Source organism: Pteronotus mesoamericanus, unplaced genomic scaffold (genome assembly GCF_021234165.1).
Source record: "Pteronotus mesoamericanus isolate MK-2021 breed Mesoamerican mustached bat unplaced genomic scaffold, CSHL_Meso_final contig_192, whole genome shotgun sequence".
Taxonomy (NCBI): domain Eukaryota; kingdom Metazoa; phylum Chordata; class Mammalia; order Chiroptera; family Mormoopidae; genus Pteronotus; species Pteronotus mesoamericanus.
Genome location: NW_026555082.1, coordinates 1760411 through 1896726, shown reverse-complemented (window position 1 = coordinate 1896726; position 136316 = coordinate 1760411). Strand labels below are relative to the sequence as shown.

Sequence of the window (136316 nt, the reverse complement as noted above, 5' to 3'; positions counted from 1 at the left end):
GGGGCGGGGGGGGGCGGGGGAGCGTGCTGCTGGGGTGCTCCGGGACGGTTGGACAGGCTCCTGAGGCTGGGACACTTGACAGTGTTCCCAAGGACAAGGATAGGTAGGTACGTGCAGACCAGAGCAGGCAGCCCTCAGGGCAGAGGGAACAGCCGGGGATGGCAGGCATCTTGCCCATTCGCGTACCCCTGAGTGCGCAGAGCCTAGCAAACTGTCCGGAAAAGGAGTCAGGGAGACAGAGGAGCTCGTTCCAAACTCATCTTACTTCTGAAACGAAGTTATTTCTCTGTTCAAACTCCCCCCTTCTGGCCCCGCCCCGATAGGATTGCCAGAGTTAGCAAATGATTTCATACAAGCATGCCGTATGCAATATTTGGGACATACTTATACTAAACTGGTATTAGTCATTTATCTGAAATTCAACTTTCACTGGAGTCCTGTACTGTATGGCAACCCTACACTCAAAGCAGCAGCCATTCGAAAGCCCCCCCGCCCCCAATCTAGCCCTGGCCGGGTAGCTCAGCTGGTTAGAGCATCATTTCTGTACCCCAAGGTTGCAGGTTGATCCCTGGTCAGGGCACATACAGGAGTCAACAAAAGAATGTATAAAGCAATGCAAAACAGAATGCATAAGTGGAACAAAAATATCGATGTTTCTCTTTCCCTTCCTCCCTCTTTCTCTAAAATCAATCAATAAATTTTAAAAATTTTTCTAAGGAAGACCTCATCCAACCTGCCTTTTCCCCCATTTGCTCTGCCACAGTCCCACCGGCCGCACCTCCCTCCTCCCCGGCCCTTGCTCACCAGCCACGCTGCTGCCGTGGGGCGTCTGTTCTGCCTCCCGGCCCCTCTTCCTTCCCCGGTCACTGCCCAGGCCACCTCCCTCATCCCCCCTAGGTCTTAAAGCGTAAATGTCACGTATTCAGCGACCTTCTCTGACCCTTGTATTTACAATCGCAACCCGGAGAACCCTGCCTTTCCTCCTTCATTTCCTTCAAGGGTTTGCATATTTCTTGAGCTGCAGGGGGGCACTAATCTCTATGTTGCATCACCAGCACCTAGGACAATGACTGCCGCTTGGTAGGTAGCGATCAAAGCTTGCCGAATGGAGCTAAGTTGGCGGATCCTCATTTAGAGATCTAGCCGTAACACACGCCCGCCGTAGACCTCCCTCCACGTTTGCTGAGCGGGGGCGCGCGCCAGGCCCAGGCTGCGGGGCGGCCGCCACCGCGGTCTGAGAGACGCAGTGACTAGCGACGCACGGCAGGGGGCGCCCGAGACCGACGCCGTCCGTTCCGCACCTGGGCTCCCGGCTCCTCCCAGGTGGAGCCGAGGGAGCGCGCGGACTTGCGGGGCTCCGGTGTTCTCCCAGCTCCTCCTCCGACTTCCGCGCCAGTTCTCTTTCAAAACAAACGAGTCCTAATTTTCATTCTTTGAGCTGGGAAAACTCAAACTGACATGAGCAGAGTTAAATGGCACAGTGTTATTATTCGGGTTTTTAAATATCAGAGAGGGGGACTTCTGCGCATGGAGCTACTTTGGATTTTAAATGGTCCGTCTGCTTTAAGCTCAGCTTATAAAATTGATCATTCTGTTTATAGATTGGGGTCTTTGTACGGAAGACAAGACATAGCAGGTGATGACCACGTTTTGTCGAAGGAGGCCGAGTTGACGCATCATCCCGAAGAAGGAAACATTGTCTGCTAAACATAGCCTAATGGAAAATAGGGGAAGGCCGATGCTAGGCTAGGGATGAGCTGTCTGAGGAAGAGTTTTAGAATGAGTCAATACCCTCAAGTGGCTGTACTGAGTGCTCCTGCAGAGGTCGAAAGCTGAGCCCTAAACTGCAAGTCTCTGCTGAGAATGAGCGGGCGAGGGCGAGGGCCGCAGACCCCGCGTGGCAATAGCCGGGGTCTCCCCTTTATCCTGAGTCCGAGACAAACGCGTCGTGCACTCAAACCCACCGCTGTCCATTTGTCAGAGGACCTACAGCATGCCACAAGCACGTGGTAGGTCTTCCACAGTCAGGTGCGGAAAGGACATGTCAATGACAATAATATTAGCAAAAACAACCAGGAAATTGCTATTACAAGCAGAACACCAAACAGGGCAAGGCTCTTTAGAAATGACTTCTGTGTCGTTTAGAAATGGCATTTAGAAATGGTACAACTTCCTGATAAAGATTTACTTTAGAACCAAATGGGGTGGTGATTCCATTTCAGTAGCATCTCTTGAGCAGGGATTATGCATCGGGCTGCTGGCATTCAGGAGGCAAAAATGACCTTCTAAACCAAATTCAATTTGGGCACCAACGTGGGGGAAGAGGGACAAGCGAAAAGACGGAGTGGGCCAAGGGCTAGGGCCTGAATATTTCAGGCGGAGGGAGATTGTATATGCGCTGAGGAATCTGGGTTTATCTAGTGACAGGCACTTGGGGAGACTGGATCGCAGCGGGGCTGGGAGGAGGAGGCTGGGACAAGCAGGAGGTGAGGTGGGTAGAAAAGGGAGGAGGGGTGAGCGGGAAACTGGGGTCTATGGAGGGCGGGGATGGGGAGGAAGGGAGCGTAGGCTGGGCGCACCTGGGTGGTGGTGTTGCCCTTAGCTGAGATGGGGTCCCAGGAAGGTGGATCCAGGTGGAGGGTGGCCAGGCCAGCTTTGGAAGTATAAGGGATCATTTGCAGGGGAGGAGCTTGTGCTGTGCTGAGAGAGGAGGGAGCTTCCATTAGGAAGACAAGAGATGCATCCTGTTCTGGAGGGAGGAAGAGAGGGAGGGCTGGAAATCGTGATGAAATAAAATCTCATGCTCCGATCTTTTCCTGAATGGCTTCTCAATCTTGGTGGATAATATCTAGCATCTAAGCAATGCGGGCAGAAGAGAATTCATATGTAGATCGCTGCGTATATTGATACACTATTTTGGGAGAGTGATTTAATATCACTCCACATTTGAATTGTAGATGCCTTTCAGCCTGTCATTTCCCACAGAGTCACATGTGTGCTCAAAGATCTACACACAGATATTTTCTGAAATATTATTTGTAATAGGAAAAATAGGAAACAAACATTAATAGCGGAGTGGCTAAAAATTAAGAGTATATCCGTACTATGTGATATTATGAAACACTTAAAAAGCATAGGTAGCTCTATATGTGCTCATATTAAAGATGACTAGGATTTATTAAGTGAAAAAAGCAAATTATAGAAAATATCTATAATTTTCAATTAAGGGGGAAATCTGTCCAAATCCATACACAGAAACCCTGAGAAGACACAGTCCATCTGGCGTCCGCAGTTAACTCTGCGGGGGGCGGGGCATGAGAAGCGTGGAAATGCTTTCAAGGGATTATTTCAAATTTCACTTTCATATTTTTCCGCTTTGATTTTTGTACAACAGACGCATTTTACTGCTTTAATTTCAAAGGTTAATAGGAAAGAATCAGGGACACCTGATCTGACAGAGTAGCAAGGATGAAATAAGCAAATAAAAGACAAGGAGCTTGCTAAAATGCTGACCCGACACAGAGACGGTTGTATTTATTGCGTTGTCAGTTTCTCGAGGGCTGAGCCACTGCCTGCCCAGTCATCGTATTTGCTCATAGTTTATTCATATATTAATTTCTTCAGCTTTACAGTGGAATGTAAGTCTCAAGAAGTCAGGGTCCTTGTCCACACTGCTCTCCTTTGTATCCTCAATGCCTGCAACAGTGCCCACAGCTCAATGTTTGTTGAGTTAAAAAGGAAAACTTACAAATAGACCGCTGTGTGCCAGACTAGTTAGTAGGCGCTCAGTTCTAGGATGCGACTGCAACTGACAATTACTTAGTGTGTCCCCATCCCACTTAAAGCTCAAGGCTGTCATCCGCCAAGGAATTAGGTCCCAAACCAGTAAATTCTCCGGAGGACCCGGCAAAGCGATCCTGGCGAACGTCGCCTACGCAGAAAAGCTTTAAAGCGTCGAGAGAGGTTGCTTAGCAACGAGGTCCAAAAGGTGGACAGCAAGGCGCACGCGCCTGGAAAGCCAGCGGCCGCGGGCAGGACGTTTTGCGCAAGCGCGGGAGGAGGCCTCGGGACGCTCTGGGCTTGACGGTTGCTAGGGTGACAGGGATACAACATGGCGGCCCGATCCTAACGGTCTCGGACAGGGGACCACCGCGGAGGTCCTAGTCCGGGGCCCTGCCTTGGGGGAGTGGAAGCCAGGGGCCACCCTTCCTGCCCCTTTCTTCTTCGTCCAGGGTCGGCAAGGGATTGTCGCCGGCTTCCGCATCGAGGATGAAGAGTGAGTGGGGCCGCGGAGGGGCGGGGACGCGAGGCGAGTGGCGGGGGCTGGACCGAGCCGGCGAGCTGGAGACGCAGGACACAGTCAGATCCCCTTTGCTGGGAAAAGAGTAAATGATGTCAGTAAAAGCTGTAACGTGCGATTTGCGTCGTGCCACGACTGTCAGTTGGTAATGGCATGGGGCATAAATTGTGTCACAAAATACTAAAAAATAATTCACCTCATTCACCCTTTACAGGCATTCTTGTTTTCTCCTGTTGGATAGTGTTTTACATGTTTGTCTTTTTCATTAATGCGCCCAAAGCTGTGGTTAGAATACACATTTTACACTTTTGCTTATAGTGGGAACTTATATACACACATTTTTCTTTTACCATGTTCCTTTTTTCCTTTTCAACTATTTATTTTGAAAGTTTTCAGCTCTGCAGAAAAGTTGCAAGAAGAGTTCCCTGAATGTTTATAAACCGTTCACCCAGATGCCCCGCTGTGCCCTGGCATTTTCTAAGTTACGTATTTATTTTTGCTGAACCTTTTGAGAGTTCACCGTAGACATCATGACATTTCACCACCAGTAATTCAGCAAGTGTCTGCGAGGAACAAGGACGTTCTCCTACAGAGTTACAGGACAACTAGCGTGTTGATACAGTATGTGGTCTACATTTCAGATTGTCCCAATTGTCCCGATGATGTCCACTATAGTTGTTTCTATTTTTTTCCAGGGTCCAATCAAAATCACAAATTGCATTTTGTTGTCCTATTTCTTTGGTCTGCTTTAATCTAGCCAGCGCCCTGCCTTTTGTGTCTTTAACGACTTTTTCTTTCTTTTTTAAAACACTATTGATTTTTTTAGGAGAGAGAGAGGAACGTCAGTTTGTCGTTCCACTTACTGATGCGGTCATTGGTGATTCCAGCCTGTGCCCTGATGGGGGCGCACGTTCGTCAGACAGTCACGTCTGTTACTATAGAGCCCAGAAAGAATTTTTAAAAGTATTCGTTGTCATTGCAGTGAGATTTAAACTTTCTGTCCCTCGTTAATATATTTTTATACACTCAAGATTGTAAGGCACCTCAAATAATCTGGTTCCGTTCTGTTTTTCCTAGTGTGCACCACCTTCCGTTTTAATAGCTAGACGCATCAACTAGCAACTTTTTCCTTTTAAATTAAAACAAAATTAAGTGAAAATAACGCTGGCTTTGTGATCAATTCAAACCGAAGGCTTTAAGTTGGTCTCCAGACCCTCCCCTACTCGGCTGGGTCGGCCCGGCTGACATTTTCTTAGACGTGCTTCCAAACATTTTCCATGCCCATTTTCATGGATTTGTTCCCTAAGCAGATGTCCCAGGCTACACGGGATTATGATGTCGTACTGTGACTTGCTGGGGTGATGCTTTTAGGTGGCATGCATAACTAGCAGTGGACTTCCTAGGTTAAAGGGCACAATTTAAATTGGAAATTTCTGTGATTTTAGGAGTAATTTTATCAACCCTTTGGTGCTTGCATGATGTTTGGTAACTTGGGTCGCGGTTGTCCTCGCTCCACCGGTTGAGGAACTGGGCGGGTCCTGAACTTGTTTTAGTTACGTGGTTGGAATTCACCTCTTGTAGAGAGTGGGAATTGGAGGCTGTCCCGACGGCGGCGGAGGGGGCGGGGCCTGTGCTCGCGCTCGGCGACTCACCCTCGCCCGGTCCTTCCCATTCCTCAGCGGCCCGAGCCCGCAGCCGCGGTGCCCGGCACCTGCCTCGATCAAGACCTTTAGGGAAAAAGTCTTTAGAGGCCGTATTTGAATACAAATGTTCTCACTTGGGTGTGACGAGTTTCCCTTTTCACAAAGGGTGAATTTGACCTCCACTTTCACGGTTAAATAAGGCTTAGATTCCACTTAAACAAACGAGCCCCGCCTAATAAAAGTGCAAGGCTCTTAATGAACCCAAATGGCCTCATTTATCTTCCTTTTCTCCTCCGTTTTCACTCAGTCACATAAGCCCTCTATGTCGCGAAGTCTGGGCAGGTGGTAGTTTTGTTTCGGTGACTGTTACTTCTTTTCCTGTTCATCCGGGGCAGGGCTGTTTTTACAGCACAGCTCTGTGCCCTTCGCAGCTTTGTGCGAACCTTCGTGGTTCCCGTCTTTATTTTTTTATTGTATTTTGTCTCCATTACTACTTGGTCTCCTTAAACCCCTGACCGCCCCCCGCCCCCGCCACAATCACCAGACTGTTGTCCGTGTTCATGAGTCCTTTTTCCTTTCTGTTCAGTCCCTCCACTCCCCACCCTCCGCCCCTTAGCTGTCACCTGCCGTCTGGGAGTCTGCACCCATTTTCCTTGTGAGTCGGTTTGTTCATTAGATTCCACATATGAGTGAAACCATGTGGCACTTGTCTTTCTCTGTCTGACTTATTTCACTTCACATAATGTTCTCCAGTCCATCCATGCTGTTGCAAAGGGTAAAATTCTTCTTTTTTATGGCTGAGTAGTATTCCACTGGGTAAAAATCTCCATAGTTGTTTTATCCACGCATCTACTGATGGACACTTGGGCTGCTTTCATATCTTGGTGATTGTATACGATGCTGCTATGAACATTGGGGTGCAGCGGTTCTTTTGAATTGGTGTTTCCGGGTTCTTAGGGTATAATCCCAGCAATGGACCCACTGGATCAAAAGGCGTTTCCGTTTCTAGTTTTTTGAGGAAACCACACTGCCTTCCACAGTGGCTGCCTCGGTCTGCATTCCCAGCAACGGTGCATGAGGGTCCCCTTTCTCCACATCCTCCCAGCAATTGTTTCTTGTCTAACTTTCAAGGCCTGTGAAAATACGCCAGATCCTGTAGGAGAAAAATAGGAAGATACTTTCCTAGGTTTTTTTTCAGGGGGGTTTTCCCTAGTTCCCTCCCCCGCCTCTCATCCTTGTTTCGTAGCCAGACCCTGCGTCTACTGAGGGAGCCCCAGGGGAAGGGACCCCGTCCCCGCCCCCGGCCTCCAGGGCCGCCGGCTGCCTTTGCTGCTGGTTGGCTGTGGCCGCCTGGCGGTGCGCCCCTGTTGGCGCACACTGGGAGTTTGTACTTAACCCGCTTTAAAGTGCACAGTTGGCTGCGGTTGCTTTTTAAAGGCCGTGTGCTTGACTTACTTTATCTGTGATGAAACACACATTGGAATTTGTTGTGTAAATTCCCCTCTTCTCTTCCCAAACCTGAGTTCCTCTGGCCACAGCCTGACCGTCAGTCGCTGGCTGGTGGCCCGGCGGCGAGCTTTGTACGTCCTGGTGTCACTGAACAAAACCGAGGCGTGGCTGCCTGTCACCACAGGGCGCCCAACTGGTGAGGCAGGCGTTGGTGTGAGACGACGCTGCTTCATAAACACATTAGATGTTGTCATGCTCGTTGTGAGTACTTTCTCAGGGCTCACCCCGGATCTCCCTGTCCGTGACCTTACCCCCTTGGCCTTCGGCTCTAAGGCCCCCCTCACCATGGGCTGCTGGAGATAGCAGGGCACTTGCCTGTAGTTTGATTTTTACAACTGACCTTTTACAAGTATTGCCCAATATTTAAGTGTGTTGTGGAGTATGGTTCTAACTTGAATTTTTAAGTGCGAAACCTCCAGGTTTCAACAGCTTTATTGAGGTATAATTTACAGCCAGTAAAACCCACCTGCTGTGAGTGTGCAGTTCGGTGGCTTTGGCAGATGAGGACAGTGGTGCCCTCTGGGAAGTCCCCTGTGCCCTTGGCAGCCAGCCACCCCTGACTCTGCGCCCTGGGGCTCTGTGACGTGTTTTCTCTCGCTGATGTGTTCCCTTTTCTAGAGTTTCATGCGGATGAAGTGTAGCAAAGGTACACGTGATGTATGCAGCCTTCGAATCCGGCTCCTCCCGTATAGCGCGGTGCTTTTGAGGTCACGCTGGCTTTGCCCCCTTCTGTTGCTGAGCGGCGTTCCAGGGTGCGGGTGTGTCATGGTTTGTTTACCCTTCGCGGTCAGTGAGCGTTTGCTATGCCCGGCCCCCTCCAATCCAAAACCACTGACTTGCAGCGAAAATATAATAAAATAAGCCTAGATTATTGGTAATGCTTATGGAAATTATTAGGTGACAGGAAAGGAAAAGAAGAGAACATTTTAGAACAACCAAATTTAAGAGTACTTTTAAAATTATTTTTTAACCCTCCCCCACAGATAAATTTATTGATTTTAGAGAGAGAGAAAGGGAGAGAGAGAAACATCAATGTGAGAAACATTGACCAGTTGCTTCCCATATGTACCCCAATTGGGGATTGAACCAGCAACCTAAGCACATGCCCTTATCAAGAATCAGACCTTTCATGGTGCAGACTGATGCTCCAACTAGCTGAGCCCCCTGGCCAGGGCAAGTTTCAGAGTGGTATGCATTCAGAGCTACTTCTTCTTCTTCTTTTTTTAAAGATTTATTATGTATTTACTTTTAGAGAGAGAGGACGGGAGGAAAAAAAGAGGAAAACATCAGTGTGTGAGATGCATTGCTCATTTCCCTCTCACACACCGCCTACTGGGGACCTGGCCCGCGACCCGGGCCTGTGCCCTGACTGGGAATCGAACCAGGTTCGCAGGCTGGCGCGTGATCCACTGAGCCGCACCAGCCAGGGCTACACTCAGAGCTTCTTATCAATAAAAATCAAGTAGGAAGTTGACTGAAATATGAACTTAGAAAAAATTACACATCATTTCTAAAAATCTTTATTACTTCTAAAACAGTATTAACCTTTTTCCTGCCGGTCTACTCACCTCAGAGTTCACACAAAGTAGAAGAAGGGTGCCCCGCCTGAGAGGGCTGTGGAGCTGGGCAGGGTCCTGAGCCCGCTTGGTGCTGTGGCGGGTTTGGGACCTGGAGCTGATGGGCCTCTGTGGTCCAGGTCTGCCCACTAGGCTCCTGGCCTGCCGGCTCCCACTGAGTTCCCCGCGCCAGGTTCTCTTCGAGGCCTGCCCTCAAGGCTGCCTTCTCCCTCCTAGTCCTCCCGAGCCCCCGGTCCCTGAAGCGCACCCTGTCGCTGTGGCTCCCACCACCTCGCCCCGGGCCAGCAGGCCAGTGGCCACCTGGGCTGGGAAGGCTGCGTCCGCCGCAGGCTGACGCTCTTGCAGCTGCATTTCGCCGCAGCGCCTGGGCTCTCCCGGCTGGCCATCGGCCATCAGCCATCGGCTGGCTGCAGTTTGCAGGTTTCTGTTAGTGCCACACCCGTTTCAAGGTACTCACGTCTGAGTCTGTCAGGGTTTGGTCTGTAAAACAGAAACTGGGTATCTCCAGCAGGAGGAGAGTGACCGTAGTGAACCAGAGGCCTGTGAAACCGCCCCTGTGCAGGCGGCAACAGTGGTAGCGGCACGGCCGGGGCTGCTGCTGTTGGTTTCAGCCAACCAGGAATCGCAAGAGTGGCAGGAAGCTGGCCCGGCCTCCGTGGGACCAGGAGGGTGGCCTTCAGGAGACCACCCCGAGGCTGCTGGGCGGTGTCCCCCAGCCGGACGCCCAGGCCCGTGCCCGGCGCTGCAGCCAGGCGCCCTGCTCCTCCGCTCGCTGGGTCTGTGGGGCCTGCGCCTCATCTCCACCAGGGCCCGGGGGCCTGTTTTCCTGCTCGGGCGGGGGCGGCGTGGAGCGGAGCAGAGGCTCCTGCCAGCACAGAGTGAGGGGAAGACTGAGCCACGGAGCAGAGGAGAAACGGTCCTCAGCAGAGGCTGTGGGGTGTCTCACAGATGGGAGGCTCACTGTCCGGACTGAGCATTTGTGCATGAGATATGTGTATAGATAAAATCTTGTTTTCATGCTTGTTTGTACCTACAGACTATAAAGTGATTAGCAAAATAGGCGAGGGGACGTTTTCTGAAGTTGTGAAGGCGCGGAGCCTGCGGGACGGGAGCTGCTATGCGTGCAAACAGATGAAACAGCACTTCGACAGGTAGGCGGCGCGGTGCGCCCCGCACCGCTGCAGCGGCCCCTGTAACAGCCCGTGGGGCGCTGTGTTCATGCTGTAACCTGCAAGGCACAGCTGACTTCTGGAGGCAGCGAGGGTTAGGGGCTCGTTTTATGTTTCTCGCACTGGGCTTCTTCTGCGTCCCAGTTTACTGTGATATCAATGACTACGGGTCACCAGAAATTTAGATTGTAAACGCATGCCTCACTTTAAACAGTCTCTGTGCTCCTCAGAGTTGTGTGAGTTGGACTTTGTAAGGAGACCTTTGTCCGAGCATACTAGAAGCCCTTGCGATTTAGGGAATTGTGACTCAGTTAATGTACTGAAATTTCCAAATGGTCTGGAGAACCGGGTTCCCGGGCGACAGCGGTGGAGAGGGAGCGCCCCGCTTGGGCTGGCCTCTCGGAGGACGGCTGCGGCCCTGTCCCCGGAGCCACCTCCCCCGGTCCCCGGGTCTGCCTTTTGGCCCGCAGCACACGAAGCGGCCATCGCCGCACAGCTGGCGCATGCGATAAGAGAGCAGGGCTGGAGTGGCTGCTGCCGTCACACTTTTCCATAAAGGGGTTTGAAGTCTCTAAATATCCAAGCACGTTTCTTAAAGGAGTGATCACTCTCCCACATTGACACGGAGCCTTCTGAAGTGTTTTGGGGGTAAACCTTGATATCAGGCTGTTTGTGTGCCAAATGGCCTCTCGGCTCAGAAGGGCGAGTTGGAGGGTTACTGGTGTCCGGGGGTGTGGGGAATAGGGACTTCATCCTCGCGGCGCCCCCTAGGGCTCAGGCGGGCATCCCTGTCTTTGCACAGGAGGACAGGGGCTTAGCGACGTGACGTCATGCAACAGCTGACCCTCCGGGTCGCTAGGTGGGCAGAGTCAGCTCTGAGCCCAGACTTCTCCTCCACTACCCGGGACAAGTGGTTGGTGACCGGCTCTGCCAAGAGCGCAGTCACTGGGCCCCTGCCGTCCTCTGTTCTGTCCCATCTTCCTCAGAGCTGCGTTCTCTGTGGATCCAGCCCTCCACCCCCGGCCTTCACCTGAAAACCCTCGGCCAAGAGGGCGCTGCCCCTGTGCGGACATCAGGGCAGGCCCACAGCGCCTGGGAGAGGCCTTGGAGCAGCATGGGAGGCATTTGTACCTCGGGAGGGGACCTGGTCCCACCACCCAGTCTGGGGCAGATGTGCCTGCAGACACAGGACCCACAAAGGACAAGAGGACCGGACAAGCGGCCCCCAGACCCCAGGCCCTTCAAAGGCTGCTGCTCGGTCCGCTCACTGCTGCGCGGTCCGCTCACTGCTGAGCCAGCGGCAGGGAGCTTGGCTCGGTCATGCACATCCCTTCAGGAAGGCGGAGCTCTCTGCAGCATGGCTTGGAAATGCTTCTGTCAAAGAAGGCCCGCATGCTCTAAGGGGCGCTCCTTTGAGGGGCGGGGGATGCTCCGTTGTCCCGGAGAACTGCCTCGGTGTACCTGGTGTGGTCTCCGTCCCTCAGGAGGATGCAGCGTTACCTGAGGGACGTGGCTTCCCAGTGATGACATGCGTCCTGGGCCCCCCACCCAGCAGGTCCCCAACACCCTGCAAGTGCACCCCTCATGGTAGCTAGGGCAAGGGTTGCAAGGTCTGGGCCATTCTTACCGAATGCTATTTTTGCTAAATGTTAAAATAGCGTGCAGTATTTTGTAGATCAGCTATAAACAGGATGAACTTAACAGGAATTCAGCCAGGATAAGCACAGCCATGCAGCCCAGCAGCCAAGCAGCCAACTGCAAAGAAATCAACGCGCAGCTGACCAGAGTGTACTGGGGGCCAGAGCTCGGGGTAGGAACCCTCCGTCTCCCTTGCCTACTGCAAGTAAATAAAACGGCTTTACGATGATGATGTCTGGTTCTTGGACAGAGCACCCCACGTGGCAAGCCCCCGAGCCTTGGCTTCCTCGTCGCGAGGCACTGGAGGACCAAACAAGGGAAGGGCGTGGACGCAGCAAGCCCAGTGGGCCAGGTGGCAGCCTCGTGCTATGTGGTGGCCATTTGATGCCATTCAGAACAATTCACACTCTTTGCCTTCACTTTAGAAGATGTTTTTCTTTTAAAAACCCACGATAAGTCAAGATTTTAGTAAGTGACACTGACTCTGTGTTCCTTTTTCCTCAAAGCGTGCGCACGTGGGAGGTGTCTGTGGTGTGAATCACGCCTGCACACCTTGCTCTCCTTGGAAGGGCGAGCCCTGGCCCGGCGAGTGGTGTCCTGTGGCGGAGATGCCGCCAGCGGTCAGCCTGAGCTCAGTGTGCGCGGACGGGTGTCTGCGCCGTGTGATGCGAACCCGGGGGTTGGTTTATTCTTGTCAGCCCTTATTTGCTGTTGGTACATACGCTCAAAGCTGGGGGAGGTGAGAAGCCAGCACTGCCATTGTGTATTCAGTAGTGGCCCAGGTCTGGCCACGGGAGCCCTTGCAGGCTGGCTCTGTTCCTTCCAACACGTCCCATCCTTTTTTTGGTAAACACGTCTTTCCTCCCTGTCACCACAAGATGCTCTAGGCTTGTCTTGTATGGAATTTTCCCTGCCCCTCGACTCTTCCATTTCCTAAGGAGTCCTGGCTCCTTTCACCTGAGAAAGATTATTTGGAAACCAAGACTTTGGCATCAGGCGCGCTCGCTGCTGCTGGAGGGTGGTCACCTGTGGCCAGAGCAGGGCGGGGGTGCGCTGGCCCACGCCCCCCGCCGTCCCTCTCCACTTAGCTACCCGCCGCTCAGCTGTGTGAATAGCCACGCGTGCAACCCGGCATAAAGAAATGACCGAGGGACCAATCAGTTGGGGTGAGGGGACAGTTGTTCCTTGTAGGAGAATTCCAGTTAATAAGTACAGCGGGAATGAGGGAAGGAGAAAATCCTCGTGAGACGCACAGTTGTAATTTCTGCAGACAAGATAAACCAATGCTGCCGAGGTCGTAGGTGAAACCTGAAGGAGAACGGGGTTTCTGCAGAGCCTGCGATGCCGCCACCCCCACCTCCCGCAGTTTATAATTACTGTGTGGCTTTAACTTGTGCGCACAAATCATTTGATATCCCTCCCTCTAGGAGGTGGGGCTTAATCCCCTTGCCTTTGAATGTGGGCTGGGCTTAGTGACTTGTGTCTAAAGAACAGAAAATGAAAAGGGAAAGATAGTAACTGTTCACTGAGAAGCCTGGATGACGACCTTCACTAACTGATTAAAATGACACCGTCAGCAGGAAGACATGGTGATGTCGTGCGCCCTCTGACATGCTGGGATGGGAAGGGCATATCGCCCGCACGGTAGCCCTTCCCAAAGACCCATAAGCTCAGTTGAATGACAAGAATACATCGGACGAAGTCAGCGCAGGGGACCCCGCCAAACGCCTGCCCGGTGCGCCTCACGCCCGTCCAGGAAACGCAGGACAGGGGCCCGCAGAGCTGTCCCAGAGTGGGGGCGCCTGCGGGGAGCCCCTAATTGCAGTCCCTTGGCCCTGGAAAAGGACAGTAGTGGAAAAAGTGGGAGATCCAAGTGTCTAGCTTAGTTGGTAGAGTCGCACCAACGTTAACCGAGGTTTGAGAAGTGCCATGTGAGGTGGGAGGGTCGGGGGTGTAGGTGACAGGGACTGTCTGTCCTGTCCTTGCGGCTCTTCTGTTCATCTGCAATAGTTCAAACTGAAACATAAAGAACAGTCCCAGGAAACAAACAAAACCAACCATAGGAGATCTGAATGACTCACATTGCTCGCAAGCTTTTCCCATTGATACAGGTATTGCTGTTATTTCTGAATTCTAGGGAGAAATGACTTTTTAGTTTCTTCTAGAAAGATAACTGCTTTGGTGTCATTTCTAGGAATGAGGTAGCGCATGACTTTTGGGTGTTCCGGTGTCGCGATCCTTGACCCACAAACTCCGTGCTGCTCTTTGGTTCTGGGTTTGGTTTTCAGCCCTGGAGAGACCGCGTGTAGCTCCTAGGGTTCTGGAGTGTCTGGCATCGCTATTAAACAGGCCACGCTCGTCCCCCTGAGGACTGTTTCGGGTTCCTGTAAAACCCCACTTCTGCGGTCCCTGCCGCGGGGTGTGGGCGGGGTGGGAAACGAGAAACGAGAGGCCGCGGCGGCGGGGGCCCTCGGGGCAGAGGCCTCGCCGCGCCCTTCCAGGGCCGGGAGCCGCGGGCGGGAGGGGGAAGGCCCGTCGCCGCGCTGCCCCCCGCCCCGGCCGGTGGCGCCAGGGCAGGCCCGGCGCTTGTCGGTGATTCCTTCCTCTCCTCTTGTGAAACGTGCGGGAGTACTTCTCTCCTCAGTGTCCGAAAAGGCTCACCAGGGAAATCGCCCGGGACTGGGAGTCGTCGCTGTGCGAGGCCCCGCCCCGCCGCGAGGGCCGCGCTGCAGAGGCGCAGCCGCAGCCGCAGCCTCCGGGCCGCCGAGCCGGCGGTTCCAGCAGCGCCCCGTCCGTGCGGGCGGCGCCGCGCAGGGCCGGCCTCGGAGCGCGTCTGGGAGCGCCCGCGGGGAACCGCTGCCGCGGCTGCGAGGCAGAAACGCTCCACCCCTAGGAGCCCCTCGCGGGCGTCGCGGGACTGGACGGACGCGTGGATGCTTCCGGAAAACCGCGCCGCCGCGGGCCCCTCGGCGCAGAGCGGGAGCCGCCGTCCACTGTGAGAGCCCGCGCCGGTGCAGGGACGCTCTGCCTGTGGGAGAGCAGGGGACTTAAAACCACCAGTGTTTCCTTCGCACGTGGGATTTCAGTAGATGCGGGGCTTCCACGCAGACCGCCCCTCAGGACCCCGAGAGACCTGCGCACTGTGTGGCTCCAGGGGCCGCAGCCACCGAGAACAGAGTCGCGCCCAGCGCGGAGCCCGAAGGGCGGGCGGCCCGCACGGACCCTGCAGGCTGGAGGGGGCGGAGGAGCAACGGGCTCCACGTAAACCACGTGCTGCGACCGAAGCGCCGGCGAGGGAGCGTGAGGACGCGGCGGCGGCCGCGGCGCTGGCGGGGCGACCGGAAGTCGCCCGTGCAGCGCCCCGTCCCCCGGCTCTCAACCAGCTGGTGTTGTTTATTTGCTCTTTTAAAAATACAGCTGTATTTTATTTTTTAAAAAGATTTTATTTATTTTTTAGAGAGAGGGGAAGTAAGGGAGAGAGGGAGAAAAACATCCACTGGCCGCCTCCCACACGCCCGCGCGGGGCCCGGCCCGCAGCCCAGGCCTTCGCCCCGACCGGGAACCCAGCGGCGACCCGTGGGTTCGCCGGCCGGCGCTCAGCCCACTGAGCCACACCAGCTGGGGCTACAACTGTATTTTAGGTAGAATTTTTTTTAATAACTGAAGAAAGGGTATGTGACCTGATCAAAACAAAGAGGACCAGGGTTTCCAAATAGGAGAGAACATCCACATTTTTTTAAAAAAAGACTCAAATGCCAAATAATTTGGATTTTCAAAAGATTTTTGTAAAGCTTTCTTGAGACATAATTTACATATCAGAACTCCCACCCACTGTGAGCGAGGTTTAGGGAATTTACACAGCTGGGCAGCTGCCCCTCAGTCCCACCTGGCAGACCCCCCCCAACCCCGTTCGCAGAGAGAGCGCCCCCTGTCCTGGGTGGTCAGCAGCTGCCGTCCCGAGCCTTTGGGGTGCTGCCCGCCTGTGCCTGGCCCCTTGCCCAGCACCCCCCAGACCTCCTCTCCCCTCCCCAGCAACGAGAGGTCCCTCCTTTCGGACCCTGGCCCCGCACTGTGGGCCGTCGTTTCTGGCTGTTGGTTGACCACGCACACGAGTGGCTGACATTTCGAACATCACCCTGAGTGTGCGGGGGGAGTGCGGCCGTGATGAAAGAAGGCTCTGAAACGGGGTGTCTGCCTGCCGCCCGCGGGCTGCCCGCGACCCAGGGGGCTGTGATGTGGCCCAACGCAAAGTCTCCTGAAAACATGAAGTGATGTGTTTGGGATTCCGTGTTGCACTGCATCTAACGTGTGGCCCAAAACAACACCTTTTCTTCCAGTGTGGCCCAGAGATGCCAAAATATTCTAGTCTGAAATAGCCTAACCCTCAGACTTCTCGGGCTCTTCCTACCTACCGGGCTTCCATTTGCGGGCTAGACTAGAGATCCTCAGATATCCAGCCGCGCGGACTGAGAACGGCGCTACACTGTCGGAGAAATAACGGCACGAAAGGCCGAGCTGCGCACCGTGTGGTAGAAGCTAGTGGGGCGGACTTCCACCCATTCAGAGAAAGGCTATTCCCACAGCCGCTTCCTTACAGAACCTCTGGGATGAAAAGAGGTGACGGAGCAGTCACGTGATTAGGTGTCAGCCCAGGTGCTGAGAGAACACCTGTCACCAGGTGAAGGATGTTGAAAAGATGCTCAGCCTTCAGAAGTGAGAGGAAGGGTGGGTCTGTGTGAAAATTTAAGGCACTTATTTTCGCATGGTATTTACATTGTTCAGATGGTTCCCATAAATTGATTAATAGAAAATGTTATTATCTGTCTATATTTATTAATAATAAAAGAAACTACCAAGGTATTCTTTCAGGAGCTTAGATGGGAAAAATTTCAATATATGTCCCAAACTGAGAACCTTGACTTTTGTAAGATAATGCAGAAGTGCGATATGCTTAATTTTAACTGCTAAGGGGAGAAATAAAACTTCACTTGCTTGAAGGATTTGTGAGTTTCCAGCGGTGACCCTGGGTAGTTAACAGTGCCGTGCCAGCCCGGGCCCTAGCGCTGAGCTGCGTGGTAAGCAGCGACTTCTGTCCACCCGCACAACAGCATGGAGCAGGTGAACAGCCTCCCGGAGATACAAGCCCTGCGGCGCCTGAACCCGCACCCCAACATCCTCACGCTGCACGAAGTGGTCTTGTAAGTATACCTGGGCCTCGGAAAACTATCTGAATTTGATGATAACGATTAAGCCTCTTTTTAAGAAAGAAAAAAAATCATGGGAGGCGTTTCAGAAGTTCGCTTTGTTGCTCGGTGAGTCACAAACTTCGTCTCAAGTCACGTGTTTGTTTGGGGGGCCGTGTGCCTGGCCCCTGAGGCAGCGCCTTTGTTTAGGCAGCACTAGAGCGGCACAAGTCGCAGGCTCCTGGGGGCTGGTGGTGGCTCTGGCACCTGAGGCCCCTGGTGCAAACCGCGACCCCCAGGAAGGCTCTGTGGTCGCGCCTGGGGGATGGCTCTCCCCTCCCTGCCGCTCTCCTCTCCGTGGTCCCCCGTGGCCTCTTCCACCGACTGTACGGTTTCAGGAGTTTGTCATTTCTGGTCTCAACTGTAGAGCGGCTCCCATAAGGCTAACCCACAGGCCAGGAGGGCAGGGCGCAGCTGGTGCACAGGGGCTGGTGACTGGGCCCTGCTCCCCAGACCCGGCCCTGGCTCGGCCCGGCTTCCGGGGCCCGCCTTCCCCTGGGCCAGCGCAGTGCAGACCCCGAGCAGGCGGCCTGGCCTCTGTGGCCCACCAAACGCAGCCTCTGACAGCTAACACGGCAGGTGTCGCCGGAGGCTCCCCCGGCTTTAAACACTGTGAGTGCTCTCGCAGCCATGCAGCCTCCTGGCCTACAGTGTCCGGAGCCATCAGTTTAGGCCAGGTCCGGAGGCTGCAGCCTGCGGGCGTCAGTCACAACCCGGCCCGCGCAGGCGGCGCTTCCGTCCGGAGCTGCACGCGGGGGCTCCAGCCTGACCGGGGCGCCCTGAGCCATCGGGGGTGGGGGCCACAGGCTGCCCGGCCTGGGGCCAGTGAGCCCTTCGGGGGCTGTTTGAGCTCAGGAGAGGCTGGTGGCTGGGCCAGAGGCCTCAGTCCCCACTCCGTCACCCTCAAGGGTGATGTGTCCCAATCACAAGGACAAGATTTGGGTAAATTCAAAGCGAGGCTGCGGTCACAGGGTGTGAGTTAAACCCCCCTCTCCAGGTGGTTCTGCTTGGCCACGACCCCCTCTGCTCCCCTCTCTGCCCAGAGTTAGGCTTCTGTGGTCCAGACGCAGGGCTTTGAAAGCAGCTGGGGCAGAGGAGGGTTAGTGTTGGCTTGTAGTAGGGTTTTACTACGATTTTGAAGTTTTAGCTGAAATATTTATTTAAAGTGAAAACTTCTTCTGTTTCAGTCATTACCTTTTAGACTTTGTCTGATGTGGGAGGGCTTTATTTTTACCAGAAATGTTTACAGATGAATTAAATAATTGATTATATTTTCTGATTAAGACACGAAAGAACACTTAAAAACCTTTCTTCCTCAGCGACAGAAAATCTGGTTCTCTTGCGCTAATATGTGAGCTTATGGACATGAATGTTCATGAACTGATACGAGGTACGTGACTCACTTGAAAGCCGACCTAAGAACTCACCTTAAAGCGTGCAGTTCGCCTGGGCCTTGTCCTGGTTCTCAGGACGCTTCGTGGCCGTAGTGCGGTGGCTACTGGTAGACAGATGTGCAGGGCTGCCTGCTGCGCCCGGGGAGGGCTGGGCCTGGCCATCCCGACCCCTCCGACCTCGGCCACCTGGCCCGCAGGCTGGGCGGGGACGGCGCCCAGGACACATCAGGCCGGTCAGGCCTTCCTCACTGTGGGTCCCACTGCGAGGGGCACTCTTCTCCTGGGCTCTACCACTGGTGGACAGGCGATTCCAGGCCTCGGCACGAGGCAGGGCGCCCCCAGAGCCCCTCGGTGTGGGGACAGCTCCCGGCGGGTGGACAGGCGGCTGACGCACCGGCAGTCCTCTCGGCAGCGGGGCCCGGGCTGCGCGCTGGGCGTTGGGGGCTCACAGAGGCCTCCTGGGGGAGGAGGAGTGGCAGGGGCCTGGCCCCCGGTTCACCAGCGGCCCTGCGGGTGTGACCCATGGACGTGTTAGGCGTCAGCACCAGCGAGCCCCGTGAACGCCCCTGAGAAAGCACAGGAAGAGCTGTGGTTCACAGAGCACGTCGGCAGGACCGGTGAGAAGAACCGCCTCCCGACGCCATGAGCGTAGCCGCTTAGGGCTCGGGATGAATTTCTGTGGCGGCGTCACAGCTGACTGCTGTGTTAGCGCTAACAGTTGGGGCCAAGCCGAGAGGACGTGCTGCGGACAAGCTCCCGATCCACACGCTGCTCCTGCGACGCAGACGCTGGTGCTGAGCGTGCCCGTGAGGGGGGCACGCGGTGGTTTATGAAGCGGGGGCGGTGGGAAAAGGTGTTCTAGCAAGTTCATGTATTTTACATGGGATTGAAATCACATGCGTTTGAGTACATTAAGATGTCAGGAACCTGCATCCTGATTTCAGAGTTGAGAAACAGAACAAAAACTGAACAACGGCTCATTCCTGGTACCTGCAACGGACGCGATGGGGACCGACCAACACAGTCCCCACCCCCCGGAGCTCACAGGTGGATGCGGGGAGAGAGCCGGCAAGAACAAGTAAAGAAAGGATCCGGAACTCTGGGCAGGGCTAAGTGATCTGGGAAGGCAACAGGCGCTGCGTTCAAGAGCCGAGGGGATGGGCCCTGGGGGGCAGCGCAGCCGGGGGAGCCCGTCCCTGCGCGGCCTCGTCCCGGTCGGGGCCCACCACAGCACCGACCCATGACCAGCGAGGGCACGGGCGGGTGGAGCAGCACATGGACGTTTCTCACTCCCTCCCGCGCTCTCTCTAAATACATAAATAACACTTCTAAAAAAAGTGCGATGGGGACAGAGTATTCCAGGCACAGGGACAGCTAGTGCAAAAGCCACATAGCTGCGGCAGAGGGGGAGCGTTAGAGGGGCCAAGGGAGGCGGACCACCTGCTCCTCAGACCGGTAAGAGCCCGGGTTGCCAGGTTCACAGGAAGCCGTGGGCGGTGCTTAAAGCAGGGGAGAGATGTGTTTTGATTGGGGTTTAGATCGATGTTTCTAAAACTCTCGTAGAAGACCAGTTTGTTTTTTTCTAACCTGCTGTGGACAAAACATTTGTAAAATGCAATACAAATTAATCACCAGGAAGAGGACCATCTGCTCGGCTGTCACAGCGATGCTGAATTGCTGTCAAAGCCGCCAAGCAGTCACCATCAACTTCTGTCATCTCCTCTTAGACTGACAGTCCCTGGACCGGCCTCGTCGGTGGGCTGCGCTCTGGCTGCAGTTAAAGGAAAGTCCGGATGTGGACGCGTGGGTCGTCCCTCTTAGCTGCAGGCACAGCGTCCATTCCCACTAGTTTAACCAAAAGGCTCCCATCACGTGGGACAGAGCAGACAGAGGGATGGGGAGGGCTGCAGAGAGAGATGCCAGGCCTGGCCCCGGGGAACAGCTTCCAAACATGGTGCCAGGGGGTCAGGGAGGCCGCGGCCATCAGCCTGGCACCACGCCACCCCTGCCAGGGTCGGGAGCGGCCGCCGCCACGCTCGGCCCCTCAGGTGCTTGCCTCCCCCAACCTCGGCCCCTCCCTCGGGCCGGAGGCCCTTCACGCAGTGGCCCCGCAGCAGAGCCTGAAGTGCGCCTGGAGCCCTGGCCTGCGGAGGGTGTGCGGCCTTCCCGCCCGGCCCGCTGGGCGGTGGTGGGAGGGGCCTGGGGCGGGCCGGGGCGGGGAAGAGGGGGCCTCGGCCCACTCACCTCGCTGGGGGAGACCTTCCAGAGTCAGCGACGGGGTGAGTGGAGAGTCGGCTGGGCCGTCAGTGACCCGGTCTCTGCCTCCGGGCGCCTTGGGCTGATGGCTCAGGGCTCCGCCCCCTGTGTCAGGGGAGGCTGTTCTGGAGCAGCTGGGGGCGAGGGGCATGATTCTCACCTGCTCACGGAGGCGCCGGCACTTTGGCCCCATCACACCTGACCTGTGCTCGCGTGTGACTGTCGGTGAGGTGGGACCGGGTGTGCCACTTTGTCTCCGGCACCTGCCGGAGGCCTGCTTCCTTCCTGTTGCCGGGCTGTTGGCGCTGGAGCGCCGGCTCTCTGGCGGTGGGGTCCTGGCAGCTCCATCCCTGGTCTCCTCTTGGTGCCCAACACTGTCCCCTGTGTGGCACAGGGGTCCCTCATCCACCTGGATGTTTTTGGATGTTGAGCGTCATAGTCAGGCTGTTCTCACCACCGGAAGTCACTCTGTTCAGCTGGTTCACTGCGGAGGAAGAAGTTGATGGTAACATGCGTGTCTGCTGCAGGAGGCCCAGCCAGGCCTCCAGGAGTGGGACCGAGAAAGCCCTGGCCGCCGAGGCCGCCCGACCACCCCTGGGCCCCACAGTCTGCCTCAGCATCTCCGCCTGACCCCTCCGCCCCCCTTGGAAGGTGTGGCCCCCCGGCCCTGCGACCCTCCACGGGCAGCAGGCGGGCCTGGCCCAGAAGTCCCAGCCACCAGCCACCTTCCAGAGCGGGGGCTGTTCTGGTCCTGGGGGCTGGCCCTGCCCCCTTAGGGTCATAGCTTTTAGAGGCTGTGGGTCGGGCAGGCCTCCTGAAAGAAATCCACGAGACTGGGGAACGAACCAAGTAGGAGAAGGGAAAGCCAGCTCTGTGCCACCGTCACCGTGGCGTTTCAGTGTGTTTCCACAGGCAGCTGAGCGCTGCTTGCCGCACACCGTGCTCACGGCCCGGCCCGCCCTCACCGTGTCAGGCTGACGCAGCGGCCTGTTTCCAAGTCCCCACACCTGGCGTCATGCACCAGCGGCACGATGGAGCACCTTTGGTAACGTGCCAAGGAGAAGGAGAAGACGCGGTGCCAGCGGAGCCCTGACAGCGCCCCCATCGCTTGGCAACTGGGGCTCCGCGCTGGCTGCGAGGGCGCTCTGGCTCTACATCGGCAGTGCCCCCACGTCGCTTCTGGGCGCACATAAGAAGGAAGGCCGAAGTGAGACAAGTCTGTGACAGCAGTCCTCACACTTCCCCTCACACGTGGCACAGTGATGTCCTGCTTTCCTTCCACGCCTGCCTGGGCCGTTAAAAGTGTGAGCGAAGTCACGTTTTTGTCCCTGGATTCTCTTCCAAGCCAGCGACACTGTCCTGGTGGTGTTCAGGCTGGTGCTGCCGGGAGGTGCCGTCGGATCTGGCTCTGGGGACGCAGCACGGACGTCCCCACTGTGGGACAGCATGCTGGTGAGAGCCCGCACCGTGGGCTTGCCGGCGGCGGTCCCTGCGGCCCTTCACAGCGGGGGCGACGGAGCGTCTGACTGTTGGGGTTGGCGGCGGCCGGGGGCGCGGTGTTGCTCAGCACAGCAGAACAGGGAAGCGCCCGGAGCGGCCGGTGCCTGGCTCGCAGCTGCCAGCACCCGTTGGTGGCTGTCCTCGTCGCTGGGTGACAGCGCGCACGGGGCGCCACTCCACTGCAGAGGCGAGGAAATTGAACTTCAGAGGAGTTGGAGCACTTGTGTAGGAGGCGCCGGCTTCAGAGAGCAGAACAGGGAGCCGGGGGGCCACCCCTGAAGGTGTCGGTGGCCCTGGCTCAGGCCCCACGCCGAGCCTGACCCCTCACCCGCACACCCGGCGGGTCAGCGCCCCAGCCCCTGCTCCGAGCGGTGTGTGCGGAGAACACCGGGGGCGAGCAGGCGCAGGTGCAGGCGCGGCGCCGTGGGGCGCCAGGTGGCCCGCCTGCACCTTGAAACCTGACCACCGGGCACAGGCCTGTGGACGGTGGTCTCTGGTGGGAAGGGGTGTGTGTGGTGACTCTACACGGCAGGCTACGGCTGGCAGCCGCAGTCCCTCAGTGGGGACAGACAGCAAAGGCCACAGGCTGCATCGTGTTCACCTAAAATTTGCCACATTACTGCTGTTGCGCATGTCAGTCTTTAGACTCTTCTGGATGAGAATGTTTGATACAAACTGACTTGTTAACAGCAGCTGAAACAGGGTGCCTGTCTGCCCAGCAGCTTTGCTCCATCAGACGGGGACTCTCCTGGAGCGGGGGTGTGGGTGCTGCAAAGGGGCTGGGGTGCCCTGGGGGAGAGGGAGGGGCCGAGGAGGGAGCAGGCCCCTCCGCTGGGGACTGAAGGCAGCGGGGCGGCGGAGGGCCAACAGTGCCGATGGGGCGTGCTCGTGGAGTTCTGAGTGAGCAGGTGAGAAGGGTTACTGTACAGACTTAACACTTAATAGCGTGAAACATATGCCTTTGCCATTAAAGTCAAGTGAACGTGACGTGCTCTGGAACGAGGATAAGGATGGTGCTGGAGCCCAGCAAGGGCCCAGCGCATCCCACAAGCCTGCGGGGAGGGGCGCGGGGCGCAGGCGCCCAGCGAGCTTGGGCCCTGCTCAGCCCCTGCTCAGCCCCGGCTCAGCCCAGCAGGGGCCGGGCCGGGGAGCCCCTCGGAGCTGTGGGCCCAGAGGGGGAGGGCCGCCATCCGTCTTGGTGGACTGAACAAGGCGCTGTGGACAGACGGTGGTCCGTCCCCGTTAAATTGGACTGTCCACCCAGACCGCAGCCCAGGAAAACTCTGGGTTAACTGGTGACTCCCGATGTTCCCTGGTCAGCAGTTTGAAGGACGGAGTCCTGGCAGGCAGGCGCGTCAGACCGGGCGCTCCGGGGGGCGTGGCCCACACTGTTCCCACAGTGAAGAGCGCAGGGGCACTGCCCGCGGGGAAGCCACGCCAGGAGGGAGAAGTTAAATGGCTTATTTTGTAGGCATACTCCCTGTCTCCTATAAAACTACTTCACGTGATTTCTCACAGAGGAAGTTAGATTTTTACGCGTTATTAAATAAGGATGAATTCTGTTTTTTATTTCTAAAAAGGGCGTAAGTCCCATTGGTAACAGTGTTGGGCCATTTCCTTGATTGCACAGGGAGAAGACATCCATTTTCAGAAAAAAAAATCACGTCCTACATGTACCAGCTCTGCAGGTCCCTGGACCACATGCACAGGTGCGTCCCGGCGGCGCGGGCCTGGCGGGTGCCGGGGTTGCTGTCATGGAAACACGACGTAAGGGAGTCCAGTAAACGTACAATTAATTCTATCCTTCCTTCCTTTTATATTGAATGCAGAAATGGAATATTTCACAGAGATGTAAAACCAGAGAATATATTAATAAAGGTAAGGGCTTTTATGTCAAAAATGGTATCAGAATAAAGGTAGAATATACGAAGTTTTTACTGGGTGTGCGTTCAGCCCCAGATAACTGGATACCGGGCCTGCTCTAGGTGTTTTTTTCTCCCAGTTTGGAAAGATGGTTTATCTAATAAATGTCATCAATATGGCCATACATCTGGAAGAAAATAGTCTTAGGCCCCTGCCTCAGATTATATACAAAAAACAAACTGCATTCGAATGATCATCCTAAACGCTCTAAACGTAACGGCGGGAGAACCGGGATCTGAGCTCTGGTCCGTGTCTCCTGAAGCCACTTAGACTCGGCACATGCAAAGTGAGCCGCTGGGCGGGTTTGGCCTGTGTCCACCCACGAAGCCGTCAGCACAGTCCATCACCCCGCACGTGTCCCCTGCCCCATCCCTTGCCCCAGGCACAGAGTGGCTTTCTGTTTTCATAGAATTAGTTTTCATTTTCTAGAATGTTCTATGGGTGGAAGTAGCCAGAATGTAGGCCTTTTTGGCCTGGCTTCTTTCCTCAGCGTCACTATTTTGGGGTCCGTCCATGTCATCGTACATGTGCCGCACGCCCTGAAACTGCCCTGCGGTTCCTGAACATTCTCTTCTGCTTTTGCTGGTCCTTCTCCTCTTTGCTTTTCAGCTTGGGGAGTTGCCATTGCCTGGCTCCCCAATTCTTTCCTTGGCTGTGTTTAGTCTGCCCAGCAAAGTCATTTTTTGTTTTTGTTAATAAAATAAGATTCTAGCGTTTCCTTCTGATTCTGTCTGAGCGCTTCCATTTCTCTGCCGACAGTTCCCACGTGAACTTGCATGTTGTCTACTTTTCCCGTGAGAGCCCTTCACAGATGAACCCTCATTATTTTAAATTCCCGGGTCCTGGGCTCGCTTTGTCTCTGCAGGCTGTGTTTTCCTCGCCTTGTAACGTGCCTCATGCTGCTTCTCGCAAGCCTGGGGGCGCACTGGGGAGCAGGTGCCGCGGCAGAGGCCGGCGGGCCCTCTGGGTCACCTGGCTCGGAGGGACACCGAGTTACACGTTTGTTGCAGGCGTGTGTTAGAGACTCCAAAGTCACTAGCAGCTTATATTTTATTGCCTGAATGTGAGGGGTACAGAAAATGGAAGGAATATCCCGCAACCCGTCCCCCTGGTGTGTCTGAGCTGCTCCAATGAACCTGGGGCAGGGGGGGAAGGGGTGGGCGAACCAGCCCGAGCCGCCCCGGGGGCAGGTGACACGAGCTAACGACCTTGCGGCCTCACATCGCGATTGGATGCTTTCCAGCATCTGTAGACGTTTGGGCAGCTGCGTAAAGCAAAGCCAGAATGTCTGTCAACATGTCCGCTGGACAGAAGCACCACCTCCTTACCTGTTAGGGGCCCCGCCAGGCGCTCCTGCGGAGAGCGCCAGGCTGCCCTAGTGATTCCCCGCCGGGCGCGGTGACTTGCGGCGGCTCGTGTGCCAACAGCTCCGCAGCGGGCGGCGCTGTCCCTGCCTTCTCCCCCCGCAGCAGGAGGTCCTGAAGCTTGGGGACTTCGGGTCCTGCCGGAGCGTCTACTCCAAGCCGCCGTACACGGAGTACATCTCCACTCGCTGGTACCGGGCCCCCGAGTGCCTGCTCACCGACGGCTTCTACAGCTACAAGATGGACCTGTGGAGCGCCGGCTGCGTCTTCTACGAGATCGCCAGGTAGGGCTGCCTTGCCGGCGCCGAGGCTGCGCCGGGCGCTTCCCTGACAGCACAGGGTCACAGCCGTCCAGGGGCTGTGCCTGCGGGTCACTGAACAGAGGATGCACTTTCCGTCGGCACATTTCCTTGCTCGCTGGTGACGGAGAACAGAGCACCATCGGCCCCTCCTTCCACCGGCACCCCAGGCCCAGCCTCTGCCTTCGGCTTCATCGGCGACAGGACCGATGACCAAGTTAGGAACTGGACAGAACCGAGCTCATGGCTACCTGCAGGGCCTGCCCTGGGGTGTGAGCGCTGGCCCCGCCCCCGCCCTCGCCCCGGGAGGTGCAGGTGTGTCGGGCAGGATCCCCCGGCCACTGGGCACGGCCCAGGCCAGAGTGTCCTCCTGGCCCCACCCCCGCAGGAAGGGAGGAGGTGGGTGGGGCAGGCTGATGCAGCCTGAGCCGGGGTCCTTAGCGGCTCATGGGACAGAGAAGGGGCGCGTTGTTAGGGACAGGGGACGCGTTCACTATCTAGGGGTGAAGGTCATGTCTGGGTGACATGCATTAGGACTGAACAGCCCAGCACAGGCAGGGACCCAGGTCCCCGCCCGCCTACTCAGCTGACGGCCTGATAAATCCAGATGTGTGCGTACACTTCTGATTCTAGATCATTCATATCGATAATTGACTGTTATTTTTGGAAAGCAGAGTCGCAATTTCACTGAAGCTGAAAGTGCCAACAGGCCGCCGTCCTCTCTCGTGCTCCAAGACCGTGAATGACTTTGGGGTGTCACAGGACTGCGGAGTTAAGAGCCGCCCGGGGGGAGGGGGCTGTCCTAACCACAGCCTTGCCCCGTTCCTCCAGCCTGCAGCCCCTCTTCCCTGGAGCCAATGAGCTGGACCAGATCTCAAAAATCCATGATGTCATGGGCACCCCTGCTGCGAGGACCCTCACCAAGTTCAAACAGTAGGTGCCCTGTGCTCCCGAGGGTCCCCCGTGGCGGCAGGGGGCCACCGGCGGGGCCCCTCTGTCCCCCGGGGTCCCCGCTGCCGCTGAAGGGGCTGTGCATCCCTCAGGGCCCCAGGGCACGGAGGGGCGCTCTCCCGCGAGCATCAGAGGGGAGACCTTGCTGCTGCTGCGGCCAGCGGCTGGGCCGCCGCCCAGACAGGGGCCCTGCGCCGGGGCCTTCGGGGGTGGAGGCCCCCGGCCCGGGCCGTGGCAGGGGCTGTGAGTGGCTGCCCCACGCTGCCCGCACACTGACTGCGGCTGGGCTGCTGGGTGCTGTGCTAGCCGAGAGGAAGCTGAGCCGGTGAGGGGTCTCCCTGGGGGCCCCGTGTGCTGAGGGGGCGGCACCCAGCAGCCCCGAGACCGAAGAAGACAAGGAGGCAGCAGCTGCTTTGGAGATGCCATTCCACCTGTCTCGGGTGGAAACGCGGCATTCGCCCCTCTGGGAAGGAGCCGTTTCCTTCCATTTACTGCATCGCAGGCTTTGCCGCCGCCACCCTCTCTTTAAAAATAATCAGACTTCGTGTGTTAGAGCAGTTTTAGGTTCAGAGCCAAGTGGGGGGTGGAGGACAGGGATTCCCCGGGCACCGCCCGCCCGTACACACTGCCTCCCCACCGTCGGCGCCCAGCCCACCCATCTGTCGGCATGGCAGCCCGGCACCGTGCCCCGGGGCCCAGGGCTCCCACAAGGGGCCAGCCCTGTGGGGCACGTGCTGGGGCCTGGATGCCGTGGGATGGGCCCGCTAGGTCACAGACCATGACCCCAGCGTGGGCCCCATCGCGCCGCTAGGACGGACAGGCCACGTGCTCTCAGTGATGGCTTGACCGTTTGTTGTCGTTGGGCTTTCAATACAGGTCGAGAGCTATGAGTTTTGATTTTCCTTTTAAAAAGGGGTCAGGGATACCTCTCCTGACAGCCAGTCTGTCCCCGCAATGCCTCTCCCTGCTGTGCGCGCTGGTGGCCTACGACCCCGACGAGAGGATCACGGCCCACCAGGCCCTGCAGCACCCCTGCTTCCGGGAGCAGAGGTGGGTGCTCGGGCCTCTGCGGGCGGGCCGGGCCCCGAACAGCCCTCTCGCCCGAGCCGCCCCCTCCTCGTCCCAGCATATCCTCCCTGCCGGCGGCTGTGGACGCTGGGAGGGCTGCGCTGTTCCAGCAGGGGTTGTGTGGGCCCGCAACGCCCGAGTGTCGGCGGGTGAATGGGCCGCGAGCTGGGAGAGCCCGCTCTGTGCTGTGCCCGGCACTGGAGGCACATGCCCAGGGGTGTCTGAGCCCACACCGCTGCCCACTCCTGCGTGATGTCTGACCAGACCTCCAGTCCGGGCGGGGTAGGGCCTGCGGCAGGGCTGCGCCTGTGGTCCCCGGGTCTTCTCTGAGCCCTGCCCAGAGACTGTTGGCCGAGACAGAAGAGGAAAGAAGGCCCTCAGGTAGTCCTGGGGGGAAAGGAGGTGCAGGGACCGCGCACGTGGCAGGCAGGCTTGGAGCCAGAACAGCGCCGCGGCGCAGGCGAGTCTCAGCGGGCTGCGGCTCCCCGGTCCCTCCCTGCAGGGCGGCGGAGAAGCAGCCTCAGGGCGGCCACGGACGAGCAGCCTTCCCTGAGTGCCCTGCGGCCCCGGACCTGCTCTGCACCCAGTTGCGGATCTCCAAGGAGGGCAGAAAGCAGGTATGAGGGCGGGGGGCGAGCTGGGGGTGGGCCGTAGTAGCAGGACTGGCCACCCTCAGGGTCCCCGAGCAGGGCCGAGGCCAGGCCAGGCGAGGCTCCAGGGGCTGCGCTCCACCTGCCCCGCCCCGCCCGCTGCCAGCCGAGGGTCGGGACAACCAGGTGTGGGGAGGCGGCGGAGGCACTCCTTGCGCCCTCAGACTGACCCTGGCGCGGGGCACGGAGAAGCCAAACCCTGGCCCAGGCGGCCCAGCTGGCCCGTGGCCACCCCCGCAGTGCATGCACCTCCGCTCGGCCACCGGGCCGAGGCCCCGAGAGCCCCGCGGGCCACAGCTGAGCGCGCTGTCCCACCGCCACGGAGGGGCTCACATGCTGGTTGGAAATGGCAGCGTCACCCGCGGTGCAGTCACCGCCGGGTCACGCCGTGGGCTCGGGCCGGCGCCCGTCTGTGGGGACGGTGCCCTCCAGCAGCACTTCCACCCGCCCCCGCTTGTGCTGCGCACCCCTGGGGGCGGGGCCGCGGCGCAGACACGCCCCCGCGCGGCTGTTGCCCAGAGCTCCTCCACCCTGCGCCTCCTGCCTGCCGACAGCCCCTGCTGATCCCCCAGTCGGCCCCCCACCCTGGCTTCCCTCTCCGTGCCAGCCCCCGGGGTCGCTCCCCTTCAGCGGCTCAGGCCCCAAACTGGGGGCCTCCTGCCCCTGGCCCCAGCCGCCCTCATTTGCCCCCTACCTGCCGTCCCTGCTCAGCCGCCCTCCCAGCTGCTGGGACATTTGTCTGACTGGGTCACCCTGCTGGTCCCCCTGGACCTCGCCCGCCGTCCGAGCCCGGCCCATGTGTGTCTGCACGGCCGCAGCGAGCACTTCAGGCTCTGCGGCCATGAGGCCCCTGTCCCAGCTGCCCCGGGTGAGACGGAAGCGGACAGAGGGGCTGTGCGCCCACAAACCTGTGGACGCTGACGTTTGAATTTTGTATAATTTTTACGTGCCGTGAAAATATTCACATAAAAAGGTAAAAGTCCCAGTTCACCAGCTGCCCCGAAGCAGGTGGCAGCAGGCCCCGCTGGCCTGGGGAGCTGGGCAGGAGCCTGCGCGTGGAGCCCGGCCTCCGCGGTGGCCGCGGTGTGCAGCCCCCTCGCTTCGGCGGGGCTGGGGCTCCGGTGTCGTCGGGTCGCACCCCATGACCACGCGGTGGAATGAAGCAGAAGCGGCGCAAACAGCCAAACAGCCTCTTGTTTCCCCCAGTCCCGGGGGGTGGGGCGCGCGGCGGGCTCAGCTGGCCTGTGTTTTCTTCCAAGCAGCAGGAGGGCCGCCCCTGGTGGCCGGGACCGGCTGGCCCGACGGGACTGCCCAGGCCGAAGCTCGCAGGGGCGACCGGCCTGTCGTCCTGCAGCCCGGCGCTGCCCTCGGTGTTCGGACCCGGAGGCGGCGGGAAGGTCCTGGGGCCAAGGCCCCTGAAGTGTGGGGCCGCAAACCAGAAGGTAGCACCCCGTGGGCCCCCCGAGCGCAGCTGCCACCGCCACGCCGGCCTCCACCGAGCGCCGGTCCTTTCCTTTACCAGACGGACCCGCAGAAGGAGATGGAGCCTCACCCAAGACAGTACCACCTGCCCACCATCGAGAGGAAAGGCAGGGGGTGCTGAGCGGCAGCCGGCTCCTCCGCACATCGGGGCCAGTCCTGGAGGCAGCCCGGCAGGCTCCAGCGCAAGGCCCGCGGTCCCCCCGACGCCTGGCGCCTGGCACCTGGCACGTGCCGCCCACACGCCCGTGGCACTGCCGGCTGCGGCCACTGGCCTGCCCCAGGCTCGGCATCCCGAACGCAGCTGCGCCGCACGTCCCGCTCTGACACGTCTGTGAAGCCACCGCATGCGAGGTTCCAGTCCACTTTCATAACCTCAGAATTTGGGGCAAGAAATAGTTTGTAATTTTTTCTATGAATCCAAACACATTAGAATTTGTGTGGTGTTACTTTGGCTGGGCTTCGCCGCGGGCTCTGCGTGTGCTTTGGGCGCGTCCCCAGCAGCGCGGCGGCCTGTGACCGTGTACAGATGTGCTGGCTTTGACTAAAGAATGGCCGCCATCACACTGCTCCTTTCAGTGCGTCTGAGGACCCCGCGCCAGCTCCCTGTTCCTTCGTTTTAGCTCTTGTGAGCACGTCAGGGGGACCGACGTTGCTGGGGGGCCTTTGGTGCAGCTCGATTTTGTTTTCCTGGAGGAGCCACGAGGAGCAGGCCCAGACTGGTGCTCGGCGCCCTCGGTGCTGCCAGGGAGTCTCCGTGGCGCGGTGGCGTCACTTTGACTCCTCAGGCCCGGCTTGACCGCCAGGTTTCGTTCCTGGGGCAAAGAAACCAGCTCCGCGGGGGTGGAGGGGGCTGCGGAGCAGCGGCCGCGGTGCCAGGGGTGCGGGGTGCTGACCAGGTGGCCGCAGGGAAGGCCTGTGAAGCCCCATTGGGTCGGCCGTAACCTAACTGTTGGGTGCTCCTTCTTTCTCATCTCCTCCGGCTCACAAGGTTAAAAGCAACTTTCCTGGGTTTGGCTTTCATCTTCCTGTTCCCTCTTTTAAGGCGGGTCTGAGACACCACCCCGCGACCATGGGCCCTCCCACAGCCGCCACCTCCGTCTGCCCGACGGGGCAGGTGGTGAAGCAGAGCCAGCGACAGGGCAGCGGGGCTGCGGGAGGGCGGCCACAGGAGGGCCAGGCCGGACCCGGCATTTCCCACACCTGGGCTGACGGGGGCCCTGAGCTGGGACGCAGTGGGGCCGCCACGTGGGGACCGGGACACCCAGGAGGGGCAGGTTCAAGACTTGCGGTGGCACTCGGAGCTGGGGGCGCTTGCAGAAGGGCTGGAAACAGCTTCCTTCAGATGCACGCGAGAGGCGGGGGCAGGTGGGGGGTGGGGGGCCGGGGACGCCTTGGTGGGAGCTGCGTGCTGCAGGGGGCCGGGCAGTTCCAGGTCCCGGGGGAGCTGAGGCAGCCTCGTGGGCAGGCAGGAGGCCGGAAACAGGAGGCGCTTAGCCTGGCGACGGGAAGGGCCAGTGAGGCACCACGGGGAGGTGCCCGTGGGCGCTGGGGCCTGAAGAGGCACCCCCAGGACAGGCCCAGGCAAGTCCAATGGGGCGGGGCCGCCCGGGAGCAGGCCCCCCGAGGCTCTCAGGGCACATCAGGGGCTCACGAGCCTTTGGGAAAATTGTTAGCCCTTTAAGTGTGTAAAATTGGAAGAGGAAAGCTTTAAAGTGCACCCGCATACCTTTTTGAGAGAGCAAGCTCTGTGGACGCTGGTCCTCAGGAAACCGACAGCCCTCACTCCCCGACAGCCCTGGCCTCCGTGGTGGCGGCAGCGGGCGGGGCTCTCTGGGGCAAGCCAGGCCCGGGGCGGACGCGAGCCGTCCACCAGGTGAGGCCCTCATGGCCCCGCAGCGGCCTCTGGGGCAGGGTGCTCCGGAGCAGAGAGGACGCGGCGGCTCCGCTCCCCAGCCCCGGGGGCAGGCGCGCCCTCAGCCAGCCGGCAGAGCCCTGGCAGGGTCCGCCCTCCACGCTGAAACGGCGAAGGAGGCGGGAGGCCACCTACGCCTTTCCGGACAGCGCTGTTAGACGGCTCCCAGAGCACCTGAATTGCCACATAGAACACTGCCACCACCTGTCGAACTCACTCACCGCACACGTTTACGGGGCGCCTGCCGAGCTCGGGGACACTGAAATCAGCCAGGGAGGGCAGCTGGGCCGAGGCAGGCAGAGCCCTGCCCCCCACGCTGAGCAGCCGGGGCGCTGGCAGGGGCACTCAGGCCAGGGACTGGGCTCCGACTGCAGCACGTTAATGCCGTGAACATGGCCAGAATAGGAAAGGCAGCGACGACGCGGCCCAGGTGACCGGGCCCTGCCGCCCCCATGGGGAGGGCACGCCTGGGTGTGGGCCCTGCGGCCAGGCCACACCGCGGCTGCAGGGGCGCGGGGCTGAGCTAGGCTCCGCTCTGGGGATCTCCCGCCTCCCCCGGCCTCCCTGAGGCCCATCCCCACGCTTGGGCCTGCACTCACCGGCTACAACAGTGGAAGCAGCTCAAGGCAGGAAGGAAAGGCACACACAGATCGATCGTACCAGGTTTGCCGCGACACTTCATCCCCTCCCTCCCCGGTGTCCGAGGGGCGGTGGGGGGGTGGAGGCGAGCCTGGGTGCAAAGTGTGGCTGGTCGGCGGCGGCGGGGGCGGCGGCGGGGGCGGCGGCGGGAGGGGCAGGTACGATGCAGTCTGATTTGGGAAGCCATCATGGACCACTCAGCCAGGGACCAATCTTAGGGACAGAGCGACAAAACTGAAGGTGTGCTCCTAGCACAGCTGCACCTGCGGTGAACTGGGGACCGTGAGACGGCTCCAGGCCAGCCGTGGTCAGCAGCAGAGGACTCCAGCCAGAGCCGACCCGGGCAGCAGACGGCAGGCAGGGCTGGGACTGGCTGCCCTGAGCCAAGGGACCCCGGCACCGCGGAAGCCCTGGGGCTCGGCTGGGTCGTTTGGCTGCGTGGTGAGCTCGAGTTTTAACCCCGGGGGCTGTCCTGGAGCCAGGCAGAGCGCGACCTGGCACTTCGCACAGATAGACCGGGCGTACGCGGGGCAAGGGGCCGCCCCAGGTGGGGCCCGAGAGGGAGAACTCGGGACTTGATTTTGTGCTCCTCAGAAGCCCGCGCGGCTCCCTGGTAGGTCTTTTGGACACAGGTGGGCGGGATTCTGGGGATGCGAGCACAGCTGAAACCAGCACCGGGACTAAGAAATACCGAAAATCAGACTGACTGACGCAGGCTAATGTTTCACTTTAGCACGGAGGCACTGTGAGCGGCATGATGTGAATTCTGATTCATTTACTTAAAACAACAGCGTGTCTTAGTGTTTTGCAGTGGCCGTTGCGGAAACCCCCCACCCCCACCGTGCAGCGCCCTCTCGCGGGGCGGCCGGCGAAGGACTGGCGGTGACTCTCGGACGAGCGAGGCGGCGCCGAGGGGCATGGCTCCGGCTGCGCGGGTGGTGACGGTGGAAAGGTGTGCGCCCTGTCCCATGTCACGGAGACGTGAGTGTGGCTTAGAGCCTCACTGAATAAAACCAACTTCAAGGGGTGCACCTGCATCTGGTTTTTAAGAATGGGTTGGGGGCCGCACCCTGTGTCACGATTCTGGCAACCTGCAGGGTCCGCAAGCAGGTGGGGCAGGGCCTCGGCTCAGGCTGCGCAACAGCCGGTTCCAACCAGAGGAAGCGCCGAGTCGCTCACCGGCCGCTACTCCTCGCTGTGCGGCTCGCAAAGCGCCGTCACACTCACCGTCACGGGCTTTCAGCGACAAAGGACGGGCCCGTGGCCCCGCAGCTGCAGGCAGAAACGACCGGCCGCACGCACGCACGCGCTCTCGAACCGCCGCCTCCAGCCGGGCCGCGGGACCGGCTCCGAGCAGCGTGGAGTGAAAAGGACAAACCAGCCGCAGCCCCAACATTACGTCAACAACAAATGGCACTGGACACTGAGCCGATTCACAGGAGATGAACAAAGGGCACATTCAAGACAGGTGTGTTGCTCACACTTGTCGCGAGTTAGAAACACGGCTCTTAGATGATGGCAGTTGCTAGGGAAGCAAGCACTTCCCCCAACCCCCAACGGCAGAATTACGTTGTTTGCACAGGTGGTTACAGGCTTGACTGCGTTGGAAACAAGAGCATTAAATGTGAAAGAGATTCATAGGGTGTCTTCACACCTTGGAGGGCCGTTACACCCAAATTCAGAGTAATTTTTTAACGGCATTAAACCGAAGTGCAGTTTTCAGAAATCCACGGCCGCGGCGTCGGTCCTGCATCGCAGACGCGCCCCCATCCCAGGCCGACAGCGGCTGCGCATGGGCGCGCCCTCGGGCGCGCGGAACCCAGCGCACAGCCGGTGACGTGTGGTCCGTAACGGCTGGGCTTGTACACTGTGTGTGCACGTATAGTGTCCATGTGTGTACGGGATTTTAATTGTTGAATTTTAGTGTAAAAAGCAAGAAAAATCTCATTTCTTATTTTTTGCTGCAGCCTCGAACAATTTAAAATGGAAACAGCTCCTTTGGATGAGCAGCAAATGCCCTGCCCAGGGCTCCGCCCTGAGTGGCCCTTCTGCTCAGGCCCCCAGTGACACCCGCGGCCGACGCACGGCACGCGGCTCTGGCTTGCCGCCCCGCCCACCAGGCCAGGGCTGGGGCGGGGACTCGTGGGCAGCGGTGCGGTCGCTCCCCTGCAGTCCCGCCTGCAGAGCCGGCCGGTCTGGGCGTGACAGGGGACAGGCACTGCAAGCGGAGCAGTGACACGAACCCCGCAAACCATGGGGGCCGGCGGGGGCCACGGCCACGCACCCTCCGCAGCAGCCGTTGCCATCAGAGCCGACTTCCGCTGCTAACCAGTGATGTGACCAATCCTCTGCGTCCACCTGTTGAGTTCCTGTCCGGGTCCTTCCTGGCCTTCCTTCCGAACTGGGACCGGAGCCCACAGACCCCAAGCCCCTGCCTGGACGTGGGGCCCGTGGGCTGGGGGATGACACTCCCTCTCAGGGTCTGGGTCCCTTGGGTCACCACTGGCCCAAAGGTGAGGGGTGCCCGCCGGGGGGGGTCCCCAGAGCACCGCACGCCCAGCCCCCCGGAGCCGGGCCCGCCCTCGGCAGAGTACAGCGGCGGTTTCTTCCGGGGGTTCTCACTTTCTCTGGCTGGAGTGGGGGCCCAGGGGGTGCAGGCCCAGCAGGTAGGAAAAGGAGGGCCTGGGCATGGGGAGCTGGCGTAGTCAGAGTCCATCCCTTTGGGGGGGTCCCCCTGAGAGGCGGGGGTGCCCAATAGCAACACAGCGTGAGCCCAGGTGAGTCCGAGGGCTCGGCCTCACACAGCAAAGAGCACCCACGGCCCTCGTGCTGAGCGCTGAGACGCGGACGGGCGCGCCCACGGCTTGTTTGTGCAGCGTGAGGCTCAGGCCACCGCGTGCAGCCCTGGAGCTGCAGGTGTCAGGCCAGCGCTGCCGTCACCAGAGCCCGCGCACGGGAGGCACCTGTCACTCGGGGGGCACCGGCTGCAGCCTTGCACACTGGGCGTGCGTGGAGACACAGACCGGCGACAGCCTGAACCTGACCTGCAGCTCTGCCACCTCGCGGGCGGGCGAGCGGGCGGGCGGAGGGGCACATGTCCCTGCAGCTGTCCCTCTGGACTCCGTCTGTTGTCAGGACACCGAGGGCAAGTGGAGGGGAGCATGGCGCCCCCGGCCGGGCCCACCGACCAGGAGCACAGCCCGTGTGGCTCACGCCCGCCCAGGCACGTGCAGGCGGGAAAAGCTGCTGCCGCGTGGGGCGGGGGGGGCCCTCAGCGCCTTGGGCTGCGGGTCCACCAGCAGACACGTTCCTTTGTTGTGTATTGTTTTTTTAACCAAAATGTTATTTTTCTTAAAAAAATTACTCACCCTGGCCAGGTAGCTCAGTTGGTTAGAGTGTTGTCCTGATATGCCAAGGTTGAGGGTTCGATTCCCAGTCAGGGCACGTACAAGAGTCAACCAACGAATGCATGAATAAGAACAACAACTCGATCTCTCTCTCTCAAATCAATAAACAAAAATTAAAAATAACCTATCTTATTTCTGTAAAACACTTAATTTTATTAGCTTAGTATTAACCCGCACTGGGTAAGAGCTGGTATTTTACCACTTAATTTTTTATTTACTATCATTTAATTTTCAAATGCAATCTCTACAGGACGGAAGCAGTACCTGGAGAGAATAGGGCAGCTCCCTGAGCACCAGATCCCAGCTCAGTCACCGCTGCCGTCATCGGCCTCCTCCCGGGGCTGGGAGGACACGACACAGGCTCGCAGCTGGGGCACTTTTGGTTTGGTTGGTATTTGTAAAGCTCTTAGGCATCAGCTCTCGGACGCCTGGGGGACAGACCAGCAGCGACCACGCTGCTGTGGACGGGGAGGGCAAGGCCGTCTCATGGGCCCCCGCGCAGCTGGGCCTTCGTGCGCCTCCTTCCTGGGAACAGTGCCTGGGGAGGCTGGGGGGACAGCAGACCCTGCAGGCTGAGAGGGTGTCCCCTAAGGGGTTTGGGCACTGTGATGGAGGCCTGGTGCTTCCGCCTGCCCGTTCCCCACCCGCCTGGTAGCCTCTAAAGCACAGGCTTCCGGAGACCAGGGGACTCTCTACCTGGCTTCTGAATGGCCATGTTTGCCCCGAGGCCTGCACCACCGGCTGCAGCCAAGCAGCTCCGTCCCCAAGCGTGGGCGGGTGGCAGGCCTGGTGGCCCGCGCGTCACCAGGCCCGCTGAGGTCCTGGCCTGGGTGCTGGTGCTCGGCATCGCCGCTGACACGGGACGGCTGGCCCTGGCTCACCCCTCCTCACCCTTCGCTGACTGGCAGGGGCCTCACCGAGGCTTCAGACCCCCCCGGGAGGTCCCAGGCCCACGCGCGCACGCGCCAGCAGACACCAGGCGCTGGGGCTGGGGCTGCTGGCCCCGGCTCCAGCCTCTCCCACAGGGCGGGCGGCCACGAGGCCGGCTCTGAACCCCGAGCCGGGTGCTCACCAGCAGGGCCTCCTCTCTTTGGAGGAAAACGTTAGTTGTAAAGTGATGCCTCTTAGAAACAGGGCAGAAACGGCGAGAGGCGTCCCCGGGCCGACGCCCTCCCGGGACACTCCCGGCTGCAGGCACGTTCCCCTTGACCCAATGCCTCACAAGAGCCCGCTGCTCCCACCACGTGGGCCGCTGCGGGCGGAGGCCAGGGGTGCCTGGGCAGCGCCGCCGCCACGTCCCACTGTGGAGCGTGAGGCCGAGCCCCGAGGAGGTGAGCCAGGCTCAGGAAGGCCCTCCGAGGTCGTGGGGCTCCAAGGAGGGGCACCCCAAGGGCGCTTGCTGCGGCCATTCCCGGGCACCAGGGCCCCGCCCCAGATGTGCCATCAGCCCGGCACCGGTGGGCCTGGGGCCTCGGCTCCTGCTGGGGGCTGGCCGGGTCCCTCTGCCAGCCCTGACCTGCCCAGTGACGGGTCACACTGAAGGCGGCACATTTCCTCAAAGAGGCCACTCGGCCTGGCGGCTGGAAAGTCACACAGAGAAATCGATCCTGTCCTCCCTAGACCCCCGGGGAAGGCTCCCTCAGGCACCGCGGGCTCAGGGCTGCCCCGAGCCTGCCCCCTGCAGGCGCGTGGCCTCGGTGACCGACTGCGGCCCTGAACCCTCTGCTCCATGGGGGCAGGACGGGCGAAGCCCTCCTGTGTCCTCCCAGTCGTCCCAGCTGCAGTCCCTGCGGGGGGTCTGCCACACAGGCCTCCACTGAAGGGGGAGCTGAGGCCACTGGTGCAGAACCACCTGCTTTCGACAGCCAGCCACACCTGGAAAGACGGACTTAAAATTTTTCAAGTTACAAGCTATTTTTAAAAGATCAGGAGAGTGGTGCTTGTGTGTCTTCTGAGCTTGCTGCCAACCTGGCCGCAGTTCGGGCTTCCAGCCACACAGAGCTGAGGCGAAGCCGGGTCCTGCGGCAGCGGGTCCGAGGGCCCAACGCCGGTCTTGGCTTGGCCGGCTCCGAGCTGAGGGCAGGGCGCGGGTCAGCGCTGAAGGATCGGAGGCGGCGGGGGCCAGAGATGCTGAGTTGCTGGGCGGACACGTCATGAAACAGCAGGGGCGGGGCAGCGACGTGGGGGCACCAGGAGCTGCAGAGGTTCTGTCTCACCTTCACCCCCAAGAGCCTCTGGGCACTTGCAGGCCAGGCCTGGGCATCTGGCCTTGAAGCACTCGGGGACCGAGGCGCAGGGGGCCGCTCAGATCACTTGCCTGGAGGGACACTCCTCCCCTCCCTGTGCGGAGGCCCCCATGGCTCTGCTTAGGCTGTTCCTTCCACGCGGGAGCCTCAGGCAGGACAAGTCGCAGCGACTCCAGCGCCCGGAGGTCCCCCAGGAGCAGGCTCTGCGGCGGCCAGCTGGTGTCCCTCCGTCTCCTCCGCTGCTGGCTGCGGGCCACACAGACGGCCGAGCCCAACATCCGGGATGCTGTCTGCCCGGCACAGTGGCTGGCGGCAGCCAGGGCGGCCTCGCCCCACAGCCTGGCTGCCGTCGGTCCCCTGCCCTTCCCCAGGCTGGACGCGGGACAGGTGAGCATCACACAGAACCCTCCACACCCCGATACGCAGGACAAACATTTCGCTCACCAGGTTCCCAACCACGAGCCTGATCTCAGCCTCGGTAATGAGAGGCAGCGACTCCTGTGTCCATTTGTCCTGTAAACATCAGGGCCTGAACTCTGCAGCAAGGAGCAGCTCTTCCTTCCCAGCTCCAGCCGCGGAGATTTTATAACGCTTAGACATTAGACACCACAGTGACTGTTGAAAGCGATCTACATGTGTAACTCACACGTTTATTTACTGTCCGTGCAGAGGGCAGCCGCAAAGGACCTCGGAGCATCACGTGCGTCGTGAGTCTCCAGCCGGGACAATGAGCTGGGAACAGCGAAAGCCAAGGCAGGGAGCAGGCATGATTTTCTTAAAATAATAAAGTAACAATACTGGTATTAAAGCCGCATTCATTTCTGCAACAGTTAAGAACTTAATTTACCAACATTTCATTTTAGGAAGGCTCTTTATAAAATTTATTCAAGTTGTCAAGAAATTAGGTGAAAATATAAAAAAAGGAAATGCATGCAAGCTCAACTTTTGATTTCCACGAAAAGTAAATATTCATACAATTTTATACAGTGTGTCACCTAACATAACAATCTTTAATAAACTTACGCATACAGAAATAAAACCTCAAAAACATTTTCTTGTCCACTTTCAATCGAGAGACTGCAGTTGGACCGTGATGCAGGCCATGCGACAGAGGCGGCGACTGGCGGCCGGGGCGGCCCCCTTTGTGAGGGCGAGCTCACGCCCGCTGCCCGGCGGGCTCCGGGCTTGGAAGGAACAGCTCCGGTCTCCAGGCTGCTGGGCCCCGTGCCGGCAGGCCCCGGGCTCCTCACAGGCAGGCCGAGGCCCAGGGCTGAGGAAGGCGAGCCCGCCGTGCGCACGCCGGGCTCGAGGGGACAGGCACGCCCACAGCTTGCTTCCCCAGGCCACCTGCACCGGTCCCTCAGCCAAGTGCTCCCGCACCTTTCCTGGAAGACCCGAGGTTCAACTCTGCTTCTAGTCCGGCCCTAGACAGGACACAGAATGGGCCCTGGCTGCCGTCCACGGCGCCCCCTGCCCGGCAGCTTCCCCCGCACGCTTTCCGTTTCCCCAACAAAGAGATCACATGCCCCCCCTCCCAGGCAGAGGTGACAAGAACCTCGCGCACAGGTGCAGCCCCGACAGGACAGCATCACCAACTCCAGCACAAATGTGACACTTGACGATTTCATACCAGCCAGGGTGCGCCCGTGGAAGGGGGAAGGGAGTGACCGCTGGCCGGCTCCGGCCGACTCGGGCTTGGCTGTGATGCGCACGGCGGCGGCCCCTGGGAAGCACGTGGGCACACACCACAGAACCTGCACAGCATCTGCACCGTGGGCTCCCCGCCGTTTCTGAATACCTGAGCTAATATCCTGTGTCGTCCACTCCTCTATCCTGAGACATCTACCCCGAGTCCCAGGCCAGTGGGCTCATAGGAAAACACTCCAAAAACGCCAGAAGGTCAATTAGCACAAAAGACAAGATTAAGATTCTTAGCCACTGCTTGTTTAAGCAACTATGGACCTGAAGTTGCCGGTTAGGTTAAAATGGCTGCCAGCCCCCTCACACCCCCCGCCCCCCGCCACTGGGAAAGGCAAGGCCCTCCAGGGGGCTAGAGTCCCCGGCCCTGCCTGGCCAGCGGGTTCAGAGCTGCTTGCCAAAGCCCCGCTGCCGGGAGCATGGGCGGCACAGGGGTCGGAGGGCGCCCAGCTTGGGCCCCCCGACGCTCGGCTCCTGCCCGCGCTCCTCGCCGTGGGTTCAGCGCAGGACAGAGACACCAGGTGGACCAGGGAGCGGCCGCCACTTCCTGCCCGTGGCTTTCACTCCAGAGGGCAGGTCAGAAAAGACATTTCTGCTCAAGCTGAAAACGTCAAAAAATTTCAACGATGAAGCTCAGGGCTGGCGGAGAACACCACGGAAGGGCTCCCCCGGCCCCGCCTACCCGCAGCCTGTGCTCAGGGCCCCGCAGCCCAGGGCCCATGGGAACCCGCGCGCAGGAGCCGTCCAGGGCGGGGCCCTTTCGTCCTCGAGCTGCCGCCTGGCAGCTCAGCCCTGGTCCCGAAGAACACCTTGCACTCTGTCCTCCCCACCACCAGACGAGTGCTCTGCTGGCTGTCAAAGAAAGGGAGCAGGCGTCAGAGAGGCAGCAGGTGCAGGGCCAGCCGGGCCCACCCAGCAGCGACCCCAGCAGGGGCCTGACAGAGAGGACACACGCGCCCCAGCAGAAACTGCAAGAACGGGGCTGTGACCAAGCTCCACCCCCCACCCCCACCCTGACAGGACCCGGGCGAGGGTGGGTGGGGGTGGGAGGAGATGGGCCCCAGAGGGCCCCAGAGGTGAGAGTAATGTCCTCTCACCTCCCCCCACCTCCCGCACTCTCTGCCTCACAGGAAAGCCGCCCGTCAGTGGCCCACGCGGGCCTCGTGCCGGTGTGCACGAGAGCCGCGGGGGCGCCGTGGCCTTCCCCGCGGAGGCCGCTCCCCACCCAGGCCAGGCGCAGAGTCCCGTGACTGGGAACTGTGCACTCAGGCCTCAGGCGCGTTTGAAACAGACTCCCACCACCAAGCGGCACACGACCCGCGTGTGGGGTGCTGGTCCTAGTCTCCCGGTCTGGTGGCCCGGCATCACCTGCGAGGCCGCCGACGTTGCTGCCTTAGAGCAGGCAACGCGCAGGAGCCAAGGACCCCACCGCAGCCCGGACGTGACCGCGCACCCTCCGCGTGAGGGGACCCAACCGCACGGTGTGGGGAGGCAGGTGGAGGAGGGGCGCCGGGGCTCCGGGCTGAGGCCCCGCCAGCCGGGGCCGCCCCCGCTCTCTGCGCGTCCGGGCCTTCACCTGAGCCGCAGTCACTACGCAAACCAGCATATGTTGTCAGTATCTCTGTATTTAATTACAAAAGTGTGCAAAACAAAACAAACCTAAATGACCAAAATAAGTTAACAAATAAGATAGCCATCATCTTGACACAAAACACAGAGCTCAGGGAACCGTCCATCTGTGTGAAAACCGGGATCCGAAACTCCTCCACTGCTGGAAGGTCCTCCGGGCTGGACTCAGGGTCAAACACCGTCGTTCCCCACGGGAGCGGTCCCGCCCGGGGTGTGTGCGCCCCGGCCCTGGCCGCCGCAGGCCCAGCCAGCACGGGCAACCCGGAGAGACCCCTAAGCGGCTGCGCCACAGCAGGGCACGGGCGACCTGCGCCTGGGCTCCCCCTCCGGGGTGGAGCCAGCCAGGGCCTCGGGGGTCTGTCTGTCTGTACAAAACAAAGCTGAAGAGGCTGTCCAGGGCCTACAGCCGCGTGCCTTTTGACAAAAAAAAAACAAAAAAAAACAAAAAAAAAACACCCAAGAAACAAATATCCCCACAAAACCTGCCCCAAAACAAAAGAGAATAAAACGTCCTTTTCCTCATTGGAAAAAAACATCAGCACAGCGTGTGGGACATACAGGTCTTGGCTCGTGTGGCAAGAGGCACTTCGGACGCCTGCGGGGGCCTGGGCCCGCGGCTCTCGCGGCCGCCGGCTCCGGGAGCGTGGGTGTGTCGTTTAGTGCACAGAGTCTCAATCAAAGTGGTACAAACTGCTTCTTTGAAAAAAGATGTTTATTAAACAATTTTAATTGTCATAAAATGACTAAAATGGGTTTTAAAAATTAAGGCTCTTCTCTTTCTGTGGATTGCCAGAACAATGTAAAAATAATATCAATCAACCCTGCTGAACGCTTTGTTCCTAAAGTTAAATTTCATAGATTCCTAAACATTTTATGATTAAGATAAAAAAATTGGACTATAAATGACAATCAATGGCCGTCCGTACTGAACACACGCTCTGATCAGGTGTACAATATTCTAATTGCGTAGTTAAGCAAAAATATTCCAGTTAAAGCAGAGACTTTAATTTTAGCTTTTTAAGTCATTGTTTCCCATACTGTCATGATTTTCCTAAAATCAAAATCGTCTAAGACGGGAACACTAACCTCGGGACTCTAGTTACTCCCAGGAGGGTGACTGACTTGGCTGGCAATTAGTTTGATTATATTTTTTAAACCTTCTAAGGTGAATTATCAAATGATTCAGAATTACACGGCATGCAGTATCCAAAATTATGGCTCTGATGCATTTAGATTTACATTAAGAAGTGTCATTCATCCATTGTACACCCACCCCTCCCGCAAGAAAAAAATCGCTACCTACTGAGTCTCCGTCCGGTGCAGCATTAAGGATTCAAACTCGCCCCCTTCCCCGGCCTCCCCCATGTGCAAACAAACCCCTCCTGACACGCGGTGACCACACAGTCTTCAAGGAAAATCAGCACGGTCAGGCGTTCGTGTGCTATCTTTTTACAGATGAGCGGCTCCAGCAAGGGCACGTCTTCCATCCGAGGACACAGGGGCGTGCCCAGGGTCTTGGCCGGGTCCGTCCTGGTTTTGGGAACCAGGTTCAGTCTGTCGCTGCTCTTGCTGGAGATGTGTCCCATGCTGTGGTTCCGCTTGTGGTCTTTCTCGTGGTGCCGGTCCTTCCGGTCATGCAGGGAGAGCGTTGCGAACTTGCTGACCCCGGACGCGACGGCCCCGTCGGCGACGCTGCCCTTGCTGCCGGCGCTGGAGACGGTGGAATGTGGGAGGCTGTTGGACCGCGGCAGAGGAGGGGGCGCCGCGCTGCCGGGCGTCGTGGCGCTGTTCCCGGTGCTCCCGGCCGGGGGGCTCGTGGCGTTCATGACGTTTGTGTGTGTCCGCGCCCTCGAGAGGGGCTGGTGCGGGAAGAGGATGTCTTCCGTGAGGTCCCACAAGCAGAGCTGCGTGTCCTGGCCCACAGAGCCGAACCGGTACGTGACGCTGACGGGCCGGCTCTCCGTGGAGTTCCGTTTGGACAGCCGGGACTGGGTGCTGTTGGCGCGGTCTCGACCGAAGTGGAGCAGGTCCTGGAAGTCCTCGTCGCTGCCGCTGAGCTCCGTGGGGTCGCCCTCCTCCACGCTCGTCGTGTAGGGGTCGAAGGCCACTACGCTGACCCAGGACCTGTGCCCGTGGCCGCGAGCTATGACGCGGCCGTCCACGAAAGACCAGACGGTCACCAGGTCGTCCTCGCCCCCCGTCACGACGTACTTGCCGTCCGGGCTCCAGCACACGCACAGCAAGCCTCCAAAGTAGCTTTTCATCGTGCCGTGCAGCTCCACAGAGTCAAAGTTGAACACCCGCAGAAACCCGTCCTGGCTCACGCACGCCAAGAACTTGCCATCTGGGGAGAAAGCAAACTCGTTGAGGGCCCCCTCGCCCACCGTCCACTTGAGGAGAGGGTTCCTCGTGGATTTGCTCTTGCAAGTGTGCACAGCGAAGCTCTCGCCCTGCTTCAGGAGCTGGTAGTGGGGGGCTGTGGTGCCACAAGAGTGCTCCACGTTATACAGGTGCATGCTCCCACTGGCGTGGGCTACTAGGAACAGGCTTTCCGAGCCAGGAACCCATTTGACACAGGTTACTCGTGACTTGTCTATTAATCTCTGTGAAGACAAAGGAGAATATGTTATCACAATGAGAAGCTTCACGGTCTACGTCCCAGCGAGAAAGCAGGGCTGCTGCTGGGTGACAAGGGACGGTCATCGGGCCCGACACACCCTCCCGTGGCCGACCAGGCCAGGGAGGAGCGTCCTGCATGCTCTGTAGGGCCGCGCCAGGGTGTCGGGCGGTGGCCTTCCCTGAGAAGTCGGCCATTCAACTGACACCGCAGCAGACACTGGGGCACACGGGACAGGGCCAGCCCCGGGCACGTGCCACTTCTCCCGCCGGGCGGGTCCAGGGGTGGGAGTCACCGCACCTGCGCGGCCTCCTCTGTGAGGGACCCCGGGAGGACCTCGCAGTCCCCACCGCCGGGGCGGCGGCGGCTCCCGGTTCTCGGTCAGTGCAGACCACACCCGCCCCTGCCCGGCTGCGCCCAGCGGGGTCCTGCCGCCGTGCCCGGGACTTCACCAGGGCCCTGGAGCCGGGCTTCCCACTGGGTGGCCCTCCTGGGCCCCTCCACAGGCCGCCCTGCCCCGTCTGCTCTGGAGCAAGGTGGTGTTGAAAGAGACAAGGGACTCACTCAGGAGTAGGGGCCCCTCACTGCCACTCTTAACTTGGGGTCCCCTGACCACCCAGGTCTTTAACAGGCACAGATTAGGCAAGTCTTCCCTCTAAACCAAAGAGAACAAAAGGCCAGAAGTAAAACCCACCCAAAGGCACCAGGGCCGTCTCTGCTGGCCGACCTTGCTGGGCCGCGGCACAGTGGCCCCCCCAGAAGGGCCCTCTCGAGGCTGTCTGGTCCCCAAATCACACCAGCAGAGGCCGTCCCGCGTTCCCCTCAGACGCCCCAATCACCAAACGCCCTCCGCTGCCCCCCCAGCCACTGGCACCGTGGCCCAGCTGGCCGGGACTCGGGGACCCCAAGAACAGGGGCCGTCCCCCCTCGCCAGCTCTGCAGGCTGCGCTTCCACCGACGACGACAAACCTGAGCTGTTCCCAAGAGATGAAGGACCCCATGAGCTGCTGTGAAAAATCAGACCCCAGAAGGCAGCGGCCTGCAAACCCCCCACTGGGCAGGCGCGGGGGGGCCTGGGGGACCCCGCGCTGGGCGAAGGTCAGTCACCAGCAGCGGTCGCTGCCTGGCACCCCGCAGGGCCTCAGCCCCAGGGCAGCCGCTCACTTTAACAGAGGCGAGGCGAGGGGCCCTGCAGACACGGCCGGCGTTTTCGTCCCCTGCCTGCCCAGTGACTGACCTCTACAAGGGGGACTGGCCTGCCAGCCCAGGGTCTAGGGGTCGCCACGCTCGCCCCCCACTGGGGGCCTGGTCAGGCAGCTACAAAAGCTGAGCTGGGCCTCATCCTGGCCCTGTGGCCCTCAGGCCTACGCCTCTGACGTTGCGACGGCCAAGTCCAACCTGTCCTCCCGAGGTCACGCCATCACACGCGTGTCACCATTGCACGCCATCACACGCGTGCCACGCTTTAGGGACAGACACAAAGACCTCCAGCACCATGGCTAGGAGAACATTTTATTTTTGGCTTAAGGAAACACAGTTCCCTTGGAACTCGAAGCTCTAACACTGTCAGGTAAGAAGAGAAGTGCCTGCGCCTCTGAGGCGCGAACCACCGCAGCACCACGCCAGACTGCGAGCTCCCGGGCGACGGAGCGCACGCAGACGGTGCGCCGAGGCTGCGGCACGCGGGCCCGTGGCCGCGCCCTCTGGACAGGAGCCCAGCCCACGCTGTGTCCTGCCAGGCCTGGCGCACACACTCGCCCTGTGAGCCGGGCGCACCAGCATAAGCAACCTCAACCAGGCAACGAAGGAGACCGTGGTTTCTCCTTGTTCCGCACCACTGGAGTGCCCTGCCCAGTCATGTGCTCCGGAACAGGGACAAGTATGCGTCCCCTGGGGGTGCCGAAGCCTCACGCACGCTGGGGCGCGTGCAGCCGCGTCAGGACAGCAGCATGACGTCTGGCCCAAGGGCCAGCTCTGCGTGTCAGGCCCAGGCGCGGGCCCCGCACATGCTCCTCAGTCTCTGCAAGGGCCCTGCCAGGTCAGCTTCCACTTTTTTTTGCATAGGTACCACACACCAAGCTGATACAACACGTGCAGGAGAAAGCCTCGCTCACACCGTCCCCAGGCACGGCAGCACCTTCCTGCGTGGACAAGGCTGCGGACGCGCCCACCCTGCGCCCTCAGCCAGGAGGACGGGTGCACAGCCACAGAGGCAGCGCGCGCCCCTCTTCGCGTGGACGGAGCCTGTCCCTGTGGCGGCTCCCTGGGCACGGACACACCGGCAGGGCGCCTGGCCGGCGGAGCAGCCGGGTGGAAAGCTGTCTGCCTCTGGGGTCCGCGTAGGCGTTCGAGAGTCGCCGCCCACGGGGGACGCAGCTCTCGCCCCATCAGCAGCGTCAGCAGGAGGACTGGCTCCCCGGAGGAAGGCAGGTGTCACCGCCGCGCCGCCCATCGGGAACAGGCGGCACGAGATCGGCCAGGTCGGGAAACCCACCTGAAGTCCTAGTTCCGCCCCGACTCCCCCATCCACGCACGGCGGCCTCCCATGTCCACGGAGTCCACTGAGTGCGGGTGGGAGACAACAGGGAACAACGCCCCGTGGTTGCTGACAGCGAGCGCTGTGTCACCAGGCCCACAGTGGCCACGGGCCGCATCGGTGCGGGCAGGTGCGGTTCTTCTTGTCAGTGCTCCCCGGACACCACAGCACAGCCCCACTGACGCAGCACTCACACTGTGTGAGGGTCACAGGGGACCCGGGGGCGACAGCGTCCGCAGGAGGGCGCACACGGGCTGCGCGCCAGCACCACGCCCCTGGGTGTTCAGGGGCCCGCGTGTCCGCGGGCTGTGGGATCAAGGGGCCCTGGAACCAATGCCCCGCGGACCAGGGACGGCTGTATTCACAGGTTCGTTCAAAGAGCCATTCTTCATTCTTTGTTGAAGGCAAACCCTATGGCAGCGCAAGAAGGGGCTGACTGAACAGACGTCCCTTGTTGCGTGGCATTTACCTTCTAGAGGGAGGAGCGGACAGTGGAAGGTACCAACCCCAGGGAGGAGCGCTGTGGAGGGCGGGCCCGGGGCGGGGGCAGCGCGGGGACCGGGTGCAGGCGGGCAGGGGCTGCAGTGATCTCAGGCTCAGCCAGGAGGCCCAGAAAGGCCTGCCGGGGCGGTGAGGGCGGCGGACTGCAGACGTGCGGGTGGCAGACGGCAGGCGGAGAGGGCGTGGGCCAGGCCCTGTCCTGCGCAGGGGACGGCGGCTCACAAGGACGCTGAGGGGGCAGTGCCCTGCACGAGAGGGCGCCTGAGCGGGGGCAGGGAGTCAGGTCTGCACTGGGGAGCCAGGCCATGGAGGCCCAGGTGAAGGGGCCCAGGCCGAGCACCCAAGGAGGAACCGGCCCAACACGACCTGGGCCGAGCGTGAACGCACACAGGCTCTGAGGACAGAACGCGAAGGAAACGGACCCTCTGTGTCCGTGTCGCTCACTCCGCCTGCTGAAATTGTACTTTGGACGTACTGGGTAGAGCGGAATCTCACTTCTGCTTTTTCCTGGCTCTGGCCCGGAGCGGAGTTGAAGCGGCCCCCAGGCGGCCTGCCACACACAGTGGGCCCGGGCCTCCTGAGGAGGGAAACGCAGGCTGGGGAACCCCCGCAGCTACCGGGATGAACGGTGTGCGTGAAGTGGAACAAGCTAAGAGCCATGGCAACTGTGCGTGGCCCTGAAACGTGGCCAGGGGCTGGGCGGCAGGCTGCGTGGAGAGGAGGAGGGGGAGGACGGGCAATGAGGGGTCCCTGGCTCTGAGTCTGAGTGACAGGCAGGCGGTGACAGACAAGGACGAGGTAGGGGTGACTGAGCTGGGGAGGAACCCAAGTGTCCTCATCGTGTCGGCAGCGAGTGAAAGCGAGGGGACGACGAGGCCCAGGGCGAGCCGGACCTCCGGCGTCCGGCGGGCGCCAACGGAGAAGGTGGGGTGGAGAAAGTGAGTACGAAGCTCTGAAGCCCCACGTGTTAGGAGAAGAAAAAGCAGAGAAGGGCCCACAAGTCCATGAGGTGGGGGCGGGGTGGAGAGGCCAGGAGCTCTGCTCTGGGCATCAAAATGCCACTTGGTCAGGGGACGGAACGAGACGCTCGGCAGGGAAGCGCTCTGGCCGGCCGGCAGAGAAGCCGGCCTGGGCTCGGGGAGGCCGGGGAGGGATCGATGAGGGCCACAGGCCAGGCGGGGCTGGGGGCCACAGGGGAGACTGAGCGGCTAAGGAAGGAGGTCTCTGTGAGGTCACGGGCACAGCCTCAGGGCTTTCCAATCAAGGGAGACAAATTCTGAAACGCTGCAAGGCCTCCTCTTACAATCACGTTCATAAAAGCCAGAAACACGATCCGGACATTTCTATGTCAAAGCCTCCCTTTGGGGGGCTCGCGGCCCCTGCCTGTCCCTCGCGTTCGCCCGCACCCCCACGTGCCCTATTCTGAATGCGGGGGAACGGTCCCACTTGTGATCCAGGGAAAACCACACGTGAACCCACGTTCCCATCACTAATGGCATCAACAGACAAGACTCTCCAATGGCACTAAACTCGTTAGAAGGGAGCAAGAATAAAAATCCATGACTGCACGGAAGCATCACCGCTAAATGAAGCTTTCTGCAACACTGCACTTCTTTCTCTTTCATTACAACGGCATGATGAGCAGGAAAAAGTTACGTTTGGGGGCGTGAGTATGCATTTTAAAATGCAGATGTTAATTTATAACTACAACAACTCAAAAACCACAGCCTCTGGAAACGCTGTAATGCGGCCGCAGGCAGAGCCGCCCTGTGGGCGGGAGCACGCGCTGTGAGGAGGGCCGCTCGCAGGCCGGGGGCAGGAGGGCCACATGCCACTTGCGTCAACGCTGCACCTTTAAAAAGTGCATCACTATCAGCTCATTTCCTTCGATTAAAAAAAGCAACAACAAAAACAAAATTACCAGGATGCACAGAACTGCCCTTCTGTGATGGGACTGGACAGAACACTGCAAGGCCACGGCTGGGCCTGGCTGGGCCCCCACCCCCCCCCAGGGCCAGGCGCAGGAGGGGCCTGCCGCTGGCGAGGCGAGAAGGTTCACAGCCTTGGGCTGGCAACAGGGACCGGGAGTCAGGGCCTCCTCCGCGCCCTGGACTTGATCTGCAGAGCCTGCTCAACGAGCGGGCCCCGGCCCCAAACCTGTGGCAGAGAGAGGCAAAGTCTAGGGCAGGGCGTCTCTTTACATGTCAGTCATGGAAGAAGCTGAGGTGACGAGTTCTTTTAGATTTTACACCTTACCCAATAATCAAAACATACTTGAAAATTCTCTGAAATTACTATTCTATGGCTACAACTCTGAAATACTGAGAATCTGTATAAGGATGAAGAAGGCTAATTGTATCATCATATAGAAACTGCCCCTACAATTCCTCCTCCCCAATACACCACCACTACTAGTCATAAGAAGGGAACCTGCTGCCCCTCGGTGCGCCTCACGCAGGCTGATCACAGACGGCGCTGCTGTCCTGCCCCGGGAGTGCTCACTATGCAGCCCGGCTCCGCGGCCCGAGAGCCTGTCGGCTGAGCGCAGATCCTCCCCACAGGGGCCGACCCCACAAGACTGCTACGAACAGAAACCTGGGACCTACTCTCAGAGGTGGCAGGAAGCAGAGACCAGGGGTCTGCGGCCAGCACTCGCCGGGGAGGCCAGAAAGGACTGGGTCCTTCCTCCCGCCAGACCAGCACAGGCCCAAGGGCCCGGGACCACTGGGAGCAGCCAGCATGCGCCTCTGCCGACCGATCTGAGCAGATCAGGGGCCAGGCTGGGAGGCGAAGGCAGTGGCACTTCTAGTGGGAGCCGTGACTCTTAGCCTTACAAAGAAACAAAGTTAACAGTGAGCGTTGCGAGTTGTAGGTGATGTGTCCCCTACTGGTACTTCTCTAGGTCCCAATGTTTCTATAAGCAGATGTTTAAATTCCTTTTATGTTTTAATTCATGGAAAAAAATTACCATTTAAGATATACTTGGTGCATTCCCATACAGAACTCTCTCCCTGCCTTTAATCGCAGGTGGTTCTCCAGGACCTACAATCCCACATCAGGCAGCCACCCAAACGCACGCCGTGTTTTCACGTACCAGGCCACTCCGGAAAGGAGGCGACGGCCCAAGCAGTCACCACCGGGTCGTGTGCGGTCACTGCCCATGTGTCACAGCCACAGAGGAGCGCTCTGGCGTGCGAAACAGACAGCATGACGGACAGATCGATGCGCAGCCGAGCGGAGCGGCACCGCCCTCGGCCTTGCATGCGTGCGCCTCTGCCCGGCCACCTGCTCTCACCTGCTCATCCTGGGAAACTATTTCTGCTTCCCCTTCAAACACGCCGTGTCTTGCCTGCCACAAAGCTGGTCCCCCTTCCCTGGAACTTGCCCGGGCACCTGCCTGGGCCCACGCTCCAGCCCACATTAGCACCACGTCCACACCCTGCGTGCAGGCGGCGCCGGGTAGGAGAGCCAGGGCCAGGCCCCTCAGCCAGGAGCCAGAGGCTGGGCGGGCAGCCCCGGGCCTCGGCCGCAGGGCTCCCCTTGCTGAGCTGCGGCCGAATCTGCACGTGCTCAGGAGCAGACGGGCTGTTCCGGGAGCGCCGCTGGAGACGGCGGTGCGGGGGCCTCGGAGACCGCGGGGCCGGTGCAGGCCCTGCTGATCCTCTTCCCAGGCTCTCCCCATAGGTCCTCCTTCTGACCTCAGGGATGGGACGGCGAGTCACAGGCTGGCAGGCCCCACACGACTGCGTCTCCCGGCCTCTCAAGGGGAGCAGGTACAGTTGGACTGCGGCCCCACCCTCCATTCCCCAACACCTGCCCCTTCCCGGTCCTACCCAGTGCGGTGGCGTGGTCACCAGGAACCCACGGTTGGCTCCCCTGCCCCCCCCCCCCCCCCCCCGACTCAGCTCCAGGCAGCAGCCAGGATAGTTTCCAAAACCGCCTCCCGACCGCCTCATGCTCCCAGGGGTCCCGCCCACTCGAGGCGCAGCCCCCAGGTTGCCCCTCCGGCCCCGCAGCTCCACCACCAGGCCCTCACCTGCACGCCCAGCACAGCGCCCGCCCCGCCCCTCCCGGGCTGGCCTTGGCCGCAGCCAGCACTCTCTCGAGGGGAGCTCTCCCCCCCGCAGTTAGGGAGGCTTCGCAGTTCTCTCTCGGGCCCAAGGTCTCCTCTCCTGTCACAAGTCCCCGTTTGCCGCGCACGCGTGTGTATGGTGTGTTGCAGGGCAGGGTCACCTGACACAGCAGACCCAGTGCCGGGCACAGGCAGGACATCAAGGTCCATCAAATGAACGAAAACGCGGCCAACTCTGGTTCAGGCCCTCAGCTCTCACCTGGACAGTTACTAGAGCCTCCTCACTGGTCTTGCTACCTTCATTCTCTCTCTCTTCATTCCAATCCACCTTCCACAAGTGCTGACAAGAGGTCTAAAAAAACACATTTGATCCTGTCACTCCCTTGAGGAAAAGCCCAAAGGGTCCCCCACAGCCTCCAGGTCAGACCCGGTTTGCGAGCACGTCCCAGGGAGACTCGTGCGGGCTGGGCGCGGCGCACCTGCCCAGGCCCGACTCCCGCCGCTCCGAGGCCCCTGGGCCGTGACGGCCGCACCGGGCCCCGCACGCTCCTCCACACGCCACGTCCCTCCTTCAGTGCCGACGGCCTTTCTCATCCTCCCCCAGCTCCTCTGTGTCTTCCAAAACCGGGTAACAACTGTCACCTTCTGGAAGCCTTCTCAGGCTTCTGCCACTGAGCTTAAGGTTGGTTTTTGTTTTACAGGAGCCCACACACACCGACACGCGGAGCTAGCGTGCCCCGTGCTCTCTGCGCCGAGCGCTGCGCCGACACACAGCCGCGCAGCCCGCCCACCTGCTGAGCCGCGCACCGGGGAGGACAGGGGCCCACCCATCCTGCCGCCCCGCGGGGCTGGCCGGCCATGGCCGGGGAGAGCTTGTGCAGTTAATTTCTAGTCTCACGTCTATCCCCATGGTGGACCTGACCCAGGCAGCTCCCTTACCCTCTCTGTGACAAGCCGCCCACCTGCGTGACAGGGACAGCCGCCCCCACCCCCGAACAGGGGGAACAGGGGGAGCAGGCAAGACGCTTGACCCTCGGACTCTCACACCGACGCAAAGTGCAGGAACGGTGCCCGCCACCCCCACCCCCCAGCGGCACTCTCCGAGGGACAGACCTCTGGCGGCTTTGCTCCTGGACGTCCTAGCCACCACCTGATGACAATGCCACCCACACAGCCAAAGGACGACCGTACTGGGCAGGACAACCAATGTCAGGCTCGAGCTCTAAATGCCCCGTTGGCATCACACCACACACAGTCCTTGCTCTTGTGGCCACTTTTCAAATAAAACGAAAAAAAGAGCATGAGATCACTTGTGTTTAAAGCGCCAGGAGCGAGGGGGCACCCCTTAGCCTGCAGTGTCCGGTGTCCAGAGCGAGGGACGGGCCTGGCCGACGCGTCTGCGAGCTCAGGCCCGAGGCTCCAGGCCCTGCGGCCCCCCCCCGCTCGCCCCTCCCCCAGCTGTGACACACACGCGCCTTGTTCTCGGAGTGGCGTTCCGTGCCACCCTCGGTGCGGGCAGCCTCCCGGCCTTGTTTATGTGGTTCCAGTGCCCCTCCCCGCGGCGTGTCCCCACCTCACCACAAACAGAGCCCCACAGTGAATCCAAGTCCGGGTTCATCGTCTCTGCAGCAGCACAGGGGGCTGGTTTTGTGACTCGTCTCCCCCACCGGAAAAAAAAAAAAAATCAGAGGGGTATCATCCAGCCAACTCAGAAATCACTTCCTCGGGTGATAGTAATAAAGTATGTAGGAAAACAGAACCATTTTCTGCTGAAAATTTTTAAATGGGAAACAGAATTAAATGCTTTTCGTCCACAGCCTGTTAGTCCCGACGGCACAGTGTGTTTCCAGGCGGCCCCGATGAACTAGGAGAGGGGTGACGTGTTCGAAAGCGCTCGTCAAGCCCCCAGGGGGTCACGCAGCAGCACTGTGGACGGTGCTGGACGTGTGTGGACGGCACGGACCGCATTGGCTGCAGAAGAATAAAAATTCTAACTGCAATTTGTCAAGTTGAATATTCTTCACCAGATAAAATTATTTCTTAACAACCAGAATCTATAGTGTGCTTCTGTTCCAAGGTGACGGCATTACAATCACGCAACAGCGCAACACCACTTGTCCTTCCCGAGAAGTCGGATCCCACGTGACCTGACCCTTGTCAGATCAGGGCTGAGGTCACGAACAAAAGGGGGGACCCAGGCTCCTCACTCAGCCGGCCCACACCGCCTTCTCCACGGCTGGGAGAGTCACACCGAGACAGAAGAGGGGAACGCTGAACACGCCATGGCAATGCGCGGGGCCAAAAAGCCACCGCCAGCTGTCACAGACATAACCTGTTTGGCAACGTCTGCCTGCCACGTGTAACAGCCTTGATGTGTTCCTGAACAGCCGGCTCAGATAGCGCGAGCTCCTTCCAGAATGAAACTGAAGATATGAGAAACCCCAGAACGTACTACAGCACTGGCAAAAGCTATGTCGTGTGATCCAACTGTAAGCGCCGGGATTTCTAACTATGTCAAACATGATTTTAGAGCAAATATTTTCAAAAGCAAAATAATTACTCCTCAGCCAAAGGCCTGTCAAACATCCACACAAAGCTTTAAGTACAATGTAAGCCGCCGAAGGAAATGTCTTCAAGTTCTTTGCTCCACATGAAAATTTCAGATGATGTGAACAAAGTCTGGAATTCTGTATTTTCTTATTTAAATCATAAACAAAGACGTACAGTCTGACCCCATCTCTACTATAACAGCTTTAAAGCAGCTGCTATAGACACCTGAGCATGCTCCATAAAAGACGCACAAAACAGTCACCCCAGGGAAGGACAGGCAGAAGTCAACGAGCTCGCGGGCCACACTGAGAGCTGGGTGGCGCAAGGCAGGGCAGCCGGGACGTGGGAAACGGGCTCAGCGGAGCGCGTAAGGTAAGGCCCGCTCCCCTGGGCGAGGGCGTGTACATTCTTGAAGGGAGTCTTAGCAGCTAAGACAGGGTGCTACTTACTTCCTCATTAAATAGTTTGCTAGTTTCTTTTTTGATTGGGTCTATAAGCTGGACTTGGCCTGCGGAAAAGCCCACTAGGAGAGAGACACTTTCTGCTGTGGCTGTGAGGTGGTTGAAGTCATGACAAGTAGGCTGTGTTCCTTTGTATATCCTTTTATCTATTGGTTTACTCAAGTCAGCAGCCTGGAGGAGAAAGAGAAAAATACACACAGTAAACAGCACATTGAGATGAGAACTCTAAGTCAAACTATTTTATACTCCACTATGATGTTCCATCTTAAAAACAAAGGTATTTAAAATACTTTTTCAGGTTTTAGCATTTTATCAAAGCACTTTCACATACCTTAGCCAATCTGACATTGTTAGACTATCTGTACAATGTTTATAACTGTTACTTTCACAACTTATTTCAAATATATTTAACTAGTCAGACCCCTGGACCTCAGGAGGAAAAAATCCTTGAGATGCTAATTCAGTATTTGCAAAATGCAATCGAAGCATTTTCTAAAAGAGCACCTCTGACCCCATGAAAGCGCTACAGCACCTAAGCGCTCATTGGAGAGTTACCTGCAGCCCAGTGCTTCTCAAAGCGTGGTCCCCAGACCAGCAGTGGCGGTGGCAGCATCACCTGGAAACTCAGAAATGCGAATGCGCAAGCCCCGCCCTAGACCACACGCCTCGGAAACCAGGGGGTGGGCCCAGGAACTGTGCTGACAGCCGCCTGGGTGAGTCCACGCTGCCCCGCTGCGGTGGGAGGCCCACTGCGGGAGCCGGCGGCCCTGCGCCCCACACAGCCTCCCCAGCACCTTCGCAGGTGGCTCTCCCCACGCAGCCCTCGCTCGCTCGCTCGCACGCGCGCGGCGCTTGTGCCACCTCTGAGCCTTCCTATGCCCATTCAAGGTCGGTAACACTCCCCCCTTTTACCGGGGAGAAAACAGGTTTCACACAGTTAAATAGCTCAGCCAAAGTCACCACACCTACCTAAGCATGTGGCAGGGCTGGGTTTGAAACCAAAGTCTGTTGACCATAAAGGGGACAGGGAGAACACACACAGCCATATCCCCCCCAAAGGTAAAACCAAATGACTTAGACTTGGGCTAAAATGTGACTTTTTAAGGCACTCCCTCCATTCAAAGCAGGATTCTTTTCTTCATGGGCGATGTCCTGTGTAAGCCCGTGTGCTGGGCTGCCATTGCGGAGATAGAGGAACCCCCCCACACACACACACACCTGTCGGAAAATCACAGGTGGAGGCAACTAACGCTGGGGACCGCATCCTTGAAACATCCTGGGCGTGTGCTGTACCGAGTGTTCTGATGTTTGACTTTTCAGACATAAATATAAATACTGAGAAGAAAAGAGGGCCTCAAAATCACAGGCAGCTCTGAGCAAACACATAACCTGAGCCTTTGGAAGCAGGGCCCTGAGTGGCACAAGGTGGAGCTCAGGGCACACGGACCCTCCCCCGCCTCATCTCGGGTCAACAGGTCAGCAGAGGTGCGAACCTGCTCCACTGCCTGCAGGGATGGTCTGGGGGTGATCTCAGGGTGCACCCACCAGAAGGAGCCTGGAAAGGTGTCCTGTGAACAAGGGACTGGACAGAAGAGGTCCTGCCGCTGGCACCAGGAAGAGGGGCCTCCGGGAGGGAGCAGGTGCCGGGCAAGGGCGCGGCCCTCAGCCCGCCTGACATGCGGGTGGGGCGTGGGGGTGAGGGGCTGGGGCGAGGCAAGCAGGAGAAGCCACAAAACCAGAAAGGAGCCCCTTACACCCTCACCCCCAAGGAGGGACAGCAAATCATCTCAGAACAAGGAAGATATCAGCAAAAGTAAAAACAGCTCAAAATACAAAGCAAGATACACTGGCAGCTAGAGACAAAACTCAAATTTGAAATACGAGCAAATTAAATTGTCTCATGATCTCTATGTCAGCATATGTAAATCTAGAGGCTTTTTAATAAAAGTTTGCTTAGGGAACTTCCCCCTAAAAGAATACACCTAACATTACATACGGAAATACAAAAATCAATTTAAAAGCCAAAAATTAACAGAGAAAACATACTACCATAAATGAAATGAGCAAAAGGATGCACAACGGTTCTCAGAATAACAGAGGAAGTAAAAGCACCTATTTTTCCAAGTCCGGCTACTAGTTCAAATCTAGATTCCTTAGCCTCAGTTCTTATTACACAGGGGCAGGCAAAGCAGGTTTGCAGTGGTGAGGGCGCAGGACACGAGGCTGACCCCCGCACCGTGCGTGAGCCACCGCAGCCCCGCCCGCCCGGCCACATACCTCCGCCCACCCGCCCGCAGTCGGTCTCCAAAGGCCCGGAAGGCGGGCCCCGCCGAAGATTAGATCGCCTGTGAACAAACACCTGAAGTGTTTTTAAATACCAACGGAAAGACTGCTTACTCTTAAATCATGTGAATATTCTGAAAACATCCTGTTTACTCGTTTGCTTAACAAACTTTCTTCCTAGATAACTGCTCTCCAGGTGAACCAGTCTGTGAATAGTTTAACAGTCTGCAGTCAAAATTAAATTCAGTAACTGTGAATCAGCTTTATGGCAGTCTGATGGAGTCATTTTTTATCTTGATTTTAATTTTTAAAAAGTCTGCATTTTGTGTGCCTCTTATGTTTTTCTTTTACAGAATTTTTCTTTAATTTTACAAAATTTTTAATCGGTCCAGATAGACTAGAAATTTTAAAAACTGGCCCCGGGACGCGGGGAGCAGGAGCCGGAAAGGGACAAAGGCGGGCAGGGCGCTCCTTCCGAAAGGTCGCCCTCCCCAACGCCATTGGCGCAGGTGGACTTGGACAGCAGAAGTCTGGCCACGCAGCGCACCGTCTGCACCCCGCGAGGGTCACTGTGAGGCCTGAGCGACGCCAGGGGTGTGCCCGCAGGAGACCGCGTCCTGAGAAACCACAGACTGCCACCGGCGCCTGCGCGTTGTGGGGCCAGCATGCGCACCTCGGCCTTACCCTGCCCTCTTCCTTCTGCGGCCAGTCACGAGGCTCTGTCTGTTTTTCCACGACGTACGGCGGCCCTGTCTCCTCTTCCTCCTCATGCTCCGGGGACGGGGGTGGGGGAGCTGGGGGTACGCCCCCGTGTGCTCTGAGCGCACACGCCTTCTGGCAGCAGCAGTAACCACCGGAGCCGGCCACTCCCTTCCCCCATGGGGCCGGCAGTCCCGCAGTGGCCTCCCAGGCAGAGGCGGCTGGTGGGGAAAAGGGCCCACACTCTGGAGCCAGGCGGGCCTAGCCCCAGCCTTGCCTCCCCTCTCGGTGGCCAGGTGACCCTGTGCAGGGCGCTGCCCTGCGGGGCGGCAGCGAGGCCGGCAGTGGCACAGAGGGAGCACACGGCGCGCAGGCGCACTCCACTGGTAGCGCCACTGTCCGCTCGCCCCTGTCCTTCTTACTCGAGTCAGGGGGCTTCCCACCGCCCATCACATTCGCGTAGGACGCCGTACCCAGCAATCCTGTCCTCCGTAGCCTGGCCCCCTCCGGCCTCCCTAACAGCGACGCCAGCTTCACCTGCGGGGCGCCTTCTGTGCCCAGCAACCTTGCACTGGCGTCTCACGAATGCACCGCACCCTTCCAAGTCGGCAGGGGCGACGCCTGCCATGCGTTTCCCAGCCCAGGAGCCTGCGGAGGGATCCAGGGCCGCGGGCTGCACCACCGGACGGACGCGGGCCTGCCCCGCCCTCCCTCTGGCTCCAGTAACGCACCCCCGGCCGGAGCCGCCTCCGTCGCCTCCCCGGCGCTCAGCCACCAGTGCAAGCCCTTCCAGCCCTGCGAGCGGCTTCCCAACCGCCGCTCTGTGCGCTGGCGTCCTATTCGCGACTCTCCAGGCCTTAAGTTCTTCCGCAAAACTCAGTACTTAACGGCTTCGGTGACTGTAGCGTTGTTTCATGCCTGTCATCACCAATCACAATAAAATTACAACTACGACAGAAGATCCCAATAAAAACTCCTTTAAGGAGAACTTCTTTATTAAACAGTTACCACTCTGTTGTTCCACAAAATTAGCTTTTGTTCTTTCACTTTTTCGGCTTTTTGGTGGATTCTGCATAGATGGGTTTCAGACACTTTGGGATTTTTTTATGTTTCTGCATCCTAATTATTGCCAACTATCTGAAGTTTTAAGGTATGAAATTATACCAAAACAAATGTATTACAATATCTTACCAATTTGAAGAACTAGATCGTATTTGTTCAGTCCCAAGAGAGTATCCAGTATGTCATACATGCTGAGTATCTGTTGTATGAAACTGCAATTGTCTTGAATTTTTCCAATGGTAAGATTAAATTTTATCATTATTCTCAGTTTCTGCATAAGGAGTTTAATAATTACAAACAATTTGTGTCTTATTCTCAACTTCACAGAAAAATGTTGAATGATGGTTTAAAATTCCTACTACAGAAACAGGATTTTTGGCTACCGAAATCCTCAATCAGTAAATACAAACTTTAAAATGTCACATTGCTCTTTCCCTTGGACTTTTAATCCGTGAAACCCTTGGCGCTCTTCTCGGGACCCGCACCGCGGAGGCACGGTGTCGGCGAGGCCGGCTGCGCAGCGCCCGCGAGCACCCCCTGCCGCTCCACCTCGGCCTGCGAGAGGGGCCCTCCTGCCGCGGCTCCACCTTTACCCCAGGCTCGGCCTGGGCTGCCGGCCCCGCCCCGCAGCTGAGCCAACGGGAACACAGAGGGCCTCGCGCCCAAAGGGAAGGGGCCGCCACAGGCTCAGTAGGCCCGCGCTGAAACTGCCACCTGCCACTGCGGAGGACCCAGGAGCCTTTGCTGTGGTTTGGAAAATGTCTCAGAAACACCCCTTTTGGAAAGTGTGCATCGGATTATGACACAGGGGTGCACTGTAAATAATAAAGGTGGGCCTCACACTCGGAGTCAGGCCGCTCCCCAGCTCACACTCCCCGGTGCTCTGCCCGGCCTGGCACGGCCTCGGCTGCCCTCCCCGCCACCCACTTGGCCCCGGAGCTGCCCGTGCTCCCCACGCCTCCGGCCTGCCCTCCTATCCCCCTCCCGCTCCAAGCGCCTTCCACAGCCCGACGCCCTGCGGACTCTGCTCCCGGCAGCACCCACGTCGATTCCCAGGGGTCGCGCCTCCGAGGAGTCTGCCTCACCTGGGCCAAGCGCTGGTCGCTTCCCGCCACAGCAGCCCTGACGCGCTCGCTGCACCCCACACACTGCGGACGCCCGGCCTCTGAAGAACCGCCAAGAAAGCCAGGAGCTGCTGAGTCCCTGAGGGCCCGAAGAGTCGGTCGGAAACGGCAGAGCCAGCCCAGTGCCCGCCGCCCCAGCGTGCACGGGAGGCCCAGGGAGACTGAGATCTGCTTCCCACAGGCCGTCCTCCGCCCTCCTCCGGGACAACCAGCGCTGGGGCCCAGCCGAGCACGGGCTCACCGCCTCGGGGAGAAGGGGCCCCGCGCGGTCCCCCTCCAACTCAGGACTCACAGTCAGCCGGGCCGCCAGGGCTGCTCCGTGGTCTTTCTGGGGGAGGTTTTTCTCCCAGGCAGGCTGCGGCTTCCAGGGCCTGCGAGGGGTGAGCCCGCAGCCTGGGCTGGACACGCATACTCAGCAGGTCACCCCGGGGACCTGGGGAAACGCCCGCACCTCCCAGATCACAGCATGAGCGAAACGGGGCCCTGCCCACCCAGAGCTAAGACACGTTCTCTTTGTCAACAAAGTTCAAGCATTATTTAACCAAACTTCCTTCCACCTGGTGAAAACTGGTCTGGCTCTCACGACAGAGACACCAGCAGCGACTTTCTACCATCTCACTGCCCGCTCGGCACGCACAGGCCAGCCACGCAACAGGCGGCAGCCGGCCGTGCGGCCCACACAGGGCCCAGCGCCCGCCTGTCTCGGAGGGAGGCGGGGACAGCGCCCGTCTACTCTGGGACTCTCGCAGCCCCTCCTCCTCGTTCCTTCAGTTCAACAGTTATGGCCCCAAAGCCCGAGTAGCTGACGCAAACAGTATTTAAGGAGCCTAACCCTTATTTTTAAAAAAAGGTATCAGGGCGGCCCTGGCAGGCGTGGCTCAGTCGGCTGAGCACCGACAGGCCTGCGGTCCCCAGTTGGATTTGCAGTCAGGGCGCAGGCCTGGGTTTCAGGCCAGGTCCCTAGTTGGGGGCGTGAAAGAGGCAACCACACACGGGTATTTCTCTCCCTCTCTTTCTCCCTCCCTTTCTCTAAAATAAATAAATGTTTTTAAAAAAGTAAATAAAAAAGGTATCCGGGGTGTTAAGTCACTTAGGTTTGGGATCACTAATCCCAGTAAAAAAAAAAGTCAAGCAGCCCTACACTTTCAGGGTCTGAAAGGACAGCAGCTCATCTGTCTCAGGCCAGGCAGGCGGGCAGGCGGGCGGTCTCATTAGTATCCGCTGCAGAAATGAAACAATTCTGGAAATGGAGGGAAAGAGAGCTGTTAGGGACCAGAAGAGACACACAGCCAGACATAGACGAAGCAAACATTTAGTCCTTTTGGTGACAAAAACCCTGACAAACAAGGACCGCTTCCGCGGGTGCCCATTTGTGAAAGGGAACAGCCATCCCTGGCAGACAGGGCTCTCACAGCACCGCCACGCGCCAGCTCCGAGACGCTGTCGCAGCCCCTGATGAACGGAGGGGAGGCTGCGAGGGGTCCCCGCGGGGAGGCGGCAGGGGTCTGGGCGGTGCGCGGCAGCCCCTCGCCCCTCCCGCTGCACTTGCTGCCCAGACAGGGGGCTGACACCGCCCGGCAACCGCTGCTGTGTGGCCCCACGCCCCGAGCCGTCCTGCGGTGGGAATGAAATATTCCAGCCTTGCTCCATTTGGCCCCGATTCCAGACCCACCTTCCCCTTGCATTCACCTCACAGAGCCGTTTTTATCAAGATGGGGTAAAAAAAGTCCCAAGCATGATGCCTGGCACCTGAGAAAAGTTAGTTCCCCTCTTTCAAACTTGCATATCTCCTTCTGCAACCATTAGAGTTTGCTGCTTATCCCACAGGCTTTGAAAATTCTCATCATTCATTAATACCCACAAAAAAACTGAAACGAGGAGAAGCAAGAATATTTCTTTCGGCCCTCAATTTCCTGCAGAAAACAGCAGAATCCAGGTGCAGAGCATGTTTTCCTTCCAATATAATTCTCCCAAACGAGACCGTATCTTCCCTCCCCTCGTCCTTTCTTGGACACCGGCCAGGCCCACCCCTCACTAAGAACGGCCGCCCCGAGTCCTTAGGGACAGCAGTGCAGAGTCCCGTGCCTCCCTCCGCCAGGCTCTGAGTCTGGAAGGAGTGCCCACTGCTCACGTGCCAGGCCCTGAGAGGAGGGGCGCGGCCTCCACGAGGTCGCGGGAAGGGGGATAAGGCCGAGCGCCTCGGCAGCCAGGCACGGGGGTGGCGTGACGTGCCGGGGCCACCTCCATGTCATCCCACAGCGGGAAGAGGCGCACGGTTACAAACAGCGCAAATGCGTTCCGTGAGCTCTCCAGAGCGACCCCGAGGGACAGCTCGCTGCTCACCACGGAAACCCCGCCGGGGACCGGCTGTGGGCAGGGGGCGCCGCAGGACGCGCCTTGTCCCCCGGCCGGTGCTGTCAGTCCCGCATCTGCTGGAGTAACAGGTTCCTGCTGTGATCACCTGCCACTTTTTCCCAAGGCAGCCTGTCACTTAAAACTTCGCAATGCGAGATCTACTCCTCTTCCCTCTAAACAGTTTTTTAAAAATAAGCTTAAAAGCTGCTAGGCTGCAACATCTTCGCTGCTTCTTCATTTCCGGCATCGCACTCCACATCCAGGGCAAGTCTACCACAAGGCGCGTTGCCCCAGGGCTGCTGTGGGGCTTTGTTCGGGCTAGTAAAAGACCGACTTCTCCACGGAAGAAACGCTGGGATAAATGTCAGATACATTCAATGTGCACTCACCCAACACCAGGTCTCATCACATCAAAATGCTGACATACTCAAATGACCTATATTTTATTAAGCCCTCCTGTTAAATACGCATAGAACTCGGCATTCCTATCCCTAAGGGAACACCAATGTCTCCAGTGGAAGGAAAGGCAAGATGCTTTCACTTTTGCAGAAGAGACTCACTCGATACCCTCAGAAAATAAGTGTTCCTGGCGGCCCTGAGAGGGGCCGGGGCGGGAGCTTGGGGACTCTCTAAAAGCACTGCGACGCCCTGGCGAACTGGAGCCATGCCAGGCAGGGCCGCGCCCAGACGCCACCCAACGACTCCACTGCTGCTTCCCCAGTGCAGACAGTTCACGCGCTGCCGACGTCTGGCGCCGCTCACAGCCGATTTTAACATTTTCTTATTCAAGTTGCTGAGAAACAAAACAATAACCGGCAGAGGAGCTCCTATTTGAAGCGAGAGGCCCGCACCCCTCCCCTCATCCCACAGAGAACCTGACACCTGGGGGAAGCGGGGGTGGGGGTCGTCTGCCCAAGGTTCCAGATCCCGGGACAGTGCTTGCAACCACAAGCTGTTGCTACCTTTCTTAAAGTCACCTAACTTCAGTTGGGACAATGAGCTATTGAATCTGTAACATACAAAATTTCCAACAGTGACACCAATGAGTACCAATAATTTTACACCAAATAACAGCATTCTGGAGTGAGTACATTTTCCAAGAGAAAGCAAGAGAGGCAGAGAGAACACTCCATTTGTCTTACACAACGAAGGGAGATCAACCACTAAAACAGGGCCTAAACGTTGGCTTTGGCCTCTCTGGTTCAGTTAGTCTCCAATCCAGCCAGGCCTCCGCTGAAGAAGTGGTCTCAAACCAACGAGAGAGGCAGAGAGCCGAGCCGTCCTAAACACCACAAAGCAAGCGTCGGGCCCTCCTTCAAACAGAGCCGCAGAGCCTCTCTGGCTCTCCTCGCATGGGCTCGTGCTGCTAGTCGTCCGTCTTGTCTGTTGTGTTCCCGAACTAACCCAGCCTTTGGAGGGCCTGCCTGTTTCACAGGCCGCTGCGGGAAGAGCCACGTACCCATCCCTGCAGATACTCCCCTGTGTGAGGTGCAAGCCCTTCGAGGTGCCTGGAAGGCTCCGGCGCTGCGCTGGTAGGGTGCGAGGAACGCAGCATCACTGGTGTGAAAACGCGGGCCGGTGAGGTGGGCGCACACCAGATCACGGAGGGGAGCCGCATCTCACCCCGTGGGTGTGTGAACTGGCACAGCCTCTGTGCGTGGCAACCTGGCAACTCGTACCAAAAGCCTCCTTTCCTTCAGACACAAATTCAGCCCCTAGGAAGTTATCTTCAGCAAAGGCCTTTCCAGTGCGTGAGCTATTTATAGCAGCTACAAGCTGGCCTGACACAAACGACCACCTACAGCTGGCTACATGCGCTGCGGGCCACACACAGAATCCTACTCACACGGGACAGGGCTAAGCACAGACACAGGCGACCTCGGACATATGCTCGAGAAGCACACACTCAATAACTCTATTTACACAGAGCTCAGGAATAAGGAAAAGTAATCTGCGATGCTGGGAGTGAGGACAGTGGTCACTCTGGAGCAGTGTGGGGAAGGGGCCACAGGGGAGGCTGTGGGTGGCCAGGGATGCCGCTTCTTAGCCCGAGGTTGATTCTACCTTGTGAAAATTAATAGCACTTTAAACTTATACACATTCCTGTCTGTATGCTATCTTACACGTTAAAAAACTTTAATGAGCAAACGCATGTACAAAGACAGTCAACTCAGCTCTGTAACAAAACATTACTAACAGCCTATGTGTTCCAAGAAGGAAGTGGGTCAATATATCATGTAGCCCCTTAAAACGAAGTTATTTACTTATTTTACTATGTCATTAAATGAGAAATGCAACAAACCTGGCTGTTGTGGCTCAGTGGATTGAGCACCTGCCTGCAATCCAAAGGGTCACCAGTTGGATTAGCAGTCAGGGCACATGCAGACCAGGTCCCCAGCAGGGGGCGCACAAGAGGCAACCACACACTGATGTTTCTCTTTCGCCCTCCCTTTCCCTTTAAGAATAAATCAAATCTTTAAAAAAAAAAAAAAAAAAGCAACAATAAAAATGGGATTCTAAAGACAAAAAGAATCACAAAGAGATCTTAAAACTGTATTCACTGTATTTGTACTGTAATCATATTGTTAGTAATAACAGTACATTTATTTTGAATGTCTTATAAAGCAAAACAAGTTAAAAGATCCTTATAAATAAAGAGACCAACAGTGAAAAATATTGACATAGAATCTGTCGAAAAACAGATTATATTCAAATGCAAATTTTTACATATGAAAAGGTAGTTTTATTTCCCAAAAACAGTTCATGTATATAGAAAACACACAGAAGAAAAGCTACACTACTTGGGACTGGCTTTAAAGCAGGCACCGAGGGAGAACTACAAGGAAATGCGACCACGGGCGGAGCTGGGGACAGGCAATGGGAGTTCCTCACAGCGTTCTCTGCGCTGTGTACACTGGAAGTCTTCCAGAATTAAAAAAGTATAATTCTGTTTGAACCACATATTTACTTTTATATATATATATGTTTGCAAAGAAAACATATTTGAAAAGAGATTCACCAAAATATTAAAAGTGGTTATTAAAAGGTGGGGTAGTATTTAAGTGACAATTTTGTGCCTGTCTTAATTTCTAACTTTTTCTCAATAATTGTATTTTACTTGTATTAACTTTTTGAACAGAAGGAGAAAAAAAAAAGAACCACGGGGCAGAAACACACTGAATTATCCGAGCAGCTGTAAAGGGCGTCGAGGCCTCGCCCCAGGGCCGGGGGGGCCAGGGAGCCCCGGGCTCGCGCACAGTGACACCCACCCCAGAAGGAGGCTGGCTGCGCCGTCAGGTGCGTGCGGGAGTGAGGCGACGTGCGGCCGACAGGTGATGCTTCACACGAACGAGGACCACTGAGGCCGGTTCTCGCTGTTTCTGCGGCACCAGTGATGCCGCTCGGAGTGATGACAGCAGACGGGAAAGCGCTCTCTGGGAGCCAGTGATCAGGAGGCAAACACGGCCACAGCTGGTCGGCTCCATCACCCTGCACGTGGCCCGGGAGCGTCAGAAGGGTCCACTGGGTGCTCCCCACCTGCTACAGCGGCAGATAAAGATGACTTTCGGGAGCTCTCTTTTGAGAAATCCCATCTGTTCCAAGTTTGCCTCCTGATTTTCCTCTGATGAAGATCTAAAACGGAACCCACATCTTTTTCACGGAATTGAACTGAGAATTTATCACCAATCCCCTGTTTTTCAAGAAGTTCTAGGAAAACTCAATCCTCAATCCAAAAGACATAGCTAAAAGGGTTACACAGTAAAACTTACATTTCTATATTCAGTAATACTTTAGCATTTAAAAGTTAAAGCCTTGAGGTCTGAAATAAAACGGTTAGGCTCAGCAGGGACGGTATTGAATTTAGAGTCTCGGCTGGGACAGACTGTCTTCTAAATGTAGGTTAGCAGGCCATCGGCCTGGGACTGAACGAGACGCTCCACAGTGAAGGCTGAAATGAACCATAATATAAGCACTCAGCGTTCCTTAGCTCACGTAATAAAACACACAATTAAAAACTTGCAACCACTAACTTAAAAAGTTAAATATAAAGCTATTCATAAAGAAGTGGCCTGAAGAAGCAATTCATTTCCCAGTGTGAATAGTTGTGTGATATACATCTATATACAATGGTCTACATTCATGGAATCAGAGGACAAACAGAGCTGGAGAGAAGCTTAAAAAAAAAAAGACAGGAACATTTGCTCTCAAGATGCTGCAATTTAAGACCAAAGAAGTAAGCGGCCTACAACCAGACAATGAACTCACAGTGCAGCTAAACTGGAAGCTCTGGTCTCCCTCCCTGTTGAGTGCACTGCGCCCAGCAGACACAGGAAAAGCACCGGGTAACCGAACCCAAGGCCCCTGCTCCTCAGGCTCCTCTCCTCCCCTTTGGCCTGTGGTCTTCTTGTTTCTACATCAGATGACAGCAACTAGTTCTCAGAACTTGAAACTATATTATTTATAACCTAAAGTACAGAAGACCTCGCAAAACTCATTAAGCTTAGAGTAAACCAAAAGACTCCCGTTCAGTCGCCCAAAGTTCACGGGCGTGTCCCGGCCACTGGCAGCGCCTCCGGGCTGCAGAGGGAGCAGGCGGAACGGCAGGGAGCAGGGAGCTGCTCGCCTCTTGTTCATTTGAAGCTCTCTAGCCGCTGTGTCCTCAGCAACGGAGGCCAGAGCCTACTCACACTGCTCTCTCCCAGGCCCCTGGCCCCTTCCAGAAAATGTTCCTGTGCAGCGGGGCCAGTGCCCATGAATGAAGCTCCCGCTGCCAGGGACGCTCGTCGGCTCTGTACGCACACGTAAGGGGGTGGCAGAAACAGGCGGCCGTTATGAGCGAGGCTGCACGGACAGGGAGGGCTAAGAAGCGAAGGCCAGCGGCTCAGCCTGTTTAGGCGAAGGCTGGGCTCCAAACACCGACAGGCCCCGTAAGCAGCTCCAGCAGCCCCGGACCAGAGGGCGGTCCTTAGAGCGGTGTGCGGAGATCACCTGACCTCTCCTCCACGCAGGCCACTGCAGCTAGGTCTTTCAATTTGAAGAGACAAAAAAATAACACCCAAATTTTCCTGTTGTCCACAGCAAGTCCAAGGACTTGCACTGTTCTCACCAAGCCCTCAAATCAAAACCACATACTGCGTGTTGGGTGTGACAAGTCACAGCACGTGCAAGGACTTGGAGGAGGAACAGGGCCGAGCACTGAGACCCCGCCAGGGCCTGTCCCTGCAAGACGGGGCGGAGAAAGGCACTGTGAGGCCGGAGCTCAGGCCCCAGACGGGGCTGTTCCGGGGGCCGCTGGCCGTCATCACAGGACACACCTCCTCTGCCTGCGTCCCCGGCCAGCACCTCAATGAGCTTACATTTTTAAAGGCCCCGAAGGGGTCTGTGTGTGACCTCACGTCAATCCCGCCCTCCACACAGGGTCTGACCCAGGCAAACAAAAGCCCTGAGTGACGTGCCATTTCAAGAGCGTGAGTGAGACCTTTTGGAGAAAGCCCTGGCTGCAAGGCTGCGCTGCGCCTCCCGCTGCCGTTCCCTGCCCTGTGCGCGTGAGCGTGTTTCTCGCCTTTCCACACCACCGCTTCCACACAAGGGGAACGTAAGGAGACCATAGGCCCCCCTTACCCACAGTTTCGCTTTTGAAGTTTCAGTTGCCCACAGTCGATCATGGTCTAAAAATATTACATGGAAAAATCCAGAGATAAATAATTCACCGGTTCTAACCTGCATGCCGTGCTGGGTAGTATGAGGGAATCCCACGCTGCCCCGCCCTGTCCCGCCTGGGACATGACTCATCCCTCTGCCCGGTTCTACCGCAGCACATTCGCGTAGCTTCTACCGCAGCACATTCGCGTAGCTTCTACCGCAGCACATTCGCGTAGCTTCTACCGCAGCACATTCGCGTAGCTTCTACCGCAGCACATTGTGAGAATTGCTCTATTGGTTATTGTCGTTAATCTCTAATTTATACATAAAACTTTATCATAAGTATATGCATAGAGGAAAAAAACATAGTACGTGGTGGATCTGGTATATCTACAGTTTCAGGAAGCCACTGGGGGTCTTGGACTGGGGATCTTATCCCAGCAGATAGAGGGATCCCAGTAATAAAATACTTCTAACAGTGTTTAAGGATTAAGGGGTTAAAAGGTGTAGCGTGATTAGCATACAAAGTGCTATGTGAGTATTAACTATTGTCATTGTTAAGTCAATAACATCCATTTACGTTTGTTAAATGCACTCAAACCAAGAAGTGCAGTGCACCAGCATGAAAACAAGCCTTTGATTCCTCATAGGCCCTTAAAACGTGTATTTTCCTATTTAGTTGCCTGTCCAAAAACATGTGTGCATAAATATATGTGGGGGGAACCCTGGAAAGTGAGAACGGGTAAAGTCAGGAAGGTCGGAGGGGAAGCACACAGAGCCTAAGTGAGGGGCCCTCTCGCCCCTTCAGCCCGGACAGCGGTCCCCTGGGTCGAAGCAGCGCCCAACTGGCCGATGAGCGTTCACGTCTCTCTGACAGTACAGCTGCGCAAAGGCCAAGCCAGCACCACTAGGCACTCTTTCCAATCACTTCAGACTTTCCTAAGTTCAGTGTAGCATCATTTCTTAAGTTGTAAAAATAAGTCCAGAGGCTTATTTTAAACTGTCTAGTACAGCAGCGTGTACCTCAACGGAAGGATTAGTTCACTTCTGAGCAGTATACTGAGCAGCGCGTGCAACGTGACGGCTGGACACAGGAGAACGTGCAGGGTGGGCGACGACCTGAAAGCCGCTTTCGCCACCCCCACTTCTCTGACGTGCAGTAAGTAAATGGATGGTAAGAAAAGGAAATAAAATCGTCTGTTTCTAGTTCTAAAAAGGCTGAAAGGCTGTGCTCAGTGGGTGGGGCTGAGACGCCAGGAGAGGCCCTGAGGCGCGAGCACGACAGACACTGGTCCCCGGCCACAGGCCAGAAGCGCTCCCGTGTTCTCAGGAGCACGGGTCCACGCGGAAGACCAGAGGATCCGCCGCCACCTCGCAGCTGCGCGGCCTGGCGAGCCTCCCCTCACCCACCTGTGCACAGAGCGGGAGACCCACTGCCAGCTCGGCTGTGGGGGCAAAAGGGCCACGTCTGTGAAAGCGCCTGGTTGAGTGTCTGGCACACAGCAGGTGCTGGGTAAACAGTGGCTGTGATGATGTGCAAATTAATCGATGGCTACTAATACAATCTACAAATTACACAGTCACTAAGCCCCTGCTGAGGGTGCCCCACGGCGGCGGGGGGCGGGGGGGGGCCCTGAGTCAGCCCCGCCACGGAGGCACTCCCAGGCGCGGGGCACCAGAGCCACCCTGCCAGCAGGGCGGGCCCGCCGCCCGCCTCCCGAACTCTCCCTGCACTGGCAGCCAGCGGCCCCGGCCCCGGCCCGCACTTCCACGAGCGCTGAGGGGATGCTGTGGCTGCCGGTCGAGGGTCGCTCGTCAGCCAGCCACTGCTGCAGGGCAGAGAGAAGGGGGCCGGACAGTTCTTGTAAATGTGAGCTGCCAACCGTTTAAGCAATGGCACAGGCACGGATGTGGGGCAGAGCCTGAAAGACAAGTCCAGCAGACACACACACGACCAGTGTACGGGGGCTACAAGGTGTCCGCTTGGCCACCTTGTTCGCCACAGAAATGGGGACAGAGAGACTCCGAAGAGGTCAGTGGTACGCTCAGCTTGGGCGGGAAGCTTTGAGGAACGGGAGCCGTCACAAATCTTGGGAGAGTCCGGCTCACGGTGAAAATGCCATGGCAGCAGAAGTGGGACCACGGGTGGGAGCAGGCTAAGCGGCGTGGAAATGCGGGAGAAAGAGTAAAAGCTGTGAAAGACCATCTTGATTTGGACACAGGGGGCCCTCAAACACCCCCATCACTATGGCTGGGAACAGTCCTTCTGCAAGGAGAGCCCACGCAGGGGGCCGCCAGGCAGAGGAAACACAGCCACCTGGGAACCAGACCCCACGAAGCCCTCCCTTTACTCACTGGCATTACCAGGCATTCGTCAAGGGAAGTAAGAGGCCTCCAACATGAGTCACTTGAACGAGAGAGGCTAATCTCTTATATTTCTTCAGTTTTATATAATGTACTAGACACATTCCTTAGGTTTAGTGCTGAATGTTAACTAGCTATCATTGCTCCTTTTATTACTAATCTTATCAATGTTTATTTACCACATGAGAATTCTAGAAAGTCTGTTTCAAAACAACATTCACCAGTAGACTGTGTTTCATCCACTCTTTTTAGGTCAACGTTGATAAGATAACAAATAACCACAGCGTATTCCAAAAAATATACCAGACATGGCCCATTGGTCTCCAGCACTCAGAGCTCAGCGGGAAACTGCTGACAGACTATTCCCCACACTAAACATAAGAGATCAAGAAATCCTGATTGCTCGCTCCCCCCAGCAAGGGGAGGAGAGGTCTGAAACCCCCCCTCACATCTTATGCCGGAATATGTCTCAGCGACATCAAAGACATAGCAAATGCAAACAAGCAAATGCAAACAATGAAACCTCCGAAGTACAAGAAGAAACCATGATCATGCTTAAAAATAAAGTTAGGAGGGTTAAGCATAACCTGAAATCCACAACCATGAGGAAAAATTAATACATTTTTCTATAAAAAACAAAATGCAATTTCTACCTAGAAAAATCACCAGAAGCAAAACCAGAAGTCAACTGACAAATGGAACCAAATGTCTGCGACTCGGATTATAGATTAAGGGCTAATTCACATGGAAGAGAATTCCTACAAGGCAACAGGAAAAAAAAAAAGAAAGGATCAAAATCCCATTAGAAAATGGGTACAGTGCAGGGACAACTCACAGAACAGAAAATACAAGTAGCTCTTGAAGATACGAAAGGACGCTTAACTCATAGTACAAGAACCACAGAGTGGGGCTGTTCCGCACGTTCCGCACGTTCCGCCTGTCCGCCTGGCCGAGGTGCAACCGCGGCGCCCCACACCGCAGTGCAGGACGGCGACGGCCGCGGGGGGCCATCCGGCCGCCTGCCCAAAACGCAGGCCCAGCCCAGCAGCTCCACTCAGGGAACAGAGTCCTCAGACCCACGGCAGCAGGGCACCACGACACGCGCTCAGGGTCACGGGCAGCGGCAGAGTTTGTAAGAGCTGAAGGCTGGACCGGAGGCACCATCAGAGTCCTTCCGGGGGGGCGATGGTATCGTGCGTCCGGACACTGGGATACTGTGTGGCTATTAACAAAATAAAGGTCTTTACACACTGACAGAATAATCTCCAAAATACATTTTATGAAACAAAAAACAAGGTACAAAACAGTGCAGACGCTTCAACTTGCACTTTTCTAAATGGAGGGAGAACTGTATCTGTGATTTTCCAAACCACAGGCCGTGTCTGGAAAACTACACAAGAACTTAACCCAGGCTGCTCCTGAGGAGGGGACAGGACGGCCAGGGGACAGGGCTGTGAGACACTCTGCATGTCCTTTGAGTCGGGAACCAGGCGACTGCATTGCTCCGTAAGAAATCGAGCACACCTCGCAGCAGTTACACCTGCACCCCGAACGCAGCCCTCTCGGGCGGCCTCCCCCACGGCCCGCCCAGCGCGCTCGCTGGGCTCTGCTTGCGGCCCCGCAGGGCACGGTTGCCGGGGTCTCAGGGACGCAGATGCAGGCCCCCGTCACGGACAACAGCAGGGAGGCCGCCAGCCGCCGGGGAATCAGTGGCCACCGGAGAGCGGTGAGGCCCGTGAAGCAACACCGGGCAGGCCGGGGAGTCGAGGGGCTGAGATGGCGGGCTGCGGCGATGCCCTTCCGGGCGAGGCGACGGAGGGCGGCTTCGGCAGGGTCACGCGTGGGCGGAGACGTGAAGAAACGAGGGAGCAGCCGGTGGAGACCCAGAGAACGGGGGAGGAGAGGAGCACCGTGGCTCTCAGGGCTCTCCCCGCCGGACGGGACGGGGCAGCGGGAGGCAGACTGACAGAGAGCAAGTCCCCCCGGGACTGAGGGTGGAGAAGGCGCCAGATCGCCCCGCCGACCAAGAGCTCCCCCCGAGTGATGTGGAAGAGCATCAGGGAGTTTGAAGCAGCGCAGAAGACACGACCTGACCTCTGCTGTTTGAAAGACTGCAGGCTGCCATCAGAAGGCTGTAAGCGGCCAGGGCAGAAGCGGGGGCCCACGCGGAGACCACGGTAAAGGACAAGAGGGAGGGGCTGCTTCCTGAAGCTGAGGACGTGGAGGTGGAGGTGGAGGTGGGAGTGGTCAGACTCTGGATATGTGTTCAGGCAGAGCCAACAGGCTTTACTGAAGAAGTGAACACAGACTGAGAAAAAGGGGACTCCCAGGTGACTCCAAAGTATTTAGCCCAAGCCATTTTCTACAATGACCTAATAGGTTCGTTAAAAGAGACGAAAAGTACACCTTCATGTAAAGCTCAACTACCCTCAAAAAGGTCATGAACACCTTCAGCAAAAGCAATGCTTATTTAGATACTTAATTAGGAAGCTGCGGAAGATTTTGAGGTTGAAAAACAACACGTACCTGGGCTTATCCTCCAAATACTGAACGAGCACCTACCTGGCACCAGGCACGGTGTCAGGCACTAGGGACCCGCATCATTTTCAGACACGTAACTGAGCGCCAAAAAAGGACTGGCAGCACAAAAAATTTTTAAAAACGGATTGGCAAGGAAAACACCACAACATGAAAAACCGTGGGAGATGGGAATTTTCCGAAGTTTTTACCATAAATACACCCTACTCTTTCCTTTAAGTGAGGGAAAACATTTTCCTTCTTACTGCCACCAGTGAGAGAGATATTCCTACATGGCAAACTTATTGGTGATTTAAATGATTAGACTTTCCTTCCAAGAAAACCTTTAGACCTGAACAGATTTCTCGGCCTCCTTCCACGCAGCTCCCTGCTGCCAGCGTGAAGGTGAGATGTGAGTGTGGGAAGTGTGCGTGGGGGGGCAGGGGACAAAGATGGGGTGCACACAACAGCTCCTGTTCTTTCAATGCATCATCTCAGGACAGAGATGAGGAAGAGCAGAGACTGACTCTTTGAAACACTTAATCAGTTACCCACTATACTCAAGACAATGTGTTCACCACAGTAATCTACCCGCTGTCAATAAACAAATGTCAAAGTCACTTACGCGTTCGCCCAGCCACTCAGACACCCGCAGTGTGCCCACACCACACGAAAGGCACTGGGCCAGACTCGGGCTCAGCAAGGAATCAGGTGAGAGCAGCCTCCCTGAGCTGGCAATCTAGCTTAGGGGGTGGGGGAGAGAAGGGACCTCAAATTTCCAATTCAATTATTTTATTATTCTCATAACATGTGCTAGACAGAGGACCTGGTGGAGGCTAACAGGAGACATGGCCTAGTCTAGGGGTCAGGGTAAGAGGTTTGGACAAAAATGACATATGAGCCCTGGCTGGTGTGGCTCAGTGGACTGAGCACCGGCCTACAAACCAAAGTGTCGCTAGCCTGATTCCCAGTCAGGGCACAGGCCTGGGCTGCAGGCCAAGTTTCCGCAGGGGGCGTGTGAGAGGCAACCACACATGGATGTTTCTCTCCCTCCTTTTCTCCCTCCCTTCCCCTCTAAAATAAATAAATAAAAATTCAAAAAATGACATATGAGCTAAGATCTGAAGGAGCAGGAATGAAACAGGTGAAGGGAGAGGGAGAGGAAGAAAACAGCACACAGGAAGGCTCCGTAGCCAGAAGGGTGAGCCTTGCTAGACTTCAAAGGGCGCCAGCGAGTGAGAAAGACAGAGCCGAGGGGAGAGGCTAAGAAGGCAGGCAAGGGCCAGCGCAGGCAGGGCCCGTCGGCCGCGTTAATGGCTTTGTTTTTAATGTTGAAGCAACAAGAACCATGGGAAGATATTAAGCCTGGGAGTGACAACCAGACTCACATCTCTAAAGATGGCTCCGGCTACCAGACAGAGAGTGAATGAGAAGGCAGCAAAAGCAAAGCAGGAGACCAGGCAGAGGGCCGCACAGGCCCAGGTGAGACAGGTGAGACAGGTGAGGGCGGTGAAAATGGAAGTGAGCACGTCCAAGATAAACTCTGGAGACAAGTGCAACAGGCATCCGGACGCAGGGAAAGTGGGGGGACCGGATGTATAGGAATGACAGCAAAAACATTTAAGAGGACCGGAAAGACACATTGAAAATGAAACATAAATACGTTGAAAATAAGGGCTGGAGAGAGATTCCATGTAAATACTGACAAAAATAAACTGATTTTCCAATCTCCAGAATAGAATTTTGGGCAAAAACAGAGATAATAAAAAACATACCAACACAAAGAACAAGCTACGAAGATTAACAATTCAGCCCTGGCCAGACAGCACAGTTGGTTAGAGCGTCGTCTCGATATGCCAAGTTTGCAGGTTCGATCCCGTCAGGGCACACACAAACATCAACCAATGAAGGCATGGGTAAGTGGAACAACAAATCAATGTTTTTTTCCCTCCTTCCCTCCCTCCTTATCCCTCTCTCCCTAAAGTCAATTAAAAAAAAAAAAAAAACTTTTATAAAAGGCCCTGGCCTGTGTGGTTCAATTGGCTGGAGTGTTAGCCTATAACCAAATGGTGGCAGGTTCGAGTCCTGGTCTGGGCACAAAGCTAGGTCATGGGTTCCCTCCCTGGTCCCAGCACATGTGATCCCCAGTAGGGGACATACAGGAATCAACCAATCGATGTTTCTTTCTCCCCTTCTCGCTCCCTCCCTTTTTCTCTAAAAGCAACAGAAAAAAAAAGTCCTCAGGTGAGAATAAAAAAATAATAGTTAAACTAAATTTTAATAAAGATTAACAATTCTGAATTCAATATAAAGCAAAAAGTGACAAAGAAATGGATAAGACCAGAATCAGTGAGCTTCTCAACACATCTATCCAGAATCGATAAACAAAGCAGTCACAAAAACTGCAAAGCAGCAGACAACATGAGGCCGTTAAAACTTGGCTGAGACCCAGATACAGAGATGTCACCCTGAGGCCACCTTCTTTTAAAAATACACAGGCCCTGGTTGGCGTGGCTCAGCGGGTTAGAGCATCAACCCGTACACCAAAAGGTTGTGGGTTCGACTGCCAGTCGGGATACATGCCTAGGTTGGGGGGGGGTCATCTTGTTGGGCATGCACTGCAAGCAACCGGTCAGTGGGTGTTTCTCTTTCTCCCTCTCGCCCCCCCCTTCCTCTTTAAACAAATCCTCAGGGGAGGATTTTTTTTTAAATACATAGAACATTTTAACTAGGTCACAAAGAAAAAGTCTCATCATATTTTAAACAACTGATTTTAAAAAACGTTCTGACCATATAATGCAAATAAGTTAATCAAGAACAAAATTAACCACCATGAATAGAAACCAAAAAATGCCTGCTGGGGGTGGGTGGGAAACAAACCCTGCTTAGAAAGTCAAGAGAATGAAGATGAAAATAAAATATTTAGATCTTAATGAAAATGACACTACCACATATCTAACACAGGGGAGACTATTAAAGCAATACTTGGAGGGACTTCTACAGCCTCGAGCACATCATAAAACCGAAAAGCTGAAAACCTGTTTTCCATTCAGAAAGCGAAGAAAAGAACAGATTTAAGCTAAAAAAATAATAATAATAATAATAATAAAGAGAACAGGTATTAACAAACCAGGAAAAAAAATAGCTGATTCTTTGAACAAAATTTTGCTCAGCTGGTTAGAACTCTGTCCTGATACACACAAGGTGGTGGGCTGGGTCCCCAGTCAGGACACCCGCAAGAAGCAACCAACGAATGCATAAATAAGTGGAACAACGTGTCAATGTCTGCCCCCCCTTAAAATCAATTTTTAAAAATTTCAAATGACAAACTCTTGCAAGTCTCTTCAAGAAAAAGTTAACCCGCCCACCGTCGCCACGCCCACCGGGGACACCCAGGTCCGGGCTCCGAGAGGCGGGCCAGAAAGCAAGTGGCAACAGAAGCAGAAGGAACTGGCCAAAGTCACTACTGAGAAGGAAGTGACATAGCTTTGCTGGAGCACACGTGGCATCGCTTTTAGTTGCCCTAGTAATGGATTTCTGCTTTAACACCCACTGGATCGATTCACTGCAATGACACCTTTTCCTGGACAGGGAGAAAAGGCACCGACGACTTCAGGAACAGGAGACACAGACACGGAGGAGACGCACAGCGGGAGTAAGGGAGGCAGGACCGCCACAAGGAAACCCAGTGAAGACCCGGCGGAGCAGAGGACCGGACCCCTGCTGAATGGCCAGAGATGCTGGCCGGAAAGGTGGACGTCGAGACTCAAGGGTCACAACAAGGAGCGCTGCAACCGAGAGAAGGCGATCGGCGCTGTCAGATGCCGCTGCGGTCAGGAAGTGTGGGCCTCACGGGGCCCACGGGTCTGGCAGCGTGGAGCCGAGTCCCCAGCGTCCTGGGGAAATCAGGGCATGGGGGCCAAGGTCACATGGGAGCAGAGGGACAACTGTTCCGACCTGAAGTAGCAGTTTCAGAGCTGAAGCCCCATCCGTTGGGAAGACCCACCGCAGGAGGGAGAGCCAGAGGCAGACTGGAGGAGGCCAGACGGAGGCCACGGTGCTTGACAGGCTGCGGGGGGAGGGCGGGGTATGAGCCCACGCAAGACAAGGGTAGAACTCCAGTGGAAAGGAAGGCTGGGAGGCAGGCACCAAAGCCTTCAATGAGCAGAGTCAGCACACAGTCACGAGGAAGAAAGGGAAAGGCAGCGTGGGACTGAGGGCAGAGGCTCCAAGGATGCCAGGCGAGTGGCAAATGGACCTGGGCCTGGTCTCGGGCCGCACTTTGCAGCCCAGCGGCAGGACTCCGCAAAGCTTTCGCAGCTCAGCCTGCACCCCAGCGCCTGAGCTCTCCGGGCAGTGCGAACTGCCCCGTCGGGGAAGTCCTGCGTGTGGCACCCACCACTCTTTAGTTAGCTGAGCTGGCACTGCCCCCGGTTTTGCTAACTGCAGGTACATCTATGCCAAAACGCAAGGGGAAAGAAAAGCGATGTAAGGAGCTGTGCAATTCCTATACTTAAGTGGAAAGAAGAAGGGACTGGAAGGGACACTTTTTTCCAGGACACCAGGATAAGGACAGCGTAGCCTCCAAACAAAGCCAGCTCCAGGTGAGGCAATCAAGACAGGAGCCTCCTCCTGGGAGAGCCCAGAACTCTGCCCCGCACAAGACCTGAGGACAAGGCACACTTCTGAGAGCCTCTCGACCCATGCAAAAGGCACTGGCAAGGCTGCCTCTGCGAGCTTTGGTCACTAACACCGACCGTACGCAGCTCATGACAGGGATCTTAAAGATTAACTTACTCCGGGAAGTCCCCAGAGGACTACAGTCTCGGCCAGTTCATTCGTGCAAAATCGAACCCCACGTGCCTCTGTGCACAGGCACCCCAGGGACAGGGCTGGGTAAGACGGTTTCTGCCCTCGAGATTCACAGGGTAATGGGGGAGACAGAGAGTCAAACTGCAAACTCCACAACTGTTCAAGTTGGGAGGACGGCCACAGCAGTCACACAGCAAGAGCAAAGGAAAGAGGTTTCTAGACCACGCAGGACGGCTGTGCGGCCCAAGCCGGGCTCAGCGAGCCGGGGCTGCCGTGTGTTCCATTTACCAGGTCCTCGCACCACGAGCTCTTCCTGAGCAAAGGTCTGTGCCCATTGCGCCCGAGCCCCCCGTACCTAGCCCAGGGTTAGACCCTCAGTGTGGTCTGCAACTCTTGGCTGTCTACCCAGTATTACCGATGGGTCTGCTCTCCTGTCTGGTGTCTACCCACTGCTCCAGAGTGGGCGCCGGAGCAGGCAGGGCGCCAGGCAATCCAGCCCCCTCGGGGGAGCTTTGGGTCAGCCCGGACTTACGCAGCCAGCGCACAGCGCTCCCTGGGCGGCAGGAACAGGCGGGCCCTGCGATCTGGGAAATGACCCAGAGGAGGGGGTTTGCTGGGGGCTGCTGTGCAACCACCTTCCTTATTCTTCTGAGAAGGTAACAAGGAGAGCATTTCGTTCTCATGGCTGGACACTGGACCATGTCTACCACCATTCTGCCACCCACGCCAGGCGGACTGACACGCAGAGGAAAACAAAACCAAGAGAACAGCAAAACAGGGCTGGCACCCAATCAAATGCCTGAAGCCCACCTTAGCTCTGGGGCTTTCAATGACCTAAGCCAACGCTTTAAAAGTTTAAACTAGTTTCAGCTGGGTTTCCTGCTGTTTGCAAAGCAAAACATCCCTAACGTAATATATATTCAAGGTACACTAAACCGTAAAAAGCACCAGTAAATCACGTCTGCCAGCTCCCTTTTCAGCACATTCTAATGTCCATTGCTTGCTTCAAAAAAAATGGTTAAACCCAATCTCAGATATTAAAATGCATATCTTTTCCCTGTTATTTAAACCTTGGGAGAATGTCAACTGGTTAACACCTAAATAATAAAACTGTGGCTCAAAATTAGTCATAAAGGTTTATAAAAGAAGGTTTTAATTGATAAATTTAACTACAAAAAAGTAAGAAAATTATTCATGACAAAAACACATACAACCCTCACTGGTGTGGCTCCGTGAGTTGGTTGTCATGCCACAAACTGAAAGGTTTCCGGTTTGATTCCTGGTCAGGGCACAGGCCTGGGTTGTGGGCTGGGTCCCCAGTTGGGGACATGGGAGAAGCAACCCATCACTGTTTCTCTCTCACACATGGATGTTTCTATCCCTCTCTTTTTCCCTCCCTTGCCCTCCATCTGAAAATAAGTAAATATTTTTTAAAAACATACATACATACACCCCCCCCCCCCAAGCAGAGTCATAAAGTGGAGGACAAACTGGGAGGAAAAAAATCTGTAATTTGTATTCCAAAGGGCTGATCTCCCTAATGCATAAAGAGCTCCTTTTTAAAAAAATCAGGTTATCTAGCAATTCAATAGAAAAATAGGCAAGGGATATATATAACAGACATTTCACAGACAAAGAAATACTTCACTCTTAGTATGTAGACAGATGATCAACCTCTTCCATTACAAGGGAAGAACAAGCAAAACGACACTGATCTCTCACCTATCAGACACGTGCAGAAGTCGGACAACACGCGATGCTGCTGAGGCTGTGGGGGGACAGTGCCAACCACACACCCCTCCCTGATGGAAGCTGGTTTGGTGACATCCATCGCAATATACATGACCCAGCAGTGCCTCCTCCAGAAATACACCCTACAGACACATCTGCCTCTGTGCAAAGTAACATACATGTAGTTACTTACTGCAGCATCACTCGTATTTAGAAAATTAACAATCAAGAATCACCTAGTTAAATAAATTATGATACATCCACAATATGGAGCATAAAGCAGATATAAGCAAGTGTGAAGAAGCTCTCCACTTACTAACATGGAAAGATCTCCCACATACTTGTATATCATTAAGCAGAAAAAAACAAGGTGCAAAATACTATATAGTATGCTCCCTCGATTCCTTCAAATTCCTGCTCAAATGTCATCTTATTCTTACACCAACAAAAGGAAGCGTCAAAAACAAATAAAAGGATTAGAGGGAGCAGAGAGAGAAGGAAGCCGGACCCCTCTGGCAGTGTTCTAGTTTGAGGTTAGAACCCCAGAAATGTCCTACATGATTAAACCCAGTGCTTACTGAGATAGAACTGATACACAAAGAGCTGCACGCGTTAAACGGGCACCCCTGGCTAGGTAGCAGCACGCTCAGCGCCTCTCCCAGCCTTCTTGTGTCCCCTCGCACTCGTTTCTGGTAAGAACACGTACCACGGGGCACCGTCCCTGACAACACCGAGTGCGCCCGCACTGCGGGTCTCTACAACTGGTTCGCCCGGCGCGACCGAAACTTCTGCGAGGCCAAGTTTAAGCACCATCCCTCCTGCTCCAAAACGCGATCGTGGTAAGAGCTGTCCAACTTGGTCAGTCCACTAGCAGCCAGAGAACCGCACACTGACAACAGCTGGCAGGACGGCACCGCAATCTGGCCGGAGTAAGCAAGAAGGGGCCGCGAGAGAATGCGAGGAGGTAGCCGAGACCCACGCCTCTCCGCCTCGGTCAGCGCAGGCACCGCCCAGGCGGGACGCGCGTGGAACGCCGCTCTTGACCCAGGAAGCCTGGAGCGGCCGCTAGGCGCCTCCGTGGGCTCCCAGGTGACGGGCTTCCAGGTGGCAGACCAGCCCTCTGAGGGTCCAGACGGCTTGAGGGGCTTTGCGCTAAGGGGCTGAGAAATGGAACAGCAGCCTGAGGCAAAGGACACGAAGAGGGTGTGGGGGGGCCAGAGAGGGTCCTCCCCACCCTTCTGTACGATGAAGGAAGTGACGTTCACCAGAGGACCCGGGTTAGCCAGGGCTGGAACAGAGCGTGCAAGGGGCGGGGCCTACAGCTGTCCATCGCAGCGCTAGGACAGAGGTGCGCCGGGTGACAGTGCGTGAGTGACAGCACGGCAGGAGCGCGACTGGGGTCCCACGAGGGGTGGGGTGGCAGGACCTGCTGGCTTGGGTGCTGACAGAGAGTAACACTCCGGGACCCTAAAGGAGGCTGACACGCTGCTGCCGCGCACCACCTCGGGGGTCCCGGAGGGGAGGAAACACACTGAAAGCGCTCTAATCACGCGGCGAGTTCCTCCCACCGGGGCTCAGCCCGCAGGGACCAGGGACGGCGGCTGCGGGAGCGCGCCCTGCCCTCCCAGGCCTGGCCCTCGCCGCAGGGCGGCTCCTTGCCCTCGGAAGGAGCGTCAACTGCCACAGCCTTAGGCCTTGGCTGCTGGGCCTCCAGGTTTCGAAATCTCCCCGCCAGCGACTTTCAACAGGTGCCCCAAGAGGACGCTCACTGCATGCGATGCCTGGCCATTCAGTCAGGGCGCTGACCTCTCCAACCTTGGGTTGTCAAATTTAAAAATGACAACGGCCAACACAACAATAGCTGTCCAGTGTGAATTAATCGAAATTATACCCTTTTTTTTTTTTTTTTTTTTTGGTCAGACTGGCAAAAGTGAGAACGTAACTTTTGGTGTGCTGCAGAACTGTAGTCATTAGTTTACACGTGCGGTGAGATGAGGAAGATTGAGAATCGCTGCTCCGCCTTCAGCCCACCCACCCGTCAGAATTCGGTTCAAACGTCACCTCGGTATAGAGCCTCTCTCTGTTCCCACTGCACTTGAGACAAACACTACATTGTAATCACCCACTGTCGGGGCCCAGGGGAACACTGGGAGTCTCGTGGAGCACAAAGGGCACGAAAGAACGAGCAGGAAGAGAAACAGGTGCGAGGCATGGCCACCCAAGAATGCCGGGCTGTCGGTGGTGAGCCGGAAAGCAGCCGCAGGCGCCGCAGCGACCCCTTCCCGGAGGACGGAGGCAGCGGCCCCCTCCGCGCCCTCGCACGCGCGTTCCAGAGAACGGGGCCAGGCCTCACCTGGCCAGGGTGTTCGCCCTTCCCGGGCCACGGACTCCTCCTTGTGGTAGTGTTTTTAAATATAACAGATTACAAAGATCAATCATATTCAAATTCAGCTACACTGTATAAGTAAATTTAGGATTTAAAAAGGTTAACTTCACATAAAGAATAACCAGCTCCAGTAGCCACCCCATGAATTCATACAATTTCAAAGGAGCGGCGAGTGTGAACGATACCTGCTGCAGCGGCAAAACCACTGATGGGATGGGCGAACACCTGTGACTTTCATTGGTGGAAGTCACGGTCTGTCACTGCTGTGCTTGGTCGCCTATATTCACAATTAAAGGACATGTTCACGTTCAATTAGAGGTTGTAAAATACTTCTTCCCATCTAGACTGACATGCCCCCCAAATTCTATTCAGATTAAGAAGCCCGAACACCTGAATCCTGTTGAAACAGCAGGCACCGCCTGCACATCTCCCCACTAGGCTGTAGGCACCTCGGGGGCCAAGTCTGAGCTGCCTCAGGGTCTACAGTCCCCTCCTGTCCAGTGAATGAGCCGTTTGTTATTCCACTGGACCCCGAACCCCTGAGGGCAGAGGTTCTGTCTCAACAACAATACAGAGCAGGCAGGCAATCGATCCTGACAGAATGGCTGAAGGTGTGACTATCGAGTCTCCTGGGCTAGATGATAATCCTCTCAAGGTCAAGGACCACGTCTAGTTTCCCGGTCTAGCACGCTGCTTTTCACAAAACCACTAAAGGTGTGTTAAATGACACGCTAAGACAAGACAGAGCCTCTGACATGCAGGCCACAGCAGCGCAGAGGATGGGCACCCGCGTGGGTCTGGCCGCAGCAGCAGGGACGCCGAGCTCCATGGGGCTGCCTGTGCGCCAGCTCCCGGCCACGGGCAGCCCACAGAGCGACTGGTTGAGAATGTGTCAGAACATTCCCGGTCTTACTTTTAAATTATAAAAACCTCCTAAATTCATTCCTCATGAACAACTGCTGCCTCTTTCTTATAAAATCTATAGTTTCAACTCCATTTTCCCACTGCTACAAAACCATACAAAGTGTAGCACAGGCAGATTTGGCATGCTTTTAGTACAGCCCACCCTACTTTTTAAATATCCGTATCATGAAATACAATTGACAATGCAAAACATTACTCAATTCACAACCAACCAACTGATAGAGAAGCTGTGAAGTTGAAAAAATCCTGAACTATAGGAGCAACTGCCAACCAACTAAAGCTCCCTCAGGAAGGACAGGCAAAGCCTTTCTGAAATTAGAAACATAAGGCTACAAGTTTTAAACTTCACAAATATGTGATCTGTACACATCACTTCAGGGCAAAGCATCTCTCTGAAACCCAGCCCACTCTTCTCCTCTGCTAGGTGGAGAGACCCCACCCTTCCTCCTGAATCCCACCTGAGAGCCATCCCGCTCGGACCACGTGCAGAGCCCCCGCCTCCCACTTTTACAATTATCAGCGCATGCACACGTGTGCACACACACACACGCTCCAGGTGGACCTGAAGTGTCTTAGTTCACCTTCAGCTTGTCCACAACCGACAGCAGGACCTTGTACCCATCGATTCTGCGATAACACTTGATAGATGAGGGTTTTTTTAAAAAAGCAAGACATTCCTTATACTCTTTTATCGAAAACAGATGCCGAATGTTTCGACTCTTAAGAGGATACGGTAACTGGTCACTGATATTCTCAGACAATTTAAAAATGTCCTGAAAATTGATACTGAGAATATCTACCAATTAAAGTTATTCCTATTTTTGATGTGTACTCCTAAATAACCAACCAGGGCCACACTTCATATTTCTGCAAAAACTAACCCCATTAAATATAAATAAAATTGTTCTCTAAGACATTGAATACCAGACTACAAAAGTCTTCACATTTATTTTTAAAACAAGGCATTTGTTTTAGGCATTTGGCCAAGCTAGTCAGTGACAGAATCCACTAACTATGTTCTGATTCTTGTTCAAGTTTTCTACCAGAGCATGGTAAACACTTAAATTAAGTCACTAGATGAACTCATCGATAATAAATATAGGTGACAGGTTTTTTGAGGGTGGAGACTTTGTCTACACCCAGCACCCAGAACAGTAACTCATTTGCGGCAGGTGTGCCCCATAAACGTGTGCTTGTTAAAGAACGACATTCATGACTCTCTCATGGATCTTCCCAACCTCTTCTGGGAGGTCCTTGCCATTGCTGATACCCACCCGGGGAGTCTTTCAAAATCTCAGCACCGCCCTCTGAGTCCAAGTCAAGAGAACCAAGGCATCACATGACTTTCTCAAGCCTGCTGCAAGCGAGAAATCAAGATACTTTCCCTCAGTACATGAGATTCCACCGTCAAATAGCTGAATTTTTATTAATATTTCAGACTCATTAAGCAGTCCTCAGCAGAAAAAGAGTATACATTTCTACTCAATTTCACAGGTACTAAAGTACAAAATTTCTCCACGTAAATATGAAGCCTCTTTCAAAAGTATAAATGAGGAACAGAGAGGTGTGAAAATTACCAACGGGGAGGAAGGCGTGAAGAACAAGACCTTCTCTGGAGCCGTCTGGCATCTAAAGCCAGCCTGGGGGTGGAGGGCAGCCTTGAAAGCCGTCCAGTTCACCCTCCTGCACAAAGCAGGGGTCCCTCAGTTGCCAACAGGTGGTCCTGCCGGCCTTGTCCAAGAGAGCCTTTCTGTACGGAATGATGACCATCTCTCCCCCAAGTCAACCCATTACTTCCTTGGATAACTCCAGCTCTACAAATACGTTAGCTGTTATTAATGGGCTCTACTGGCCCAACGTCATCTCAGCGTGGGGAGCACAAAGCTTTTTCCAGCACAGAGACCTACCTAGAGTCACAATGTGGACAACCTGCTTTCACAACACTCCACACTTCCCAATTCCCACTCAAGAAGTAGACAATGAGTATTAGACATTTTCCCAATAAAAAGAGGAATTGTTTTCATTTAAAAATTATTGAGCCCTGGCTGATGCAGCTCGGTGGATTAGGCGCCGTCCTGCAAACTAAAGGATCGTCAGTTCAATTCCCAGCTGGGACAGAGGCCTGGATTGCGGGCCAGGTCCCCAGAAGGGGGCGTGCAAGAGGCAACCACACATGGATGTTTCTCTCCCTCTTTCTCACTCCCTTCCCCTCTCTCTAAAAATAAATAAATAAATACACAGTTCAAAAATCATTAAGCACAGAGTCATACGACGTTAAGCGCTGAAGAGGCCCCGCAAGCCACCTAATTATGTGCCCCGCCCCACTGCAGGGGCGCTTCCATGACACCACGGGACAGTGCGTTTGTGGCCTGGAATCGCAAGGTGGCAGGTAGGGAGTAAGGCTCCTTGACGTGAATGTCAAGTAATTCTGAGTCTGTGCTGCTTTAAAAACGCGTTTGCTATTGCAAAGCTCCGGGAGGTGACAGGGTGCGCCAGGAGGCGGTGAAAAGCAAGCCGAGCCATTCAGCTCCTCCCCATCCCTGCGCTGTCACTTGCTATGCGATTTCCCAGCTGTAAGAAAGTGGAACTTATAACCTATTAACAGTAATTTTCAATGTTTTTAAAAAGATGTGAGCTACTAAAAACACGTGTTACTTTTGGGCCCAAAATTGAGTCGATTTTCCAGCTTCGATAGATCTTTTTAATGTACGATATAGAAGGACATGAACGTTTCATTCAGTCATGAACTCAAGAGGTAAACAGTAAGGGCCTGTTCTATGCTGGGCACACCGCTGGGCACCAGGAAGACAAAGGCGGCAGAAAAGACATGGTCTCTGCTCCAAGGAAGCTTTGTTTATGGAAGGCAGTCAGATTATCACCCAGGGAATCAGAAGTTTGTAGAAGTGCTAGAAAGGCAAAGTGCTGGACGCTCTGAGAACCCGCAACAGGAAAACAACTGATCTAGCCTGGGGAGGCGGGGCAGGGCTTGCTGCACAGGCAGCGTCCCGGCTGAGGCCCAGCTGGTCGCCGCTCCCACTCACGTAGACACGCAGCCCCACAAAATGAAGGGGCTGGGCCAAGAGCCCAGCTACCTTGGGCATCTTTGCCCTAAAACAATCTCCTTTATAAAGAGGAAGGCAAAGTATGCTACGAAGAGGCCTGAAAGCTGGTCGCTGAAAGTTCTCTGGGAGAGACAGAGCCCTGCTGACTCGCGGGTGGCCCCCAGCACCTTACCTAGTACAATTACTATCACAGTAGTTACTCAGATCTTTATGGAGATGGTCCGTGTCCGCGTTAAATCCATGTTCAGCCCTGGCTGCCGTGGCTCAGTGGGTTGAGCGCTGGCCTATAAACAGGAGGGCTGCCGGTTCCATTCCCAGTCAGGGCACAGGCCTGGGTTGCCGGCCGGGTCCCCAGCTGGGGCCTGTGTGAGGCAACCGATCGATTGATGTATCTATTTCTCTCCCACTGATGCTTCTCTCCCTTTCTCCCTCTCTCCACCTCTTTCTAAAAATGAATAAGATTTTTAAATAAATTAAAAAATAAATAGACAAATCAATGTTCATATTATCTTTAGTTAAGCAACATAAATTCACAAAACTGATCTCCGCCCACCGGAACCCCCCCTCTGCACCTCAGATGTGAAAAGACATTGTCGCCTCCTCACAGGACCGCTATCAAGATTCAGCGAGACCGCATGTGGCAAAACACCGGGGTGAATTCTGAGACACCCGGAGGATATGGTATCCCTGTGACCAAGCAGCGTGGTATGACCAGGCTCCTCTCACGGAGACGGCTCGCGAGACCCCCATGTGCTCTGCCTTCCTCACCACGGGAAACCCCGGGACACGGGTCTGCAGGCGCTCGGCCTGGCTTTCCTCTGCACGAGCTCTGAGGTCTCTTCTAGCTCTGACACAGGGGTGTCCCACCTCCTGGCGTCTCTGGGCCACACTGGAAAGAGAGTTGTCTTGGGCCACACATGACATACACAAGCACTAATGAAAACAAACAAAATCTCATAACGTTTTAAGTAAAAGTATGACTTCGGGCTGGGCTGCGCTGAAGCCATCCTGGAGCGCCTGCAGCCTGCGGGCTGCACCCCTGCCCTAGAGCCTGACCGGCGATGTTTCCAAAGGACCAAGACAGCACCTCCTGGCTCCTCACCCACTCCACTCCCCACGACTCCACACGCCCTGTGAGGAGGCTTTTCAAGGGGACTTTTTAAAAAAAGTATCTCCTCACCAGAGAATATGTTTCTGTTGATTTTAGAGAAAGGGGAAGGAAGGGACGGAGGAAGAGAGAGAGGGAGAGAGAGAAAAACATAAATCATTTGCCTTCCATATGTGGCCCGACTGGGGATCGAACCCACAATCCAGGTATGTGCCCTGACTAAAAATCAAACCCTCAACCTTCTGGGGTACAGGACAATGCTCTAACCAAACAAGCCACCCAGCCCAGGGTGAAGAAACCTATTTTCACTTATTTTACACATAGGTTTAAGTTGAATGAATTCGTCCTAATTAGAACTTCTGAATTATCTGAAAAATTGTTGTAAAACTTTCACGCCCCGAAGAAAAACAATGGGGAAAAAAAAAGTCAGAGTTACCAACTGCCAAAACCAGATTTATAACTCCTAACCCTGAAAAGTAAATTTTGGTTTCTGATTAAGGAACACCATCTGCTCTATTTTAGAATCAGAAAATAAAGTCACAAAAACATCACTTATACTCAGAAATAATAAGTGCAAATTCATTCATGGAAAAAAAATTTTACATTACAATGGCTAGACGAGAGGTGAAATGTCTACCATCTAATGCAAATGTATTACAAGACATTACCAGGTCAAAATGAAATTTTACCAAAAAAAAAAAAATAAAGTGCTTAAATAAATTATGCAGCTAAAGGCAACATTACCTGTTTAAGATTGTCTTGTTTAAAATAATTTTTTAGTGTAGTTTTGAAAAGCTCTCCCAGTTTACCCTTCACTGAAGGCCATCCCACTAAATGAGAAGACTAAGTTGGCACTTCCCCGCAGGGGACCTGTTTTCAGGATGCAAACCAGGGCTATCAGATCCAAATAAGGTTTCCCAGTAGAATGCTTCAGAAATAATATACTTCCAAAGGAAACTTTTTTAAAAAGGTAACACCTCACTAACAACAGCTAGTAAATTTAGTTTTTATGCACTTACTTATTTTATGTATGTAAACTTTAATAATTTAAGTCTACAGTTACTTCCAGAAAAAAAGCTGATCCATTCCGTCCTAGTATCAATGTCAAGACAGCAGCTTCCTGTTTGACAGTTACCTTTCATGCTTATTTTAACTACATTTTACATCCACTGAGTGTTTCAGGGCTTTAAAGTTCATTACAGTCATATTATAAATTACAACGTGCGTATTGCAACGTTCTCTTTTGAAAGAGGTGCAGACAGAAGTTAAATAACTCGTCCAAGGTCACCCGACGAGACCGTGACAAAGTTGTGACTAGGGCTGAAATTTCTGTCCTCGACTACCCACGACTTCACACTCTCCCAGTTCCGAGGGAGCGCAGAGCCCAGCGGGTTACTGTCAGGAGCTGAGAACAGCACACCTCAAACGCGGTGGGACACTTACGGACACCAACCACGGAGGCTCGCCTGGACCCACGCGGACAACGTGCTACACTTAGGTACCACTGTCATTCCCTACCGTTCTGGGCACGTTAAACCTTGGAGAAGGCTCACGCTGCCATACCCGCCCTTTATCTGCACACTGGCCGAGCAGGTGTGAGTCCGCTCCCACCCTTCCCCACGCCTAGGTGCTGCGGGCGCGTCGGTTCCCTCCCTCTCGCAGGAATCGAGTCAAAGACCACAGACCTCAAAGAGAACCAAGTCATGTTGCTAATGAAAGAAGAGCTCTAATAAGCGGCTGCTTTCAAAGAGATATGTTTAAAGGATGATTACGTGCTTCGCAGAATCACCGTGCAGTCGCCCGCCAAGACCGGTTCCCGGCACCGGGTGCGGAAGGCCCGTCCGCCGCGTCCCGGACGAGGCCGGAGTGCGGGAGGGGGGCCTGGGCGCGCTCCCACGGAACCCTCAGGACCAGCCTCGGCCCGGAGCGCGTCCCTTCGACCTCACGCCGCAGGAGCTAGCCGTCCCGGACTCTCGGGGCCGAGAGGGAGGCTCCCCGGCGGAGACAGTGACAGCAGCCCCCGCGGCGTTTTCGTGAAGAGCGGGTGTCAACGCCGGCAGAAGCGGCTCCCGGGAAGTGTCAGAGCGGCGGCAGGGGAAGCGGCCTGGGTGCCGGGCAGGTCCTTTCCGACCTGGTCTCACGCCCCCCGTTTCCTTCCCCCGCCGCCCGTTCTCCAGCCCAGAGCGACACTCCCGACCCTCCCGGGAGGCGACGCCGCCTCAGCGACCAGACGGCCACCCCACCTCTTCCGGGGACTCGCAGGCCCGCTCCCCGGCCGTGTCAGAGCCTGACGGACCCTGCCGGAGGGGACGCGGCCGGCCCGGGCGCCCCCCGGACGGCACCCCGCACCCCACGGCCCCCGCACCGCCCCCACCCCGTTCTCCGGAATCTCCCTTCCTCACCAGCGCCCCAGTGGAGTTACCGGCCCACTCCAAAGTAAGCGCGACGGCCGCCCCGGTCGGTCACCCAGGCCCCCGCTGTCACCGCCCTGCTCCCAGCCTCTGCCCACGCCGCCGGCGGCCCCGGGGACGCCCGGGTCGGTACCTTGCGGACCCCCTTGTAGATATAGAAGTAGAGCTCCCGGCCCACATTGAAGCAGAGGCGGTCGCCGTTGCCAGACTGGTCGTTGAGGTTTACGAAGGAGACGCGGACAGGGTTGGATCCCTGCGAGTTGAAGGGCACCCGGTTGGGCCGGCTGTACTCCGAGTGCGGCAGCAGCTTGTACAGACCTTCCCGGGTGGTGAATTGGGTCTTAATCTCGTTCATCTCCTTCCCTCCTCCCTCCGTCGCCATCTTGGAAAGCAGCGTTCATCCTGCCCTGAGTGCCCGGATCACGCCCACCGCGCAGGCGCTGTCCCGGGCTGGCCCTCTCCCCCCGCCTCTTCCTCCTGGCCCCTCCCACCCGCGAGCCGGCCGGGCAGAGGCAGGCCGAGGGGAAGGGGCGGGCTTGTTTACGGCCCGACTGCGCAGGCGTACTCACCTGGAGCTCCACGCGGCGGGACGTCCGCAGGCTCCTCCCCTGGGCGCGGCCTGGGACGGCCCCATTGCGGCGCAGGTAAGGCCGGCTCCGCCCTGGGGCGGGGTAGTCGTGCGCCTGCGTCCACGGCCCTGGCCGTGCTAAAGTCCCGTGAGGAAAGGCGCGGCTGGGTGGCGGTCGGGACTGTGGAGGTGAGCTCGGGGCAGTTGTACCCCGAGGGGCCCTGGGACCCGGGGGAGCTGGGGAACAGGGCAGCTTCGGCCGGCTCCCTCTTCTGCCTCGAAGGGAGCATCGGATCCCCAATATTCTGCCTTAGGGAGGAGTTGGGGGCGGTCCCCCTCCCTTGGGGCTTCCCCTCGGCCCCCTCGCGCGACCGTCGGGATCCCCTGTGCACCGACCTGCGTCAGTTTCCGAGAAGATACCTGCGTACCTAAGTTTTGCGCTTCACCGTGCGTTTTAGGTGCGGTAGAGGGAGAGTGGTGTACACATGTACACACATGCACACAGCACGTGTGTTTGCAAGTCAGGTATCTGAATACCTATCATAGGGAGTGTTGGCTGATTTTAAGAAAGATAGGTTGTGTCGGCACATCTGTCAAGTTTGTCTTCACCAGGTGTTCAGAGAAAAGGGGGAGGGGACGGGAACCTGGGACAATCTAAGCAGGATTCACTTCTCTTGAGCAGTCCTTTATTAAGCGCCCTTAATAAATTTAGAGACCATTGATTTTTTGTAAAGGCTCAAGTGGAATCTGTGACATTGTTTCTGGGGCATAGTATTGTGCATATACTGTACTGTACTATGTCTGGATGTGTAAGGACAAGCACACGTGTTGAAGGGGAAGCTGCAATTTATACCTGGGCTGTTTGGCATGTTGCACTAGAATAAGACAGTTTCTGAAGTGGCAGAAACATTCTGATAGAATTCCGGGGCGGGGGCGGGGCAACATTTGTTACAGGTAGAATGAACTATTCCTTTACGTTCACATCGTAGCTGGAGGGTCACAGAAGAAGCGGAGGAGGGTAAGTTCTAAAGTAAAAGGAGTCTAAATTATAAACATCTTATGTATCACAAAGCAGGTAGATGCCAGTGGAAACTGCCAATGATGTAATAATGCATTTGACACCGACACCCCTTATCCTTTGTACATGTTGGCAAAAAAGCACTAAAATTCTACTTAATAGATCCCTAAAATACTTTAATTTTTTTTTTATTACTGTTTTGATGTTGTCTGCATTTACCTGAAAGTCAAATAGACATCAGAAGTCTTTTAAGATACCAGGATGTCTTCTGTGGTCACCATGGATTTATCCCAGTTTCTCTAACTGTGTCATTTTACATTGAAAATATGTATTTATAACGATCACCTTGAGGGAGAGCAACACCCTGAATCATCTGAAAATAATTTAGCTGTGTTCCCTCATTATCAAGGGGGAGGGAGCATCACAGTACTTTCTGGAGGAAAAAAGTAATTCAGCAAGCAAAAATTAAAACAAAAAAGAATTTATTATCCCTCAGCCACGGCTTTCAAGTATCCATAATACCACTATTCTATTAGGGTTTTACTCTATATAAATGGAACATTTTATTTTGATCACAATTAAAATGGGCCGTTCACTTTGTCCCACCCAAAGCCTTTGAATAATCTCTCATCTTAATACTTTTTCCGTTGTAGTTTTTTACCGCTCCACACTCAACGATTCAGTAAATAACACCTGAATTTATATAACTGGACTTGACCTGAAGTTCATTTCTGAGTTTCAGTTTCATACCAGGAATTTCTAATTGGGTTTGTGCCTCAAATTCATTTGTTTCTAAACCTTATCAGTTTCCCTTCCTATTCGAGCTTGAAGGATTATATAATGGCTTTGTGAGTGATTTCCTTAATTTCACTTTTTCTCTCAATTTTGCTCCTCTAAACAACTTCCAAATTAATTTTCTTCAGACATTGTGTTCTCTCGCCCAGAAACTTCCAGCGACTTGCAGTAGCCACATTATTGCCATGCACGCGGCAGTTCTCAGCCTGCTCTCGGGGACGGCAGGACTCCCGTGCAGACTCCAGGCGCAGGCTCTGCGGTCGCCTTGGCTTCCCCTCGCTTGAGAAGCACCTCCCTGCCTCTGCTTCCCCCTTCGCAGCCTGGTCCTCAGAACTGGCGTGAGTGCCACCTTCACCAAGCCGTTCCCAAGCCCTCGGTGCAAAACCCATGTTTGAAACCAAGGATTCTCAATTCAGGACACGTGGCTGGCTTCAGAAAGTGTTGAAACTCTTTGTAATTATATTCACAATTGTGTGTACCTATTCATTATGTTTTTGAAATCTATAGCTTTCATCAGATTTTCAAAGAGGTGGGACCACCTTCTCCCCAAATTTAAAAATTACCTCTCTAAACATCTGTGGCACTTCTCTGAGCTTTCACGTGTCATGTATAATACCCTAAACCATTACCTTCTTTTGGTATTTATCAGTGTAGGCTAATTGTCATGTGTTGCTATTTATCTGTTAGTATGTACATGCTGCCTTTCAGCCAGATTGTATGCACATTCAAAGATGTGAGGGACCTCCTTCAAATTCTTTGTATCCACAAATATTTGAGTGCCCACATGTGCCACTCTTAAATAACCGTTATTTAAGAAGGAATAAGATGCTTTGTACATGATCGATTTGTGCTATTATTTCATGAACAACCTTCTAGCCTTTGGCAGGCTTCAGTGAACAAAAATTCCTCACGGCGTCTATACTCTTGCAAGGAGAAGACAGAGAGGATGAAAGACAAACACAAATGCATAACGCAGGTAGTGATTGTGCTAGGAAAAGAGGTAGAGCAAGGTTAGGGGGGTTGGGGGCATGTTGGGAAGTTTGCAGTTTAAAACATGGCCATCAAGATAAGCCCCAATGAGAAGGTGACATTTTGACAAAGACTCGAAAGAGGTGAGGGAGTGGGGCCTGGGGACAGAGGTGCCGCGGAGCGAGGACCGGGCATGCCTAGCCTGTGCCGCTCAGCAAGTCTGCCGGGCAGCTGGAGCGCGGCGGGCCGGGAAGCAGGGCCCAGCATCCATTTGTTGGCCGATTTGAGAGTAGACGCAAGAGTGGAAGGGCCACTTGGGAGGCTAACTGTCGTGGCCCAGGCAGAGGCCGTGGAGGCCGTGGAGGCGTGGGCCCTGGGCGGTCGCTGTGGAGATGGAGGGAGGCCGGAGAATCCTAGCTGTGTTCTGAAGGTAAAGCCAGTAGGGTCTCCCAGCAGATTAGATAGGATTTGTGACAGAAAGGGCGGCCTCGGGACAATCCAGAGCCCTGACTGGTGTGACTCAGCGGGTTGGGCGTCATTCCACAAGCTGCAAGGTCACCGGGTGGGTTCCCACCAGGTCCCCAGGTGGGGGCGTGTGAGAGGCTCCTGAGCGATGTTCCTCTCCCTCTCTTTCTCCCTCCCTTCCCCTCTCTCTAAAAATAAATAAATGAAATCTTTTTTTTTTTTTAAAAAAGACCCCAGAGTAGGCACCAGCAGCCGGAGGGCGTCGTTAACTGAGAGGAGGAGCCTGGGGAGGGGCAGGTTTTGAAACTTCAAAACTTAGGTCAGGGGTTCGTTCCTGAACATGCTGGGCGTTTAGAGGAAACGGCCAGGAGGCAGTTGAATGGTCAGGTCTGGAGAGAAGTCTGCGCTGCCGCCACGGACTTGGCGGTCACGGCTGAGGGGTGGCGTGGAAAGCCGGGGTGCCATCCCCAAGGGAGGGAGTGGGGGCCGTGGGGCAGTCCAGGAGGTCGGCTAGAGGAGCACATGATTGTTTGCAACTTAATACATAGAGAAGATTCACCTCAGGTTGGGTTTACTGTTTTTCATATTCAGAGATTAATCCATTAAGATGCTGAAAAGCGTGTTTGTTGTTCTTAACTTTCAGGGGAACAAGTGTTTGCCTCAATGACCTTCTTAAGAGAAACAGGCATAAATGGGTGTCTTTAGGAACCACATTTGAAATCTTTACTGACTCACTGCATAAAGTAACAAACCTCTCAGATTTATCTGGTGGGATGAGCTTATTCTATTATTACATTATGATTCAGTACTTCCTTACAAGACCATTATGGGACTTGAAAACAAATTTGGAAAACTTCCCAAAGCATAGTGTCCTTAATGCACCGCTCCCGCCTTCGGCCTCAGATCCGCAGATCGGTGAAGCTGACACGCCACCAGGATGGCTAAGTTATGAGGTGTCCTTAGATGCAAATCGATCGTGCGCAAAGCATCGTATTCCTCCTTAAGTAATCGTTATTAAGTGGATGCAACACTCAATATTTCACACGTATCTTGAAATATAGGTGCTTCTTAAAGCTCCCTTAAGGTGTTCAGATACAGCGCATTTTGTGAGAGCCTCCTATGTGGGCGTCACGGGAGGTGCTTATCCACGCTCCTACGTCAAAGCCGCCTTATAAAGGAGGAACCTTGATCCCCCCTTCAGAAATGAGAACACGAAGTGTCAGACTGATGACGTGGCTCATCTGTGCTGCCAGCCAGGGGTAGGCATTAGAGAAACAGAATTTGAATTCAGGTCTCAAAAGAGAAACATCTTGGAGTAAAATTATTTAAATACCCATTTTTATGCTATACATTACTAAAAGGGAAAAAATACCAACTTAAGTAAAGCAAAATGTTTTTTTTTTAATTCAGAGAGTTTTTTTAAGCTCAAAATTAGAAACAACCCATGGAATGGGATAAAATATTTGTAAAGAACCCCTACAACTCAAAAAACAAGTCACCTACTCTTAAAATGGGCAAGGACCTAAATAGACATTTCTCCAAAGAAGATACACAGATGGCCAATAAGCACATGAAAAAAATGCTGAGCTTCATTAGTCATCAGGGAGATGCAAATCAGCGCCAGGCTGGCTGGCATCGGCGGTACGAACGCGGGAAGCTTCGGGCCCTCACTCACCGCCACCAGGGACGGAGAGCGGCGCGGCCGCTTTGGGCGACAGCCTGGCATTCCTCAGTGTGTAAACAGTTACCACGCGACCCAGCAGTTCCACTCTCGGGTATGTACCCCGGAGAAGCGGAACGTGTCCACACAAAAATGCGCACGTGAACGGCCGTGGCAGCATTTGTCATAATAGCCAAAAAGTAGAAACACACCAAATGCCCCTTAACTGATGAATGGATCCACAGGTTGTGGCCTGTCCGTACAATCGAATGCCATTCAGCCATAAAAAGGGATGATGCGCTGGGGCGCACTACACACCACGCAGGTCGACCCTGAGAAAGTCACACCAAAAGAGGAGGGAGACGCCAAGGGCCGGGTTCCAGTTACATGGACGGTCGAGAACAGGCAGACATGTAGAGGCAGGAAGCAGGTGCGTGGTTGGCTAGAGATGGTTGGGGAAGGGGGAAGGAGGGGTGGCTGCGTGGGTACAGGGTGTCTCTTGGGTGATGGAAGTGTGCTGCTGGGTGGACAGTCGCACGATGCTGAATGTACTAAAAACCCCCGAATTACACACTCGCTGGGTGAATTGTACGTGCTATGGAATCAAAGCTAGAGCACGTTCTCTACAGTGCCCAATCTATGTCTCAGACAGCCACTCAATTATTAGAAATAAATACTCCGAGGTGGTCTGGCCTCACCTAGTACATGGAACTGCCGGTGTTCCTTTGGTCCGGGGGTGACACAGAGACGTTACCGAGGCCCTCGGGGCCCTGAGAACCAGCCTGGGGGTCTCCCCCTCAGACACGAATCTCCCTTAATTTCCAAGTTGTACCTGCATTTTTATCTCTGTCTGAACCCACTCTAACACTTCTAGGACCAAAGGAAGGGTATCTCTTGTTTTGAAAACAAATTTCTCCACCATGTTCTTGCAATAAGCCCCTCGTGTCTCCTCTGGGACACCAGGCTCCAGAGTGACTGACTACCCCGTGTCCTGGCAGGCGCCTGCCCTGCGAGCCCCCTGCTTCCCCCGCGCCCTGTGCGCACGCCCACCAGGAAGGGAAGTGGCAGAGGCGCGGCGGGGCCGGGAGCTGGGGCTCTGTCCCCAGTCAGAACCAAAGCCGCTACCCTTCGCTCCATTGCCCTGCCTCCGGGCTCCAGCCTTGAGATGCGCACAGCCGCCTCCCCCCCCCCCCCCGCCCCTCATGTAAGTACAACCCCGTGTGTGGTGTTTTAATTTTCTTAGACTCCAGAGAGGGGACAGAAATGGAGGTTTGAAACCACAGTAATGGAGGAGAAAGCATAGGAAGCAAATGGGAGAGCCAGTTGTCACAGGCTGTGACGCTGCCCTCACAGACAGCGAACTGGCTGAATGGTGAAAGTCTTCTTAGAACCGCACCCTAAGCGGGACCTCACTTTTTGTAGCTAGAGCCAGTGCCGGCCTTGTTTGGTGGTGTGAAGTCTGTCAGTTACCGGTCCCACAACAGCCTGTCCGAGCAGCCCCATGGATACGGTGGGGTTCTCTCTGCAGAGGCTAGAGCACAGGCATTCGAGCTGAGTGGCTTCAGCAACAGTTTCGCCCCTGTTCTACCTGAGAGCCTGACGCAGGAAAGAGGGGAGGAGATGGAAGGGGCGCGCTGGCGGTGCGCGCGTCGGGAGAAGCGGTCTGCCACGCGGACCCAGCCAGACTCCGGCCTCGGCCACGTCGCCGGGACGCTGGGGGCCGCCGCGACGCTGCGGGCTCCAGCCGTGGGCTCCTTGGCATCGTGTCTGGAGGCCTGTGACCAGAAGTAAGATGCACTAGCTCACTTAAAAATCCATTTTAGGCCCTGGCTGGTGTGGGTCACTGGATTGGGCGCCAGCCTGCAAACCAAAGGGTCACTGGTTCCATTCCCCTCCAGGGCACAGGCCTGGGCTGCGGGCCAGGCCCCCAGTGGGGGGGGTGCACAAGAGGCAACCACACAGTGATGTTTCTCCCCCTGTCTCCCTCTCTCCTCTCCCCTCTCTCTAAAAATGCTTTTTTAAATCCGTTTTAGGCATTCCCGTTTGGAATAGTAAAAATGCAGGTGATGGTATTAAACAGGTCTGGTCTCGGGCGGCGCAGGGAGGTTCCGTGGAAACAGGCTCTCCAGGAGAGGGACTGTGGCCGGTGCTCACCTGGCGAGGCTCTGGGCCGCTGACGGGGGCCGCTCCTCTTCAGTCCTGGGAGTGGGGAGCCCCTCCTTTGTTGCAAAACGCATGGCACGTGCCCACCACATACTGAATTTATTTCGCATTTTCTCCTCTCCTGTCTTCGTACGTTTATCTTTGTTTTCCCTTCCCCTCCGGGGTTGCCGTCCCTGCGTGCTCCTTCACTGAGCTGTGACACTCTGGTTCCTCATACCTGTCACACCTGTGCTTTCGTGCCTCGGCATTAGCTGGGCTCCTTTCCCCCTCGGTCATCAGACAGAAGAGAAGGCGGCCCCGTCCTCTAAACCAGAACCGCAGAAGTCCCGCGGCCTGGTGTGCTCTCTGCTCCCCCTGTTCACCCCTCGGGTTCCAGTCCCCAGGCCACTTCCAGGCACCTTGAGGTGCCTTTCCCTGGCACCTCAAGTCCAAATTATGTCACTTGTTTGTTTTCCGTAGCACTTAGCACATTTCTAGTAACATATTCACCGTCTTCCCAAGCATGTGCTGATGCCTCCTCCTGTGGACCGTCTGCTCTCTGAGAACAGGGACCCTGTCTTGTTGGGTGGTATGTATCTATTCAACAGGTGTGGCCTGACCTCCGGGGGTGCTCAGCTTGTATCTGCCAAACGAGTGGCTCCCCTCCTCCGAGACACAGTCTCAGCACTTAACACTTTGCGTTAATGCTTAACTGTACCATGGACCTCGCCTTCCTGGACTGTCAGCCGCGCATGATTGCAGTTCACGTGCCGAGCACATGTGTGCTCCTGCTTCCCCTTCTCATCCCTTAGCCCTGAGCTGCTGCTCCGTCTGCGGCTTCTGCCGCTGGGCCGCACACAGCTCTGCTCCCAGCTCATGTAGGCGGGGGGAGGGGGGGCTCAGCCCCTTATTTATTACGTGTAGTTGGCTTTTGAGTCAATATTTAGCATGCCCACTGTTCAGTCATTCCCCGAGTCTCAGCTCCTTCCAGTTCCCTCTCCCCCCAAAACAATGCACTGTCTTAATCTTTAGGGCCACATTTCAATTTATTAGGGTAGCATACTGAATTTGCTGGGAAGATTTTACCAGCAGAAGTTTCGACGGGAGCTGCTGGCCGGGTAACTGAGCTGATCAGAATGTCGCCCCGATACCCGCAGTTGCAGTGCGATCCCCAGCCAGGGCTCCTGCAAGAGTCAGCCGGTGAGGAGTGCGTCGGTAGGTGGAGCAACAAGCTCACGTTTTTCCCTCTATCTGAAGTCAATAAATTAAAAAATAAGTAAATAAAAAGAATTATCAACTGGATATTTGTTGTGGCTCTAGATCTGTTTACTGGGAAAGAAAAGATTATGAATTTGGACATGGAACAATTTATTTTTCTTTTTACCATGTCTGTCTGATATAGAGCCATGCTTTGTAGGTAACTGGTGCTCAGCCACTTTTTAGTGGATTGAACATGTACCTAAACAGAGCATTGGATTTAAGGTTAAAAGACATGACCCGAGTTCCACTCATAATCCCATCCTTCAGCATGGCGTTGGAAGTGCCAGCCAGCACAGTTGAAGTTCAAAAGGAAACTGGTTATTTATGATGATACAAGTTATGTTGGAAAACCCAAGAGAACCAACTAAAAAACTCTTTAATAAGACAGTGTAATAGGGTAGCAGGTTATAAAATTAACATTCAGCCCTGACTGGTATGGCTCGGTGGGTTGGGTGTCATCCTGCAAAGCTAAAAGTCACCACTTTGATTCCTGGTCAGAGCATATGCCTGGGTTGTGGGTTCAGTCCCTGGTTGGGGCTCATACAAGAGGTAATCAACTGATGTTCCTCTCCCTCTCTTTCTCTCTCCTTTCCCCGCTCTCTAAAAATAAATACAGTATTTTTAAAAAATTAATATTCTAATGTCAATAACTTTGCGATGTTAAAATAGTAACTAATTTAGCCCTGGCTGGTGTGGCTCAGTGGATTGAGTGCCAGCCTGCAAACCAAAGGGTCGTCGGTTGAATTCCCAGTCAGGGCACATGCCTGGGTTGCAGGCTAGGTCCCCAGTAGGGGGCGCACAAGAGGCGTCCACACATGGATGTTTCCCTCTCTCCCCCTCTCTAAAAATAAATAAAATCTTTTTTTTTTAAATACTAACTAATTTAAATATAACAAAAGAAAATATCACCATGAATGGACCTGGGGTATGAAATAAGCCAGTCAGAGAAAGACAAATACCATAGGATTCTATGTGGAATTTAATGAACAAACTAAACAAAATAAAAACAGTTCCAAAGATACAGAAAAGAGCTCTCAGAGGGGTGGAGGAGCTGGGTGAAAAAGGTGAAGGGATTAAGCAAAAAACAAACTCGTAGCCACAGACCACAGCATGGTGACTACCAGAGGGGAGGGGGCGTGGTAGGGGGTAAAGCGGGATAAATGGGGGCAGAAGGCGACTTGACTGGGTGGTGACCACAAAACAATACCCAGACGATGCATCATAGAATTGTACACTTGAAACCTATATAATTTTCTTAACCAGTGCCTCCCCAGTAAATGCAATAAAAATTTTTTAAAAAACAAAATATCACACAATAACAGAATGAGGGATAAACCTGGAGGGTGCCCGTACCTCCCGCGGGGCCGCGGGCGCCTGTAGCCTCGCTGACCGCGGCGTGAACAGTGCCTCTGGGGCTGTGCGGCAGGGTGTCTCAGGACACGCCGAGACCGGTCTCAGAAACCGCGGGACGCAGGCTGCAAAACTCTGTGAAGACACTAAAACACAGGAGAAGACCTCGTTCTCGAGTAAGAAGACCCAACATTGTAAAAACGCCAGTTCTTTCTGAATCGATGTATAAACTGAATGCCATCCAAATCTAAATGAACAGAATTTTCTTAGAACTTGTGGAAATTAGTGGGAAAAGTCAGACAGAAAAAGACAAGTACTGCATGATAGCTCTTTAAATGTGAACATAAAAAGAGCGGAACTAAACACACACCCCAGAGTGGAACGGCGGTCAGCAGGGGCTGGGGCTGGGGGGCTGCTGTCCGAGGTGCGCGCTGGCGACTCCTGGGCGGAGAGGTCCTGCAGGCCTCGCCCGCGGCGCAGCGTCATCGGGGGCCAGCTCTGCGCGCACCGCGAGCCTGGCAGAGGACGGATCCTGATTGTTCCTTCCGCTAGGAAAAAAAGGATACTTACGTGGGCAAACAGATGTTCGGTACTGCTGCCATGGCAATCAAATGGCAATATAAATGGATCAAAATAAAAAACCCAACGGGCTGATGCCCTGGCTGCTGTGGCTCAGTGGATTGAGCGCCAGCCTGCAAACTGAAAAGTCACCAGTTTGATTCCCAGTAGGGGTACACGCCTGGGTTGTGGGCCAACTGATGGATCTTGCTCTCCCTCTTTTTTTCTCGCCCTCCCCCTTTCTTGAAAAATAAAAAATATATAATCTCTTTTAAAAAAAAGAAAAGAAAAAATCTGTTGAAATTTGGAAGAATAAATAAGAATCACTGGAAAATTCTGGAAAAGAAGAGTAATGTTGGGGGAAGACTTTTCTCCCAAATGTTAATACACATTAGTAAACCTCTTTAATCAAACATCAATGGAGCCCTGGCCAGCGTGGCTCACTTGGTTGTAGGTCCTCCCATGAAGCAAAGGTCACGTCTTTGAATCCTGGTCTGGGCACAGGCCTGGGTTGCAGGCCTGGTCCCTGGCTGGGGTGCATCAGAGGCAGCCAATCAATGTTCCTCTCCCTCTCTTTCTCCCTACCTTCCCCTCTCTCTAAATAAGTAAATGAAACCTTGTTATAAAGTCAATGGAACACAAGAGTACAGATTAGACCCCAGTAAAAATGGACACATGATAAAAATGGGTTAATTTAATAAAAGGTATTGAAACAACTAGCCATGTATAATAAAATAAATATAGATTCCTACTTCCCTCATTCCAAAATAAACTCCAGATGGAGCAAAGATTTAAATATAACAGTTAACCATAAGAGTCCAAAAAGAAACTACTTGAATAAATCTATTTTTAATCTTGAAATGGAGAAGGCTTTTCTAAATATAGCCCAAAACTCAGAAACCATAGGATACTCTTATTCTGCACTTTGCATGGTACAAAACATTGTTTAAAAAGACAACGAACTTGGCAAAAATATTTGTAACACATATGGCAAGGGGGTAACATCCCTAAAAATAAAAATGCTTCTTTAAATCAATTCTAAAGAGCAATAACCCAGTAGGAAAAAAGAAAAACAAACAAGCCAAGGACATAGAAACAAGCAATTCACGCTGGAAGCTCCCTGCTCCGCTGCCCCTCCCAGCCTTCATGTAAATTCTCTGAATCACCTTTGTATAGAAAATAAGTGTGTGCTTGGTTTAAAAAATGTTTTCTGATAAGCCACTATAAACAAAAGCAATGAGCGAGAAACTGGAAACAGTAAAGAGGGTCTAGAAATCAAAGAAAGACTAACAATGCAGAGGGCACGGGCTGTCCCCAGAGGCTTACACGGAAACAAATGGAGGCATCATGGAAACGTCTTGTCTCTCCACCAGAAAAGATGCTCACTCTCAAACTCAAGAATGACATAAATTAGCTCTGGCTGGTGTGGCTCAGCAGATTGTGTGCCGGCCTGCAAACCAAAAGGTTGCCAGTTCGAATCCCAGTCAGGGCACAGGCCTGGGTTGCAGGCCAGGTGCCCTGTAGGGGGTGCACGAGAGGCAACCACACATGGATGTTTCTCTCCTTCTCTCCCTCCCTTCGCCCTCTCTAAAAAATAAATAAATAAAATCTTTTTTAAAAAAGATTAAATTCAAATAGGTAAACTGTTTTCCACCTTTTTTCCAAAGTTGGAACGTTTGATAACTGTTTCCAACATACGGGGTAATAGATACTCTCATACATTGCTGGGGATGGTATCAATGGATGCAAGCTCAGTAGAGAATAACAAACATAAATCTAAAATATACCTTTCCATCCGGCAGTCCCACTTCTTGGAGTTCACCCTATGTATATCCTGGCAAACCTAGATTCCTCACCCTCGCAGCAGACTGAATGCTTATTCTCTGGAACACACAGGGTTCCTGGGTACGGGGCATGGAAACCAGGTTACGGTCCCAAGTAGCACCTTGAGAAGGGGATGAAGTGAGTGTGTGGTTACTGGGCGCTGGGACCCCCGCTGTTCCCTGTGCTACGCCCTCAGGACACCGACAACCAAACCCTTACTCTCCACGCAGACATTTTAAAAGATTCTCTTCTGGAGAAGCTGACAATTCCCAAGATATAAGCATAAGGGTTTCCCCAACAAATGGCCCGCACAGATTACCCTACAATAAACCCTGGAGCCTGAAAGTCCTAAAATCCACGTGCCCAGATCTTCCAAAGGGCTCTTTCGCCCCCGACTCTTACCACAAGCAGACAACCAAGGATCATCCATACACCTGAGAAAAGCCTCTACATGCTAGTTTCAGAGGTCAAGACAAATGAACAGGAAAAAAGCCACTTGGGGAGAAAGCCTATGCAAGGAGACAGAAATTTTAAAACCAACGCTGCTATGCTCAGATAAGTAGAGACTGCATCCATTAAACAAAAAGAGTGTGACATCTTTGTAAGAAACTTCAGAAAATAGAATTTTTGCTCTGGCTGGCGTGGCTCAGTGGGTTGAGAGGCCTGCGAACCAAAGGGTCGCCAGTTCAATTCTCAGTCAGGGCACAGGCCTGGGCTGCGGGCCAGGTCCCCAGTGGGGGGTGCGCCAGAAGCAACACACTGATGTTTCCCTCCCTTTCTCCCTCTCTTCCCCTCTCTCTAAAAAGAAATAAAATTAAAAAAATAAAAAAGGATTCTTGGACAGTAAAAACATGACAACAGGGGTAAAAAGACTAGAAGGGTTGGAAAAGAAAGTTGAGAAAACCTCCCAGAAGCAGCAACAAGACAAGGAGGAATCAGAGGTGAATAAGATAAGAAAGAGGCCCGCCCTGAAAGGTCCGGCGTCCGAACCGGGCGGAAACAGTCATCCGAGGATATTGGACAAAAATGGCCGGAACTGCAGGGCGCGTGTTTACAGAGTAAAGAGCCCACCAAGGACCCAGCCAAAGAGATAAAAATAAACCCCGACTAGGCACAACACTGTGAAATTTCAGAACACTTGGAATAAAGACAAGATCCTACAAGCCCTTAGAGAGAAAAGGTCATGCAGAGGATCCGAAATCAGCAGCTACACTGAAAGCCAGACACAGGCTGGAATATTAGCGCTTTGACTTTGTCTTTGCGTATCTTAGTCTCTGTTGTTTGCTGATGCATCTCTAATGCTTGGAGGTGGGGCCAGGCATGTATCAGGCTCTCAATAAAAATGTATTGCATGAAAGAGAACAATACCTTCAACATTCTGAGGACAATTTCTTCCTGCCCCTAACTAAGCTCATGTAGAATATCAGTCAAGTACAGAGATCGAAGACATATATTTTTTAAGATTTTATTTTTAGAGAGAGGGGAAGGGAGGGAGGAAGAGAGGGAGAGAAACATCAGCATGGGAGAGAAACATCTATCGGTAGCCTCTCGCACACTCCCAGCTGGGGACCTGGCCCACAACCCAGGCACATGCCCTGACAGGGAATCGAACCAATGACAAAGGTCTACAGGCCAGCACTCAATCCACTGAGCCACACCAGCCAGGGCAGGAAAGACATTTTTGGACAAGTAAGGTCTCAAGCAACCTACCCTCCCCTGTACCTTTTCTCAGGAAGCTGTGGGAGGATGTGTTCCACGCACACAAGAGAGAAGCCAGAGAAAGCCCAGCTGGGCGGGAAGTCTGAGAGCGAACGCCGACGAAGGTGGGGGGACCTGGGGAACCCCTGGAAAGATGAGGAGACCCCAGCATAATAGTTCTGTGTGAAATGTGAAGTCGCCAGTGGCCACGCCTTCTGGCGGCATCTTCCCTAAGAGCTGATGGCCCTGGTGACCCTGGCCCAGGTGCCCGCCTGCACCTAGTCTGCCCGGGCCGCGTGCTCACGCGTTTCCTGCCCTAGCTCCCGTCCCCGCCCCCTGGATTGACAGAGCACCTTCGCTTCACCCCCGGAAATGCTCCGCTCCGACCTACTCCTGAGGGCAGGGGTGGGGCCAGATACCTGGGGAGGAGAGGACACAGCAAACCCCGGGCGCCTTGACACCGCTCCTGAGAGACAGGCCGAACCTGACCCGCCCTGCCGTCCAGCCAAGGTTCCCAGTGTAGCCGCGCCGTGTCCGCGTCCCTGCTGCGCTGATCGGCCGGGAGGACGCAGACCTGGGGTGTGGTTGCACTCAAGGCTTTGCTTTGTCCCAGCAAAGGGGTGGCCAGGAGATCGGCAGAGGAGAAAGGAGAGGGGTAAAGTCTAGAGGAAACCAGGTGCGAGCCAGGCGTCCTCTCCACGTGGCGGCCACACAGGACACGTGTCATTCTTCTCCCGTGGAATCTGTGACGGCGCCTGTGCAGTGTGTCAACCAGGGAAGCTACACAGACACCTGGCCCCCAGGGTTTTAGCTGGAGGCTGGTCACGGGGCCCCCCTCCACCCAGCGTGTGCCAAAGCCCCAGACCCCCAGAGAGACAGCAAGCGTTTCGACAGGAACCACACCGAACCCGCCGCTGATACACAGCGGGCCCGAGTCGTTCCGGGGCCGGGGAGCCCTCCCAACGTGCCAGCCTCTAGAGGCCCGCGTGGAAGCTGCCGGGGGAGTCCCAGGCCCTGATGGTTTTCTTGGGAAGCCTTTCAGGACAATGTCATTGCTGTTTTTATTTTTCGTGGTTCAGGTTGACTTTCTGCTGCAACCAGCAATGAAGAGCCCCACCCCCCCCGCAACAGGGGGAGGGATGCGCTGGCAGGAAGCGCTGCGGGGCCTCCTGGCTGGGGGCCCCGCATGCCCATTGGGCCCTGGAGAGGCATGTCCGCCCGGCCCAGGAGCGTGCAGTGCCTGCAGGCCCGCAGAGCCGCACTGGCCGCGGCACCGGCCTCTCCCAGGGTCACGGCCAGGGTCACGGACTGTCCCGGCCCGCGGCAGCTGCGGCCACCCGGCCTGCGCCCACCCGGCCTGCGCCCGGCCTTTCTCCCGCGTGGTTCCGCAGCCTTTCCTCCCGACTGCCCAGTGCGGGCTGCGCTGCAGAGGGACTCAGGACAGTTCTATTTTTAAACTACGTATTACTGTGAAAGAGAAGCTTCAACACTTACTTGATTTTATTTTTACATATAATTGGCAAAGGTTATTATCAAGAACTTTAGTAGGGTTTTTTTAAAGACTTTTGGTTTTAAGTATACCGAAGATGACAATTCACGATAAGACATATACAAAAAAGAATAATTAAAATATTAACTACGGGGGAGGGGGAATAAGGAGACTAAATGGTCATGGGAAAAAATATGATAAAGATTACATTTTAAAAAGTAGTAAATACTATCGAAATTAAAAGGCCACAATTCAAATTGTTAACTGTACTCTTTGTGTCTTGTTAGAAGGAACTATGCAGTTACCCCTCGTGAAATCCACCCCATCAGCTCATGAAGACTACCAAGCCCACTGCGAACGCACTAACAGAGCTGACCGTTACCAATCTGAGTTTTGGCGCGTGAGCACGCACTACCACAGAAAGCACAAAATTCTATTTAAAGGGATTTTTTGCGGCTTTAAAGTGAGAGCTACAAGCCTACGGTATCCTCAAAGACAAAGGCTCTGAAGGAAGCCCGAGATAGGTGCCCAACGCTGCGGCAGGAAGCCTGGGGTAGGTGCCCTGCTGCATCGGGGAGGCCGCCTCCTCCTTGGCGGGTGACCGAGCGCTTCGCTCTTCCTACACCGCCAGCCAGACACGCACTCCGCCGCGCTGGATACGAGGCTTTCATCTTTCATTTGGGGTCTTTCTGTCAGAATGACCTGACGGTCGAAGCCGACGCTTTGTAAGCTGCAGACAGAGGCCTCACGGTGGAAGTCCTAAGGAGCACTTCCAGGTTGGGCTGGCGGATCTAAGGTTTCGACTGGTGGTTGCGAAGGCCAGAGGTGACGGTGACAAAGCACACAGACACGGTCACTGTTTTCCATAGCTCCTTTATCTATACAGGGTTTTACAGCAATCGTGATGGACACTCCAGAAATCCGTCTTTGCTTAAGGCTTTCTGGCCTGCAGGTTGGATTGATAACGAATATGCATCCAATTTCCCGCGTTAGACATCATGTTTTAAGACATTCTCATACTGTGCAAGTTGTAACAATCTATAGAGAGCAGATGCTTGAGGAAACCCGAACACAGTTCCCCGTGCGTCATGGAGGTGATCGCCGTGATCTTCGGAAGTCAGGGACTCTCCCCGAGAATAACAAGGGTCCGAGGGGGCCGGAGATAATGTCGTCTCCTGGGGCCGACCGATGTTCGCTGGACAGAACCCCCTGCGTCCTGTTCCAGGAGCAGCGGTCCTGACTCCTGCCAGGGGACTCTGCCTCACCGACATGTTTGGCTGCCTCCTTGAAGGTAAAGGCGTCGCTCCAAGTCCTGGGCTGGACACGTCATCAGTATCCTTCTCCCTGGTGAAGCTCCGCTTTCATCTTTACGAGCTGGTACAACTGGTCGCGGTGGCGGCCCGCCGGCAAGTAGGGGCGATCTCATTTCCTTTACTCCTACCAAACGGCCATAATTGATCGAGGTTGTGGAGTCACTGGAGCTGACAAATGCCCCATTAAAAATCCAGGTAAGAGCTGGCGGTTAGCCCCTGGTTTGGGAGATGCGGGCAACCCAGCGTCATGGGCTCAGGTCTCAACGGGGGCACCTGGAGCGCCACAGTGAAGGTTGCCGGCGCGGTGGCCACTGTCCTTAGCTCTAGACCCTCAAAACTAGTTTTAGGTTGGGTAAGAACGATGAAAGCAATAACCAGCTCTGAAAATTCTGCTACATTTCATAATCCTACAAATTGGGACGTCGAGGGTTCCAGTGCAGCCGATTGGGCTCAGGAAAATGAGAAGACGCGAGTTTGGAGTCTACGTTTTTCACGCTGACAGCAGATCAGGGCCGCCACTAGAAGACTGCTCACCGGTGCCCTGAAACAAACTCGTCGGGCGGCACATGTGATTAAGTAAATACAGCTCTCTGCAGTCAAACGTACCTGCACAAAGTGGTTTAAACATCATGAAACAACCACTTGACAACAACACAGACTCGTGGAATATACTCCACCAGATATGTAACCCAAGTGTTAGTGAACTAAGAGCCATTTTTTTTTAAGATTTTATTTATTTATTTCTAGAGATGAGGGGAAGAAAGGGAGAGAAGCATCCATGTGTGGTTGCCTCTCATGCGCCCTGTACTGTACTGTGGACCTAGCCTGCATCCCAGGCACATGCCCTGTTGGGAATCGAACCAGTAACCTTTTGGTTTGCAGGCCGGCACTCAGTCCACTGAGCCCCACCAGCCAAGGCCAGGATTTCTTTTTAAAGCAGCTCCCAGCTTGGGATTAGCTGTAGAACAAAAGGCGCTTAATGAAACGGCGGCTTGTTTCCGCTCACTGGAAGTGAAAAGCTGGTGAAATACTTTGAGCAAAATGAGTTTTTATATCCATTGCTGTGAAAATAGCAAAAACAAAAAACCAAAAAAACAAACTTCCGGGAGCAGTTGAATCGTTGTGCGGGCAGATGCGTTCACAGGGCGGGGAGGTCTGCTTCTGGAGCGGGAACCAGGCAAGCCCACTGGCTCAGTCCCTGTTCAGATGCGTTCACAGGGCAGAGACGGGATCCGAACGACCCACGTGCCGGGCTCCTCGTTCCCGGAACCGCGCCTTCTCTGCCTGGACCCCTGCCTTTCCCACTGCCTCCCTGCGCCCAGGCCGGTGGCCCTCACGCCACAATTCCACGGAGCCGCCAGCCTCCACTAGGACCCAGGCCTCTGAAGGGCCGTCCTGGAAGCACTGTCCGCAGCAGGACAGAGCCCGCACTCCCAGCCCCAGGCCACGCCAGGCCACGCCCCAGACGTGCCCCTTGCGCAACTGTGCCCCTCCTGCGCGCTGAACGGCCTTTCCCTACAGCTCAGCCCAGGCGGCAAGCCTCGGCCCTCGCCTGCCCCCGGCGCGGGGCGGGGGTACAGGATTCTTGTGTCTGTCCCGCCACAGCGAGCCCCGGAGCGGGGACTGCGCCTTGCGGAACTTTGCGCCCCCGGACCCAGACCGCTGTGTGTTGAACGAAGGTCGAAGGAAACCCTTGCCTCTTAGGACATTAGGGATGCCTGCTGTCTAGTTTGGCGACTACCTTATAAATTGTTTTTGAATGTTTGAAGTACTTTCTTACATATATTTTTTTTGATCCAGGATGAAAAGAAACTAGAAATTGTTATAATAAAAAGTCCACTTAACGTTTTCATTATTTTTATATCTCTACTTTTAAATATTATTTGAGGCAACTTGGCAGTAAAAAGAAAACCATCAAACCATTAATCCCCCCCCCCCCAGCCCGCCCGCCATATGCCCACAGGTATCAGGCTGCGCGCCATCCCGCCGGCCAGGACTGGGGCAGGCGTCCCTCCGCGGAGGGGCCGGGGCAGCCGGCGCCTGCCTGCTCAGCTTCCCAGCCTTCACCACGGGGGGCCCAGCGGGAGGCTGTGGGATGACTGAAGAGAACCGGGCGCGTCTGCCAGGGATCCAGGTAGCGTGCACCAGCCATGGACACTTTCCTCACAGGGCCCAGGAGTCCTACCTCAGCAGCAAAGAGGGTTCCATCTCTTCCGTTTGCAAAGCACTGAACTCTGCCTCAGAAAAGGTCATTATGCCTCTGAGGTCCCACCACCCACCCACCCAACCACGGATCCCTGGGGACGCGGAAGGACGCTTCATGGCGTGACCTTCACATCTCTGGTTGCAGGCAACGGGGCCGACTCTCAGCCGCCTACGGCAAAGGAAGGGCCGGCTCCAGAGCCAGCGGGGGGCGTCGGGTGTGGGTCGGGGAGAGCCTAGCTTCCGGCCAGGTCTCGAAAGCTTCTCCCTGTCCCTGTCTTATCTCTGACTCTCCCTCGCGGCCTCAACGGGCCCCAGACTCACGTCCTCTAGCCTTGAACCCGAAAAGGAGAGTAAGCTCTCCCCTGCCAGGGAAGGACGCGAATTGGTCCCCTGTCCTGAACCAGTTGCACAGCCGGGGAGGCAGCGATTGACCCCCTGGGGCAGGTGCCTCACCCGCGCAGGGGTGAGGTTCTATTGGTCACCCAGAAAAGAAACAAGGGTGCTGACACTGCAGTGGGAGGAGCAGCCAGTGCTGGGCCCTCCCTGGTGGGTGACCGGCCCCTGGGTTGCTGGCCGGTGGGTCTCATTCCCCTGCTGCCTCACCCGCCACAGAAGCCCTCACAGCCCGAGGGCCAGTGGGTCGGGGCCGGGGGGCCCATGTGCCAAAGCTGTTGCAGAAGCGGACATGGGGGGGGGGGGCACTGCAGACGCCCAGCTGAGCAGGCCCTGCCTTCACAGCGCAGAGCGGTGAGTCCTCAGAGCGCAGCTAAGGCGGCGCCGCCACGGGACCAGGCTCCACCTGGGCCACTCACACCCCAGCCGGTCTCCCCGGGCCCCGGCGAGCTGCTCTGTTGGCCCTGGCGTGTGCCTGTCTTCCCCCAACATGTGTCCTGCAGCCACCGGTTGTGTCAAGAGCCAGCCTTCGCCCAGGATCCCCTCCTTGGACCCCTGGGCACCCATCACGCATGCAGTTTTCAATTTAAAAATTTGCCTCCTTCTGTTCTCTCACAGAGACAGCTCCTGTGAAAGGCTAGAAGATTTGCCACGACCGTGCGAGGGTGAGGCATGGATGACGCAGCTCACATAATGATCTCTTTCCTAATTCTGCTCAGGAGAAGGAAGGAAAACACGGAATCCTTAGCATTAAGGCCTTTCGCAGGTGGAGGCCCCAAGCACAACCCACCAACTGGCCACGAGATGGCGCCAAAGGCTCGCCACTGCCTTCGGGCGAGAGGGATCCGACTTGCACCTCCACACGGAGCCGTCCTCGGTTTGGGTTTTTTCCTTCAATGTGGTTTCTTTTCCTGTTGATGAAAGAGAGAGAGAGAAAAAAAAAAAAAGCTTCCTGGCTGGGGCCCCTGTCCGTGGATTGTACCCGGCGGCCCCGCGCCTGGGTGGGCTCTCTCCGGAGCTCCGCTTCCTCCCACATCGCAGAGCCGTGCGCGGGACGTGAATGGCGTGTCTACACTGTCCGGTGTGAGCGTGTGAGCGTGTGCACGCGCGCGCGTGGCCCCGCGAGGGCAGGCGTCCTGCCCGGGGTGATCCCGCCCTGCACCCTGCGCAGCTGGGAGAGGCTCCAGCCACCTGGGACCCCGAGCTGGAATCAGCACGTTAGTCATTATCTTGTTTTTATTCATGTTTCTTAGACATCTGTAGAGCTCACATACAAAACTCCACATTATAGAGGTGCGTATATTTCAAAGTTTAACATTAGAAATGGTTTGGGTCTTCATTTAAAATCCAAAAAACATTCGGTGCTGTTTTTGCTACTGGAAACTGGCTGCAGGAACTCAGCTCTTGTTCACATCAATTAACCAAGGGTGACACTGGTTTCGTTACACTGCGTTGTTGTTTCGCTCCAAGTCACAGTTTCCAAGAACCTATCGCCGATGTACCATGAGGGCTTCCTGTACTCGGTTATTCATTCCCCACATCAGTGGGCGCCTGTCCCATGCCAGGGCTGAGCCCGGCGGGGACCAGAGAGGTGAGAGAGACGAAGTCCAACCTCAGTTCGGCTCCGCGGGCTAAGTCGCAGCCTGGGCTCCTGCGGCCAGTCGCCACCCAGCCAAAAAGCAGAGTCAGGGGCTGGACTGTAAGTGCACACTTAAGAGTATCAGATAAAAAACACCCACACGCCCCGCTCCCCTAGAGGAGGCTGGGGGAGGGAGTGAGGGGGGCGGGGGGCGGCCCCGCGCCGTCCATGGTGCCCTGTGGGGGTTTGGGTCTGGATGGACAGCTGCCGCCCTGACTTCCGGAACAGGATGGTCCGCATCCCGATAAGGATCTCCGAGCCGGTCCGGCGGTCAGGTGGACGTCGTCCCGGTGTTTCTGGGGTGCAGTGGATCAGTCTCCGCATTCCTGGTGACCGGGTGTGTAGGGTCAGGGCTGGGTTAAAAGACCCTTTGCTCCTTCCTGGTCAACTGTTAACTGCAACAGAACCTCAGCCAGAACACAAGGTTGAACATATCCATTTGACTAATTCATTACCTGGCTTCTTAGTAAGCACCTAAGGCTACGATGGAGGAGGAAGAAAAGAAGCGGGGGACATCTTTACTTTCTGTTCTACCTCGACACGCCTCACAGCTCCAGGCACGTTTCGGGGCAGCTGAGAGTGGACAGGGAAGGGCCTGGAGAGCCGATCAGAGCCAGGCCGGGGGCCCCGGCGTTGCTCCCATAACCTGTACAGTGACCCACTGCAGGGTGCAGCCCACACGCTCTGCCTGAGGGCGACCTGGCCGGAGCGGGCCGTTCCAGTCCTGCCGCCTGGGGTCGGGGGTGGGGCCGAGGGAACAGGCCAGGAAACAATGTCACAGGTATTCTTGGTGCCCCAACCCCTACCCCCACCACACTTCCATGTTCCCTTCCTTCCACCCTTCTTCCCTCCCTATTGATTTCTCTGCTAGATTCTTAGATTCCCAGCCACCTGGTGGGGCTGACAGGGTTCCTTCTCCACGGGACAGTCGGCAGGGCTGAGGGCAGGGCCGGGGGGTCTGGGCAAGGCGTGGGTGTCTGCAGCCGGCACCCCAGGTCCGAGAGCACCAGGGTCAGGCACGGGGACAGGCAGCGCGAGGCTGGAGCCACCAGGGGCCCAGGGGAAGGACGCCTCGGGCAGCGGGGCCTGGGCCTCCCCACCTGGAGAGGGACTGCTGGGCTGGTGTCCCCAGGCGCCTGGAATCTCTGGGCTGGGAAGGGAGCAGATGAGAACAGGAATGTAGAACAAAGAAATCCATCAAGAGCCAGTGAGGGTGGCCAGGACGTGGGGGCTGGGGGCCGGAATTCGGGTGGGACCCTGGGCAGGAAGAGACAGGGCACTTTAGAGGCCAGGATGTGGGGGCCGGGGGCCGGAATTCGGGTGGGACCCTGGGCAGGAAGAGACAGGGCACTTTGAAGGAAAAATCCACCAGACTGGGCAGCTGTCAGACGTAGAGGCTGAAGGGTGAGTCAGGTGACTCGGGAGGTTTGAAGGTGAATTCAAGGGGAAATGATGGTGCTTCCGGAAGAAGTTCAACTTCAAGGCTGGTTCCTTTAGGGCTAACGAACTACCCAGACGGGACTCATTCCTTGTTTGCCTGTTTATAGCCTGCACCCTCCCCCGCTGGTGTGGACGCTCCCGAGGGTGCTGCCCGAGCTTCCTCCCACTGTGCGGGGGAGGGGCTCTGTGCTCAGGGATCCACTGCCAGACCCGAGCCGGCGGGGGAGAGCAGCCAGGCTTCTGCAAGCCTGGGGGTGGGCAGGGGCGCGGGGAGGGGAGACCCGCCACCCAGCCACCCCTCACTGCATCCCCTCCCCCCGAAGGCCAGCCTCCAGCCTCCAGCCTCCAGGCCCCTCCCTTCCAGCTCCCAGCTCTCAGCCTTTCCAGAGACTCGGGGGTCAGGCCACCCTGCGCCTGTCCGAGTGGTCAGGTCCCTTCCCCCCATCCAGCCCTTTCACCAGTTCTTGCTGACGTCCCCCACCCTGTTTCCTGCCCACCCATCCTCTTGGGTGCTCCACAGACGTTTAGGCCTGACAGAGACACCGCTGAACCAGTCACCTGCCGCCCCACGGTGACCACCGCCCCACCCAAGTAGGACCCTGTGGGCGTGGCCTCAGCCAGCCTGCTTCTCCTCGGTGGCCCCTGAGCCTGCCCCGCTCCTCGCAGCAGCTCTGCAGGGGCGGGCCCTCCCGGGTCTCACTGGTCCCAGGGGCATCCACACCAGTCAGGGGGGCCGCAGGCCTGACTGGGGTTCCCAGGAAGGGCTCCCATGTCTCCTGCGGTCCTGGGCCATGCAGTGAGCCCTTGGCCCCACACGCTGCGCATTAACTGACACCACCCTCCTCTAAGTGAACTGTGCCTCTTCCCAAAGCGTGAACCACTCGGTGTCCCTGTAGAACTTGATGCTGAACACAAGGTCTCTGCTAGACGACGTCAATTTTTTTAAAAACAGCTTTATGAGGTGTACTTGAGATATGCTGCGGCCTGGGCGTGTTTGAAGTGCAGTTTGATATGTTTTGGCCCAGGCGTGCACCTGTGAGCCCATCACCGCCAAGTAGCCGGGGAGAGACTTGTCACCTAAAGTGCCCTCCTGCCCTCCGCACCCTCCCTCCCAGTCTCGGCAGCCCCCCCCCCCCACTGATCTGCCTTCCGATGCCACAGATCAGCCTGCGTTTTGTAAAACTGTATAGAAATGACTAGCGTCTTCCCCTCAGCATGATTATTTTGTGTACAGAACACTTATCAAGAGAATTCTCCATAAACCTGAAAGAATTTAAATCATGCAAAGTGATCTCTGATCACAATGGAATTAAGTATTAGAACCCAAGAGCAGAAAGATATCTGGAAAACCTCCAAATACTTGGAAACTAACACACTTGTAAGTTACCCATGGCTCAAAGAAGGAATCAAAAGGGAAAGTAGAGTTACTCACTCTCATGACCACCTACAGGGCAGTTACTGTGCGCCAGGCCCCGCCCTGGCCATTTCCAAAACCTGAAGCAGTTCGTTTACGCCTCCTAACAACCCTAGGAGGAAGCCATTCCCATGCCCGTCTTACAGAGGCTGAGCTGGGGGTTGGGGAGGGTCCGTGCCCCCAGGTCGGCAGCGGCAGAGGTGGTACTTGGCTCCGGGGCACCTGGATCCAGAGTCTGTGCCTCGTGCCCCATCTTAATGGAGGGACGCCCATGGAGGAGGAACCGGTCAGCTATCCCTGATAGCAACATCACTCTGGGACAAGCTCAACAAAGAGTTAGAAGCTAACTCTGCAGGCCTCGGAGACGAGCTAGAAACGCCAAGCTGAGGAGGCAGGCGGAGGCTGGGTAGACAGGGAAGCGAGGTGGGGGGTGGACCAGGCGGGCTGGAGGGCTCCGAGATGGGGCCGGGCTCTGTGGCTCACGCTGGAAGGAGGCGCCCAAGTCCTGAGGGCCTGGAAGGCAGGCCAGGCGGGAGTGGGAAGGGGTCCCCAAGGAACCACGTACGCCGAAGGTCCACTAGGGTGTTAATTAAGCGAAAAGGCGAGAATGGTGTTCCAGGCCAGAGGAGCGGCAGGTGCACAGCCCTGTGGGCGGTCGGGTTGGTGGGCATGGCATCCCGGGCACCACAGGCTGTGGGTTCGGTCCCTGGGCAGGGCACATGCCTGGGTCGTGGGTTCGATCTTCTGTCAGGGCACACAGGGAGGCAACTAATTAATGTTTCTCTCTCTCTCTCTCTCTGTCCTCTTTAAAATCAGGAAACGCTTCCTCAGGTGAGAAAAAAAGGGAGAGAGGCAGGGGACACTGTGGGAACTGAGGCAGACGGGCAGGTGGGGCGCCCGGGCTTGCCCTCCTGCCTCCGGAGCCGCCCTTCTCTTGGGGGTGATGGGGTGTCAGCGAGGGCTTGGGGCACGTGTGGAGGGGCACGGGCGGGGCCAGATCTGTACTCTCAAAGCTCAGTCCGGCTCGGGGTGGAGACAGGCCCGAGCAGGTGCCCGGAGCAGTCAGGGGGCGTGGGAGGTCTTCCAGGTGAGCCGATGGGCGTGGGGACAGCTGTGAGGGACCCAGGGAAGTGGGCGGTGACGGGAGGGCAGAGCGGCCGGATTCCAGAGGGGAGCGGGGATCATGGATGGCAGGGCGCACCCGGTGCCCTGTGGGGATGCGTAGTGTTCTGGAAGACGTGGGACCGTCACCCAGCTGGAGAGCCCTGGAAGGCGGCCAGGCGGGGCAGGGCCTCGCCTGGCAGCCTCGGCATCCAGGTGTGGAGCTAGAGGAGGCCTGGCCTCGGCTTTTCCGTGACTCATCTGCGCACAGGTCCTGTTCCAGCAGCTCGGGCACAGGCCAGGGGGCGGGGGCCTCCCGCGGGTGGAGGGGAGGCCACAGTGAGCTGCCCGGAAGGGGAGGGGGGAGACCGGCAGAAGCCCCAAGGAGGGCAGGGCAGTTACCGACAGGTCAGAGGGCAGGACTGAAACTGTCCTTGGATTGAGTAACCGAGGCCGGCGGGTGGGGACGGCGGGAAGGTCTGGAAGGTGGGAGGGACAGTAAAATGGGGCTGCTGAGAGACACCGGTGCCAGGGGTGGCCTGGGAATGGCTCCTCTTGAACCTCCCGGGCCGCTGCAGAAGCGGCGCAGAGAGGAAGCAGCCACCAGGCCGCAAGAGCGGCAGGGCAGCTGGTGGCGCCAGCCCCCACCGCCGCGTGGTGACCTTTCACGGCCGACAAGGCGACAGGAAACCTGCAGTTTCGATTGCCCCTCCTTCCTCTTCCTCCCCCTCGTCCGCCCCCGAGCCCAGGCCGGTGGGAAAACCTGGGCTGAGCGCCTCCGATTCCGCTGGAGACGGAGACACGCTCTGCAACGTGCCGGGCAAACGCCTGACGACCCACCACATGGGCGCAGGGCCCCGTCCTGTTTTTCCTGTTTGAACGCGAGTGAGGACGCCCCGCGCCGGTGTCACACACTCCCAACGGGTCTCACGCCCCAGTTTGAGAATCCCGTCCCTGGAAAAGCTTAGTTACCCTGGAGACGAGCCAGGGGAGGGGTGTTCGGTCAAGTTTGTTTACATCATAAGGAGCTTCTAGATTGTTCCCGAAGGCCCGGAGCATGGGGAGGAGGGCCCGCAGTGGGAGGAGCTAGAGACAAAGGAGCCGAAGGTGGGGGGACGGTCCCTGAGAGAGTCTGGAAGGGTCTCGGGCGGGGCAGGGGCGCTCAGCCCCCACCCTGAGACACCCAGCTTCCCCCTCTGGCACCTCTCACCTGGCCTGGCTCAAAACACTGGGCCGATTCCCCTTAAGAAACTCGCTTTTGGCTCAAGTTAATCACCCTAGCCTGAATTAGATACTTTATACGGATCTCTGAAATGACATAAAATAAGTAAAGACGAGCTTCATCATGATGGGTGTAGCTGGGGGCGCACGCATTTGTTCACCAAAAGACGCATATTCCGCCTGGGGGGCCCTAAAGCGCGAAGGACGTGGTTTTAGAGAAACTAAAGGGTTGCCACAGGTCTGGAGAATTTGAGACAGCGCACTCGCCGCGGGGCACGTCCCCTGCGCATAGTGGGACCTGGTATAGACCTGCGACGGCAGGCGCCGGGGGGGGGGGGCGGGCGGGCTCCCGGCACCTCTCGGGACCCCGGGGACCCCCTTCTAGTGAAGGCAGAAACCGGGGATCGGTGGCCTCCCGGCGCCCAGGCCCCGGTCACCCCTCACGGGCTGGCCCCGCACAGGGGGAGCACGCAAGCACGTGTTGCCTGAATTCCTGGAACCTGAACCCACACTCACGCCGGAAGAGATGCGGTCCTAACCCCCAGCGCCGGGCCTGGACCCCACATGGCTGCCCCGAAACGTGGCCGGAGCCTCTACTCCCTGCCCGCCACCCCTGCCCACGGTCTCGAGGCCCTGCTCCTGGCAGCCGCCCCTGACGCTGGGCGCCCCGGCTCCGAGGCCAGAGCGGCGCCAGCAGAATCTGAGGGTCTGCCCTCCACTTAGTTCACCAGCAGCCCCACCATGGGGGCGCTCCCAGCGCTACAAGTTTACTCTGCGGATTTCGCCGGAGCGCGGGCCCTGCGCCCCCACGCCTGGCCCCGCAGGCCGGCGAGGGGATACCGGCGCGCGCGGCGCCGAGCCGGGGACGCAGGACCCTGGGGCTGGGGCAGGGCTGGGGCGGCGGCCGAAAGCGCGAGAGCGTCCCGAGACTTCCAGGCTGCGCAGGCTCGCTGGGGCGGCGGTTGGGGGAGGCGCGGGCGGCCGACAGCGCGCAGGCGCGGGCGCGCGGCCGCGGCGGCAGTTGGGGAGGGTTCTTCCGGAAGGTTCGGGAGCCTTCTGGAAAAGGCGCCGCGCGCGCAGGGCGGGCCCGCGTCTATATAAGGGAGGAGCGGGCGCTGCGCGCCAGTTGCCTCTGCGTCGCCCTGCTGCTGCGTGGTTGCGGAGCCTGTGCGGTCCTTTCGCCAAGGTGAGGGGGCGGTTGGGGGGGCTCCTCCCGGGAGGGACATGAGGTTTAGGGGGCTGGCGGGCACGTGCGGAGCAGTGGGGACCCTGGGACCGCGGGCGTGGGGCGACCGTGGTCCGTCCGGAGGCCTCGGGCCTGCTGCAGGCCCACCTCCCCCACCTTCGGGCCCGGCCGCGCGGCCGGGGAAGCGGCGGCGGGTGTGGGGGCGGGCACGCCGGCAGGGAGGCCGCTCCGGGGCCGGTCGCGGTGGAGCCGCCGGGCCGCAGTGAGGCGGCGCCCGCGGCCTGTCGGTGAGTCGTTCGGGCCGCCGTGGGGCGCGCTCCCGCCCGCCGCGCGGCCGCAGGAATGAGGTCATCGCTTTGTCGGCGGCCTTCGGCCGATCCGCGTGCAGCTTGAAGGGGGCTCTAGGGACCCGGGGGGACGCGCCGCGGGGCCTCAAGTGCTCGTGTCGCTGTAGATGCCGGAGGAAGCCCAGAGCCACGATCAGCCCATGGAGGAGGAGGAGGTGGAGACGTTCGCCTTCCAGGCGGAGATCGCGCAGCTTATGTCGCTGATCATCAACACCTTCTATTCGAACAAGGAGATCTTTCTGCGCGAGCTCATCTCGAACTCGTCCGATGTAAGTGCCCGTCAGGCCACGTCGGGTTCTGGTTTCACATCCCCTGACCCCCCCGGGCGGCCGGGCCTGACCGTGTGTGCGCTCTGTTAGGCCCTGGACAAGATCAGATATGAGAGCCTGACGGACCCCAGCAAGTTGGACTCCGGGAAGGAGCTGCACATCAACCTCATTCCCAACAAGCAGGAGCGCACGCTCACCATTGTGGACACTGGGATCGGGATGACCAAGGCCGACTTGATCAACAACCTGGGTACCATCGCCAAGTCTGGAACCAAGGCGTTCATGGAAGCTTTGCAGGCCGGCGCAGATATCTCCATGATCGGCCAGTTCGGTGTCGGGTTCTACTCGGCCTATCTGGTTGCTGAGAAAGTGACGGTGATCACGAAGCACAATGACGACGAGCAGTACGCCTGGGAGTCCTCCGCGGGGGGCTCGTTCACAGTGAGGACCGACACAGGTGCGCGCCCGGCGGGGCCCCCGCGGGGGGGGGGGGGCTCTGAGGTCCCCGGGCCTTGGGTCGCGAGCTGCTGGGGGGTGGTGGCGTTAACAGGCTGGCCTCGTGGCGGCTTATCTCTGGTGAGGCAGGTGACCACGTGGGACGAACGCTGGCCAGTAACACTGAATCTTGCTTCACAGACTTGCTCAGAAAGTGTTAGGTGTGGCATTTGTAGCTGAAGAGATGTTATTTTTTAAGGTTTTGGTTTTTTTGTTGGGGTTTTTTTTTTTTTTTTTTTGAGAGGGACAGGAGTGGGGAAGAGGGAAAGAAGCATGGTTGCCTCTTGCTTGACCCCAACTGGGGGCCTGGCCCGACCACCCAGGCACGTGTCCTGATTGGGACTTGAACCAGCGACCTTTCGGTTCACCATCCAGCACTTAATTGAATCCACTGAGCTGCAGCAGCCGGGGCAAGGTTGTACTTTTCTGACTTTGGCTTGGTCATTGAGATAAAAATTGGGTTTTTTCCTTCCTTTCAGGGGAGCCCATGGGTCGTGGGACAAAGGTCATCCTGCACCTGAAAGAGGACCAGACCGAGTACCTGGAGGAGCGGAGGATAAAGGAGATAGTGAAGAAACACTCTCAGTTCATTGGCTACCCCATTACACTCTTTGTACGTTTCTGTGTGACTTGTGTGTAGACAACTAAACGATCAAACTAAAATCCTTAGTTTTTAAAATCTGTTGATGATGGAAAGGTCCAGAATCCCTGCAGTTCTTGGGCTAGTCTGAGGTTCTTCCTCAGGGTCCTGGTGGCCCAGGGCTGTATTTACTTAAATACATCAGGTATCAGCGAGATGTTTCTCAGCTCATTTAGCCTTTGTTCTGAAGTCTTGATGGCCCTTTAATTTTTTTGTGTGATTTTGCCCTTTTGCAGGTGGAGAAGGAACGTGATAAAGAAGTCAGTGATGACGAGGCTGAAGAAAAGGAAGAGAAGGAAGAGGAGAAAGAAAAAGAAGAAAAGGAGTCTGGTGACAAACCTGAAATTGAAGATGTTGGCTCTGACGAAGAGGAAGAAGAAAAGAAGGACGGTGACAAGAAGAAGAAGAAGAAGATCAAGGAGAAGTACATTGATCGAGAGGAGCTGAACAAAACGAAGCCCATTTGGACCAGAAACCCTGACGACATTACGAATGAAGAATACGGGGAATTCTACAAGAGCCTGACCAACGACTGGGAGGACCACTTGGCAGTGAAGGTGAGTGAGTGGCCGCCGGGGCTGCTGGCCGGGCCCGCTCCCCGGAGCGCGCGGGCTGGGGGGCTGCGAGTGGCAACCCACTGACCCACTGAGTGACGCGACGTGTGTCTCGTTACAGCACTTCTCAGTTGAAGGGCAGTTGGAATTCAGAGCCCTTCTTTTTGTGCCAAGACGTGCTCCCTTTGACCTGTTTGAAAACAGAAAGAAAAAGAACAACATCAAGTTGTATGTTCGTAGAGTTTTCATCATGGATAACTGTGAGGAGCTGATCCCCGAGTATCTGAGTGAGTAGAGTTGGGTAGCACGATCTCCGTCACTGGTTAATTCACTGAGCACTTGAGATTGTTGAAATGTGTGGGGAGGGGTCGCTCCTCTTTGGTTTGGGGGATGTACATATTTGATTGCTTTTTGTTCTTAAGAGTGACTTTGGTCTGTATGGACTTTCAGACTTCATTAGAGGTGTGGTGGACTCCGAGGATCTTCCTCTAAATATTTCCCGGGAGATGTTGCAACAAAGCAAAATTTTGAAAGTTATCAGAAAGAATTTGGTCAAAAAATGCCTGGAACTCTTCACCGAGCTGGCAGAAGACAAGGAGAACTACAAAAAGTTTTATGAGCAGTTCTCTAAAAATATTAAGGTTGGTATAAACACATTTGAGCATTAGTAGCACTAAACTGGATTCTCAAATTTTAAATGTTCCTTCATGCAGAAAAAGTCTTTCTAAGGCCCGTGTTGTGTTACAGCTGGGAATACATGAAGACTCCCAAAACCGGAAGAAGCTCTCGGAGCTGCTGAGATACTACACGTCCGCGTCCGGCGACGAGATGGTGTCCCTGAAGGACTACTGCACGAGGATGAAGGAGAACCAGAAGCACATCTACTACATCACAGGTGACGCACGGCGAGCACTCGGGCCGCGTGGTTACGAGGGCGCTCGTGTGGGCGAGGGGGGCGATGTGAGCCGGCGTCTATGCTGGTGGGATCTGGCTGCCAGTAAGCGAAGCCCCTTCCTGTGAAAGGTCTGAAAGTCACTCTCCACCACCAGGCGAGACCAAGGACCAGGTGGCGAACTCGGCATTCGTGGAGCGCCTGCGGAAGCACGGCCTGGAGGTGATCTACATGATCGAGCCCATCGACGAGTACTGCGTGCAGCAGCTGAAGGAGTTCGAGGGGAAGACACTCGTGTCTGTCACCAAAGAGGGCTTGGAGCTTCCGGAAGATGAAGAGGAGAAGAAGAAACAGGAGGAGAAGAAGACCAAGTTCGAAAACCTCTGCAAAATCATGAAGGACATCTTGGAGAAAAAAGTAGAAAAGGTATGTGACCATACCGTTCTCTTCTGTACCTGCATTTTCTGGTTTGTGACGCTCAGAAGCTGTATGAGGTTTTTCCAAGTGTAATCCATACACGGTCTCTTTGTTGTGAGTTCTCTTAATTTCGTGATGGGAAGCTGTTAGCCTCCCCGCGTGGTGACGGGGTGGCTCTCCACGGCCCTTAGAGACCCGAGGAGTTGCAGGGCCAGCTACGGGGCAGTTTCAGGTGCCTGGGCTTGGGAGCACATAGTCTTTCTGGCTCCTCAGTGCTTGGGTTCCTCAGATGTTACTACTCAGTGCTTTGATTACACGCAGGTGGTCGTGTCGAACCGCCTGGTGACGTCCCCGTGCTGCATTGTCACGAGCACCTATGGCTGGACAGCAAACATGGAGAGAATCATGAAGGCCCAGGCCCTGCGGGACAACTCTACAATGGGCTATATGGCCGCGAAGAAGCACCTGGAGGTGAACCCGGACCACTCCATCATCGAGACCTTGCGGCAGAAGGCGGAGGCCGACAAGAACGACAAGTCCGTGAAGGACCTGGTCATCCTCCTGTACGAGACCGCGCTCCTGTCCTCTGGCTTCAGCCTGGAGGACCCCCAGACGCACGCCAACAGGATCTACAGGATGATCAAGCTCGGTCTCGGTGAGCCTCCTGTCAGAAAACAAAGCTTGGCGACTGCGGGGCTCCTGTCAGCTGCCTGAGCACCACCGCGGTGTCCCGTGGGGCCTGGGGGGTGGTCACGGGGCCAGTCGCATGGAGAGGGGGTGGGGGGGTTTCCTCATCGGTCTCGGCGGGAACGGGGGCGGGCGGGGCAGAGAGCTGGCCTGGAGAAATCTAACAGCCGGGCTTTTGCTTCCAAAAAGGCATCGACGAGGACGACCCGACGGCAGACGAGAGCAGCGCTGCCGTGACGGAGGAGATGCCGCCCCTGGAGGGGGAGGACGACACCTCGCGCATGGAGGAGGTGGACTAGGCTGCCCGCGCCGCCCTGCCCCGCGTCCCCCGGGGTGGTCGCTTCCCAAGGACTTTTATTTTTGTTAACATACAAAAAACCTGTACGGCATGGCAGTAACTACTTAAGGAAAGATAAGGTCTCTTTCCACCGTGTAAGATACTGTTAGGGTTCCGGCCCCGAGTGGAGCTAGTTCTTCAGTTTCATGTTGGCTTATTTTAACAGGATGAGGTTCTGTTCTAAGGTGTGTGAAGCCTAATGTTTGTTCACTTTGTGGTCCTTAATCTTTTGTTGTTGAAGTGTCCAGGTAAACAACTTTCCTACCACCTGCTTTGTAACCCTTCCATCCCCTGTAGTTACAACTGCATGCGCAGCCTCTAGGAGTCAGAGCTGAGCTGAACCAACCTGATGGCGACTCGCCACAGGCGTGGTTCCCAAGACGCGTGTTCAGAGCGGCGGGCGTGGGAGCCGGCCTGGGTGTGTGGTCAGGCCGTTCCTGCAGAGTAGCTCAAGAGTTTTGTGAATGGAAATGTAGTGCTCAAGTCACATTCTGCTTTAAAAGGTTGTGACAAATACAGACGAATTAAAAGAAAATTTAGTGAAGACTGTCTTCTGTGGGGCGGCCGCGGGGCTGATACAGGACGGGGTGGTTCGCGGATGGAGAAGCATTGGCTGTGTCGCCCCCTGCCTGGGAGATTTCCAGGGGGAAATGCTTCCCACCTGACCGCTGAAGCTGTACTGTGACCTGCCGTGGGGACACGGGTGGCGGGTGTGGGGGCAGAGTCCCTGAAAATGCGGAACACCTTGGCCTCCGGAAGGTCCCCGAGCTCTTCGAAGATGGGCTAGCCGCCTCCTCCCCAGGCACGTGGCTGGTTCAGTGCCGTTGCTGAGCCTCAGGCTGCGGGGGCTGTCGGGGGGCACTTGAGGTCCCCTTGGGGCCGGGAATGGTGGCAGCTACGTTCTGGTCTCCCAGTCTGGAAGTTGGACCTTGGGTTCCCTCCAGCATTTGGGTTGAGTCCAAGGCCACCTGGGAGAGGTGATGGTGACTGACGGCAGGGGGAGCGTGGGACTCCCCGTGGGAAGGTCAGCGCCTGGTGCTCAGTGGGGACTGGGCCCAGAGTCCTCCAGGCACCGTGCTTGGGAGTGACTGCAGGAGACAGGTCAGCGCTGGAGCCTGCGTGTCGCTCCAAAGCCCGCGATCTGCGGGCAGGCTGCCTGCTGCAGGAAGAGCAGGGACGGGCCTGAAGGCCGGAGGCGCGGGTGGGGGTCTGTGCCCTCAGGCGCCGTGAGAGCACTGAGGCCAGCATGCGCAGCGCTCCCCAGCAGGCCTGCCAGGCTGCCCTGAAGGGGGGTGAGTGCCCAGCCCAGGGGCGAGGCGGGCACCCCGCCAGGGCGTCCCCAAAGGGGGTCAGGAGCCCTCACCTGCCGCTGCCAGGCCAGGCCCGGTGCGCCGAGGTCCTGTGCGCTAATGAGGTCAACAGGCGCGGCCTGGGAAAGGGTTTATTCACAGGATACTCAGTCGTATGTAGACAACAGGTTAAGGAATCTGCAAACAACAGTCTGAGAACTGGCAGGAATCTCACAGGGCTCTAGGACAGAAGATCAGTGTACAAAAACCAATTGAATTTGGTACCAACAACCGTGTAATGCTTGGAGCTTCAAGTAGCGAAATCGATTTTACACAGAGCTTTGCAACACCTGGACACAGAACCAAGTCAGAGAGGTAACCGGAGATGCAGGCTGAGTTGGGAAGCCTCAACAGTGGTCAGGCGCGGATCCTCCTGAAAAGCATTACAGCGAGTGAAAGGACCAAACAAACAAAGCTGCAGTGCGATCTCATGTTCATAAAACGCTAGAGAGGGCAAAACTGCACCAGGACATGGATGAGCCAGTGGCCTGGGGCCCGCAGTCCGAGTGGGGTTCTCAGACCAGAGGGAACGTTTGGAAGTATCCAAAAAGTAGGTGATTTCGCAGGTGTATATATTTATTAAAACCCATAGAGCTTAAAGCAGCTGAATTTAATGGTGTGCTATACCTAAGGGGCAAATGAAAAGACGCAGGAGGCAGCCCCCTGGCATGCGAAAGTGACTTGGAGCAAGTCGCTGGGCCCCGGTGCCATTACCTCACCTGGCATTACCAAGGGTTCAAAACTGACAGCTATTGCTTCCAAAGACTCACCTACTCAGGTGGGACTTTCCCTCCATCCCGTGAGGTCACCTTAGTTTCTACTTCTACCACAGATACTGTCCTGGAGTGTAACATCCTGCAAGCCCCAGTCTAAGCCTCGCCTCCTCCAGGAAGTCTTCCTGGACTACTCCCACCCTCACCACCTCTTGCCCTCTGAACTTCCGGCTATCCCTACCAGGCACCTATACATCCAGCTTCCGTAGCACCCCCACTAAGCAGCAGCCTGGTATGGTGCGGGAGGGGCCCCACACACAAAACTGGCGTCATGGGGGGAAGGAGGGCAGAGGGAAACACGGGCGGCAGCTGCGGTGAAGGCCATGAGGAGCCCAGAGGAGGCGTGAGGACAGCCAGGAGGGGCAAGTTTTGGGGGAGCCCCTGGAAGGGGGCAACTGTTGCCGTGAAGCAGACCTCACTTCGGTCAGGAGGGGAGAGGGGAGCCTTCCTGGGGTGCGGGCAGGGGCATCACCTGGCTGGGGGGCCTGGAGGCTCCGCGTTGGACGTTGGATGGGCAGAGCAACGACGAGAGAACCCGGGGGAAGGGAGCCGCAGGCCCGGGGAGGGACAGCGCGGCGGCCTCTGAAGCAGCGGGTCCTGGGTCTGCCCTGGGAAGCGTCCTTAAGTGTGAGGGATACTGAGCTGGTGTGGTGAGTCAGTGCCACCCTCGTGTTCAGGGCCCTCACTCCAGCTCCAGGCCCTTCGCATCATCTCAGACAGGAAGGAAGCGGCCCCCTGGCTGCCGTGGCTGGTGGCCGTCCGAGGGCGCAGGCTCCCGACTCGCCGGGGGTCTCCGGGCACCCTGGGCCAGCCCTGGGGTGGTGTCAGCTCGGCTCCGCCCCGAAGGCCGGCTGCGAGCAGCCTGGGCCTGGGGAATAGACAGGCCTGCTGGTCCCAGGCGCCTAGAAGGGCAGCACAGGCGTGCTCTCGGGGACTTGGTAAATAGCCTAAGCACGCCCACTTACTTAGAAACACTCTAACCTTCAGTCTCTAATTTCTTCTTTTATCTTTTTGTTTTGGAGGTTTCTGAACCCCCTCCGTCTCCAGTAGGCCTCCTGAGGCCGGGGTGTCTGGGGACACAGCTCGGCCCCCGGCCCCCCCCCGCCGCCTCCCCGCACCAGGGCTGCCCCTCCAGGGATGGTCTTTTTGCTTTTAATTGTGGTGGGATGTACGAGACGATCGAACTCGGAGTGTACAGTTCAGCAGCGTTCACTATGAACAGATGCCGTCAGCAGCGTCTGTTTCCAGAACTACTCTGCGCCCCAGAAGCCCGCCCATGAGGCAGCACCTCGCCTGCGTGGCCTTCTCGCCCTGGGACCGCGCCAAGCCCTCCCCTGGCTGGGCCCTTGGTACCCTCTTCCTTTCTCTGCGGGCATCTCTCACAATTGATCCGCGATGGCTGAGTCTGCAGTCAGTCCTCCTGCCTCCCTGCCGCCCGTCCCCCAGAAGGCGTGTGGCATTTGCCACCCCCAGCCCCGCGTGCCTGGTACATATTTGTGGAGTGGAACAAATTAACAGGTACACGCAACTGTTATTTCCCCTGTGGGGATGGCAATTGGTTTAAATAATTGTGCATAACTCAGGGAGCTTTGGCTCCCTTTTGCTCCAGCCTCTGAAAGTGCGATGACAGATGCCTCCTCTGCAGGAAAGAGCAGAATTCACCTCGCCTGGGGCGGGAGGGGGGGTGCACATTCCGGGAGCAGGGCCCTCAGGCAGTCGCAGGTGTCAACAGCACCATGAACGCCTGAATGGAGATTTCATGATGGCGCGTGGAGCCCCTGAGCTGGACAGGCCGTCGCTCCGCCTGGATCATGCACCGTCTTCTCACGAAAGCGCTCCAGGGCCCCAACGCTCGACCACAGAGTGTCCAGAGCGGGAAGTGGGGTCCAAAACAGGCACTGTGGATTTTTAAATTCCAGATTAAAAAAAACAAAACAACCCAAAACCCTAACAAATCAGAATGAAAAAGAATTGATAGATCAGCTTCCTGCGTGCTAAGTGGCTGAACGGACAGAATCAGGGCCCCGAAACACCCCCATGCACCCCAGCTTTCTGGGGCACCGCCCGGCTTTCACGGCCTCGCTTCACCCGCTCCCGGCACGTCCGTGCGGCTCAGACACACTCCAGGTGCTTGGCAGCACAATCACATGCCCAGGTCCGAATAAGACAGGATGTTCATTCTCGCCAGTCCCACGCAGCGCAGCGCTGGAGGTTGGAGCCGGGGCCGCTCGTCAAGGAAAAGGAAGAGGAGGCTTCTGGCTGGACAGGAAGGACTAAGAATTCTCTCTTTGTGGGTGGCACGGTCTTGGTTAGAGAAAATTGTGGCTCTCTCCAGAGCATGGCCACGCCTTTCTTCCCTCTCGGGTGTTTCGCTCCTAAACTCTGGGGGTCCTCAACAGACTTGCAACCAGGGGAGCCACGGGCAGCGGCGGCGTGTCCCGGGCTGACCCCTGATCCTGTCTCCGAGGCCCCCTTTGCTCTGCCTTCCTGGAGAGCTGAGAGCAGCGCCGCCTGGGCTCCCTTCCTTCCTGTACTGTCTCGAGGGAGCCAGCGCACCCGCCTAGGCTCTGCCCTGTGGCTTCTTCTGCCCTAAGCCCTTCCTTTTGTCTCACTGCCCCAGCTTTAATAAACATACTCTCAAAATAAAAAAATTAAAAAATAAAGAAAATTGTAAGGAATACACCCCCCCCATTAGAATAATTTCAGCAAGGTTGCAGGATACAAGATCAATATTCAAAAGTCAGTTGTATTTCTATACACTGACAATGAATAATCCAAAAATAAAATTAAGAAAACAATTTTTTTATAATGCAGTTTATTGATTTTTAGAGAGAGAGAGAGAGAGAGGTGTGAAGGGAGAGAGGGAGAAAGACAAAGATGTTTTGTTGTTTCACTTATTTATGCATTTACTGGTTGATGCTTGTATGTGCCCGGACTGGGGATCGAACACACAACCTTGGTGCACTGACATGACGCACTAACCTGCTGAGCTACTCTGCCAGGGCAAAAGCAATTCTATTTTTACAATGGCTTCAAACATACTTAAAAATAGCCCTGGCCGGGTGGCTCAGTTGGTTGGAGTGCTGTCTTGTACGCCAAAATGTTGCGGTTTGATCCCCAGTCTGGGCACACACCAAGGGTGTGGGCTCGATCCCTGGTAAGGCACACGTGAGAGGCAACTGATCGATGTCTCTCTCTCACATCTCCCTCTTCTTCTCTCTTGAATCCATAAACATATCCTTGGGTGAGGAACAAAAAAAAAATCCTTAGAAATAAATTTAACAAAAGAAGTGTGTCACTCACATTCTAAAAACAGCAAAACTTGGTTAAAACAAAGGAGACCTATTAAAGGAAAAGACATCCCTGGCTCCTGGACTGGAAGATTTAATACCGTTCAGACAGCAATGCTCCCCTGGTGATCTGCAGATTCAGCACAATCCTTATCAAGATTCCCACTGGCATTTTTTCCCAGAAATTGACAAGCCGATTCTAAAATTCACCTGGAAACGCTAGGGACCCAGGCGAGCCAAACAGTCTTGAACAGGGACAGAGGAGGAGGATCGACGCTTCCTGACTTCAAAAAATTGCTTTAAAAACAGTAATAAATAAGTGGCTGAACAGCTGACAGTCTCCGGGGCAGCTTTAATTCCCCGGCCCAACATTCATTCGATATACAATCGTTGAGCATTTCGGGGGACGGCGCGGGGTGGGGGTGAGGGCCTGGGACTAAAAGGCCCTGCGCTCAGGGGGCAGGATGGGAGCCACGGGGAAACCCGAGGGCAGCTTTGGAGAGGCTGATGGGGGCTTCTGGCGGGCGGGCGCGCGCGCACGGGGGGACCCAACCGGAACATCGGCGGTCCAGGAGGGCTTCCCGAAGGAGGTTGCACACTAGGGCAGGGTGAGGGGCCTCCCCGGCCCCGGGCAGAGCCGCGGGTGGTGGTACCGAGGGGTTTTGGCGGCCGAATCCGAAGAGGCGGGCAGGGCGGCCGCATTGGGTCAGGGTCAGGGTCAGTTCCCGGGGGGAGCACGGGCCTCGTGAAAGGGCTTGGACGCCCCAGGTCCCCGGGGAGCCAACATGAGGCCCTGGAAGAGGCCTCCCCGCCGTGCGTGGAACACGGCGGGCGGCCCGGCGGGAGCAAGGACCCGCAGCTTTGCGGAGGAGCCGCGTGCCGCGTTGCCACGGAGACGCCTGTGCCGTCAATCACGCCGCGGCCCGCAGGACCTTCCCTCCGGGCTCGGGACGATGACGTGACGCAGGACGGACGCGCCAATCAGAAGGTGAGCGCAGTGCGTCGGACCCGCGCACCCGCCGCGCACCCGCCGCGCATTCCGACGCCGTGACCCCAGCGGATTCCGGCAGCCGTGGCTGAGCGACGACACCCCCACTCGGAGTCGCCCTCACGCCCCCGTTCCTTGCCACCCCGGGAGGTCGGGTGGGGGCCGGGACACTGCGGCCCCGCCCCAGCCTCCGGCAGTTGGGCGCTGCCGATCAGGCCAGGTGCGCCGCCACCTGTTGCGCCCTTCCCGGAGCGGCTGTCCCCGCAGGGGGCGCTCGAGAAAGCCGCGTGGGCGGGGCTAGGAGAGGGGGTGTCTCCTCCCGAGCATTTAGCCCTGAGGCCGTATAGCCCAGTTCCTGCGCGGTCACTGCCCCACAGGGGTGAGGACGTGGCCACTTAAGAGGGTGCGGGATGTCCCCGCACTTCGAGAGTGAAGACAACACCCCCTCCCCCCGCACTCCTACCTTGTGAGGGCCTCCAGGCCATGCAGAGTGAAGATGGTGCCCCGCCCTCTGGTGCTGGGGTCCTTGCTTGGGAGACCCGGGTGCGGGGAGAGGGGTGGGGAATGGGGGGGGTTCGTCTGCTTCCCCAGGTAGGAGGAGTGAGGGGTTGAGAAAGGGCACCGCCAGGGCGACAGCGGGAGGACGCCCGGGGACTGTCCCGGCTCCGCCCTCTGCCGGCCGCCAGCCTGGGCGGTGCGGGCCCCCCGCTCCCGCAGGAGAATTCTGGGGCGCCTGGGGTTAGCCTGCGGGTGGTTGGGATCTGCCGGTAAAGCTGCACAGTGTTTCTCCAAAACGCTGAACCCGTGGCTTCCTCCTCAGGGAGTCCAGCCTTTTGGCGTCTCCGGGCCGCACGCTGAATACATTCGGACACAGAATCACACACACAAAAAATCGTATTTTAAGTGAATTTATGATTGTTGCGCCGCCTTCACAGCCACCATGTGGTTGGTGCAGCCGCGGTTCGACGCCCCCACGCGTCTGGACTGAAGCGGAGCGATGAAAACGCGGGGCGGCGCCACCCCGGCACCGTGCTCGGCTGCTCTGTGGGTCCCTGCAGCCTGGCCGGGGTCCTCTTCTTCTGGGGGCAGAGCTTTGTGACCCAGTGGACGGGGCCACGGCCCAGGCGCCCAGGCAGGGACACGCGAAAGGGGAGGGGCGCGCACCCGGGCTGGCCTTTCCCTTTAAAGCTCCGTCCGCCTTGCTATGAACAGGAGCTGCAAGTTCTGTCCTTTTTTCCAGGGGGCATAGGGAAAAAAATCCACTGCCATTCCTTTTTCATTAGTTATATTTCCGGCAAATTGTACAGAAAAAGTGGTCAAAATAACACAAAGTATGGTATGAAGGTGCTCGTCTTAGAAACTCACGCGGCGCGGGCGAGGGGGTGTGGGAGGAGGAAGGAGAGAGGTGCTTCGCGCCCCAGCGCACAGGCCTCAAGGTCTCCCCGGACGACCGACCTCAGCCTGGGGAGAGGAGGCGCTTACCGAGCGGCCTCCTGCGGCTGGGACGAGGCCGCGCCAGCCTCCTGTCCTCCCCTTGACCGTGGACGGCTGCACGTGAATACCTGCCCCCCACCCCCGCCGTCCCCTGGCCCGGGGCTGGGCCGCGGGGCTGAGGAAGCTGCTCCCGTCCGGAGGGTCCTGTTAGAAATGTACACGGACACTCCGGAAAACAGGCGCCTCCCACGCCGGTTTCTCCTTTCGCCCGGGCCCGGAGCGGAGCTTTGCTAGGCCGTCCTTCTCCGACGACCGTGTGCGTCTGACTCCTCCGTCCGTCCTGCAGGCCTGCGGCTCCGCCGGCGACTGCTTCGCGCGCCGGCACTCTGGACTCGGCCTGCACCCACCCCTCGCCGCCTCTGCTCCGGGGCCCACAGGGGAGGCCCCCTGGGGAGCGGGCCTGTCCCCCCAGGACCACTCTGCGCGTGGCCCCCATGCCGCGCCAGTCCCTGCCCTGGACACAGAGGCCGCCCCAGTCCCTGCCGTTTCGGACCCTTGCGGGGAAGTCCTGACCCATCATTTCTCCTCTTCTCGCCTGGTCAGCAGGCGTTTAATTATTTTTAAAAATCGTTTTGCTATTATCCAGAGTTTTTCTAATGTGTTATTTAAACATTCTGTTTACAAAGTGAAGTTTTAAAAGCTTCATAAGAAATCTGTGCCGAAGTTTCACCTTTTAACACATGTCAAATGCACATGCCTGTCTTTCATTTCTGTTTTTCTGTTTTGCTTTTGGGCTTTTCACCCCTTTGCCTCACAATCACAGCTGTGTGAAGCTGGGAGTCGGGCCGGGCGGGGGCGGGGCGGGGGCGGGGCCAGCGCCGGGGCGGGCGGGGTCCCAACCGAGGACTGGCCAGAGGCTGGTCTGCTGCTCCCTAACTTTTCCATTTTAAAGCTTCAGGTGACCAGGTCATGGCCTCTTGACAGCTGTGAGGTCAGTCTATCTATGAAAACGACTTTTTCTCAGCTTGGGGAGGGGCCTGGGCTGGTTTCTGTTTTTTGCTATCTAAAGCTCAGATACAGCGTCGGATGGAGATACCTTTAAAAACTGGACCTTCACCTCCACCCCAAACTTTTTTCCCTTTTTCTCTGTGTTTCCTACCAGTCAGAGTATTTCTCCCCATGTATTAGAAATAGTGTCACTTTCAATGATTGAAATTCTGGTGACCAAAACTGAAGTCAGGGTGACTTTGGGTCCAGCCTGGCCTTTGCCCGTCCTTGGGGCGTACGTGTTGGCCTCCAGCCGGCGCCCAGGCCGGTGGGTCTCCCATTCCTCACGGAGCAAACGCCGCCGCGGTCTGTTCTTGCTCTTTGGCAGTTCCAAGAAAAGAACAAATTCCTTAAGAGCCTGTCATTTTTGTCAGAGGTCCCGCCCTTGTCCTTGACAGGGCACGTCGCTTTCCTGAGGCTGCTCTAACAAGTGACCGCGAGCTGGGTGTCTTCAGACATCGGAGGTTTGTTCTCTCCACCTGGCGGCCGGGGCGCTGACCTGCAGGAGGTGGGCGGCTCCCCGCAGAGGCTGCGAGGGCAGCCTGTCCAGGCCCCTCTCCTGGTGGAAGAACCTGCTAGAGACCCCAGAGGAGGCTGGAGCCCAGGCTTCAGAGCTGGGAGGTGAAAACGGGTCACCAGCCTTGGCCAGTGTGGCTCCGTTGGTGGTCGTTCTGCAAAGTGAAGGGTCGCCGGTTTGATTCCCGGTCAGGGCGCAGGCCTGGGTTGCGGGTGCATCCCGAGCTGGGGGTGTGCAAGAGGCAGCCGATATTTCTCTTCACACACCGATGTTTCTCTCCCTCTCTTCCATCCTTCCCCCTCTCTGAAAATATAATAAATACAATCTTTAAAAAACCCGCAGACGAACCAACCTGGGGCCCTGGCTGGCGGGGCTCAGGGGACGGAGCGCCGGCCTGCGAACCAAAGGGCTGCCGTTCGATTCCCAGTCGGGGCGCAGGCCGGGGCTGCGGGCCAGGGCCCCAGTGGGGGGCGCGCGAGAGGCCACCGCACGTGGATGTTTCTCTCCCCCCCTTTCTCCCTCCCTTTCCCTCTCTAAAAATAAGTAAAATCTTTTTAAAAACCCCCCAAAACTGGGGTCACCAGAGGCAGCGGGTGGAGCCTTGAGGCCAGATGACAAGTGGCTGTGGAGCGTGTTCACAGGGGCGAGGGGTGTGTGCTCACGTGTGCGCCGGACAGCTGCTGGGGGGGCCGCGGGCGCTTGGGTTGGAGCTTCATGCTAGAGGTCTGCCAGAACCGAGGGGTTTGGTGGCTCTTGCGCAGACAGGACGACGTCTAAGCTCCTCATTACGACCGTTTCAAACAGCGAAGAGAATCGTGTGACGCTCTCCCAGCTCCCAGGACCCGCAGGGCATGGCCGCCCCTCCCTGGCCCGTGGCTCCCCCATCGGCTCACCTGGCACTTCAGCTGCTGGGCTGCGGCCACCGCTGAGCCGCCCCCGCGCTGGGGGCCGGCGGGGGCGGGGTGGTGCGGGAAGGGCAGGGGCCGGGGGCCAGGACTCCAGGAGGAGCAGGAAGGGCAGGGTGGCTGTGAGGACGCCGGAGGAGGCACCGGTCAGGGCAGATGGGATTCTGGGAGCAGAGCCAGCTTCCAGCGCGTTCCGACCTCGGCCCGAAGAAGTGCTGCGGGTGGTGTGACGGCAGCTTCAGGAACGGCCTTGACCACGGAGAGCCCTCCGGCCAGTCTGCGCACCGGGGGCGCTTTTCTCTAATTTTCGAGGAAGGAGGGACTGAGGGAGGAGGAGGGCGAGGCCTGGGCATTTGAGTTTGTCTTGCTGCTCTGCCCGAGGACCTGCTGGGCGGGGAGGCTGGGGCCGGTGGCGCGCGTGTCGGGGGGGCTCTGGGCAAACCCTTAGCCTCAGTGCCTCCAGGTGTGAGCCGGCGACACCCTCGTGCAGCCTGCAGGTTTCCGTCCGTTGACTGAACAACCATCGCAGTCAAAAGTGGCACGAGACCCTCCCCGCGCCCTCTGTGCAACGCCCCCCGCCTCCCCGGCGGCCGGCAAGGCTGCTGGTTTGTCACGAGGTCCTGGCCGAGGCTCGGGGAGCCCCCGCGGGCAGGTGTGGGACGGCTCGTGCCCTTCGGCCTGGCCCCACCTGCGGACGCTTCCCAGAGCCGAGTCCCGCCTCCAGGCGCAGCCGCTTCATCCACGGCCGCGAGGGAGCCTGTGCGGGGCATCGCCGCCGCCGGCGCACAGTGGGGGCTGGGGCTGCGTACACTTTACTGCATATGGTTAAATAGTTTATTTTTTATTGACTGATTTGAGAGAGAGAGAAACCTCGACTTTGTTGTTCTCCTTATCGATGCGATCCTTGGTTGCTTCTTGTGTGTGTCCTGACTGGGGATCCAACCCCCTCGCTTGGCGCATCGGGACAACGCTCCAGCCGCCCGAGCCACCTGGCCCGGACTGAATGGTTTGGTTTAACCAGGTGCATGAAGTGCCTTTGGACGAGACAGGCTGTAAGGCGTCCTTTAACCCGGCGCCACCCCTCTGGTCTAGACCCGGGGCGCGGGAGGGTGGGCGCCGCCTTGGCTCAAACCTGGTGGGGGCGGCGGGGGAGGGGCTGCTTCCTCTGCTGGTTGTACTCTCGCGTTTTGGGACTGTTGTCTAAACTCAGCCGCGGAGAGCACCAAGCCCTCCCGGGGTGTGTTCCTTTGGAGGCCACAACGAAGCCGCTTTGGGCTCATTGAAGGGACGTAGGAACCAACAGAGCCAGTCTGTTCCGGCCGTGGCGGAAGGAAATTGAAACGCTGTGTTGGGCTGTAGCCCCAGTGCAGGCGGGCAGACGGTGGCGCCAGAGCCTGGGGGCCCTTCTCGCCCCTGCGTCTGCACGTGGGCCGTGCAGCGAGGTGTCCCCAGAGGACAGCACAGGGAGGGGCAGGTGGCGGGCCCTTGCTGCCCCGAGACCACAGGGCCCTGCACCTCTGTGGCCGTCCCGCCGACCCCCAGAGCCCGTCTGCCATAAGAATCAGGCAGATCAGATCAAGGGACAATCTTGCAAAGTCCCGTCAGAACGGTCAAGGCCGTCAAAAACCAGCCAGGTCTGAGCAGCGGTCACAGCCAGGAGCAGCCTCAGGAGCCGCGGGGAAGCAGGGACTGCGTGCAGTGTGGTGTCCTCGGGGGGATCCGGGGACAGAAAAGGGACTGAGGGGAAAGCTGAAGAAATCTGTATGAACTACAGGCTTCTGTTAATACTGAAAGGAAAGGACACTGTGTGTCGCTGGGAACCTTTCTAGCTTTAAAATGCCAGGGCCTCCTGTGCACAGAGAGGGCGCTCCGTCCAGCTGGTAGACGTTTGCGACCCTCTGCACGTTTGCCTCCCAAGCCTGAGAACGGGGTTCCGTGAGCCCCCCTGGGGAAGCCTGAGCTCCTGTTGCAGGCGGTGCGTGTTGTGACAGGCACTTTCCCACAGGGTCCAGCGGAGCCCCCCCGGATTCGTGGACACCGAGGGACATGAAGCTCTGCAGAGGTTGGTAGTCGCGTGTTCTCTTAGCTTGGCTTTGTTCTAATTTAATGTTTATTGACTTTGGAGAAGAAGAGAGAAACGTCAATCTGTTCTCCCACTTCCTCATGCGTTCATCGGCTGAGTCTGGTGTGTGCCCTGACTGGGGATCGAACCCGCAACCTTGGCACCGCAGGACGACGCTGCAACCAACTGGGCTACCCGGTCAGGGCTGGCTTGTTTTCAGAGTGGATGCTCTCTCTGCTCTTTGGATGTATAGTTTTGTTTGTCTTTTAATTGTTTTTTAACAACTTCTAACTTTTTAGGAAAAGCTCTCAGTTTATGTTCCCTTGGGCAAGTCTGTCCCCAGCGGGGCTTAAATCTCTTCACCTGCTAAAAACCAAAACAAAGCAGGGAGGCCATCTGAACTGGATGGTGGCCCCTCCGCACGCTCACGTTCTAGAACTTTCCGTGGGAAGGAACGTGGGACATTTCCAGGGGAATGGCTTTCCCCAAGTGGAAATATTAATTGCGGGCTATCCGCCCACGCCACCAGTTGCTGCGGGTTTTCTTGTAACTAAGACGACTTCGGAAGGTCCCTAGCTCCGTCTTACAGGTGTGCAACACAGTCCTGTCCCCCTGGGCCAGCAGCTCTGACCTTTGACAAATGTCCCATTGTGGAGCTGCCACCAAGAGTCAAGATGGGATGGGACAGTTTCATGCTTCCAGAAAGGTCCCTCCTCTTTTGTGGTCGACCCTCCACCCCACCCTCTGTGACCCCGACCTGTGCTTTGTCCCCACAGCCTGGGTGTTTTTTAGTGAAGTGACAACTGCGTCCCGGGCCCTGAGCCATGGCTAGTGTGCGGCGCGGGCGGCCCTGCTGCATCCGGGCCGCGTTCGGCACCACCAGCACCAGGGCCGGCTTCCAGAGGCGGCGGCGAACCGCGCTCCATCGCCTCAAGGTGCTCCCTGCTCACGGCCCTGCCCCTCGGGGTGGAGATGGGGCTGGGGTGTATGTGGGGGGGCGGGGGGAGGCGGGGAACAGACCCTGTGTGCCTGAGACCAGGAACCCAGCCCTGGCCGGACCCTCCTTGGGAACAGGTGTCAGTGGTTCTTGGTATCATCCTCACAGCTGTTTTAAGGGTGGTCAGGTCCCACCCTGCGCTGGGTGTCCGCCTTTTGATTAAGAAAACAGGGAAGCCTTGCTTTCCCCGCAGCCTGGGTTTGTGGGGCGGGGCGGCGGGCCAGGGAGGTGTCCTGGAATGTCGGGGACGCCTCAGCCTCTGTGCCACAAGGGCGGGCCAAGACGTAGGACCTAGTTCCTCCACGACCCTCTGGCTCTGGGTCTGGAACAAGTGCCAGGCTGCCGTGTGGGGTCCCTGGGTCATTTCTGCCATGTCCCAATGACGCGCTGGGGACACAAGCTGCCGCCGCCGCCTCCTGGCTGCTTTCCCCTGCGCAGTAGCTTGGCCACGCGTTTTCATCCCTCAACCGAACCTCTGTGGGGTCTCCTACTCGGTCTCTAAGAAGCGTGTTCTTGCCACTCCCTCGCCTGCCAGGCCACTGTTCTCCAAGGGCCCCGGGTGGCAGGGACTGCTGCGTGGGCAGCGGGCGCCCTGGCTCTGCCCCTGAACATCGAGCCAGTGCCTGCTTCCCTGGAGAGGGGGGGCTCTTCCAGCCTTTTCTCCCTGCAGGCCAATCCCAAGAGGAGCCCTGTGGACTTGGTTGAAGGCATCTGGAGGGAGGTGAGTGAGAGAATGACCCAGCGGCCACTCTTGGGTAGGGAACGGCCAGAGCTGTCCCCAAATCCGAGTCCTGGGGGCCCGCCCGCCTGCTCAGGGCACTTTGCCTGCCAGTTTCTAGATCCTCACGCCGGGTTGGAGGACGCCCCTGCTCTGGTGGCCCACGGCCTCCAGGACGGGTCTCCGGGCGAGCCCGCCTGCCTCCGGCCTGTGCACACGCGGAAGCCCAGAGGCCCAGCAGCCCGCCCGGAAGACCGACCCTGGTGGGACGTGCCCGGCCTCCTCGTGAGAGCTGCCGGCGGGGCCCCCGCGTCCCCGAGGACCAACGATGTGGACATGCGGCCCGTGGAAGCCGGCAGCGCAGGGGCCGCCTCTCCGGGTGGCTCCGGAGTGATGGAGCAGGACCGGGCGCCCCTCCTCCCTGCCGTGGGCGCCCCAGGGCCCGGCGCGCAGGGCAGAGCCCGAGTGTCACGGCCGCCACCCAGGCTCGGGAGCGAGAGGGACAAGGGGCCCAGGCTAGCCCTGTCCAAGAGGAAACTGGAGCTCTTCCTGGCAGAGCCTGAGAAGAGGAAGAGAAGGAAGCAGCACGTGGCCTAGATCCAGGTGAGCGGGTAGCTGAGGGGGTGCGACCGTGGGAGGGACCGGCCACCCTGCTCCTGTCCCGCGGCTGCCAGCACGGTCCCAGGGTGGTGATGGGACCCAAACACAATGTGGCATGGCTTCCGGGCCCCCCGTTCCACCGTGGGTTTTGCCCCCACAGGCCCCACACCACGAGCGCCGTGCACAGCCCCCAGACCACCCTGGGGCCAATAAAAGGGAGTCTCCTGAGGACAGGAGCCACTTGTTGCTGCTGGGGGCGGGGGCGCGGGGGCCTGGGAGCCGGCACCTCCCCTCCACGGGGCGCGGGGGCACGTGTGGCGCAGCTGGCCCCTCTGCACCGTGCCCCTGTCCCCTGGTCCCCTCTGCCAGCTCTGCCGGTGAGGACAGGTAGGACTGTAGCCACTGCCCAGCCTCGCCCTGTGACTGGGGGGCGAGTGGTGGTCCCAGCAGCGGGGGTCCTCCCTCGGACCCCATGGACAGAGTTGGGGGGCCTGGGTGTGGCGCCTCAGGGGTCACACGGGGAGGCAAGGGGGTGCCCTGGGGCTCCCTGCTGGGGCCATGTGGCAGCCCTGGGT

The 136316-nt window shown here is 56.6% G+C and overlaps 3 protein-coding genes and 1 pseudogene across 5 annotated transcripts; 2 read left to right on the top strand and 2 right to left on the bottom strand.

Annotated features, from left to right (window-relative positions):
* The first annotated feature begins 4269 nt into the window (after window positions 1–4269).
* On the top strand, window positions 4270–30087 carry MOK (MOK protein kinase). Its single transcript, XM_054567700.1, has 13 exons — window positions 4270–4276; window positions 10066–10180; window positions 16945–17034; window positions 18399–18469; window positions 23860–23938; window positions 24059–24107; window positions 25622–25800; window positions 26647–26748; window positions 27643–27816; window positions 28337–28451; window positions 29196–29352; window positions 29691–29926; window positions 30007–30087. The coding sequence occupies exons 1-13, from the start codon at window positions 4270–4272 to the stop codon at window positions 30085–30087; spliced, it is 1455 nt and encodes a 484-aa protein (XP_054423675.1).
* An 11479-nt stretch (window positions 30088–41566) lies between these two features.
* Window positions 41567–89122, bottom strand: WDR20 (WD repeat domain 20). 3 transcript variants are annotated; one of them, XM_054567739.1, is made up of 4 exons: window positions 88849–89122; window positions 54223–54405; window positions 51483–51575; window positions 41567–44100 (listed from the first exon to the last, which is right to left on the bottom strand). In XM_054567739.1, the coding sequence occupies exons 1-4, from the start codon at window positions 89095–89097 to the stop codon at window positions 42823–42825; spliced, it is 1803 nt and encodes a 600-aa protein (XP_054423714.1). In that variant the 5' UTR covers window positions 89098–89122; the 3' UTR covers window positions 41567–42822. The 3 variants fall into 3 exon arrangements, with proteins under 3 accessions (XP_054423714.1, XP_054423715.1, XP_054423716.1); XM_054567740.1 differs by lacking the exon at window positions 51483–51575; XM_054567741.1 differs by lacking the exons at window positions 51483–51575; window positions 54223–54405.
* A 15878-nt stretch (window positions 89123–105000) lies between these two features.
* On the bottom strand, window positions 105001–110385 carry LOC129066188 (nucleoporin NUP35-like; annotated as a pseudogene).
* A 5855-nt stretch (window positions 110386–116240) lies between these two features.
* Window positions 116241–121596, top strand: HSP90AA1 (heat shock protein 90 alpha family class A member 1). The gene is made up of 11 exons (XM_054567738.1): window positions 116241–116423; window positions 116878–117039; window positions 117130–117496; window positions 118014–118147; window positions 118411–118731; window positions 118850–119015; window positions 119179–119369; window positions 119476–119623; window positions 119778–120046; window positions 120359–120692; window positions 120914–121596. The coding sequence occupies exons 2-11, from the start codon at window positions 116878–116880 to the stop codon at window positions 121021–121023; spliced, it is 2202 nt and encodes a 733-aa protein (XP_054423713.1). The 5' UTR covers window positions 116241–116423; the 3' UTR covers window positions 121024–121596.
* Window positions 121597–136316: the final 14720 nt, after the last annotated feature.

Excerpts from the sequence above, each read along its gene's own strand:
- MOK (XM_054567700.1), top strand. Across the intron at positions 25,801-26,646 it reads GTCTTCTACGAGATCGCCAG|CCTGCAGCCCCTCTTCCCTG; the intron begins GTAGGGCTGCCT and ends CCGTTCCTCCAG. Across the intron at positions 27,817-28,336 it reads CCCTGCTTCCGGGAGCAGAG|GGCGGCGGAGAAGCAGCCTC; the intron begins GTGGGTGCTCGG and ends CCCTCCCTGCAG.
- WDR20 (XM_054567739.1), bottom strand. The coding sequence starts at position 89,097 with ATGGCGACGGAGGGAGGAGGGAAGGAGATGAACGAGATTAAGACCCAA. Across the intron at positions 54,406-88,848 it reads TCTACAAGGGGGTCCGCAAG|GCTGCTGACTTGAGTAAACC; the intron begins GTACCGACCCGG and ends TTTCTCCTCCAG. Across the intron at positions 51,576-54,222 it reads GCAAACTATTTAATGAGGAA|ACCTCTTGTCAGCACTTGTG; the intron begins GTAAGTAGCACC and ends GTGTTTTTTTAG.
- HSP90AA1 (XM_054567738.1), top strand. The coding sequence starts at position 116,878 with ATGCCGGAGGAAGCCCAGAGCCACGATCAGCCCATGGAGGAGGAGGAG. Across the intron at positions 119,016-119,178 it reads GCTGATCCCCGAGTATCTGA|ACTTCATTAGAGGTGTGGTG; the intron begins GTGAGTAGAGTT and ends ATGGACTTTCAG. Across the intron at positions 119,370-119,475 it reads AGTTCTCTAAAAATATTAAG|CTGGGAATACATGAAGACTC; the intron begins GTTGGTATAAAC and ends GTTGTGTTACAG.